The sequence below is a fragment of the Sabethes cyaneus genome, chromosome 1 (genome assembly GCF_943734655.1).
Source record: "Sabethes cyaneus chromosome 1, idSabCyanKW18_F2, whole genome shotgun sequence".
NCBI classification, from domain to species: domain Eukaryota; kingdom Metazoa; phylum Arthropoda; class Insecta; order Diptera; family Culicidae; genus Sabethes; species Sabethes cyaneus.
The window spans coordinates 158,808,324-158,952,502 of NC_071353.1; the positions used below are offsets into that span (position 1 = coordinate 158,808,324).

The 144,179-nt window shown below is 39.7% G+C and overlaps 3 protein-coding genes across 3 annotated transcripts; 1 reads left to right on the forward strand and 2 right to left on the reverse strand.

Moving 5' to 3' along the window:
• Positions 1-6,179: 6,179 nt before the first annotated feature.
• LOC128732359 (WW domain-binding protein 11-like) lies at positions 6,180-21,699 on the reverse strand. The gene is made up of 2 exons (XM_053825606.1): positions 21,503-21,699; positions 6,180-7,131 (listed from the first exon to the last, which is right to left on the reverse strand). The coding sequence occupies exons 1-2, from the start codon at positions 21,697-21,699 to the stop codon at positions 6,180-6,182; spliced, it is 1,149 nt and encodes a 382-aa protein (XP_053681581.1).
• Positions 21,700-21,825: 126 nt separating this feature from the next.
• LOC128732360 (uncharacterized) lies at positions 21,826-120,373 on the forward strand. Its single transcript, XM_053825607.1, has 6 exons — positions 21,826-21,880; positions 76,295-76,509; positions 76,574-76,709; positions 76,778-77,433; positions 118,336-118,474; positions 120,201-120,373. The coding sequence occupies exons 1-6, from the start codon at positions 21,826-21,828 to the stop codon at positions 120,371-120,373; spliced, it is 1,374 nt and encodes a 457-aa protein (XP_053681582.1).
• On the reverse strand, positions 112,373-113,644 carry LOC128732943 (ATP-dependent RNA helicase WM6-like). The gene has a single exon (XM_053826420.1). The coding sequence runs from the start codon at positions 113,642-113,644 to the stop codon at positions 112,373-112,375; it is 1,272 nt and encodes a 423-aa protein (XP_053682395.1).
• Positions 120,374-144,179: the final 23,806 nt, after the last annotated feature.

The following is a 144,179-nucleotide window of genomic DNA, read 5'->3' on the forward strand; positions in this document are numbered from 1 at the left end:
TGAAGTAGTCAGATTATTGTGTATGTCTCATGATCGTGATCGTCGCCAAAAGACATCTCGCACATGCATGAGTTTTTGTAAAAATTTCCAAACAGTCTTGCTTGTCTCAAGACAGCCTAATCGCACATAGCAATAAATATATTTCGGTATCTAGCGAAAGCTTACGCATAATGCTGAACACTTGAACATGTTAGAATAAACCGTTTCAATTTGTCATTCAGTGTAGAACAGGCGAACTGTTATACGCTTGACCATTGTAAGGTTCCAGCAGAACATCCAGCTGTCAACATAACGTCAACTGTCAGATGACGCCAGCTGCCAGAACGACCGTCAACACAGTGACGTAGAAACATGTGTTTAGGTTTAAGTTTTAAGAACATATTGTTTTCTTATAGGGTAGATGATCCATTAGTTGCGCCACTAAGCACAATATAACTTCATTTTGCTTGTTTATTGAGGTAAATGCTTCAATTAATGCTTGTGGGATATAAATTTATCAAATACAAGGTATTTGTCACAAGGCAAGACAATTGCTTTCGTTGTTCGAGAAGCTTTATAAAGAAAAAATGAATTTTCCGATTCAATTATATTGTACCAACAGTTGCGCTAATGTTTCCTTAATTAAGTTTGATGTTCCTTTAATTGTGGTATTCCATATACATTGCTAGGTTGCTAAGTGAAAAAACATCGTAGCAAAACTATAGATGAGCGCCTATAGTTGTGCGCTCCAACCGCGCGTTGGATTTTGGAAAATTGGCATTTTAGCAAATAATGCTTTAATTTTAAATGGTGTAGTCTAACTACCAACACTTTTAAAACCTGTTTTATATAATGAATGTAATTGTTTTATCTAAAATGCTACGGTGACGAAAATATGCATTAATAATGAATAGTAGCGCAACTATTGGTACTACCACAACTATTGGATCAACTACCCTACATCGTTAATATCATGTAACCTAGAAATAAGACTTGCGATATGTGTTACCAATAAAATTATCCCAATTACTCAGGCTGAAGATAAATAGTGGTCTTATTATTCTACAGGTTATAGGCCCAGCCAACCTTAAGATCATCCAGTGGAAACTAGAATTTGTGTGGATTAGGGCTACTAATCCTAGGAAGAAATTCCATTTATTTAAAAAGCTAATCAGCAGTCAGCTGGTAGAGCAGACCCAGTAGGTAGCTGGCAGTTCACGCATCCAGTAGTTAACTGAAAATCCACACACCCAGTGGTCAACTGGCGATACCAGCGCATCTAGCGGCAACTGACGACAACATCTTTCGACTCTTGCAATCTTCTGCTTTTCAGTAAAACCAAGGTTTTTGTATGGAGTCAATCGAAGTGCATTTTTCAAAAAATTCTTCATGGTTGACTTCCAGTTCCTTTGCCATTCTTACGTCCAGACTGATCTGGTTTCCGTCGAATTCTCTCTTTTACTCGTTTGATGGCTTCCGGTGTCCTCACAGTACGCTTACGGAAAGGTTTGGCGAGTATTTTTCAAGAACCGGTTTGCTTGTGTCGCATGATAATACGAAAGATAAATCTTTCGTTTATTCCAAGTGGCTTCGGCTTCTTTATAATATCACACGGTCGAAAATTTTTCAAAAACAGACTTATCACAAGAACCCTTTTTGCGTCCATGATTACCGGGGCTCTTAAACGAATGAAAATTCAAAACAAACTTGCAGGCTGTGTTGACATTTCAATACACTATAAACGAAACACAAGCAGCTACATCTGAGATTAACCAATTTTTAATTAAACACGTCCAAAAAACAATGACAGTTATTACTACTCACCCTGTAATTAGCACCATCAGGGCTTGAAAAGGGATCGCAAGTTGAATGTGACTGCGTGAATGACTACGCTTTCCGCATTCAAGCTGCGCTTTCTGCACGATTTTTGAATCCAGTCAATTTGCCGGTTGCACTGCTGCCGTATTATAATTCATGCGGCCGCTCAGGAAATGCCAACAGCCGCTCTCCCGCTTTGCGCGTTCATATCGAAGAATCCGAACAGCAAACTGACTGGAAGCATAAGATGACGTATTTTTTCGTTTCTTTTTTTGTCTCTAAATCGGCTGCTCACAGTACCTAATAGTTTGTCATCCGGAGTCGGTCCGACGCAAGCAAAATGTTCTTTTGTATTGGACGGAGTCCGACCGACTTCTTCCATGCACATGTAGTGGTTGTTTTTTTTTCGTAGTATTGAATCATACGATATCAGTGGTGACTGCCAGTCATTTGACTGTTTTGCAGTCATTCGCTGCTCCAAAAAGGTTTAAAATGTCAGTCGTTCTACCGTTCAAAACGGAGGGATGACTGAGCAAGTTGCTAATGGCGTTATGCAAAACGTTCGTACTGTACCACTAAACAGACGGTGTGAATTTGAATGCGCGGTGGTGTGACTGCGGTAGAAAAAAAGATCGGTTCAAACCCTAAGCACCATGCAATCTCGAAAAAAAAACAGTGAAATCTTCGACATTAAATGAACTTATGGCACACTGACCAGCTGACACAAAGAAATTCTTCAACTGCGTTTTCGTAGTAAAATAGGACACAATCAAGATTAAAATTTTAAAGTTGAAAAAGTTTCAAAGCAATAGTTACAATCACTCTAGAGTTCAACCTCCAAAATGTGAAGAGTCCATATGTGAAGGGTGCTTTTTGTGCGTCACGACTTTTCATGGCTATACTAGAACGCGATGCTGTTCTACTCGGTCTCATCACGCAAGAAAAAATCTTTTTTGATTCTATTTGACGTTCCAATTTTTTGTGGAAAATTTTGAGATTGCTGGCTATGGCCCATTACTTCTAGAAAAGAAAGTAGAAGGGTCTGTACTCAGGACCCAAATGTAGGCATAGCGTAAGACTACGAAAGTCCCTCCCCATAATATTAATACTAGGGACCTTTCTATAGTTTTCGTATAAAGATGCCAGTTGAGCACGAATCTTACGATCCGGAAAATATAAATGTCTGTTCAGAATTCAGAAAACTACGTATACATTCCATTGGCCGGTGTTTGCGAAGATATTTAATCTTTGTATTAGTTCTTTGAGTTCTTATAGTTTGTATGGTCGTATTGGATTTTATTTAATTGAAGAAAAGCTTGTGGCTGTTTGCAACATTTATGTAGTCTGATTAAAGTAAAATGTAATTAAATATTGTTAAATGTTGCTTAGAAAATTCTTGCTGTTCAGTCAAACAGTCAGGTCGAGCAGTAGAGTCGAGCAGTCGAGTCGAGCAGTTGAATCGAGCAGTCCAGTCGAACAGTTTAATCAAACAGTTAAGTCGAGTAGACCAGTCGAGCAGTTGAATCGAGCAGTCAATTCGAATGATTTAGTCAAGCAGTCGGGTCAAGCGGTTAAGTCGAACAGTTGAATCGAGTAGTTCATTTGGGCAGCTAAGTCGAGCAGTCGAGTCGAACAGTCGAGTAGAGGAGTTCAGTTGAACAGTTGATTCGAGCAGTTGATTCGAGTAGTTCAGTCGAGCAGTTGAATCGAGCTGTCGAATCAAACAGGAGTCAAGCAGTTGAGTCGAGCAGTCTAGTCGAGCAGTTAAATCAAGCTGTTCAGTCAAGTAGTCAAGCCGAGCAATGGAGTCGAGTAGTCGAGTTGGGCAGTTGAACCTAGCAGTCGGGTCGCGCAGTTCAGTCGAGTAATCCAGTCGAGCAGTTGAATCGAGCTATCGAATCAAACAGTTAAGTCAAGGAGTCGGATTGAGTGGCTAAGTCGAGCAATTAAGTCGTGCAGTCTAGTCGAGCTGTTGAATCAAGCTGTCAGTTGAGTCGAGCAATCAAATCTAGTAGTCTAGTCGAGCAGTTGAATCGAGCAGCCGATTCGAATAATCCAATCGAGTAGTTGAGTCAAGCAGTTGTCGAGTAGTCCAGTCGAGCAGTGGAATCGAGCAGTTCTGTCGAGCGTCGAATCGAACAGTTGAGTCGAGCAGACGAATCAGGCTGTCCAGTTAAGCAGTCGAATCGAACAATCCAGTCGAGCAGTTCAATCGTGCAGTTAAGTCGAGCAGTCGGGTCGAGTTGTAAGTCGAGCAAATGCGCCAAGCAGTCAAATCGAGTAGTTAAGTGGAGTAGTCCACTCGAGCTGGTAAATCGAGCTGTTCAGTCAAGCAGTCAAGTCGATCTGTCCAATCAAGCAGTTGAGTCGGACAGTCGAATCGAACAGTTCAGTCGAGCAATTCGGTTAAGCAGTCCAGTCGTGCAATCACATCGAGCAGTCTAATCGACCAGTCTAGTCAACCGGTTGAACAATCGAGCAGTCCAGCAGTCGACCAGTGAGGTGACTGAGAATACAACCCATTGCTACGAAAGCATGACGTCCTATCAGGGACCTGTTTTTAGTTACCGATAAGCCTCTTATAACGTCCTGTCAGAGACCAGGTTTTCGGTACAGAAATAAGCCTCCTCTAAAAATATATTATATAAATAGATTTGCATCACGGCATGCGAAGATCTTACGATTACAACAAGAATGTAGCTCTAAGTTGTTGTACATTGAAGAGTCATAGCCTGAAACTGAAATAAATAGTTTTTAAGCTCGCATTGGGCTTTATTTAACTGAACCGTCCTTTTTCTGCCGCGAACCGATTCAAATGAGCGGCACGTGGATTTCGCGACGAACAATCGAGTCAGTCGCCAGTGAGTCGAATCAACCTACACACTTCAAAAAAGCACCGAGTTCGGCAAAATTTTTTATGTTACCAAACGTTACTAAAGATCCGTAAATGTCGATTTGCACCATCGATATTTTTGCCGAACGTTCGGCTGTTGAAATTTCGGCAAAATTTTGCCGAATTCGGTACTTGTACGTCGTGTACAATGTCAGCAGATCTACCTTTAAAAAACTCATAACGTGAACCCAGTAAATAGCAGGGGTTTTTTTTATCGGGCGTGTATAACTTAATCACAAATGGGATCCGATCAATTCCGTTTGTTACTGCGACTGCAACCATCTACTCCTTTTCATGCAAAACGTTCGAAGTTCGAAGAACACCACACGCCAAGCAACAAATGCCGCCACCAAATGCCCAAGTAAGCTCCGCCTAAAAGCATCTCAGTACTGTAGAGAACTTCACAAAATAAACGCCAGCTGAAGAAAATCACCACTTGCATTCTGAATTACACCAGAATGGCCAACATATTGCGATACAAAATATATTTCATGTTTCTTACCTCATATTTTATCTCTAAAATCGGATCGAAGGTTGAATTTGACCAAAAGATCACCAATGTAATTTCCTGCAGTTCACCATCTCACATGAACTGACCACTCGTTCCATTTACGCTGGAAGCTGTCAACCGACTGCGACACTTTCTATCTGTACCAGTTACACGCTACCGGCAACTACCCATATAATGTGTCATTAACACACATTTTTTTTTGTATGGGCTTATCACTTTGACCACAACATTATTGATCTATTGCACTGCATTTCTGTGTCTTTTTATCGTTATTGAGTAAACGATAAGCTTATATTTTTTATGCGTGCTTACGTGTTGAGGGTTTTACCCATGCTTCGATGCATGTCCTACTATACCAAACCTGTTTCGCCTCGTTATAGTTAGCACTGGTGAGTCCTCCTGAGGTTCAAAACCATTACCTCATTAGGTCCTCATACCAGTATACTAACCATAAGAAGCGTCTTCGGGATAATGTAGAACTCAGCATGAAGGAAGGGTGATGGGGGGGCCAGAGAATAAACCCATGCTAAAGTCACTTTGACATTGAATGGCCTGATTCTACTAAGATTCGAACCCACGACCATTCGCTTGTCAAAGCAGACTCGGTAACCTTGCGGCTACAGAGCCCCCCACACACATTATACTACTGATCTTAATGCTTTAATTTGATAATGCAAATTTGGCCAGCAAAGGTCCAACATTCTGGTAGCGGCATCTAAGCTACTGGAGAATGGCCAAATTAAAGTTGAGAGGTCGTTGTGCGTATGCAAAACCATGCCTCACATAGTCAAATAAATCGCAAAGTGCTGGGACTGCTGGTCCAGGTCCAAGTCGAGGCGGTTCGGGTCCAAGTCGTAGTGATCCAGGTCAGAGTCGAGCCGACCCATATCAAAGTCGAGGTGGTTCAAGTCCAAGTCGTAGTAATCCAGGTCCAAGACGAGGTGATCCAAGTCCAAGTCGAGGTGGTTCAGGTCCAAGTCAAGGTAGTCCAGATCCGAGTCGAGGTGGCTCGGGTCCAAGTCGTAGTGATCCAGCTCCTAGTCGAGGTGGTCCATATCCAAGTCGAGGCGATCCAGGTCCAAGCCGAGATGGTTCAAGTCCAAGTCGTGGTGGTCCATTTCCAAGTTGAGGTGGTCCAGGTCCAAGTCTAGGTGGCTCGGGTTCAAGTCGTAGTGATCCAGGTTCAAGTCGAAGTGGTTCAGGTCCAAGTCGAGGCCGTTCAAGTCCAAGTCGTAGTGATCCAGGTCCAAGTCGAGGTGGTCCAGGTCCAACGTCCAAGTCGAGGTGGTTCACTTCAAAGTCGTGGTGATCCATATCCAAGTCGTGGTGGTTCAGGTCCAACACGAGGTGGCTCGGGTCCAAGTCGTAGTGATCCAGGTCCAAGTCGAGGCGGCCCAGGGCCAAGCCAAGGTGGTTCAGGTCCAAGCCGAGGTGGTTCAAGTCCAAGTCGTGGTGGTCCATATCCAAGTCGAAATGGTTCGGGTCCAAGTCGTGGCGGTTCAGGCCCAAGTCGAGGTGGTTCGGGTCCAAGTCGTAGTGACCCAGGTCCAACGCGAGGTGGTCCATGTCCAAGTCAAGATTGTCCCGGTCCAAGTCGAGGTGGTCCACGTCCAAGTCAAGATTATCCCGGTCCAAGTCGAGGTGGTTCGGGTCCAAGTCGCAGTGACCCAGGTCCAATTCGAGGTGGTCCAGGTCCAAGTCGAGGAGGTTCAGGTGAAAGCCGAGGCGGTCCAGGTCCAATTCGAGGTGGTTTAGGTCCAATTCGAGGTGGTTCAGGTCCAATCCAGGTGGTCCAGGTCCAAGTTGAGGCGGTCTAGGTCCAAGTCGAGGTGGTCCAGGTCCAAGTCGAGGAGGTTCAGGTGAAAGCCGAGGTGGTCCAGGTCCAAGCCGAGGTGGTTCAGGTCCAGGTCGAGGCGGTCCAGGTCCAAGTCTAGGAAAAGTTTTGACCCATATTTTTTCATTTGGCGTTTGAAGTTGGGCTTGGGGTTTTGTGTTTGTTTTTGCAATGAAATATTGACAAAGATATATTTCTTTTCTGCATATTTGTGACAAATAAGTGCCCGAAATATGTGTTTCTTTACTTTTCCAAATTAAACATTTGGAAATCTTGAGATAACTGTCTTATAAGAATTCAGCGTTTTCGAATTTATAACGTTATTTGCTTCAGTGTTCTATATTATAAAATTAAGATGAATCTCTCATACATTTCTCTAACAAAACTTCATATTGAGCTCCAGCCCACTCCAATGCGCTGCATCTTGTGGGAATCTTATTGTTCCGTTTGTCCCTTGCGGCCCCGGACTTCAGTTCAACTGTGTTCGATCCTAATGGGGCAACGGGATGGCAGTCTTGCACTTCGCTTCTATAGAAGCGATTGCGTACATTAGGATCGCATCGCATCGTCAGCAAGCGCAGGGGGGGGGGGGGTTTTCCCGTGGGCGAGAAGAAGAACAGGTGAAGAGAAGATTGTGTACAATCTCGATAAGGGCAACAAGAACTAATAAAAGCACGATTAAAGGCAGGCAATCTGCAAGTCCTCTTACCTCCCCCCTTCCTGTTCTACCGATGCGAGTCAGGCTACAGAGTCAGCTCGATTACGGTGCGGTGGCAGCCTCGTGCACTCGAAATTAGAGTTGCTTGTTGCTTGTCGAGTCGAACATATTTTCCGGATGCATGGGCAAACAGAAAATGAAAGTACGATGTTTTACTAACTACGGCCGGAACGGAACCCTCGGGGTGGAACCACGACGGTGTGACGAGTAATAAATGGCTCCCAACAAGCGGCAGAAGCATGCGGTGTTCGGCTCGATATCAGCCAGCGCTGCTTGTTTGTAAGGAAAATGTCGTTCGGGGCGATTTTCGGTTTTCGATAACCGGCGACCGGCACAACGCAACGATGCGCGATGGGGTGGTTTACGTACATACATATCTTGTTTGGCAAAGGCAAATTTATTGGTGCAAGTGATGTGGCTGCTTCCAGCGAAGATTACGGGAATTTACGACTTTGTGACGCACGGTTAGGGCCTTTGCTGCAACAGTGCCAGATAAGTGAGTAATGCAGTATGTTTGAAGATTACCAGTGCAGTGCGATTGTGTGCCCCAAGGGAGCTAACTGGGGTTTATATTACGTAGGAATTTTTTTTTTTACAAATCATCGTGCTGTGCACAAGGATACTGCTTCGAAAAGTAACATTCAATTGATTTAATCATTATTGTCGACCATTTTACCGAAACAGGAGGAAAAAGGGTCAAACCCGAGACCTTTTCGAGCAATCACCACTTAAACTTTGTCCCACTTTATCAACGTCAGCCGATGCTGGCATAATGTTCACCGAACCGCAAATTGAAAAATTAAAAATTAACTCTCCATTAGACCGGCGACCGGCGCAGCATCCGACACCGAACGAGATCGCATTTTAAATCCGCTCGAAAGGCTCCGCAAAATTTGACCTCATAAAAGCAAACAGCGCGTTGGCATAATGGACTGCCGGGCGCGGGGGGACACGAGAAAGAAAAATCGCTACTTTTGCCCATTTCCAGACAAACTTGGACGCCTATCTTGGTCCCTGTCTCCATCTGTTACCTAAGCACGAGTGACGGAAGCGACGGCGACGGCTGGGCCCACCGAAACCACCGCAAGCCGAACCATACTGTGTGTGTGTAATCGATACATCGATCCGCGCCATTTTCCGGCCTTGGCCGGTTGGGACCGGCTCGGGGTTTTGGGGGGGTTTGAATTACCTCGCGCGCGCGAAGTAAAAGTACGCGAGCGAGAATGAAATGGGTTTCCTCTTTTTTTATGGATGGCAATAAAGGAGAAAAGGTTTGGCATATAATTTGGGTTTTTTTTAGTACATCAGAGAAATGTACTTAAAGATCGAAGCCTGTGCCACCTTTTTAGTTTCAGAAATTTACTTTAGTTTAGTAAAATTTAGTCAAAAATATGGAGTAGTTACTCATAAAGCTACATTGTTTAAACTCTCAACATCTCGATTCATCATCCTATTCCACTCAGTACAAGAACCGGTCATACGGAACAGAAAAATTTGGAATAAGCCGGAAGCTGTGAAACGTAAACTGAAAAGCAATTTCATTGCCAACAAATAATTCGCCTCGAATTATTAAATTCCGCCTCGGTTGTCTGCCTTCAGCTTCAGAGCAGCACTCAACCATTTTAACTAAACACATTTTGGCTCAATTTAACCAAAAACATCCCATCAAGAAGACTGGCTACTCTGCCAAAAGTCGAGCGACAGTAACAGCAATGCTATCTGCCGAGTTAAAGTTGAACTTTCACATACTAGTGTGTGTATATCAGAATATGGATGTACACAAACACGTATGCAATGCATTGTCACGCTCGCACACATCTTTTCCCACCAATACATGTACACACAGCTTCAACTTTTGTCGGAAGGGGTGCGCTGTTGCTTCTGTTGCTCGTCATTTGTATGGGCGCGAGGAAGAGATGCCAGTCTTCTTGATGGAATGTTTTTGATTTAACTCTGTTTCAAAGAAAAGCGAACAGTCATAAAATCCAGATTTGCAAAGATGTAGACAATTTGTTTAACGACACACACAGAGACAGACAGAACCACCACCGGCGGGCGGGCGGTTTCGTCATCATTCATGTTTGCGAGCTCCTCGCATGGATGACACAGAAATTTGTACCTCGTCGTCGTCGTCGTCGTCGTCGTCGTCATTCCGCCGGAAAGGAAGCACAACTTTTCAAACATCAACAATCCTACGGCTTTTGTTTGATAAGCATTACGCATGCATCATATATGTACGGGAACGAGTACCGGGTGAACCCCTTGCGGGATGAATGGGGTGGCTCACAACCACCACCCGCTGTATGTTGCTGTTGCTGGTACTTACTTTGAAGGGTAAAAGTGATTAAAAATCAAACCCTTATCTTCGAGCGTCCCGAACTGAGGGGACGTCTTTATTTCAAATAAGACAGCAAGTTTGAGATCCACCCTGAGTTGGGGTAGTCTGCCATTCCGTGTACAACATAAACGAAAGATTTATGGTGCTTCTTGGAATTTTTTCACCACCACCACCACCAGTTGGGAATTTGGCTCGGCCGACTGGCCAGCGGGGGTCCGAATTTTGTACGACCCAGTCGGGGTATCTCCGGTCCGTTCGTTCGTTTGGATGAATAATTTCGCCCGGTTCGGTACGTTCGTTCGTTTGCTTTTTAGGAATCATCATCATCATCGTCATCATCATCAGCATAATCGTCGTCGTCGTCCTCGTCGAGGCCTCTTCGACGCTGACCAGTTTTATTGGTGCTTCGGCCGAGCAAAATATATATCCTTGTGTGCTTGTGTGCGGAGGCTCTTTTCAAATGATACAATTTGTTCTGTACTTTATTGACTATTCACTGTTGGAGCAGCCTTGATGAGCAAACATCTTTTTCGTCTTTAAATTAATGCGAAGATTTTTAGACAAATTGATCGTGCCCCCCCAATGCCGTCTCCAGCCGGTTTTGCTGGCTAGATGTATGTTTAAGAAAAACGAAATATAGAGTAAGGTGATGTGGTAGCAAATTATGTTATTAAGAGAAAGTTTAAATATTAAATCGCTATAAAATTAGGTCGTTAGAGTTTCTTGTCATCGTTTATCATTTCGGACGCAGAATGAAAAAGATCTGGAAAATTGGATTCCGGCGGAAATGATTGCGCAGCAGCCTTATTTGATGCTAAGAATCATTGAATTAAAAATATTTTCTCATTCTTACAATTTAACTGAGCCGTAACAAGTTCTCCTTTGAAATGGTAGATTTTTCTGGTTCCCCAGAAGTCTTCAATTTTTCGTAGCAGATTAGCTGGCTGTCTTACGCTCCTGAAGCTTCCTTGGGAAAAGCAGTCCGTGATGAGAGCTTCTCCTTCCTTAGATTTTAGGGGAAAGTAAGTCACCTAGACTTGACGACCCGTCGGCTTCAATAACCGGTGCCTCCAAACACTTCACCATCCAGCTGTCGATGATTATCGTATGCGGTGTGCATTGGTGTTTTCATCGACCGCACCAACCTTTCCCACGCTCCTCCCACATGGGTTGCCCTCAGTAGTATAAAAATCCTTTTTTTTTGTGTGAATTAGTGAAGGTGTTTGTCAGCTTTTCATGTCCAATCGTAAAAGTCGTATACTCGTTTATAACACTTCCTTTACTTTCTCTAAATCTGCTCTGGAACAGCTTTGAAATTACTCTACAACAACTCTAAAGCCCTGAAACTCCTCTTCAACTTGTTTCAAATATTTCACCATATGAGTTTCTACTACTCTGAACTACTGAACTACTCTGAAATGTTTCTAAAACTGGTAAGAAACTACTTATCATCTTTTGGTCTTTCAAAAATCGCTCCATGAAAAACCCTAAAACATTTTCAAAACCGCCCTGAAAATGTACTGAGACGGCTTTGACAATGCTTCAAAACTACCTTAAAATTGTTCTGCAAATGATTCGAAACTTCAACTGCCTTAAAATCACACTTAAACTTCTTCGAAACTGGCTGGAAAGCGCGTTGGAAACTGATTTGAAACCAGGGTTGGCGTGCACAGTTTGCTTTTGCACTTTAGACTGTGCCGCCTTAACGTAGAAGAATTTCTAACAGTTGCGTGTGGAATAGTTGTAGGGTTAGTTATAATCTACAATATTGCTGAACTACGTATTGCTTTACCTCTTGTAGTCAGATTTGGCACGCTTTTTTAGCTAAGATTGCGCTCTACTGATTACTGCTCCTCAGCCAGGGAGGATTTAAAAACCGTTTTCAAAAAACGTTTTAAATCGGTTCTAAAACTGTTTTAACGCAATATTAGACAATTTTCCGCGCAGTTTCTGAGCAATTTACGGACTCTTTTGCAGTGATTTTAAAGCCGTTTTGAGCAGTTTGTGATCAGTTTCAGAGCTATTTCAGAACATTTAGAGTAAAGCATAAAGACTTTATTAAGTGTCAAACCAGTTTTTAAGCGGTTTCAGAGGGGTTGCTTAATTTCAGAGAACGTTCAGAGCAGTTTTATTGCAGTCTCAAAGCAGTACAGGCCAGTCTTAAGGAAGTTTAAGAGCAGCTTCGGAGCTGATTCATTGCCGTTTCAGAAAAGTTTTTGAGCAGTTTCACAGCAGACAGTAATTCCAAGGCAGCTTCTAAGCTGATTTAGAATAGTTTCTGAGTAATTTCAAAGCAGTTTCTGAGTAGTTTCCGAGAAATTTCTGAGAAGTTTTTCAGCAGTTCCAAGGCACTGTCAAAGAAGTTTAGGAGTAGTAGCTGAACAGTTTCAGACAAATTTCAAAGCAGTTACCGAGTAGCTTCAAAATAGATTTTGATTAGTTTCCGAGTTTCAGAGAAATGTTTGCAAAGTTTCTGAACGAATTTAGCACAGTTTTTATGCAATTTTAGGAAAGTTTTGTAAAAGTTTCGGGCAAATTTCAGAGCAGCTTCAGAACCTTCTCAGAAGAACTTCAGAGCAATTTATGATCAGTTTTAGAAGAGTTTCATAGTAGTTTCTGAGCAGCTTTTGAGCAATTTAATTAAAGTTTTGAAGACATTCTAGAGCAGATTTAAAATAGTTTTTGTGCAGTTTCAGCCAAATTTCAGAGCAAAGTTTGAGCAGCTTCAAAGTAGTTTCAAACAACTTTGGGACGGTTGATGTATGGGACATTTGTAGAATTAGTTATTAGCGACAATATTGCTGAAATAACGATTACTATGCCTTTTGTATAGGGTAACGGCACCAGTTTTCGCCACCCTAGGGGTTCAAAAGTGTTTTATTGATATTTGGAATGCCATAATTAGCAGAACATATGCAAAAATTTAAACATAGTTATGCACTGAACTAATAAAATATGACTACAAATCCTTAATGGTTATATAACTCAAATTAGCATTTATCAGCAAGATACAGACGATGCTTTTGGGGGAGGGGGGTGGTGGTCGAACTGGAGCACAAAAATGACGAAAACTGGGTCAAAACCCAGTCGAAAACTGGTGCCTCAACATGCATCACAGATTTTACATTTGCAACGACTTTTTCAATGACTTTGGGCTTAAGTTTCATGTCGAAAACGTAGCAAAAATGTTTCTGTTTAATGTAGGCTAAAAAAATTCTCATCGATATGGAACTAAATGGCAAAGAATCCTGGTTTTCTTGTTTGCTGTCTGAAAAAGTGGCGATTACTGGTGTCGTTGCCCTATATAGTGCTATAGGGCTGCTACTCCGTTGGTAGCAAGATGAGTGCTCGTTGCGCTACCAATGGCATTGCAGTTCTACAGCGTAAAAACTAAAGATAAAATATTACTTTCTTCAGCAATATTGTAGATAAATACTAGCTCTACAAATGTCTCATATACCACTTTTTCAAATTCTGCTTGGCTGAGGTGTAGTAATCAAAAGAGCAAAATCGAAGCGAAAAGAACATGCCAAGCCGGGTTGTAGCTTGTAGTTATGATGCTACAAGGCTGTAATAACGCTGTAAGAGTACTCTTTTCGCTGCCAATGGTGTAGCAGTCTTGTGAACCAGTGATTAATAAGGATAGAGATAGATAGTAATATTGTGGATTTAAGAGTGACTCATAAAAAACTTTTTTAAATTTATGTTTTGCTGAGATGATACAGGCGAAAGAGCAAATTCGATTTATACTGTGCGGGCCAACCCTGCTTGAAACTGTTCAGAAGCTTTTTAATATGCCACCAAAATTTCTAAGCTTTTTGTTCGAATATTTCTGTTTTAAACCCACTCTGCGATGATCATTAGCTTAACTGATGATCACGGAAAAGTAAATTCCTTTCTCTATCACTTATCCTGCTCTTTCTCGAGCAGCTTTGATCGAACAGTTCTTTCTCGATCAAAGACGGTCCCTGCAAGAGTGGTAATCCAGCGTAGATATTGAAGTACAATGCCGCTTCCAAGCCCAATCCCAAACCCTAGTCTAAGACCAAGACTAATACCAAGCTCAAGCTTAAGACCAAGATCAAGCTCAAGCTTAAGACCAAGTCCTAGACCAAGACCAAGACCATGACCAAGACCAATACCAAGACAAAGACCAAGCTCAAGCTTAAGACTAAGACAAAGACCAAGCTCAAGCTTAAGACCAAGATCAAGCTCAAGCTTAAGACCAAGGCCAGGACGAAGACGACGACCAACACTAAGGACTAGATCAAGCTCAAGCTTAAGATCAAGACAAAAGACCAAGCTTAAGCATAAGACCAAAACTAAGAGCAAGACCAAGCTCAAGCTTAAGACCAAAAGAAAGACCAAGCTCAAGTTTAAGACCAAGTCCAAGACCAGGATCAAGACCAAGCCGAAAACCAAAACGAAAACTAAGGACAAGACCAAGACCAACACAAAGACCAAGACGAAGACTAAGGACAAGACCAAGACTAAGACGAAGACGAAGACCAACACCAAGGCCTAAACCAAGCTCAAGCTTAAGGCCAAGACAAAGACCAAGCTCAAGCTTAAGACCAAGACCAAGACGAAGACGAAGACCAACACCAAGGCCTAGGCCGAGCTCAAGCTTAAGACCAAGACAAAGACTTAGACCATGGTCTAGACCAAGACTAAGATTTAGACCAACACAAAGACCTAGACCTTGACCAAGACTAAGCTCAAGCTTAAGACTAGGACCAAGATCAAGACCTAGATCATGACCTAGTTGAAGACAAAGACCAACACCAAGGCCTAGACCAAGCTCAAGCTTAAGACTAAAACCAAGACCTAGACCATGATCCAAGATCAAAACCAAGACCAAGACTGAGGTTATAACCTAGACTATGAGCAAGACCAAGACCAAGACAGGAACAAGACTAACACCAAGACCATGTCCAAGCTCAAGCTCTAGACTAGGACCAAGTCCAAGTTAGGTTCAAGTTCAAGGCCAAGATCAAGACTAAAGCCCAGACCAAGATCAAAATTGAGATCAATATCAAGACCAAGATCAAGATCAAGAGCAAGATCAAGGCCAAGACCAAGATGACTCCACGTCCAAATCCAAATTCAAATTCTGGTCCAAACCCAAGGCCTAGACTAAGGGCCTATAGCTTTGCACCGCTTTCGGAAACATCAAAATATTTTGCCATTTTCTGTTTCCTAAAATCCGATTCATTCAAGATGTAGGACTTCCGAGTCCAGTCCAAGCCCATGATCTAGATCAAGACCTACATAAAGACCAGGATCAAGAATAATTAAATATGGGCTCTAAAATTTCAACTCAAATTTTGACTTTGAGTTGGACTCAGGATTGAGTCAATTTTGGACTTAAATTTGCAAGTAGATTGGGACTGTGATTAGGATCCAAATTTGGTCTCCAAATTGGACCATTCCCAGACTTAAATTTGGTTTCTAATTTCAACTCGATTTTGACCTCCAATTTGGACTAAAAATTTTAACTGATTTTTTTTAACGATTGAATCAATGCCCTCCGACATTTATTCTTACGTCCAGCTGAATTTGGACCAAATTGAACTCGATGTTTTCCTTTTAACCGGACATTTGAATGAAATTGGATACGAAGTTTCATTTGAAATTCGCGTTGACATTTTTCGTCTTATTCTCTCACACGTTTTACCTTCTTTCTGTTTCCTTTGTCTCTTTCTTCTTTCGTTCCCATTTTTCCATTTTTGGTTCCGTTTTTCTATTTTTCTGTATGTACCGTATTTTTGGTTTTTGCTCAAACTTTTTTTCTAGTTTTCGTTTTTTTGTCCTCTGTTTCATTGTTCCGGTTTTCTTCGTTTCTTATCCTATTTTTTGCGTATTTTCAATCCTTTTTTTTCACTCGTTTTTTGCTGTTTCCTTTCCTCTTTTGCCCCTGTTTTCGATTCCAGTCTTCATCTTTTTCTAGCCTTCGTTATCTCCATTTCTTCTTGTTTGTCGTCTGCGTCTGTTCCGTGTTTCCTATCTCTCTGATGCTATATTTTTCGTCTTTTCCGTCGCGTCCAAGTCCAAATCAAAGTCCAAATTAAACCAAAACCAAGACTAAGACCCAGACCATGACCTAAACCAAGACCAACCCCAAGATCAAAACCAAAACCAAGACCAAGACCAAGGATCTAGACCAAATCCAAGTCCAAGTTCAGGACCAAAGCCAAGCCTAAGACCCAGACTATGACCAAAACCAAGAAGAAGAGCAAGTCCAAGTCCGATTGCAGCTCCAACTCCAAGGTAAAGCCTAAGGTCAAGTGTAACTTCAAGTCCAAGTCCAAGGCCAAGTCCAAACCCAAGTCCAAGTTCAAGATCAAAACTAAGACTAGAATCCAGACCATGACCTGAACCTGAACCAAGACCTAGATCACGACCAAGACCAAATCCAAGTCCAAGTTCAAGACCAAAACCAAGACTAAGGCCCAGACCATGACCAAAACTTAGACCAAGTCCAAGTCCAAATCCAAATTCAAGCCCAAGTCTCAGTATAAAACCGAGACAAAGACCAAGATCAAAAATTATTAAATGGAGGCTCTAACAGGAATTCAAATTACAACTCAAATTTTGACCTAAATTTAGACTCAGGGTTGGACCATTTTCGAACTTAAATTTGCTCGTAAATTGGGACTGTATTTCGGACCCAAATTTTGTCTACAAGGTGAACCATTTTCAGACTTAAATTTGGACTCTAGCTTTAACTCGATTTTGGACTCAAATTTGGATATATTTTTATTTACACTCGAGTCAATGCACACCGGCATTTACTCTTTCGCCCAGCTGAATTTGGACTGATTTGAACTTGAGGTTTAAACCTTTAAACCGGACACACTGGCACGAAATTGAACACGAAGTTTCGTTCGAAATTAGCATTGACATTTTTCGTCTTATTCTCTTACACGTTTTACTTACTTTCTGTACCATTTTTGGTGTTTTTCTTTTTTTTATTTGTACCGTTTTCTTGGTTTCTACTCAGACTTTCCTTTCATTTTTTCTATTTTTCATCCGATTTGCTATTTCTGTCCCGTGTTTTCTGTCTCATTGTTCCGGTTTTCTACGTTTCCTATCCTATTTTTGCGTCTCTTCATTCCTATTTTTCCCCATTTTTTCACCCGTTTTTTTTGCTGTTTTCTTTCCCGTTTTCAGTCTTTTCTCTCCTCTTTTTCTCTATATTTTGATTCCAGTTTTCGTCTTTTTCTAGCCTTTTTGAGCTCCTTTCCTTTTGGTTCGTCATCGTCTGCCGTTTGTCCCGTTTTTCCTCTCTCTGATGCTGCATTTTTTCGTCTTACCTGTCACGTTTATTCTACTTTATGGCTCCCTTTTTTCCCTTCCCTTTCAGGTGATTCTTTTTTATCTCCTGTTTTTTGTCTTTCTTTTTTGTTTCATTTTTCCTGTGTTTCTGTTCTCCTTTTTCTGTCCCATTTTCACGATTTCTGTCCCATCTTTCTCTATTTTGATCCCGTTTGACATTTTTTTCCGTTTTTCTTGTTTCCTCCGTTTTTTCGTTCCGAAAAGGGAATAGAAGTTTTCTGTTTCGTCTTCCCTTGTATCGTTTTCCCTCCCTTTCGTTTTCGTTTTTCTACTGTCCCGCTGTTTTCTCTTTCACTGTTCCTTTACTATTCTTTTTCTGTCCCGATTTTCGTGTTGTTCCTGAGTCCTAATTTTCCTCCGTACCGTTTTCATCTGTTCTCTTCCGTTTTTCTCCATTTTCAAGCAAGTTTTTGCTTTTTTTCTGCCCTGTTTTGAAAATTTTTCGGTCCCATTTTTTATTTCCGTTTTCCGTGCTCAGCCGCTTCACTACCAAAAAGATTATCAAATATGACGGAAGCATTCTCATGGACGATTTCACGTGTTTGAAGGCGAGCTTCGGGCAGCTATCAGGGCAAAAACTTTATCTGGTAATGGCTCGGGATTGGATTCTTGCTACTATTAAATGTGTGTTTGCTGATAAATTTGTGCTTGTAAGAAAAGTGTTGTGGTTTGGAAAAACAGAATAATCACAGGAAGGTGTATCTGTCATTACTTATTATAAAAATACCGGCTGATTTAGTTGTAAACTCCAGACTTTCGGGTTCAATTGGATTTAAAATAAAAGTTGAAATTGGATTAGAAATTGAACTTGGATCTAAACTAGAAATTAGAGTTGAAATTAAAAGGACTTAAAATTGGACTTGGTTTAATTTGGGAAGCTTTACTCCATATTGAATCGGAGATTGTACTTAAAATTGGATTTGAAATTGAACTTATATTAAGAACTTATATTGAACTTATATTACTTATATTGAACTTATATTGAACTTATATTACACATAAATTGAACTTTGGATTAGATTTGGAATTACATTTGAAAATAAACGTAAAATTAGAATTAAAACTGTAATTGAAATCAGAGTTTAAATTTGATTTAAACTTATACCTAAAATTGGCAGTAAATTAGACTTGAAGCTGGGCTTACAATCAGACTTAACTCAACCGCACGATAGACTTGAATCAGCACTAATTTGTGATTGATGTTTTACTTTAAACCGTACATGGACACTAAATTAGCCGAAAATAGCATCCACGTTTTTCCGTTTTTATTTCTGTTTGTTCTCTTTTCTGTGCCGTTTTCTTGGTTTTTGATCACACTTTCCTTTCGGTTTTCTCTTTTCCTCTCGTTTTCCTTTTTTATCCCGTGTTTTTTCTATTATTGCTCTGGTTTTCTTCGTTTCTTATCCAATTTTTGGATAATATCCAATCCAATTATCCAATTTCCACTCCTATTTTTCCTCCTTTCTTCTTTCTCGTTTTCAGTATTTTCTCTCCTCTTTTTTCCTTTTTTTCGAAACCAGTTTTCGTCGTTTTCTAACTTTTGTTAATCTTATTTCTTCTTTCTTTCTTGTTGGTCGTCTTCGTTTGTTTCGTTTTTCCTCCCTCTGACGCCACATTCTTTCGTCTTTTCTGTCACGTTTCTTCGGTTTTGCCTTTTTTATTTTTCGTTTTTCCCTTTCCGTTTTATTTCTCCAGTTTTTCCTTTCTTCTGATTTTGTCCCATTTTCCTCTATCTTTTTTCTTTTGTCGTTCTTGTAATTTTTATTTTCCCTTGTTTTTTGTTCCGTATTCCCTTGTCTCGTTTTCATTCTTATGCTCTTTCGTTTTTCTACTGTCCAGCTTTTTCCTCTTTCACTGTCCCTTTATTGTTATTTTCCTGTCCCGTTTTACGCGTTTTTTCTGAGACCCAATTTTCCTTTGTATCGTTTTTCATCTGTTTTCTTCCCTTTCTTCCACATTTTCAAGCAAGTTTTTGCACTTTTGCTGTGCGTTTTGATATTCTTTTCGGTCCCGTTTTTCATTTCCGATTTTCTTCTTATTACGTCTTGCATTTCCTCCTTTTCTATCACGTTCGGTGTTTTCTCGATTTTATGCCTGTTGTCTTCCGTTTGTATCTTTTTCACATAATCATTTTTCTCTGTCCCGTTTTTTTTGCTGTTTTTTGCTCCTTTGCCATCCTATTTTTGCCCTCTTTTCTGTTCGGTTTATCCTAATTTACTTTTTCGTTTTCTTGGTTTTCTTATTGTTATTGCATTTTTTATTTCGTATTTCCCCTTTCGAAGTTCGGAAAAGTTCTTAAACTTTTTCTTTCCTGCATACCTGTCTTCTCGATTTTAGCCTCGTTTTTCCTCTTTTTCTTTCCCGTTTTCCCTTTTTTGCGTAGTTTTCTGCAGAGCAGCAGGAATGTGCTATGAAAATTTACTCACTTTTTCATAACAAACTGTTTGCTCTACGTTGTTTGGTTCATGCGATGTCACTTTTCGAATTAGGTATATGTTCAGGAAAACCAAATTTGTCAACAACAACAAAAAGTTATTATTAAAAGATTATAAATCTGTCAAAACAGAATTTTCCGTCTTTTTTTTTGAAATTTTACACAATCACTTCGAAATCAGTTCGAAAATAGAAATGATTTCATTTTAAACTGGTCTTGAAACTCAGCTTGAAATTATACTTAAAGTTGCACTTTAAATCACAGTCGAAATTAGACTTGAAATTGAACTTAAAATAGAAACTGAAATTGGATACAAATTGATCTTCAAACTGTATTTGGAATTGTACTTGAAACTAGACTTATAATTAGTCTTGAAATAGGTGATGAAATTTGGTGTGTAGTTAGAATTGAATATGGTCTTGAAATCGAGCTCAAATTAGGCTTCAAACTAAACTTGGAATTTAATTTATAACAGGACTTGAAAATGGAACTAGTTTTACGCAATTAATTTAATTATCGTTTAAAACAGTAGTAGATTGAATTAAAACGGCGGACTTCTGGGTTACAGAAATTATGTTGTTTTACATTAAACTTTCCTGAGAATGTGAGGCACGAGCTCCAGCCTAGACACGCCAGTGCAGATGAGACAATGTAATCGGATCTTGTCAAAAATGTGTCCCTCCATAAGCCTTCAATACAGCTAGAATGCAAAATCAGTTGTATGAAGTGATAGGGGTGCAATTTGTAGGAGCTTATCCCTAGTTCAAGCTGATTGAGCAGCTATCAAAAAGCATAAAATTGTCTTAGAAATTGATTGCTTATCAGTATAACGAAGTTATAAACAAATATTTGGTATATCAATGGGTTTGCCTTTGCACTAGAATGATTAGAGCGACTAACATTGAAAGATATCACAGGACTAACATTGATTTACGATATTACAGAATAAAATGTGTCTTCTATAGGTACACCCTACCAAAACAATTGCTGAATTGGTGCGAAGGTTGAGGCAGTTATGGTTTGATTTTTCTTCACTAGGGAAAAATATTTCGTATACAGGAAAACTCAACAGAAGCATGACCCGCTTTGAAAAGAAGACCGTAAAACTTGGTTCATAAATATTATTCACTCAATCATTCAGCTCGAAATTGCTTTTCTCTTTTTTGCATTTCAATACAAGCATAAAATAATCGAATAACTTTTGCAAAGTATACCTAACCTAGTACGTAATGGTTCCAAAACACTCACCACCTACGTAAACATTCTCCAGCACATTAAATCGCACCTGTTCAACCCTAAGCTAAAGGATTTCTTTTTTTCTTTCTTTTCCTCTTTCATTATTAGGAACCACCAACCGTTCCGTGAAAGCCAACGGACTCCGTTTTGTGAGTGTGTGTGTGTGAGTGTGTATGAGCTTGTACCGTCCGTGGTAGAAGTGCAATCCGGTATCGGCGTAGGAGTGTTGTGTGAAAATCACTAAATTCTTTCCGCCGGCCGGGTACAGCAGCGGCATAGCAGGCGGCGTTGGCGGCAAAATGCACGTTCCGGTATTTTACCGCAGCAAACTGTGAGTTGCAAATTCAAAATCCAAAAAAAAGAGGGAAAAATAAGAGAAAGGAAAAAGTTTTCACTCTACCACGTCATATTGGCCGTGCGGTGCCGTGATCCGGACTGGTCCGGATATGAAAGTGAAGCCAGCGCCCCGTCGTCGGAAGAGGATGTTTTACGGGGTTGACGACGCTGCTGATCGTGGTGCTGCTGGTCCGGTTCTGTACTGCCGCAGTCGAAACCGCCTCCGGCGCCAACAGCAGCAGCACCAGTGACGAGTGAACGCATACAAGCAAGCACAGGAAGTACCGCGGAACGGACAGTAGCAAGCAGCAAGCAGAGCAGGGAGTGTGGGAAAAACAGTTCGGCAGCCGCCACCGGAACCGACCAACGGCGGGGACCGACGGCTCGAAAATGCTAATCAAGGTCAATGTGTGGATATACGTGCTGCAGCTTGTTGTAATGAAAGGTAAGTTCTGCTGTCCTTCTGCCCGTTTTGTATGACCAATCTGTAAAACTTCACTTCAAGTCCACCAACGGAAACGAAAATTAATTTACAAATCGGTTAATTATGTGGGAGGTGAGCCGTTTGTTTAGAGACGCCACCGCGCCGTACCGGGAAGGGGGCGTCGTAAAGGCTGTCGTAAAGTTGGTCGTTTTGCTGCCAACAACGTTAGATAAATATAAGGTTGCGAAGCCCTCCGGCAAATTTATACAACAATGAATGGTAAAGGCGTGTAGGCATACCGTCAACCATGTAAACAGCCGCTCTCGGAAGCTGCTGACTCGACTCGACACCACGACGGCAAGTGTAAGTTTCTGCTGATTACACTTTCACCCTCCTGCCTGCGGTCTCCGGTTCCGGCCGGATCACATCGACAGACAGACATGTCGGACCGAATAGTTCACACGCGAATCTTATTTCTGTAGCCTCTTTCTCGGGTGCAGCCGTGCGAAACGAGGCGTAATTGAGTTTATAGTTTTCGGGGGTAGTAATTTATATTGCCGAGGTTGGGAAACTAGACGGCTGCTCTGCCAGCCAGCCAGCTAACCAAGGCAAGGGTGGTACGGTACGATGGCCTTTTCGCACTTGCTGCCGGCATTGCCGGTTTGCCAAACGACGTGGGGGCGTGGGTAAACTTTCCGGCTGGCTAGAAAGGCCCCAAGTTAGCAAGCAGCGGCATTTGCCAGGAATTGCCGGTTTGCTTATGGTTACCGCCCGCTGGAACCGTGTAGTCCGTGTCGGTGGATGAAAACTATTTCCGAAAATTTAGATTTGTTCTGGTTGTTTGGAGCTACACCTAGATAGGGTTTGCAATCGATACCTGCCTGAGCTTAGAGTAAGCGGTTGTTACGGAGTAATTAATTTTCTTGTGGGTTTCTCTCTGATTGATTAGATTGAAAGACTCAGAACTGGAAAATGGGAAGAACTAGTTTGAAACTCTAAGATACCATCAAATATATAATCTTTTCCGAATAAATCATGTTTCCTGTACAATCCGTTTGTTCTACCTTTGAGGGAAGCCAAAGACTGGCTAATCTTATGGCAACATCAGTCAACTACAGCACATTCTGAGGTCTATCCATTGAAAAGATTTATTCTGTGACTTCAAAGAGGTTTCTTTCACGTTCTGAATATTACCTACATTTGGGTTGTAGAGCAAAAGTGAAATCGATTTGATCTTATTTTGTCGGGAGTGACATTATTTTGTATTTTATTGCATATTGGATTTTAATCAAGTTCAACCTAAACCAAACTAAAATTAAATTCAAATAGACTCCAATTAAACGCAAATTAAGCTTAAATCAGACTTACATCACGCTCAAATGAAGCTTCAATCAGACACAAATCAGGCTTTAACAAGACTGAAAACAAATTTAAATCAGACTCAAATCGAACTTTAATTAAACTCAAATCAAATTTAAATCTGTTTACCGGAAGAACGTGTTGCAGCGGCCACCAGAGACTAATGAACTTATGAAAATAGCTTTTACTTATGCCCAGTGCGACTGACTTTAATTATCTTAATCATAATTTTAAATAAGCAAAAAGATAGATATAGGGTAAGGAACGAGTTAAGCAGTGTCACCTATTTTAATCAGTTGAACATAAATGAGCCGAAAATGCACTTTTTTAGTCATATTTTCAAAATCTTTTGATAGGATCATCTTCACAAATCACTTAACCATACATTTGATTCACACAAACACAATTTATTGGGTTTCCGACAAGAAATATGATGAATTAAAAATTGTTGTCCAAAAACGTATATTTTTCAGCTGCTGAAGGCAATCGCCACCTCGCTACTAACGAATCCATCACATTTTTCAGCACTGATTACAACCACTCTAAAAGTCAAGCACTCAATTGTCACATACCATATTATTCACTCTCTTTTTTTCTATTATCTAAGGCTTTGTCACTAGCCGAAAGTTTTATTATTTTCTAACAAAACTGAAAACAAATTCTGAATTGACGGAACCTGTTCACCAGTAGCAGCAGCTGCAGCACAACTGATGAATTATCGTGTTGCCAAGACACTGTTTCGGTTCTGGAAATAAGAATTTTAAGTTTGAAATTAACTGAAACCTCCTATGGTGAAAAAGTGGTTCAATACTTTCAAGAGAAATGCATGTTCATAATTAATTTTTCTTTATTAAAAACAACACAAAAGACAGGTTTTTCAATAATTTTCGAAGATTTTCTCAGTGATTTAATAAAGCAACGATGTGTTTCAATGTTATTTGCTTTGACAACACTGTTCTGAGTCGGATCGTTTGTACTGCTATGTTTACCTCTTTTGTTCTCCCACAATCCTTATGAACAGCGACGTCAAACTCGCAGTTTCCCATAAGAACACTAGAGAATAAAAAAGACGACGAATACCGTTTGCCGAACGGTGCGGTGAGTGTAGGCCCCGATAAACAATTTAGACAGATGGCATTTTACGCATCTATGCCGATACGCTATGCCGATTACGCATCAGATGCCGATTAGTAGGTGCGGATAGGAACGCAAACTTACTGAATAGGGGCAAAAGTTCGAGGCATTTTTTATGAGGGCGTATAAAAATTCAGATTTCAGGATTGCTTAAAAAAGCACCTTGCGGGTGAAAATAGGTTCGGTCTGTTCAAAATTACTTCCGCCGCTCCAACTTTTAAAGCGAAAAATCAAAAGTTTACCTCAACAATAGTGTCTTCTAATGGTAACAGCTTGAAGAACTAAAGATAGCAAGAAGATTGGTATGCTGATATCCCCCACTTAGTCAACCCATCGCTTGTAATAAGGTAAAACAATCAGTGACCCGCTTAGACTGCTTAAAACTAGTTCTTTACCCTAAGTATAAACGGTCCTATCGCTTTCGATCACACGGACGGTTTTTTCTATTGTTCCCGACTATTGACGTTTCTCTGCTTTGGTGACTCGCTTGACCATTAGCTCCATCGACGATCCCTTCATTGGGGCACGAGTGTAGCTGAGTTGACGCATGAGCGTTAGTAGCAATAGGAGCATTGGCCTCCTCCTCCACGAAATACGCCGATGGTCATCCTAAGGTATATGCTGACAGACGCCCACGTCTAGAACAGCGAGCTTCACGGCTGGACGCTCGTAGATGCCGCTGGCGGTCTGAATTGTGGCCCATCTCACTTGACCGTCAACTCCTGGCTTCGTGGCTATAACTCTATTGGACAATTTGTCACATTTGCAGATTTATACCAAACCCATTTAGGGGAACTTCGGATACTGTCTCGAGTGACAAAAAACGTCCTTACACGTTGAGACTCCAAATAAGACTGATCTTTATTGCGCGCTATGAGAATCTTAAATGAGTGGAACTCATTCCCATTACACCTCCACCCTTAAATTAATTCACCTACTTTCAAGTTTTATTTGCACCACCACCCTTAACGTAGTTTTAATAATATGAATAATATAATAATATGAAAATAAAAAGTGTAATCTACATTATTTGTCTCGGAGAAATGTGGTTGGTTCATTGCTTTTTGGATAATTTTTCTAAATTTAGATTGCTGTGCTTTTTTGTTCCTTGTCTTTTGGACCGTCGCAAGTAATCTTGTGTTTGGATTTGTGGTTCATTATGTTCTTCATTCCTACACTCTAAACCTTCCTCGGTTTCATTTGTCTCCTCTAAGCTTTCATGATTTGATTCATTTTTATAAGGATCTGAACTATTTTTTAATACAAACGTTTTTCTTGAAATTTTTCTTAGCTGGTTTTTATGCGCTTTTTTATGGTACCTTCTATATTAATCAAATAAGTTAAGGTTGATAATGCTTTGATTACTATAGTCTCACAAGTAAAAGATTTGCCGTTAATGTTGGTTGTATAAATAACTTTGTCCTGTGGATTTAGTTGATTCTTCGATTCGATATTTTCTGTAGTTTGTTGAGCAAAGATAGAACGGCTATGCGTTTTAATACTAGTGAGTTCCGTACGAGGGTTGAATGCGAATATACGTTGATTGGGTACTATTCCATCTTCTGTTGTTGGGGTTTGATGATGGTGGTGTAAAAATTTTCGAATTTCATTGTCGATCTGTAATGATGAAGAATACTCGTTCTCATTGATTAGCTTACTCAACACAGCTTTTGGCAACACACAATCGTAGGACAAATGGCCTTTGTTGTGGCAATTGTAGCACACAGACTGAGTGCTTGGCCTTGAATTGCTTCTATAGCTATATGCATCAGACCTCTGCTGCTGTTGAACATTTTCGTTCAACCTACTCGCGTGTATAATTGGTTGCATACTGCTTCTCGCGTGGCGTGTCCATTTTCTATTTTCCGCCACATAGTTCACATCATCTATAACATGCGTAGACATTTTATGCACTTCTTGGGCTGCTACCTCAATAGTTTTCGCATTTTCCATCAGCTGTCCTAAGTTCTGCTGATGAGTCGCTTCACGTAGCATTGCTTCCCGTGTTTTTTTATTTTTCAGTCCAGCTACGAACATTGATTGGACTAGCACTGCTCCTGTTTCTGCAGTTACACTGCAATGCTCTACAATATTTTGCAGCTCGATTGCGAAGTCGTCCAGCGATTCACCTTCTGCTTGCTTTCTGGTTATAAGCCGATATCTTTCCGCAAATACATTTTTTGCTTCTTCATGCAACTGTTTAAATTTACACACAATCTGTTCATACGTTTTGTCCACTATTTTGCCTGGTTTAAAGCTACCGATAATTCTGTTCGCGGTTTCAGGACCGACACTAGTAATGAATTCTAAAGTTTTCTCCTCGTCTGACGTTTGATTTGATTTAAAAAAAATATCCACCGTTTGCAAGTATGAATTCACATTCAGCCCTGGTACATACACTGGGAATTTGCCTTTTGTTCTTTTATCCCCTTCCATTGTACCCGGCTTGATATCACAATTTGAGGTCATGAAAGACACTGTAGTACACACAGTACTTCAAACGAATCGGGATTTCTAATCCTCGTCGCCAATTTGTCACATTTGCTGATTTATACAAAACCCATTTAGGAGAACTTCGGATACTGTCTCGAGTGACATAAACGTCCTTACACTTTGAGACTCCAGATAAGACTGATCTTTATTGCGCGCTATGAGTATCTTAAATGAGTGGAACTCATTCCCATTACAACTCTTCCTTTCGGCCAGCATTTCCGCGGGAGGTTCGGATCAACGATTATCACGATAGACTAATCTCAAGTTTTTAGTCTTGACCTTGAAATGCGGTCATACATATATTTTAATGTTTTTTGAAACGACGGTTCTACAACTACAACGTCACGTGCGGTACCTTGCAAGTCGTAAGGGCCGGCATAGTGTCGTCGTCCTGAAAGTAAACAGTAGTTAGATTAAAACTTCTCGCTCGGTGGTAATCTGTAATTGATGTAGGAAGCGGCACAATATGTGTCGATAACCCAACCAAACGCGTCGCTATTCTTGAAAAGTGGATTTTGCGGTCTCCTTTTGTCCAGCGCCTCTATGGTTCAAAGGTACAAGTACCAGCGAACCACATGCCCTGGAGGGTGTTGTGGGTTCGAATCCGGTTATAATCTTAGATTACAGCTTGGTTCAACTCATGCACCTTCCAGCATTGGACAAAAGGTAGGAGTCAAAATGACTACTTGTCAAGCATAGCTACCAATACCCCCCCCCCCCCCCCTTCCTTTCCGCTCTTCCCCACCTTCACCAAAAAATTTTCATTTCTTCCCCTACCGTCCCTTCATCAATTGTAGAACCATCGTTTCAAAAAACATTGATTATCACGATGTCCCCGGTCTTAATGAGACTCACTGGTTCAAGCCATTTGATTCGGCGAGTGATGGATGGTAAGTAGTCGCGTATCCATTGTCTCCAGAATAGGTCTCCAGAGTAGGATTGTCGTCGAGACGTACCCATGACTTCAATCCACTAGACGAGCCTAGCAAAAAGTCGTTTGGGGTGAGCAGGGGCGAGTCGTCGTCTTTCAAAGGTATACTGGTCAGTGGTCGTGAATTGATTATGCTCTCCACTTCTATCAGAGCGTTTTCCAGGATCTCGTAGGAGCTCGGGCGATTCGACAGTAGCTTACAGAGATACTGTTTGACTGTGCGGATTAGACGTTCCCACGCTCCGCCCATATGCGGGGAGGCTGGCGGGTTGAAACTCCAGCTAGTGCGGGTAGTAGTGAACTCGGTCGTTTGTCGATCCATCCCGATCCCGGCGTTCCCGATCCAGACTTTCGAGAGCAGCCTTCAGTTCCTTACTAGCACCACGAAAATTGGTCCCTTGGTCACTATGGATGACTGTCGGTGTACCTCTCCTACCTATGGCGTTACGTAAAGCCTAAACGCAGGATTCGGTACTGAGTGTGTGTGCAATATGCAAGTGTATGGCACGGATGGTCCGACAGGTAGCTATCAGCACCCAGCGTTTTTCTGTTTTACGGTTTGCGGAAACCAAGATCAGGCCAAAATAATCCACTCCCATATGTGTAAACGGACGAGAGTAGGCAGCCAGACGTGCTAGTGGCAAGTCGGTCATGGCTGGCGGTCGTGGAGTTTCCGCTTCGTTCATGCATTTCTAGCACTGTTTCCGGATTGTATTGTAGACTGACTTGCGATGGGAGATCCTGTACCGCTGGCTAACCTCGTTGAGAACAGTGTTATGGTTCTGGTGGTGGTATGATAGGATTGACTGCGTCGTAGTCGACAGACGGGCATGTACCGGTCTGGCCACGGACTCTCAACTGGTCCTTCTCATCAAGAAAAGGACAGAAGTAGGCGATAGAGCTGCTCTTTGGGATGGACTTCACCTCAGTTCCACTCAGGCGATTACCGTAAACCGTAGAGAATAGCAATTTCGTCAGCGTATTCGCTCTGCTGGGCGAGATGATGAAGAAAAGTTTAGCTCTAATTAATTCTTGCTGCGTCAGCGGCCCACCTTTTCGTTGATTCGTGCTGATCATCTGCTTTAAGTTGCATATGTATCGAAAAACGTACTTCGGAGCATGGTTGTCCACGTTGAGAAGTTCTGCGGGTCAATGACAGGTTCTGTCGCGGGAGCGTGCGTTAACAGGTGAGCTCGCAGCTCCGTATCTGTCGCTCCACATCAAGGAGTAGCAGGCCAATCTGCTTTACATTTCCGAAGAAACTCTGGTCCTTGAAATCAGCGGCTGGAAAGATTGAGATTGGGATGGCGTGTCCATTTAGTTCCTTCGTCAGGCACGTTCTGTTTCGTTGGAACCCACCTCCACTGCTTCGCATCGGTAGTCTCCAGAATCTCGCTCACTCGGAATGCCACGAATGGGCTGTACCGGCGATGATCAGAGTTTGTCTAGCATAGAACATCTCTGGAGTCTGTTCAGAAGTAGCGCTCTGACATCTTCGTAGATAGCGATTGGGCAACGCTGTTTGCCAAGCGAATTCCTAAGATGCTGGCTTGCAGCTCTGAACGTGGAATGAAGAGGAATTTTAATGGGGCAACTCTCGTTTTCCACCAAGTCCCCTTCTTCGAAACGGAGATACACGATCACTGCAAAGCCACTCTCACTAGCGTCGACAAACGTGTGCATTTGGACGTTACGTTTGGACGTTACTAGGGACGTAGATAACCTGTAACATCGAGAGATCTGGACGTTAGTGACTTCCGGCAGAACCTTCAACCACATCAGCCACTTCTGGAACTGTGGCTCTTCGATCGGCGTATCCCATCCAACCGAGGTTCACCAGATCTCCTGCAGTAGTACCTTCAAGTACATTAGAAAATGCGAAATAAAGCCGAGCGGGTCGAACATCATCATGAGCGTCCCAAGTACCTCACGTTTAGTGGGTCTGAAGTTTTTGACTGAAGTTTTTGGAGCGTCTTAGTAGAATACGAAGCCTAAAATTAAAAAAGAAGAAAACTTATCCAATTTAATTCTACTATGTGCATTTTTAATGTGTATTTTAGTTCGAAAACAGACACTGAGGAAGTCTGCAAGCCGTAGGCGAAATACGTATCTGTCGTGAATAAAATACACATAGTCGAATTAAATTGGATAAGTTTGCTTCTTTTTTAATTTTAGGTTTAGTGGGTCGCCGACAAAAGGTCTTCATCGTATCGTGGAGATATTTTGAAGGTGAAGCAGTCTATAGTCGTGTTCCACCAAAGCTCTAATATCTTCTCAGTAGTGTTCTCTTCCCAGACACCTAGGTTCTTCTCATTTGTCGCTTCTTCCTGCAAGGATGCTAGGACAGTCGTTGAGTTTGAGAGCCAGTTTCGCATTTCAAACCCTTCAACGGCGTGGATGCGTTTCACGTCGTGTGCCAGCCTCACAGCTTCTTCCTCTGTTTCTACGCTAGTAAGCATGTCGTCCACGTAGTGTTTATTCACGATGACGTCGACGGCTTGCGGGCACTCGTGTTCAAATAGCTTTGCGTTGGTGTTCTTGACGTATTGGACAGTCGCGGGGGAACAGCAGGCGCCAAATGTCATCACTTGCATGATATACACGTCTGGCATATCTTTCGTCGATCTCTTTCCAGTAGAATAGCTGGCAGTACTGATCTTCCAATCTCATCGCTACCTGGTGAAACATCTCTCGTAAGTCTCCACATACTGCAACCCGAAACTCACGGAACTGGATTAGGACTGACAACAGAGACACCAGCTGGTCGGGTCCTTTCAGCAGGACTGAATTCAGGGAGATTCCTTGCGCCGTAGCTGCTGCGTCCCAAACTAGTCTCAGTTTGCCCGGTTTGTTAGGGTTATAGACTGGGAGCACTGGCAGATACCACTCACGCGGTCGACGGAGCTTCAATTCATCTTCGGTCAGCTTACGGACGTACCCCTTTTGAACCTAATCGACGACGCTGGTACGGAAAGTAGCTGCTTGTCGGGCTTCGAGATACCCATGCTATCGAGAGTGAAATAGCTTTTCATCACTGCGTGTAGACTTTCGTCGGAACCTTTGTTACACTCGCATATTTGTACCGCATGATAGCTGACGATCCATCCTAGTCGGGATTTAACGGCTATCGGTTCAGAGGGTTTTCCCTCCCGACTGTTGAAAGCGTGACCCAGTCGCGCGTTGTCTAGTTCAATTAGAATTCACGGACTGACGACGGTGTAGGAGTCGAAGAGAATCCCGGCCAGATGTTTATATCGATTTTGCAATTCGGATGCCACCAGAGTTTGTGGCCGGAGTTTCAGTTCCTGTATAGCCCGGACGTCTGCTAGTTGATACTTCTGGGATGTGTTTCTTACGGAAGAAATAGCCAGATCTACTTTGAGGGATTCGTTCTCCATTCTGCTGGCTCCACCAGTTCACTTCAAGCAGAGTGTTTTCTGCGATCCTCGCAAGTTCCGAGTTCCTGCGCAAGTGAATGTTCCATGAGTGTGAGCTCGGATCCGTCGTCGATGAACGCGTAAGTTTGAATTATCTTCAAAGGGCCGTAAAGCACCACTGGAACAATCCGGAACAGTACATCGTTCGTCTGCGCATGATGGACGTTACAGCTGGTACCGGTAGTGACTTCCTTTTGGGAGAACCTTCTTAAGGCATCCGTTTTACCAGAGTGTAGCAAGGCGTGGTGTAGGTAGATACATCCGTTGATTCCATATTTGTTTTGCTGTCTGCAGGTGCCATTATGCTTGCGGAGATACTTACGACATAGTTTCGCTTCACGAATTACTGCCCACTTCGACTCATAACTCAGTTCGGTAAAACGTTTGCATTTTGCGAGCGACGGGCATGTACCCTTGCAAGCAAAGGAATCCTCTGGCGCTGTTCGCCCTTGGTTACGCGTATCTTTTATCTGATTCGCGGGAGCACCATATCGATCGTTAGCTGTTTCAGAGTGAAGGTTAATAAATGCGTCCTTTTTGCTGTCTCGGCTTCGTAAGGCATTGGTAGATGCCGGCATAACTGCGCTTGCGTCCTCCGCCATGGAGTAAAGCCCAATCTAGCCGCAATGTCGGTGGTAGTCTATCGACTAACTCGAACTTTAGTGAAGCAATGTACATGAAGTCCTGCACTCCGCTGCTTTTATCGTCGCTACCAGATTCTTAACCGTGAGTGCGAAGTTCCCCGCGTTGAGGCTCGGCAAGTCACTAGACGTGGCGGGATCAACATCTGCTGAGATGTTCCTTAGCAGTTCTCGAACAGTTTCGTTTCAGTAATAGATCAGTTTCAATATAGCTTTTAGTAACTTCAACCCAGTTTCCAAGGAGATTCTAAGCAGCTATATAACAGTAATCGTTTTAGAGCAGTTTTAAGGTGTTTCACGGTAATTTCGAAGCAGTTTTAGATCAATTTTAAAGTGCTATTCCAAAAGATTTGAAGAAGCTTCAGAATAGTTTTAGAATAGTGTTTAGTAGTTTCAGAGAAGTTTTAGAGCAGTTTTGGAACAGTTTCAGAGCAGTATCAAACGAGTTTCAGAGTATTTTAGAAGACCAGTTACAGAGAAGTTTCGGTTCTGTTTCAGAGTATTCTCGGTTCGAGAACATCTTTGGTCGCCGATCAGTTTAAGAGCAGTTTTAGAATAGTTTTTGACTAATTTAAGAGTAGTTTCAAAGCAGTTTTAGTGTAGTTTCAGAGAGGAGTGCCACAGCTTCAGAGCAGTTTCATGGCGACTTCACAGCAGCTTCATAGCAGTTTCTGAATAGCTTCAGAATAATATCAGCGTATTTCAGAACGATGTCAGAACCCAAGTGACGATTTGAGTGTTATTGTACTCTTATAATGGTATTTATGACCAATGTTGATCACCAAAACCATTCTAAGAGCGTAATACAATCTTCTAAGTTACTTGGGAACAGTGGGTGAGCTTTTTCAAAGTAATTTTACAGAAGTTTCAAAGCAGTTTCAAAGTTATTTTATAGCTGTTGCACAACATTTATAGAACAATTTCAGGGCACCTTCAGAACTGTGGCAGTTTTAGAGCCTCTTGAGCGCTTCTTAGCTGTCTCAGAGTGGCTAGTGGCTAGTGTTAAAACTTTTTCAGAGAAATTTCATAGCAGTTTTATAACAGTTTTCTAACAACTTTTAGGCAGCATTAAGGTTATTTAGGTGCTATTTTAGAGCAATTTTGAAGCGGTTTCATAGCAGTTTTAGAGAAGCATCACCGCAGTTTTAGAGTATCTTCAAGGCAGCCAAAAGCTGTTCCAATACAGCCCCAGGTAATTAATAAGCATTAACATAAGCAGTCAAATTTAGCCGCTTATTAGCAAGTATTTAACATTTTATTCTGCACGTTGCTGTTTATCAGCTTTTTGACTGTCTAAATGCATTAAATTGGCATCTACACTTCTAATCAAATTCTTCTTGTCGGTAATCAGCTGCAAATAAGCATTGTCAGCTCTATATGAGGATCAGCAGTAAAGTAGTTGTATATTTTTGCAAAATAGATTGAAGGTGACTTAAATGCTTATTGGCTTGCATTCGAAAGGCATTGGTAATGCTTATTGTTTATCTGGGGCTTCTGAGAAGTTTCATTTCAGCTTAATAGTAGTTTTACAGTAATTTTATAACGGTTGCTGAGCAGTTTTGTGGTAGATTTTGAGCAGTTTTAAACAAAGCTCTGAATAGTTCAAGCGATGTTTTAGAATAATTATTATCGAGGGCTTTCGGAGAATTTTTCAAACTGTTTTACAGTAACTGCAGACCAGTTTCAGAGTAGTTTCAAAGATGATCCAAGGCGATTAAAGGGCAGCTTCAGGTTCCATTTAGAGCAGTTTCAAAATGGTTTCTGATAAGTTTCAGAATGCTTTCAGAGTACTTTCTTAGTAGTTTCTGAGCTAATGCTGCGCAGCTTCTGAGCAATTTTAAAACAGTTTTCGAACACATTCTGAGCCTTTTCAGAGCAGTTTTAGAGAAGCATCCCAAACAACAATGTGAGTTTTATTGTAGTCTTATGGCGGTTTTCATGACCGATTTTGGTCTTAAAAGCCATCATAAAAGGGTAAGGGGTCAATCCCGGCGTAGTGGTTAGCATTCACGCCGAGGACCCGGGTTCAAATCCCAACCCCGCAGAAGTCACGAATGACCTAAGCTGTTAAAATGACTATAATAAAAAAAAATAAATAAATAAAAGTGTAATATAACCTAAATTGTTACTTGGGATCTGAATTGTTTTAGAGCAGCTACTGAGCAGTAGCAATTTCAAAAAAATAATCAGCGCACATTCTTAGCAATTTTAGGATTGTTTTCGAGCAGTTTCAAAATAGTTTTAGAGCATCCCTAGACTAGTACTAGATCAGTTTCAAAACAGTTTAGGAGCTGCATTTAATGCACTCTCGAGAATGTTGATAAGTGAGTAGCCTTATGCAACTTTTTGATCGATTTCTAAGCAGTTGCGGGGCAGTTTTCGAGCAATTTTGTCTCAGTTTCAGAGAAGTTTTAAGGCAGTTTTTGAATAGTTTCCTAATAGTTTCAGAGTGGTTTCTGCGCAGTTTTAAAAGAGTTTCTGTGTAGTTTCTGAACCATTTTAGGGCAGTTTTGGAGTAATTTTAGACAAATTTCAGAGCGGTTTTTTTACATTTTTAAGGATGTTTTAAATCAACTTCAGTGAGTTCGAGAACAGTTGCAGAACAACTTCTGATCCGTTTCAGAGTCATTTCAAAGACGGTTGCATTCAAAGCTGCTTCAGAACAGTTTCTATTAAGTTTCAGAGCGGTTTTAAATTTTAATAGCATTTTTAGTGCGATTTCTGAGTAGTAGAGAATAGAGAAGCATCAAAGCACTCAAAGTTTCGCGTTACTCAGCTATTTTCTCAGTAGTTGTGCAGTAGTTATAAAACATTTTTGACTTTTTGAGATTTTTGATGCAAATTTTAGAGTAGATTGTGAGCAGTTTCGGGGTTGTTTTCAGAATATTTCTAGAGTAGTCAATTGAATTAGTGTCAATTCAAAGCAATTTTAGAGCTGCTTTAGAGCAGTTTTAGAGCCATTTCAAAAGACTTCTAACCAGCTTTCAAACAGCTTCAAATCATTCTTAGAACAGTTTCTAGTTCAGTAATTTCAGGGAAATTCAAGAACACTTTCAGACAAATTTGACAAAACTTCCCGGATTTTTTTAAAAAAGTTTTGGAATGGTTTTGGAGCAGTTCCAAAGTAGTATCAAAGTTGCTTCTGAATATTCGCGGAGCAACTGTAAATCAGTGTCATAGCAGTTTTAGAGCAACTTAGGAGTAATTTCAGAACACTTGACAGAAACAATTTTCAAAATAGTTTTACAACAGCTTTCGCATGGCAGTTACACAGCAGCATCATGGCAGTTTCTGAACCGTTACGCAGTAATTGTAGTGTAGCTACATAGCAATGTTAGTATAGCTCAGGTTCAATTTCAAATTGGTTTATTTTTGCATTATTAAAGGAAGTTTCTCAGATGTTTCAGAGTACTTTATGAGAAGTTTTAGACAGATTCAGACTAGTTTCGAAATAGTTTCAGAACAGTTTCATTGTAGTAATTAGTATCAGAGAAGTTTATGAACAATTTCAGGGTTTCAGGGTTATTCTTGAACAGTTCCTAAACAATTTAGTTTCAGTTCCTGAGCAGTTTCGGTGTAATTTGAAAACAGCTTCAGACCAGTTTCAGAGCAGATTCTGGGCATTTTCAGAGGAGTTTCAGACCAGACCGTAAGCAATTTAAGGGAAGTTTTAGACAAGCTTCATAGCATAGCTTAAAAATAATTTCGGAGAGTTCTTAAGATGTTTTTAGCAGTTTTAGAGCAGTTTTAGTGAAGTAATTTAACAGTGGGGTCAGTCCCGGTGTAGTGGTTAGCATTCACGCTTCTCACGCCGAGGACACGGGTTCAAATTCCAACCCCGCAGAAGTCACGAATGTTAAAGTGACTATAATATAACAAAAAAATTTTTAACAGTTTCATAGCACATTCTGAGCAGTTTAAGAATAGTTTCAGAGTAGTTTCGAAACAGTTCCAAAGCAGTTTTAATTCAGTTTCTGAGTTGCTTTAAAGACGTTTCAAAGAAATTTCTGAGCAATTTCAGGACAATTTTATGCAGTTTTTCGGATAGTTTTATTACAGTTTAAGAGCAGTTTCAGAGAACTCTGAGCAATTTCACAGCAGTTTTAGAGCAATCCCAAAACTGTTCTTAAGCAGTTTCCGATAAATGTTAGAGCTGGTGTTAGGCAGTTGGTAAAGAGTTTCAGACTAGTTCAAAAGTAATTACTGAGCAGTTCCAAAATAGTTGTGACCGGTTATGACAGATCAGCGTGGGAATATTTCCAGCGCAATTTCAAACCAGTTTCATAACAGTTTAACAGGAACTTTAGAGAAGTTTCAAAGCAGTTTCAATTCAGTTTTTGAACAGTTTAAGAAAGCAGTCTGAAAACTTTCTGAGCAGTTTCTGACTAATTTCGCTTCGCTTTCAGAGAAGTTTGAAAGTAATTACTGAACAATTTCTGAGTAATTCCAAGATGTTAGAAACAGCAGTTTCAGGGAACTTTCCAAAAAGTTTTAGTGAAATTTTGGAGCAGTTTCAGAGTAATTACAAGATAGTTTCTGCGCAGTTTAAGAACAGTTTCAAAGTAGTTTCAATTCAGTTTCAGAGTCGTTTCAGACAAGTTTCACAGACATTTTTGGCCAATTTCAGTAAAGTTTCATGGCAGTTGTTGTGTTGTTTACGGACAGTTTTATCACAGTTTCAGAATACTTTCAGGATAGTTTTAGAGCAGTGACGTGGAAGTTTCAAAGCAGTTTTTGAGCAATTTCACAGCAGCACTGTTCCAAAGCAGTTTCGTAATAGTTTCTGAGCAGTTTCAAATAAATTTTAACGTAGTTTTGAAGCAGTTCAAAACCACTTTCGGACCAGTTCAGTAATTTCTGATTGCTCCCAGAATAGTTTCAGACCAGTTTGTGAGTATTGTCAGTGTAATTTCAGATCAGCTTCACAACAATTTACGAGAGGAGCTTTAGAATAGTATTGGAGCAGTTTTAAAATGCCTTTATCAGAACAGTTTCTGGGCAGTTTCTGACCAGTTTTATGCAGGTTTCAGAGTAATTTCTAGACCATTTTTGAGCAGTTTCAGAGATGTTTCAAAGCAGCTTCCAAGACAGTTTCTGTGCAGTTTAAGTATAGCTTCAGCGTAGCTTCGAAACAGTTTCCAAACCGTGTCAATTCAGTTTTTTTGTTGTTTCCGGACAGTTTTGTTGCAGTTTAAGAGCAGTTTCAAAGAATGCTATTGTTTGAGTTAGTTATCGTTCACTTTTATAGCTTGAATTTGTTGATTTTTGCGGTGAAATATAGAATATAGAAACATATTTCACCGAAAAAATCAATCAATTCCAGTTATATACAGTTTCATTGAAATCTTTGGGTGATTTCACAGCAATCTTAGAGCAATCCCAAGACTGTGTCTAGGGAGTTTAGAATAATTTCCGAGCAGTTTCCAATAAATTTTAGAGCTGTTTTTGGGCAGTTGGTAAATAAGTTACAGTTACAGACCGGATTGCGAGCAATTTCAGGGCCATTTCAAACCGATTTAATAGCAGTTCAAGAGGAACTTTAGTGCAGTGCCAAGTAACATTTTTGTTGTATAATAGCTTATAAAGCACTTGTTTCACGGGAATTAGGTGTACTATTGTTTAATAAGCTATGATACAACAAAAATGTTATTTGGGAGTTTCAGAGCAGTTGCAAGACAGTTTCTGAGAAATTTTAGAAAAGCGTGAGAACAGTTCCTGGGTAGTTTCTGACCAGTTTCGTAGCGGTTTCAGAGAAGTTTTAAAGTAATTCCTAAAAATTTCTGAGCAGTGTTAGAGATATTTTTGAACAGTTTCTTAGAAGTTTCCAAAAAATTTTAGTAAAGTTTTTGGGCAGTTTCAGAGCAATTGGAAGACAGTTTCAGCACAATATAAGAACAATTCCAAAGTAGCTTCGAAACAGTTTCAATGCACTTTCCGAGTAGTTTCAGAGAAGATTCAAAGAAATTTCGTGACAGTTCCATGGTAGTTACAGAGCACTTTTAGCGAAACTTTGGAATAATTTCACAGTAGTTTCAGAGTGGTTTTTGAATATTTGCACAGCAGTTTCAGAGCAATCCCAAGAAAGTTTTTAAGCAATTTTAGAATAGTTTTGGAAACGTTTTATGCAAATTTCAGAGCAGTTTCAAGACAGTTGCATTACAGTTTTAGAAGGGTTTTTGCAGCGTATCAGGCACATTGTTGAGCAATTTCTGCGCTGTTTTACAAACGTGCAAATTTAAGATCATTACTAAGCAGTATTTAAACAGTTTCAAAGTAGCTTAAGATTATTTTTGATTATTTTTGGAGAAGTTTCAAAACATGGTTTCCAAATGGTTTCAGGATAGTTTTATAGTCGTTTCAATGCAGTTTTTGAGCAGCTTCAGATCAATTTCAAAGAAGTGTTAGAGCCACTGTATAAGTAGATTTATGGAATTATATCAGAAGAGTTTCAGAGAAGTTTCTCGGAAGTTTCAGAGCAGTTTCAGGCTTTCAGGCAGTTTTAGATGCCTTTCTGCACTATTTTCTTTTTTTTTTATTTGCCAGACCCACTCTTAAAGACAAGTCCATTCCCTTAAACTAATGAAACACGTCCCATTAGGTTTGCTGACTCTAGCTAAAGCGTCAAATCGAGTATGTTAACCACTTAATCATTGCTCCTGATAGCATCGGTGAATTTCTTATCCGTGTTAAAGGGAAAAAACACCATAATTACACGCGGCACATGTCATGTGTCGGCTTGTTCATCCATGAATCAACCGTATCGCGGTGCCACCATCTACGTAGACGGGAATAATTAGCCCGCACAATGTGTAGTGCCACGCTACGTAGGTTAAAGCCGCAAGCAACCCCGTCAGCATGGCGTGGGGCGAAAAAATTTCAACAAAGAGGAAACATTGCTCATAATTTTCCCCTTGCCACTCACTTCCGTCCGGGTTTGTTTCGTCCGTCCGTCCGAGGGTGGTCCCGTCGTTGATGAGTACGAAGCGAGCGAAACAAAATGCTTTAACAGTCCCGGGTAACAGGGCTGGAAATAATAGGTTCAATTCCCTCTCGAATGTGTTCCGAACAAATGGCAACATTTCGTAGACTACGAGCTGCTTTTTTTTCTTGGTCGGAGAATTCTTTTGCATTCATTTCCGTCAGTCAGTCGGAATGTAAAACTCTACTTCTTTTCGATGATGATAATGATGATGGTTCAATGAATGAATGAATGAATGAGTCAACGGACGACGACGACAACGACGACAATGACGACGATGGCGAACACACGAAATCGATGCGCCAAATTAAACCTAACCTAATTTAGTCCATTCGAACCGTACTTGTACTTGCCGGTTCTGGTCCGTGACCAGGACAAGTTCCCACCGAACAACACTGACTGAATGTTGATACTGGAAAAGCGTCTGTCATGTCGAACGAACGGTTTCGAATTTGTTCGGAATCCTGTGCTGCTAGCACAGGATGATTAGAAGCGGTTTTTGTTTCGATTGATTTATTTGTGACGACGACCAGCTGCGAGGACCGGTTCGTTTCGTGCCAGTGAGTGACAAACTGAACCACTAGAGTGGTCTCAAATAAACAGTTTCACAGAAAATTATTTAGAATTTGATTCTGAAATATGTTCAGAGTGGCAAATTCGGTGGCAAATTAAGTGAACAACTTTGTTGAAGACGCTACCTTCAACAAAGTTGTTTGTTGTGAATAAAATTTGAGCCACTCTAGGGTCGTCTCGTATACCGACTCAACGGACGACCCAGCTGACTAGTCGATGTGAAATACGGTACGAAACAGTTTCGATTGCGGATAGAGACAACAATGATAGTGAAATTCTTACTAAATAGATTTTGGCTAGTGTTGCGAGTGTGGCTAAATTTAATTAAAATGAAATTCCCGCATCTTTCTCTTATTCCCGTTGTGAATTTGTACAGTATTATGTTTTACCAATCTAATTATGTGGGAAAGTACGACTGCTTCGAGACTGCTTTCTTTCTCCAAATAATACTGTTATCAACTCGAATTAGTTAAGTGCTTTTGTTTTCGAACAAACAACGGATAACGTATCTCGTGAGGTCGTTATTTGTTATGGCCAGCTTGCAATTTATTTTATTACTTTTATTTGCAATTTCAGTCACGTTTTCTCCAACGCCGATGATGTGTCTCTTTTCGGGCGGAACTGTCCACGTCTTAACGAAAAATTACTGAATCACCTCACGCTACACCTGACAGCTCTTAGTTTATTAGACGATAAAACTGTCACTCAACACATCACTCGCTCGGCGGGTGTCAAATTTACAACAACTTTCGCGATTAAATTCAGCCCAGCCCGATCAGCCCATCCCGCCCATCAGTCAAGCGATCAAAATTTATGCAATTAATCAGTTACCTTGAGCGTAGGAAGGTGAAAATTACTACCTTCCTCTGTCACCACCTGGCTAACAGTCCCCAAAAATAGCACCGATCACTTCCGAACGAGCTGCCGCTAATCTCTAATCTGTTTTGCCACCGCAAATGGGCAAACCTGGTAGCAAATTTTGCCGTCAAAAGCAATTTCCGCTCGTTTCCACTTGAGAAACACGCACGATAGCGCGACGAAATCGCGCGCCCCTGCTAATCCGATTTCAGTTTCCACGGATGGAAATTCGCGGCTTTTCGATTTATTCAATTTCAACTCATCATCACGAACGAACGAACGAGCGAACGGCACTGCTGCTTACTAATTATCCGACAAAGTGAAAGAACGAACAATCAAATGGATGACTAGAATAATGGAGACGCCTTCATTGGTACTTCAGCGACAAACAACCACGCGCCTCCATCAAATATCCCAGACTTGAAATTACGTAACTTCATTCCGTACCGGAACGTGCAGATAATTGGCTCGATGTAATCCAAAAGTTAGTTTACCAATAAAAGTGAGCTTACCGGAAGTAACCCTTGCAATTACTTGGTCTTTGCGCACTGTGACTGGCTGACTGGCCGGGAAGGAATTTGTTTTCTGTTGAGAAAGTCTCGCACTATCAACGCAACGCAACAGTACAACAAGAAGAAGATGCTAACGTCAAAAGTTTGGCGAAATTTATCTGAGGACGCATATGTGTCTTTCCCGGTCCATGTGTCTGTGTGAGTGGGAAACCGAAGAGAAAGAGTATGTGTTTCCGGAATTACAAAAGTTGGTCGTCGGTCAGCCAGCCAGCCAGTCAGCGGACGAGAACCATTCGGTGCCATTATGGTGCCGGGAAAATTCGCTCGATTTATGCAGTGTGAGTGCGACTCAACTTTTGGAATGGGGAAATTGATTTGTCTTACGGAGCTTCGTTCCTACGCCAGCTTCGAGGTTCGTTCCGCAGTCAGCAAGGAGGTAGGAAATAGGAAACCAGAAATCCATAAAAGTTTCTGCTAGGAGTGCAAATTCAGTTTTCCGAAACGATGACCTAATGGATTCGCTTTTTTCTCTCCGTTTCGAACGGCATGATTTACTTAAATAAATGAGAGAAATTTATTAGATTTTTTTCCCTTGTCTAGGAAAAAGAATTCCGACTGGGGCGAAGGAAAGGGAAATAAATATAAAAAATAACTGGAAAAGTTCCTGTGTACAGGTGCAGCCGGACCGGACTCAAAGTGTTACCATAAGAAGGGTGATTTATGGCTGGAAATCGATTTTCTACGACACCACCGTATGCTGCCATTAATTTCACCGAACTTTTTTCCTGTGGACGCAAGCAATTGTTTTGAAACTGTAGAAAAATTACGGTGCGATAGCTGCTGAGCTGAAATTGATTGTAGAGTTAAAAAGATTTCAGCTGAGAAAACCCAAGGGACTGCTGTTCGAAATTGTTTACGTCTAGTCAAGCGAAGCGAAAAGTAATGAAGAACTCGAAGTGAAATTAGTTCAAGAGAAGAATTAAAACGACAAACTGTTTGAAAAAAATTGGCAAAAAATACATGGTGCAAAAGTAGTTGTCTTTGGTTCCATTCAAATTTATTTAAAATTAAGGCGGTTCTGAAATTTAATCTAACTTGATGAGGATTATTCAAAAGTGTCGTATAGGTTTGTGCTTGATAGTCTCAAAATTTTATAAAAATGATCTTAAAATGCTCAAAAAGCACTCTGAAAGTGCTCTGAATAAAATGGCCAGTAACTGTTTTTTAATTGCACTGAAAATGCCATACAACGGTTCTGAAACTGCCCTGAAAAGGCTTTCGAATTTCCCAGAAAATGCTTCGAAATGGTCCCAAAAATTGATCGAAAATTACGCAGGAACTGCCTGAAACTGTTGAAAAACAGCTCTGAAACAGTACGGTAACTGCTTTGAAACCAGAAAGCGTTCTGACTGTCTTGAAACAACCCTAAAACTGCTCTGAAATGAGTATAAACCTTTTTATAAACAATTCTAAAGCAACTTAAAAACTTTCTTAGGATTGCTCTGAAACTGCTGTGCAGTTGTTCGGAAACTACTATGAAACTGCCTCGATACTTCTCTGACACTCTAACAAAATTGTCATGAAATTGCTGAGTAATTTCTCTGAGCATTCTCTAAAACTACTTAGAAACTTCTACGAAAATTTTTTCAGAACTACTCTGAAACTGTTCTGAAACTTCTGAAAAACTGTCTTGAGATTGCTTTGAAACTGTTGTAAAACTACTTCAAAACTTCTAGAAACTTTCTCGGAAACTGGTCCGAAACTGCTGTGAAACTATTCACAAACATTTCTGAAACTGCTCAGAAATTGTCTTGAAAAATACTCTGCAACTGCTTTGAAACTGATCAGAAACTGTCCGGAAACTGCTCTAAAGTTCATAGAACCGCAGTGAAACTGGTCTGAAACAGTCCTCAAAATGCTAACAAAAAGGTCTGTAACTACTCTGGAACTACTTATGAACTGATCTGAAACTGTTTTGAAATTGCTCAAAAACTGTTCTGAAATTTATCTGAAACTATTCCGAAGCTGCTTAGAAGCTTTCTTAGAATTACTCGGAAACTGCTCAAAAGCAGCCCCGAAACAGCTTATAAATTGTTCGGATACTCCCCTGAAATTGCTAAGAAAATGCTCGAAAACTGTTCAACAACTTTTCAGTTACTACTCCGGAACTGCAGTTAAAACTACTCTAAAACTGTTTCGAAGCTACTCAAAAGATATTCTTAAACAGCTTAGCAAGTGTTTTGAAATTGCCCTGAAACGGCTGTGAAACGTTTCAAAAACTTCTCGAAAACTGTCCTACAGCTGCTGTGCAACTATTCAAGAACGTCTTTAAAACGGTTCAGAAATTGTCTGGAAGTTGGAGCCTGAAAATATTCAGACACCGCTTTAAGGTTCTCGGAAACTGCTGTGAAACTTAACAGACTTTGTTCTGAAACTGCTTGGAAACTGCTCAGAAACCGGTCTAAAACCTCTTAAAAACCGTCTTAATAATATTCCATAACAGGCCTAACACTGCCCGGAAAATACTGTAACATTTGTCTGAATCTCCTCTGACACTACCCTAAAATTGCTTCGAAACTGTTCAGAAACTTTTAGAAAACCTCTCTAAAACCGCTCTGAAAAATTGAAACTGCTCCGGAGGACTGTTTACGAACATCCCCAAAACTGCTTTCATTAAATTCGGAAACATCCCTGAAACTTTTTCGAAGTGAATCTGAAGCTATTCCGAAACTGCGCTAAAATTATCTGGAAACTGCTCTAAAACCACTCTGCAATCTAGCTGAAACTGCCCACTCAGCTGCTCTAAACCTGCTATAGAACTGCTTTGTATTTGCCCTAAAACTGCGCTCTAAAAATAGTTCGAAACATCCCTGAAACTGCCCACAAACTGCTCTAAAATTTGTCTGTATCTGCTTTGAAGGTTTTCCACATGAAGTTGATGCTTATTTGATGCTTCTCTGAAACTTGAAACTACTCAGAATATATTCTAAAATACAGTGATTGTCCGATTTTGTCAGCCCCATGTTAATTTTAGGCTGACAAAATAGGAAAACTGACAAAATCGGGAAATTTTTTTCAAACTTGAAGACTTAAGACTTCTATTAAAAATTAAATTTTAACCCTCAATTGGTCAATCGAAAGCTCACCCGTAAAAAATATACATTGAATTTTGTAGTAGAAACAATGCGTTTACAACAGTTTTTATTGTGAACATTGAAACTTATGGTAAAATTGGCCATATTTCATCATAAATTTACTGCCTTTTTTAATTATATTTTGTTTTTTCGCCTAAAAAAATTACCATAAAAGGAAGATAACTTTTACTGTAAATGAAAAATTTTGTTCGTGAAAAACTAGTTTTTATCATTGTAAAGATACTTAACAACCCGTCATTTCTCTGAAATCCATGAAAGTTATGGTCGACAGCAATAGGTTATCTGTTTGGACGATAAATTTTATTGCTTTTACTGTATTTTGTATCCTACTGTTACCATAATTTTTATCATCGTGTTATGGTTATTTTTTTTCCGGGCAATCAACCGGGCACAGCACACTGGTCCAGAACTTTTTTTTGGTGCGCATTAGCTTTGAGCAGGAGAACTTGGTTTTAGGTTTATGGAACCTTTGAAAGAGTTTCTTAAAATTAAAAGTTCTATCGTCCAGCGGAATTCAAATTTTGATTAATCCCCCTAAAAGGGCAACAAAAAATTTATTTGTCTCCACTTTCAATATAACACATTGATGTGTTCTGCAAAGTTTTACAGCATATTATTACAAGAAATTTTGCTGAAGACAGTAACCTCCTACCTCTTCAGCAAAGATAGAAAAATCCTATTTCTCATGAATGAAAAATTGTTAAAATCAGTTTTTCAACTCTAGCTGTTTTTGTAGTTGTTGTATGACTTTTTCTTGTTAAACAAAGTTATACAAATAGTAAAAATACACAACATTGCTGAATATAGTATACCGCTATCTTTGCTTGTTTAGGAACTATAGAACTTTTACTATATAAATACCCCAATTTTGACCCCGAATTACTCGCAAGAAGGCATCATTTTATTCAAAAACTTTTCTCAGAGAACAAGAATAGTTTTAAGCAGGCTGAACAGTTTTATAAATCATGTTGAAAAGCACAAAAGTTAATCAAAATTTATAGGCTGATAAAATCGGGATAAAAAGCTGATAAAATCGGGGGTAGACAAAATCGGGAGCTGACAAAATCGGAACATTACTGTAGTTATGAATCTCTTCTAAACTGTTCTAAAAATAATTGTGAAGTTGCTCTAAAATAGCTCACAATCATCTCAAAAAACGGTTTTAAAACTGCTCTGAGACTTTTTGGAAACAATTTTAAAATTGCTCTAAAGGTAGTCCGAAGCTACCATGAAGCTACTTTAAAGTTGCTCTGGTACTTATCGGAAAGTGCTCTGAAATGATTATTAAACCATTCTGAGACTGTTCTAGAGCTAGTCTTAAACTGCTCAGAAATTGATTTAAAAAATCTCTAAAATTGTTTAAAAAAACTGCTTCGAAATTTATCTGAAATTGCCCTAAAAGTGCACCAAAACAGCCTAAAAATATACAGAGGCTCCGCTAAAACTGCACCACCCTGGAACAACTGGGAATCTATTCTCAAACCTCTCTGAAACAGTCCTAAAATTGCTCATAAACTGCACCAAAACTACTCTGTAACTGCTCGAAAACTTCTCCGAAACTGCACTTAACCTGCTAAAATACTCCTCTGAAACTACAATGAAACTGTTTTGGGACTATTCATAAAATGCTCTAAAGGGTCTCTAAAACTGCTGAAAAACTTGTCTGAAACTGTTCTGAAACTGCAATGAAACTACCCGGAAGCTGCTTGGAAACTTCTATGAAAATATTCTAAAACTGCTCAGAAACCGCGTAGAACTTGCTCTGAAAATAATATGAAACAGCTGGAATATGTCCTGAAACTGCTCTGAAATATGTGAAATATGGTATAATGTCCCAAAATTCTTGAAACTGTTAGAAAATATTTTGAAACTGCTTAGAAACTATCCTAGGTTTGCTTTGAAACTGTCGTGCAAACGCTCACAAACTTCTCTAAAATTGCTCGGAAGCTTCTCCGGAACTGCTAAAATACTGTTTTGGAACTAGTCATAAAATACATTAAAGCTTGGGCGAAACTATGCTGTGATACTTGACTGAAACTGTTCAGAAACCGTCATGAAACTATTCTATAAATGCCCAGGAGTTGCTCTGAAAACATTCTGAAACGATCCTGAATCTGCTCAAAAACTATGAAACTGTCTTGTAATTGCTCTGAAACTACTGGAAAACAGTTTGAAAATTTATCTAAAACTGATCGTAAACTGTTCTGAAATTGCGGTAAAACCATCCCGAAATACTTAAAACTGTTAAAAAGTTATTCCAAAATTGCTTAGCAACTGTCCTAGATTCGCACTGAAAATGCCGTGAAACTACTGAAAAACTTCTCAGAAACTGTTCGGGAACTACTCAAAAACTGCTTTGAAACTGCTCAGAAAGTATTCTGAATCTGCTTTGAAGCTGCCTTGGAATTACTCTAAAACTGTTCGAAAACTTTAACGAAACTACAATGAACCAGCTCCAAAACTGCTCTTAAACTGCTTTGAGACTGCTGATAAAATGCACTGAAGTTTCTCTAAAATTAAGAAACTACTCTAAAACCGCTTAAAAACTGCTTTGAAACTTCTCTGAAACCTTGATGTTTTACTGTAACTGTACTGAAATTTTTTTGAAAGTGCTGTGAAACTTGTCTGAAACTGTCCGGCAACTGCTAGGACACTACCCAGGAGGGGCTTGGATACGCTATGAAACTATTCTAAAACTGCTCAGAAACCTCTTGGAACGTGCTCTGAAAATACTCTGAAACTGCTGAAATTTGTCATGAACCTGCTCAAAGCAAACGCCTGAACTACTTAGAAACTGTCCTAGAATTGCTCTAAAACTGTTGCGAAATCGTCAAAAAAAAAACTTCTCTGAAACTGATTATAAACTACTCTGAAATGATTATGAAGCCACCTGAAGTCCCCTGAAAAATTATTATAAAAACACTCTAAAACTGCTAAGCAACTATGCCAGATTTGCTTTGAAACTGCCGGTAAAATGCTCACAAACTTCTCTCAAACTGCTCGAGAACTTTGATGAAACTGCAATGAAACTCCTCCAAAACTGCACTTAAACTGCTAAAATACTCCACTGAAACTGCAATGAAACTGTTTTGGGACTAGCCATAAAATGCTCTAAAGAATCTTTAAAACTGCTAAAAAAACTTGTCTGAAACTGTTCTGAAACTGCTTTGAAACTTTTCCGCAACTGCAATGATACTGCTTTGACACTACTCATAAAATGCTTCTAAATTTCTCTAAAACTGCTGTGAAACTTGTCTGAAAAGTTTTACTGTTTTTGTGTGGTTTTAGCCATTTAGTCATTCACCAAAACTGGTCTGAAACTATCCTGAAACTTTCTAGAAAATATAACCCGCCATGAAACTACTCTAAAACTGCCCAAAAGCTTCTCTGAAAATACTCTGAATCTGTTCAAAAACTATTTCCAGATTATTTAGAAATTATCTTCGAATTGCTCTGAAACTACTGGCAAGCAGTTCAAAACTTTCTTTAAAACCGATTGTAAATTGCTGTAAAACCGTCCCGAAATGCCGAAAACTGTTAAAAAATTACTCTAAAATTGCTTAAAAACTGCCCTGGATTTGCTCAGAAAATACCGTAAAAATGCTAAAAAAGTTCTTAGAAACTTCTCAGAAACTGCTTTGAAACTGCTCAGAAACTATTCTGAATCTGCTTAGAAGCTGCCTTGGAATTACTCTGAAACTGCTCGAAAACTTTTTTGAATCTGCTATGAACCAGCTCCGAAACTGCCCTTAAACTGCCAAAATACTGCTCTGAAACTGGAATAAAATTGCTCCGAGGCTGCTGCTAAAGTGCTTTGAAGGTTCTTTGAAACTGCTGTGAAACTTGTCTGAAACTGTCCTGAAATTGCTTAGAAACAGCAATGAAACTGCTGAAAAACTTCTCAGAAACTACTTTGAAATGACTCAAACACTATTCTAAATCTGCTTAGAAGCTGCCTTGAAACTACTCTGAAACTGCTCAAAAACTCAACTGAAACTGCATGAACTTGCTCCGAAACTGCCAAAATTTTGCGCTGAAGCTGTAACACCGCTGGTTTAAGACTGGTGATCAAATGCTTTGAAGGTTATCTGAAACTGCTGTGAAACTTGTCTGAAACTGTCCTAAAACTATTTCTGAACTACTCAGCATTGCCCTGAAAGTACTGTGAAATTGTGCAAGAACGTCTCTATAACTGATCAGAAAATATTCCAAAATTACTATGAAACCGTCTCAAAGTTGTTTTGAAACTACTTTGAAGCTGCTCAAACTTTGCTCTGAAATTTAGCTGAAACTGCACAAAGACTATTTTAAATCTGCCCTAGAATGTCTCAAAAACTTCAATTAAATTGCTCAAAAGCTGCTCAGAAACTACTATGAAACTCTTCTAAAAACTGACCATAAATTGCTCTGAAGTTCTTCTGAGAAGGTTCTGAAGCTGCTCTGAAATTTGCCTGAAACTTTTACATAACTTTCCTAAAATTGCTTAAAAACTGTGCTAAATTTGTTCAGAAACTTTCCAAAAATTGCTCTGAAACTCGGAAACAAACCAAAATCTATTTTGAAGCTACTCAGTAACTGCTTTGGAATTTGTCTGAAACTGCTCTGCTACTACTCCGAAGCTGCTTTGACAGTGCCTTGGAACTGCTGAAAAACTTCTCGGAAACTACTGAGAAACTGCTTTAAAACTGCTAAGAAACTATTCAAAATCTGCTTAGAAGCTGCCTTGGGATTACTCTCAAACTGCTGTGAAACTGCTCGAAAACTTTTTTGCTCTTAAACTACCTTAAGACTGGCTTATACTGCTTTGAGGCTGCTGCAATAAAACTGCTTTGAATGTTCTCTGAAATTAAGCAACCCCTCTGAAATCGGTTAAAAACTGCATTGACACCTCATGAAGCCTTTATGCTTTACTCTAAATGTTCTGAAATTGCTCTGAAACTGATCACAAACTGCTCAAAAGCTGCCCTGAACCCGCTTATAAACTATCCATAAAGTGCCTTGTAACTGTTCTAAAAAAATTACGAAACTGCTCGATACTTGCCTCAAAATGGCTTTTAAACCGCTGTAAGAGAAGCTTGAAATCGCTCAGAAACTACTAGGAAATTATTCTAAAACAGTTCTGAAACTACTATACTTGTCAAAAAGTGTTATGCAACTGATTAGCCTCTCTGAAACAGAACTCAGTCTGATATCAGTCAAAATTGCTCTGAAACTGCTTGAAAACTACTCTAAAATAACTCTGCAACTGCCTTAAAACTGCTTTAAAGTTGTTCTGAAATTGTTCTGTAACTGCTCTGAATTTATTCCTCTAAGCGCCTCTTCCCTGTAACTGCTTTGAAACTTCGCAGAAACTATTTTGAAACTGTTCAGAAGCTTCTCTGAAACAGTTTTAAAAGTGCTCCAAATGGTTCTAAAACTGTTCATAAACTTCCCTGAAGCTGTTTTAAAAATACTTTGAAACTGCGTTGGAACGGCTCGGGTGCTATTCTGAAATGATTCGAAAGACTGCTATCAAGCAGCTTCTCTGAAGTGAAAAAACTTCTTTGAAAGTATTTTGAAACTGCTCTAAAACTACTCTGAAACTGCTTTGTAATAGTTATAAAAGTCATCTGGAACTGCACTTGAAATGCTCTTAAAATCCTTAATTACTGCTCTGGAAAATTTCTAGAACCTCTTCAGATCAGCACAGGAAGTGTACCAAATTTGTTTTGAAGCAAATTGCACATCATTTCCTCTGAAACTTCTCAGAAACGACTTTGAAGCTCTCTTGTAGTTACTCTGGAGCTGAGACCTCTAGAGCAGCTCTGATGCTTCACTGAAGTTGCTCTGAAATTACTACAGAATTGCTCTAAATCTGCCTGGATCTGAAACAGATCAGAAACTGCACAAGTACTGCTTAGAAACTGCCCAGAAAATACTTTAACATTGTTATAAAACTGATATGAAACTGCTTAAAAACTTCCCTGAACTGCTCTGAAAGTACTTTAAAAGAACCCCAAAACTGATATTGTTTTCAAACTGATCATAAACTTCCTCGAAACTACTCTAAAATGCTTTGCTCAGATATTACTCTGTCTGTAAGACGGCTCTTCAACTGTTGTAAAACTGCTCTGGAAACGCTCTAAACCGGCACAGTAGCTGCTTGAAACCTTTTCGAAGCTCAACTGAAGCTACTATAAAGCTTTTCTGACGCTTCTCTGAAATTGTACTAAATTTTGCGCTGAATCTAGCAAAATGTGCTCTAAAAGTAGACAGAAAAAGTCACGAAACTACCATGAAATTTGCCCTGCATTGTTCTGAAATTGTTCTGAATTTGCTTTAAAGCCACTCTAAAACAGCTTTACTGAGACTTTACTGAAACAACATTCATTTTTTCTTTAAACCAGTTTTTAAGCACTAAAGCTGCTGTGGAGTTGCTCTAAAGAACCACTAAGAAACTGCCGTGAAACTGTTTAGAAACCGCTCTGACACTGTTCTGAAATTACTCTGAAGCTAATCTGAATCTGCTTTTAAACTGCCCTGCAACTTTTCAGAAATTGCTTCGAAACTGTTGAAAAAACGGCCTCGAGTTTGCTCCACAATACTCCAAGCCAGCCCTGAAACGGTTATGAAATGTTTATAAAATGTTTCGTCAGCTGCTGTAAAACTACCCTGAAACAGCTCTGACATTGCGCTGAAACTGCTTTGAAACACTTCTGGAACTGCCTTGAAACAGTTCTAAAAATATTTTGAAATTGTTTCAAAGCAGACCAGAAACTGTTCTGAAAGTGTTTGGAAGTTGCTTTGAAATTGCACTGAACGTCTTACTAAACTGCTCTAAAACAGCTCTGAAACTGTTTTGAAACTTCTTTGGAACTGCTTAGAAACTTTCCCTACTCTCTATTGGTCTCTAGTCTGCTCTCTAATGGTGTCTAGTCTGTACCTTCTACTCTCTATTCTGTAGCCTTGAGTCTCTATTCTCTAAACTATACGCTCTAGTCTGTGTTCTTTACTTTCTACTCTCTACTTTCTAGTCTCTAGTCTCTAGACTATAGTCTATAGTCTCTACTCTCTACCTAGCTCAGTAAGTTGCATTCCCAAGCTGTTATTTTTCACCTTTTTCGAACGCCAATTAATCGTAGCAGCAAGTCTTACGGCCAATTGTCGATTAATTTTCCGGTCTGCCACCCGTCATCGGACGAAACCAATAGAATGACGTTCGACCGTCGAACCGCAATGACTTCATCACCACCAGCACAAAAAACGCCGACACCCACTCGGGTGTTGGGACGTGCGCGTGGTTGTGTTCGTTAGTTTCTTCTGTTCGATTTCATTTGGTCGGTCGGTCGGTGGTTGGAAAAAACTTAATTAATTAGAGATCTAATTTGATTTCGTCTGAGCAAAAGTTTCGATCGTTTTGATTAGCTCTCGGGACTGTCGATTGAGTTTGCCGAATGGAAGTGTGTGCCAAAAAGTTCGCGATTGTAGCATTTTCTTCCAGTTTATGTCGCCTTTTTACCATCTAAGCTAATCGTTCTCTCGATTAGTCATTACTAGTCGTAGATAAACCGAAAATCCCAATTCTCGAAACCACGCTGAGTCAAATTAACGGGAAAATTTTCCCCACATAATTCCCGATATTAGCGCCCAGCCTCGAGAGGCCGACCGATCCGATGGAGAGACTGGACGCTAAACACAACCAATTATCGTCACAAAACACCCTGTTCTCGGGTCAGATCCCGGCTTCGGGGGTTTCGGCGGGTTCATGTTCAAGCGCCACGGAACAATAATGGCAGAAATTAATTTTCCATATCTGCCCTTGCCAAACGTTGTTGCTGGGAGGGTCTCGTTGGCAGGACCGACAGGATCGACCGACCGACCAACCGACATCGTGTAGCTTCCCGATTGTTGTTGTTGGACTGGCTGGCTGGCTGCCGCTGCCGGGTCGGATTAAACTGCATTAAACCGGCCGGAAGAAAACAGATGATGTGGTGAGAAGATAGTGGGGGAAAAAGACGGAAGGATAGCAGAAGGACGGTCGGGTCGGGTACTAGCGAGCACATTATCTGGCTAGCAACCAACGGCAGCAGCGCACGGCACGGAAAATGGGACCCAATGAAGCTGATCGTCCCGTCCAGTCCCGCCCCTCCGGGTCCCGAGGGAGCAGGGATAATAGCCTTTGATGCTGGCTAAGCTTTAATTTAATATCGAACATAATTGCATTTCGTTCTACAATAGACAAATTGATTCATTTTATCGCTCGCTCCGGCAGTCGCAGCGGTAGCAATTTTGTCTAACCTAATTAGAAAATGGGGAGGTTAAAAGTTGGCATTGTGTGTGTTTTCTTTTTTTTATTAATTTATTTCGGACACGTGGTGGTTTGAGTTTTAATTGGATTGCGAGGGAAGCTGTTTCCATGAAAGTGTAAAACAAACAGCGAAATGAAAGCTGAACGAATGACGTCTGTATTGTTGTGCGATAAAAAGAATCCCGAACTTCGTAATTCGTTCCACACATCAAGGATTATGCATTTGCTTGAAGCTCTCCCGAATCTGAAACCTTTTAGAACAGTTCTGTTTTACAACAGTTTTAGAAATGTTCCAGACTAGTTCCAGTACAGTTTCAGCGTACTTTCAGTACAGGTTCACGACAATCGCAGAGTAATTTATAAAGAGTTTCAGACCACTTTTAAAGCAATTTTTGAGCAGTTCTTGAGCAGTTTCAGAAAATTTCAGTTCCAGTTTCAAAACAGTTCCAGAAGAGTTTCGATTCAGTTTCTTTTTCATTAGTTTTTGCACACACTCGAGGAGGATTTAGTTTCTGGGCCCTTTCAGAATATTAAGCTACTAGTTGAGCCCGAATCTTACGATCCGGAAAATGTCGTTCAGAATTCCGAAAACTGTCGATATTTTGCATTAGTCAGTATTTGCGAAGATGTTTAATCTTTGTATTAGTTCTTTGAGTTCTTATATTGTATAATATAGCTCTAAGATGTTGTACGTAAAAGAGTCATAGCCGGAAACTGAAACAAATAGTTTTTATGGTCATATTGGGTTTTATTTAACTGAATAAAAACCTCTGGCTGTTTGCAACATTTATGTAGTCTGATTAGAGTAAAATGTTGCTTAGAAAATTCTTGATCGTTTGCTATCATTAACTCATTTTTTAAAATTTTGCGACTTGGTCCAGTCTGATTTAACACAGACCGTATGATATCGTGACAAGCAATCGAGTCAAGCAGTTGGGACGAGTAGTCGAGTCGAACAGTCAAGTCGAACAGTCAAATCGAGCAGTCTAATCGAGTAGTAAAATCAAGCTGTTCAGTCAAGCTGTTCAGTCAAGCAGTCCGGTTGAGCAGTTGAATCGAGCAGTCGAGTCGAGCAGTCGAGCAGTTGAGTCGAGTAGTCCAGTTGACCGGTTTATTCCAGCAGTTGAGTCATGCAGTCGAGTCGAGCAGTTGAGTCGCGCAGTCGAGTCGAGAAGCCCAGTCGAGCAGTTATGTCGAGTAGTCCAGTCGAGCAGTTGAATCGAGTAGTCTAATCGAGCAGTTGAGTCGAGCAGTTAAGTCGAACAGTTGAGTCGAGCAGTTCAGTCGAGTAGTACAGTCGAGCAGTTGAATCGAGCAGTTAAGTCGAGCTGTCGAATCAAACTGTTAAGTCAAGCAGTTGAGTTGAGCAGTCGGGTTGAGTGGCTAAGACAAGTCGAGCAGTCTAGTCGAGCAGATAAATCATACTGTCCAGTCAAGCAGTCCAGTCGAGCAGTCGAATCGAACAGTCCAGTCGAGCAGTTCAATCATGCAGTCGGGTCGAGTAGTAAGTCAAGCAAATGTGTCAAGCTGTCGAATCGAGTAGTTAAGTCGAGTAGTCCACTCGAGCAGTTCAATCGAGCTGTTCAGTCAAGCAGTCAAGTCGATCTGTCCAATCAAGCAGTTGAGTCGAGTAATCGAATCGAACAGTTCAGTCGAGCAGTTCAGTTAAGCAGTCCAGTCGAGCAATCAAATCGAGCAGTCTAATCGACCAGTCCAGTCAAGTAGTCTAGTCAACCAGTTGAGCAATCGAGCAGTCCAGCATTCGACCAGTGAGGTGACTTAGAATACAACCCATTGCTACGAAAGCATGACGACCTACAGCTCCCTGTTTTTAGTTACCGATAAGCCTCTTATGACGTCCTGTCAGAGACCTGGTTTTCGATACAGACATAAGCCTTTTCTATAAATAGATAGAAGATAGATAGATAGATAGATTATATAAATAGATTTCAAGTTGTTTCACATTAGCTTCTGTGCGGTTTCAGAGCAACCACTAAGAAGTTTCAAGGCAGTTTTTGAATCGTTTCTCAGAAATAGTCCTGAATTACTCTACAACTGCTTTGAAACCGACGAAAAAGTACTCTAAAGTTCGTAGAGCTGAAACTGCTCGAAAAGTGCTAACAAAAAGGTCTGTAACTACTCTGGAAGTGCTTTGGAACTGGTCTGAAATTGTTTTGAAGTTATTCAAACCATTATAAGATAAACAGCTTGGCGATTGCCTTGAAATTGCTCTGTGAAACTGCTGTGAAACGGTCAAAAAACTTCACGAAAACTTCTGCGGGACTATTCAAGAACATCTTCAAAACTGTTCCAAAGTTGTCTGGAAGTTGACCTGAAAATGTATAAAAGTGCTTCGGAAACTGCTGTGAAACTTGTTCGGGTCTGTCCAGAAACCGCTCTTAATAATTTCTAAGCAGTTTTAGGACAGTTTCCGTGTACTTACAGAGCAAGTTCAGGGCAGTTGCACAGCAACTTCAAAAAAGTTTCTGTACATTTTCAAGAGTTTTAGAACAATTTTAAAGCAATTTTTGAGCAGTTTTAGAGTAGTTTCAGAAAACATATGAGCAATGTTCAGGCACTTTTTTCTGAGTTTTTGAGAACTTTTGAAGCACTATTAGAGCAACTACTATTAGAGCATAAGTTTCACAGCAGTTTCTATGCATTTTCCGAGTATTTTCAGTATATTATATTGAGCTGTTTCATAGCAGTTTAATAACAGTTGCAGAACTATTCCAGCACAGCTTCTGAGCAATTCAAGAGCAGCTTCTGTACAGTTTCAGGACATTCGTTGATCAGTTTTCTGGCAGCTTCTAGGCAGGGTTGCCACATGCACAGATTATTCTGTGTTTAACAGATATTTGAAAGAAATCGCCTGTACAGAATCTGTATGCATAGAATACAGGTTTTCGCTAAATTAAACAGATTTTTGAGCTTTTACATGAGAGTGAAAGAGACGGAAATAGTCAGCAAAATGACTCTCTATCTCTTTCACTCTCATTGTTTTGCATTGAACAGATTTTTGCACAGATATTTTTCCTCGCCGTACAGATTGTCAGATTTTTCCAACAAAAAACACAGAATTATATGTGGCATCCCTGTTTCTAGGCATTTTGGAGTAATTTTTGTGCAACTTTAGAGAATTTACGGAGCAATTTCGGACAAGTAGCAGAGCAGTTTCCGGGCAGTTTCAGAGTCTTTTTAGAGTTCATACAATCAAGAGGCAGTTTTTGACCAACTTTCGAGTAGTTTCAGGGCAGTTTTAGACAGTTTGAAAGCAACTTCCGAACAACTTCTCAGCGGTTTAAGAACAAACTCAGACATATTTCAGAGCAGTTTTTAAGTAGTTTCTGGACAGTTTCGAGGAAATTTTTGAGCTGTTACAAGGACATTATCAGTACCGTTTCAGAGCAGCTTCTAGGTAGTTTTTCTTAGCAGTTTCACAGTGGCTTGTGCGGCTGTTTTAGGGCAGTTTCTGAACAGTACCAGAGCGGTAGCAATTTCTGACCAATTTTCCAGCAGTTTTTAAACTGTTTCAGGGCAGTTGCCGAACTATTTTAGAACTGTTGTAGAGCAGTTTATGGCAAGCTTTATAGTATTTTAAAGCAGTTTTAGATCGATTTCAGCTCAACTTTAGAGAACAGAATTTGGAACAGTTTTAGAGCAGCTTCATGTTTCAGAGATGTTTCGGAGCAGTTCAGGCAAGTTTTATACCAATTTCAAAGTCCTTCAAGAACAGCTTCGGAATAGTTTCAGATCACTTTTAGGATGAATGCAGTGGAGTTTAAGAACACAATTTAGAACAAGTTTCGGGGCAGTTTTTGGACAATTTCAGTACGTCTTCAGAGTACTTTTTGGACAGTTGCTGAGCAGTTTAGCACTTTGTGTGCACTTTAGTAGTTTTTGAACAGCTTTAGAGCATCTTTAAATTAGCTTCTAAGTAGTTGTAAAGTAGTTTCTGTTTCTGAAATGTTTCACAACGGTTTTTAGCAGTTTCAGGGCAGCTTTTGAGTAGTTTCTCACTAGTTTCCAAGCTATTTTTAAACAATTTTGGGGCGGATTTTGAGCTGCCTCAGAGCAGTTTTAAGGCAATCTTTGAGTAGTTTCAGGATAACATTTGAGTTCGCCAGTGATTCAATGGTTCATCAGTATCTGCGATCCATAGAGCCTGGAAGCAGAAGTTGAGTTCGAATCCGTCTATAAATGGCTCCCATACATAACAGCTTGGTTCGATCTGCGAGTCTTCCGGCTTGGTTTAAGCGACACGGTAAACATACTTAATACGCGTTGCTTCAATGTCCCTCTGTACCTATTTTTCTGCTCCGTGTCCCACTCTGTTTGAATACTATAAACGCTTTTGTTTCCTTACTTGCTTCTAGCGCCACGTCCGTCGGTACTTAAAACCTCTTCTTATTACGTTTCGGCCTACTGTTGTAAAGTAAAAGTAGAACACTCTTCAATTTTTGCAAATTTTAAATAATACGAAGACAAAACTTACAACATATTCTTATAACTAAACAATTAAAATTTGTAAAAACTGAAGAATGTTCTACTTTTTTATTCATATGGTATCTGAGGATGACCGAATAAAAACAACAATATGCCGAAACGTAATAAGAAGAGTTTTGATTATTTCACCGAAAAATATCAATTTTAAAACAAATATGTGGTTAAAAATTCCGGCTGATTTTTTAGCTGTTTCAGAAATATTTCAGAGTAGTGCTTCAGATTATTTTCTGAGCAATTTTTAAACAGTTTCTGAGTGGTTTCAGAGCGCCTACTGAAAAGTTTCAAAGTAGCTTGGCAGCACTGCCGGTACTCGCATAACAGTCCCATTTAAATAGGAAACTCCATAGAAAATGGGACTGTTATGCGAGTAGCGGCAGAGCAGTTTCTGGCTAATGCAGCGTTAAAGCAGTTTTTAAGCAGCTTCAGGGTAGTTTCTGAACTATTTTAGAGCAGTTGAAGAGCAACGACTAGCTTTATAGTAATTTTAGCCCGGTTCTAGACGTGCCCAGCGCATATATCGAACAGTTTAGAGCAGCTTTAGACACGTTTCAGAGCAGTTTCACGTGAGTTTTATAACAATTTCAAAGCAGTTTAAGAGCAGCTTCGGAATAGTGTCCGGAAGTTTCAGCTTAGTTTCAGAGCAGTTTTTAGTATGTATTTCAAATCAGTTTTAGAGCAGTTTCGGTCAAGTTTCAGAGCAGTTTCTGGGCAGTTTCAGAATGTTTTCAGGGTAATTTTAGGGTAGTTTTTGAGCAGATGCTGTACAGCTCAGCAGTTTCACGATAGTTTCTGAACAGTTTCGTAATATCTTTTGAGTAACTTTAAAACAGTTTAACAGCAGTTTCTGTTTCTGAATAGTTGCAGAGCGCTTATTGAGTTATTTCAAAACAGTTCTGAGCAGCTTCTGTGCAGTTGCTGGGAATTTTTTAGCACCTTAATGGCATTTTTTGTACAGTTTTGTAGTTGTTACTGAGCAGTTTTTGAACAGTTTCGAAGCAGCTTCAGAGCAGTTTTAGTGCAAATTCTGAGTAATGTCGAGCATCAACCAATATTGGTCAAATTCAGTCGATGAACTGAGCCCAATCGAATCTCGAAAAAATATGGATTTCGATTGTACTTGTTTAAGACACAGACAAAAAATATTTCTCAACTACAGTTGTTTAATTGATAGTTCAAACTTCGACTGCCTTCCATGCAGTGCATGCAATCCTAGTGAATATTTCAACAGTATAATAGACGAATAAAAAATTAAAAATTGCATACTAATCTTCGAAAACCAAATTGAACTTCTAGTAATAAAAGTAAAAAATGGCGGGAAAATCAGAAACAGCAAGCATGGCATGAAATTCGGGGGAAAATATAATTGGCACCGACAGTTTCTCAGCTTTCCTTGAAGGACTCTTGTGAGCATCTTTTAGGCCCCCCAGCTTAAGGCAAAGACTACCTGACTAGTGAACAAAGTAACAATCTACTGCCTTACAGGAGAGTTACAAAGCTGTCAGCAGTCAGCCTGCTGTCACTTATGTTTGTCGGCAGGAAGAAAGAGAATGTCAAAGACTCAAAGCTAGCGGCAGGCAGGAATGAACTTGTTGACCTCGTGTGCACACGAATTGACAACATCCCCGCGGTGCCCCGCAAGCCATAAAAATGAAACGAGCGAACATCCTTTCGTCGCAAAGCAAAAGTCCTCATCTTTATTTAATTTCTCTATTACGGTTGGCCGTCCTGAATACAGTTTTCCTAGCAAATATCAACAACTTAACACATTGTCTGAGTAGTTTTCCTTACAACTCCGCTGGGATGGTGGAAAACTATCAAACGAAAAAAAAGCAAGCAATCGATAAAACTAATCGAAATAAACTTTGCTTCGCATGTCAAAGTATTTCTCCATCAAAATACCATAAACTCTGCTGTAAAGTACAAAGTTGAGGACCTTGCAACTCAACTGAAACTACACTAGCAGCACGAGATGATCTGCAAACGCGAACAAAAGCCACCCCCTTCATGCATAAATTTAAGCGAAGACGACGTTAGGAAAAGGAAACTTGCTGCTTGCTCTTCTATTTTACTTCTTTTTTTTCTCCCTATCTAACTGGGTGGGAAAAACTTTTCCTCTAAAGTGACACAAGAAGATGCAGAAATGAACCATCGCCGGTCGGGAAGTTGCCTTCCGTTGGTCGTTCCTTTTTCGTTGCTTTTCTTTCTCGTCGTTGGCAGACCGACAGAGTATATCCTTTTGCCGGTCGAATTGAGCTGAATTTGCGCTGAGCTTTTAAAGTTTTACACCGTAAAATCGTTACAGAAAAAGCACTATCTTCCAGCTTTGTTACCTAACAAACTTCAACTCATTTAGTGATTGAACCCACGGCGAACTTACCCTTTCTTAGGTTGAATATTGTTCCCGTTGGAAAATCCAATCAGAACCGGTGTCATGTAGAACATCGAACCCTATTTCAGCCCCACCAACCCCAAATGGGGCTTTGTTTTGATACCGTAATCAATTCGCTGGACACCGGAAAGTTTAATCCGACTAAACTAATTGTGTTTAGTTAATTTTGTTAAGATTTGAATAGTTTGATATTATTTAATAATCGAAATCTTCTTTAAAATTACTTTGACCGGTACAAAACTAAACATTTTCTGAGCGACATTGTGTACGTCCTTGCTTTTGGGTGTAAGACGCTGGCAGCCCAACAAGCACCTTCTTCGATAGAGCCATAAAACCCTTCTGGATACTGTTCGGTGACCGAACCGGTCCTGACCATGTTGCAAGTTTTATTACTGTTTTACGGCCTTTTCCTTGATCTTCACGTCGGCCCACTTCCTTACAGAACCGAGTTACTGAGTTCTCGGTAAGGCGAAGGAGCAGAGCAGTGAGAACGGTAATTGAAGGTCTCCCTCTCTTTATGAGGGTTAATTTGCGGAATGGAATCGAAGCGGAAATGGCCCGATTACTTACCGAGTTGTACCCACCGCAGTGGACCGTAGGGCAAGAGTGATGGTGCAATAATCGTTCGCTTTTGGATCCCCGGAAACGTGAATACGGAATCAATTTAAGTAGGTATTCCACCGGTCGATACTTTCCGCTTTCCCGCTTTGTTTTTCTCCTCTCCGCTAAACTACAGCTAAGTTCAATTGAAGAAAATGTCTCATCTAAACTGTGCTGCCAGCCGGTTTGGGTGAAAATCCACTGCTCAGTGAGAGACAGATTTTTAGCACCGCATTAAGTAAACTTGTGCCTCAAACTAAAGTTAATTTAATGAAAATTCTTTGCGCGTAAAACGTCACCAATTATCGCGGTTCACGCCCCCCCCCCCCACCTCTTCTCGGTGGGTGCCATGTCATTGTCATAGCAGCTGTCTAATTTGTAATTTAAATTACTAACAATTAAAGGAAATTGTCTGCGTTCGTCATTCCATTTGACTCGAAATCAGCTGTGTGTGTGAGCGGAAGGGGAAAAAGTTTTCCTTATCCAGTTTCCCGACATCGTTTCAAGCCCAAAGTTCATTCGATGCAATGAGCTACGACGACACATTCCTTGGGCATTGTTCCTTGGCAGTAATTTGAATTGCACGTAATTTCCAATCACCCGAGCTCATTGCAGAACAAACTACGGCAAGAGTGGCATAGCGCACATTAGGGGCAATTGAGCGCGCCGCAATCCGAATGCATGCCGAATTAGGTGGTGGATGTGGTTGTGAGAGAATTTGCTGGAATTTGCTCGCTAGAACAAGGGAAGTTTGCTTGATTGACTGTGACAGTTACGGGGACGACCGACGACGGTGTCATGAGGGGCGCGCACACACACGCACAGGATTGTGATACGGAATGGATGAGTCGCACTTTCTCACGTCGGAAAACTGTCAAGTTTTCGATGAGCATCCACAAGGGTAGCGTGCTCGAAAGTGCTTTAAATCATGACTGTCACATGTCGGAAGCATATTAGAGTAATTTTATTGAGGAAGTTCTGGTTATTTCAAGCATTTAAGTCGACTAACCTAGGAAAAGACAACCCACGACATTATTCTAATAAACCAAAGGACAGACTAGGTAAATTAGGTCAGAAACTCGACAATACTAGTAGAATACATGAGTTTTAAAATAGGAAATGAAAATGAGATTACTATAATTTGACCAAAGAAACAATAATGTTTACAATATGAGAAGGAGCTAAAACCATGATGAAAGATGAAACTCGAAGTTCCAAATACTTTGTGCATAATTGGTTACTGTCCGTACCACCTGTTTTCTGACAGAAAATTCAAGTAGGTTGCAAAGATTTTCTAAATTATTCGTTCATATTACATGTTTTGCTAGGATTACTAGTTTTCCAGAACTGTTTTACTTCACATTCGCCTATTGTACTTTTACCTATTCACCTCCTGCTATGCTATGCACTATGCTTTTTTTGTAATTCTGCGCGATTTGTAAAGTCTGTTTTACATTTCCCAAGTTTTACTTGTTAACCAACTGCAGTCGACTGACTACGATCAGCACATATTTGCCTCCAGGCATACTGAATGCGGAAAAGGAAAAAATAGTTTCACGCTATTCATTATAAGAGGCATTTAAATGCATTGGCAGATTGTTAAGAATCCAATGCAGCTTTAAAAATCAGTTTAAAATGGATTAACCGTTTTATCTGCCAAAAATCTAAATAAATCGATAGTTTAAACCAGTAAAACTACTTCATAATCAAAACCAACATACTGAATAAAGCCAACTTTTCGATAATGATCGTACAAGACCACTTTATTTGCCAATGCGTATCAAATCATTTCATTCATATATCTATCCATATCCATATTATCTATCCATATCATTTCATTTAGCTATGGTCGTACCGAACCTTTTTGACCGATCCTTTTCAAATTGTCCGGCTGCAGCTTCTTCTGTACGGAAACCCACTTTTTCTTCATGTCTTCCTCCGATTTGACCTCTTTGAGATGCTGGCGTAGCGTCTACTTCATAATAGCTCAGTATTTTCCGATGGGCCTTAGTTCCGGTGCGTTGGAGGGGTTTATGCCATTGGTACGAAAATGACCCCGTTGGCTTCGTACCACTCCAGGACATCCTGTGAATAGTGACACAAAGCTAGATGAGGCCAGAAGATCGTAGGACCCTCGTGTTGCTTCAACAGAGGAAGCAGAAGCTTCTGTAGACACTCCTCGATGTGGATCTGCCCGTTTACAGTATAAGTATTCACGAACGGTGCACTCGCATGAGCATATCGCTTGCCAAATCATGTATTTCTTAGCAAACTTTGAAAGTTTCTGTTTCCTTACTTCCTCTGGAATATCAAACTTGTGCTGAGCGGTGAAAAACCTTAGTAGCCTTAGAGGCTGCTGGAAGTCCGTCTTGACGAAAGTCTCATCGTCCATAATGAGACTATGAGACTGCGTCAGCATGTGGGTGTACTGTACAGTTTCCGGACCCGTGATTTTTGCACCGTATTTTGCCGTTCATCACGATTTGGAGCCTTCTGCACTTTGTACGAATGCAGTCCCTTCCGGTCCTTGGCCCTCTACATGAAAGGCTTGGACAGATGCTACTTTTGGGTCACATTCTAGGGTTGGGATACCGGGAGTGCCGACTGATTTTCCAGTACGGTAATACCGGTACCGGCTCGAAAGCATACATGTACTTTCGGTTCTGAGCTATTATGCAATTTTTCTAGAATTAGTCCTCAAAAACGAATATGAGTAATAATTTTAAAATATTTTCCAAAACTGAGCGAAATGCTTTGATAAAACAAGCGGATGACTTCCTACAACGATTTAACACCAGCAACGAAATTGAAGAAATTGTTGATGAAGAGCTGCCTCGCTTCGATTATGGCAGTGATGATTACAAGGAAAAATTTGAATGGCTTCAGTAGCTCAAAGCAACTCTAAGGAGTTCGATTAGGCCTGCATAATATAAAACTCCGGAAAATGGATTCACTTACTTCGAAACCCAAGGATTGAAGAGCAAGTATTTGACCATGCTTTTTGGTGTAAAGTAAAGTAAAGTAAAGTTTGTTGTGTGGCGATAGATTGCGAGAAAGCATTTTCAGAGTCTGGCAATTTTGTTATTAAGATTCGTTTTTGCATGGAGGACAGTACATTGAATATTCTGTGCATCTTAGAGTTGATATCTAACAGCGTAGAGCCGGGGTGGCTCAAGTATCAAGAACTTGTCTCCACTCCTGAGGTATTCGTCGCCAATTCTTTGAGCGTTTCGACACACGCTGGTGGCGGTTGGGATCTTAAAGAGAACAGATTTCAGTCCGGAAGGATAGGAATCTCTCCAATTTTTGCTGTTAAAACTAAGAATATAAATGTTAATGTGAGCCCTGTTCTCAAGATCACCTCATGCAAGATTTTTCGAAGATTAGCGATTAGTCATTAGCGATTCTGAAATTCATCTAGGTGACTCCGGTCAGCTGAGTGACTGTACAAATCAAATGGGAATTATAAAAGGAGGTGATGAGACTTAGGAATAGGGCCCCAAATAAATAAATATTAACGGAATTTTCTTAGATGAGGCGCTTGGTTTTCAAAAACGGTACTGATAATCCCAGTACCGAAACACCGGTTCTCAAAAAATACCGTCGGTACTCCCAACCCTAGTCACATCCCTGATCGAAGCATGGGACTCCGCTTAAACGTCGTTTCTCCTTCCGTTCGATAGTCAGAGTTTCGTAGTAAAGTTTAATCACACGACTCACCGTTGACTGCACGATTTCGGGTTGTTTTTCGATGTGCCGAGGACTTCCCAGGTGCTTACGCAAAATCAAATCGCGACGTTGCTTGTCGGGTGACGCCTTTTTTCCAATTTTTGAAAAACTGACAGCGAAGAAAATACAGTGTAAACAATACACTCTTAACTATTTCTACCGAAATTTTCGGCGTTTTTTCTGTGATGCTATTTGATGTGGTGCACCATTTATATTAAACGTTTCGGTATACTATTTGTGTTTTGTTCGGTCATTATCAGATATTTACTTTATTCAACAATAAACGTACCGAGATAATTCATTTATCTATGGTCGAAACGAACCATTCAATTCTGTGCCCTACCGAATCATTTCATGCATCTATGGTCGTACCGAACCATATACTTCATTGAACAACGATCGTACCGAATCATTTTACTTATCAATGGTCGTACCGAACCATTTAATTCATCTATGGTTTTACCGAACCTTATACTACACCAACAATGATTGTACCAAATCATTTCAGTTTATGATTGGTAGGGAGTATAACCCGTATTACGACGCGGACCCCACTGAACGCGCGTGAGTGACTGACGATCAAAGTAGTGCCGATTTAGCGCACTAATCCACAATTTGGCTTTACATGGAATTAGTTAAATTAAGTCTTTGTTACCTGTGACAATTGGACATTGTTCACCAGAACTAAGCTAAGCAAAATGTTTAAGCAGTCCGCGTCGTTAATTCGTCAGCAGCCGTCGTACTATCTGTACATATAGTTAAAGTTCAATTTGAAGCACAACTTCCAGTTTAATTTCTAAGACATCTTTACATCTAAATTGGTCCAAGACTCAAGTTTCGTATCAAAGTCATATTACGTCCAATTTAAATTATATATTTCAAGTGTAATTTTAAGTGCAATTTCAAGCCAAATTAAATTTCTACTTTAAGCCTAATTTTGAGTTCAGTTTCATGCCAAATTGTCAATTTCAAATTCGATGTCACCTGCAGTTTTAAAATCAATTACAGTTGAATTTCAAGTCCAATTTCCAGTTTATTACAAAGCCCAAACTTCTTATCCAACTTCTAGTTCAACTTTTGGGTGAATTTGAAATAAAGCCTCAAGTCGAAGAAATTGGTTCAAAATTAAGCCCACCCCAAATCAAATTTCATGCAATCAATTTTCTCGTCCAATTCGAAGTAAAAACTAGTAAACAATATTGGTCATACAACTAATTTTCAATAAGGATAATGTCATCAAGCTTTGAGTCTCCTAGTCAGATAAAGTTCGAAATTGTAGATCTCATGTGAAGACCTCTAACGTTCTGATAATGCACGCCAGCGTTAGGGACAGTATACTGCAATACAGTGGTGCATGAATGTCGTGGGACTGCGTTCAATACTTTGCTATATTTCAGCTTTCACTTTGCACTAGTCTTTAGTTTACTAGACGGCCTTTCGTTCAGTCTAGCTGGTCTGCTCAAACTACCCTTTAGCTGAAGGAGTAGTAGTTAGTTTTGACTCTGTCGACTGTTAGTTTCGTAATTTTTACCGTGCTTTTTTGACCTTTTCAATCTTTTACGGAATTTAGAACTGGCTTTTTCAATTCACTCCGACGTTTCGACTGTTTATTTTAGTCTTTTTCAAGGATAGACTTGTTTCAGTTCGTCGTTAAAAATCTTAATTCCGTAAAAGACTGAAAAGGCCAAAAAAAGCACGGTAAAAATTGCAAACCATTAGGTAAGCTGAAGATGACTAATTTATGGTGATTTAAAATCAAAAATTAACAGTCAAAATAATTTCAAGCGTTCTTCCAGAGTTTCACCGGCTTTTATCAGTACCTTAGTTGAAACTCGCTGAAATGAAATGTTGGTTCTTTGTTTAACTAACTGAATCAATTTGCATTTTTTCTCCATAGCTAAACGTACCGGGACCTAAATATACCTACCGAAAGATCAATGAAATTTCGAATTGTTTAACTTTGGAAAGAGCAAAAAGGGCCATTGCCTGATAAAGGGCTTGAAGGATTCAAATTTGCACTTGATAGATATACCTAGAATAAACAAACAAAAAAACCCAAAGGTGTGCTTTGTTGTGAAGTTTTTAGCTTCCGTTTTGCTTCCGCTGGTTGGTTGGTTTAGGTCTTTATTCATTCTACAATACGTAATGGCTGTTGTGTAAAAAGCCCGTTGCCGGCTGAAAGCGGCAGCTTGTTTCAATCTACCCCGGTGTGTCATAAACACGAAAACTTGGATGGATTGCAAAAACTTTTGGGTTTAAATTAATGAAAGGGAAATTGTTTTGGAGCACCGAAACAAGATGCGGAATGGACTTCCTAGCGCTCACGAACAAATAATAAATTCGTGTTTATTTCTTTTCCAACATGGAATCAACTTTTAGAGTTCAACTTTATCTTAAACTAATCTTTTGGACCTGTCAATCTCCGTTTCTTTGAATGAAATTGAAAATTTTAAGTTTTACCTTGGAAAAGGCATAACCTGCACTGCACTTTTGAAGAAACATTTGTTTTCGACGCCACCATTACTTGCCGTTCATTTCAAGCCTCGTTTGGCTAATTAATCAACCGAATATGGCCATATTCGGAGCTCCGCGCGCGTGTCGTAAATCCTATCACCCGTACGTACTACTACACGACCCGACCCGACCCCAAACGGCGCTTATTAATAGCCGGAATCCCACGGAATACCATTGCGCCGACACCGTGGGTGGGCGTGTGGTGGCCTACTTTAGTCGCCAAACCCGAGGATCCAACGGTCCGGAACGCGGTGTCCGTTCGTTCCGTCGGTCGTCGTTCCGCCAAATTGCTTCGACGGGGTAACATTCGTCGTCCCCTGCGGACGTGATGGAAGAACCGGTCAGCTAAAAGCGTCCATCCTATCCCCCGAGGGAGTATCCACATTACGGGTTAAGCGGAGAGGGCGGCAGAATAAACGACGCAGTGATAAACGACCTTGCTGCTGCTGCTGCTACTGCAGCAGCTGGGGAGATGTTTCTTCTTCTGCCGGTTGGTCGGTCGGCTGGACGGATTTCACACGCCGCCGAATGGGCTTAATGTCCGAATGTGCGTGGTATTAATCACACATGCCAGCGAGTGGCATGATTTGCCCGTACGCACTGCCCCCGGAGGCGCTAGGGCTGGCGATCTTTGATTGCGAGCGGAAAGGGCGTGAATTATAAAATATCCTGAATCGTCCTCCGCCTTCGGCTCCGGCACGCGGTTCGAGCAAGGAATGCAAATGGACGCTAATGGCGGGGCGGAGAATTTCGTGAACAGTCGTTTATATGTGTAACAAATGTGTTTGTTTTTTGTTTTCGGGGTGACATCTTTCGGGTGGTTGGGGAAGTGGCTTTATTAATTGTTTGTGTTTTTCGGATCGTCGCGCACCAACCGGGTACAAGATTTACATTCGAAACAGAGGCCAGCAATGTGTAATGTTTATTTTCACATTTTAAGATTTATGCGGAATTTGTTCAAACCAGTTCGAACCAGTTCGAACAAACAATTAAAGTATTTTAAAAGCAACCTTTTAAAGCTACCCTCAACTTATCACAACATTATAATTTCATCCGATCATCCTATATTATTGTTTGGTCCCAAAGACCGTATCAGTTTCGCACACATAACACAACATAAAATCCGATATACATCGCTTGTACCTTTTTTTTGGGGTTGTACGATGTTGTATTGTTTCCTTTTCTCCGCCTGAGCCACGGTCAACCAGGCAGGCAGGCAGCCCAGCCGGGCGATGAATTGCAAATAATGAAACATGACCTATGTCCGGAGAAGCTTACCCATTCGCTTTTGGGACTCTGGATCCTGCTTGCTTTTCGAAGAACTCGCTCTCAGTTAAGCCCACCTGCTTCGGGCCCGGCTGGACTGTTCGGAACGAGCGAGTTTCTTGATGATTATATTTTCCGTCGTCGTTTTCGTGCCACAATGGAAACCCGGAAATAACCGGGCCTGCATTGAAAATGTTTTATCCACTAAGCTCATTCTGACATCTAATAGGCAATCTTTATGTACCGACGTGGCATTTTATACGATGTTTTTTTGTCACTTTCATTAGCTCACTACACGGAACTTGGTAGAAGGTGGAAGGCAATAAACTTTTGCAATACGCAGTAAACTAGTTTTGCTAATTGTATTGATGCAATATAACTTTAATTTGGATTAATATTAAAAATATTCTCAAGTGCTTTTCAATTCAGTTTCTTAAATTGTCCTATTAATTATTTCTTAAATTATTTACCTCAATTAAAATCTAAAATCGATATTTTCGCGATTTAGCGTAAACTACTTCTATTGCGAGTTTAGTTTTAACCAGACTTTACTTAAATTCATTACAAGATTTATGTTTCAGAACTCAATTTATCTGTACTTTTTACTTTTTGTTCAACTTTTTTAATGACTTTTGTGATACTTTCAACCCTATTAGGTATACTTGTTTCGTTTATTTATTCAATTTCATCTTAATTTGGTTTGAGTTTTACTGTTTTATAGTTTCTTTCGTCCACTCAGAGTTATCTCTTCAATGTAAAATCAAATTCTAACTAGGCTGACAGTGAAACATTTTCATAGAATTTCACTGTGATCAAGTTTGAACAATGTCCCGAATAAAATTCTCGGCAAACCGCCAATGAAATGAGGGACAACTGGAATTGAAACGGAATCAAAACTGAGAAAAAATTGGAGCGAACTGAACTAAAAACTTAAGTTTCAGTTTCAAATTGGTAGAGAAAAAAACCAACGGCAGCGAATCAACTGAGTAAAAGGAAATACACCTAAAAAAAATTACACACGAGTTATATCTGTTCAACGCATTTTTGTGACATTTTTATATTTTACTAGCTGACCCGACAAACTTCGTATTGCCATAAATTAACCTGTGTTGTACAAAAAACATGAATCTCGGATGACCTTTGTCACAATCTCGAGTTTTGCAAGTTTCTGAGGAGTTCAACGTTAGATGATTCATTTTGACAGTTACGTAACCCAGGTAATCCCAGGTAACCAATAAGCATCACCAATGCTATTCAAATGTAGGCCAATAAGCATTTAAGTCGCCTTAAATGCTGCTTAAATGCTACTTTTGCAAAATATACAGCTACTTTACTGATAACCATCTTATAGTGCTGACAATGCTAATTTACAGCTAATTAGCGGCACGAAGAATTTGGATACAATTTTGGATGCCAATTTACAACACCTATGCAGTCAAAAAGCTAACATACAGCAACGTGCAGTATAAAATGCCTGATACGCTGATTTGCTGCTTATGTTAATGCTTATTAGTTACCTGGAATGGGTAGTTTAATATACAAATTTGCAATTTTTCCTCACAGTAAAGTAGAAAACAACTCCCCTTCATTTGTATGGGAGCCCCCCTCTTAAAAGGGGAAGGGTCCTATTTCTCCATAGAAAATATTTTTGCCTCCTAAAACCTCCACATGCCAAATTTGGATCTATTTGCTTGATTAGTTCTAGAGTTATAAGGAAATTGGTATTTCATTTGTATAGGAGCTCCCCTACTAAAGTTGGGAGGGGTCCTAATTCATCATAGAAAAAATTCTTGCCTCCAAAAACACGTACATGCCAAATTTTGTTCCATTTGCTTGATTAGTTCTCGAGTTATGAGGAAATTTGTATTTCATTTGTATAGGAGCCCCCCCCCTCCTAAAGTGGGGAGGGGTCCCAATTCATCATAGAAAGAAATTTTGTCTCCAAAAACACGCTTTTGCCAGATTGGGTTCCATTTGCTTGATTAGTTCTCGAGTTTTGAAGAAATTTGTTTTTTATTTGTGCAGGAGTCCCTCCTCTTAAAGTGGGGAGGGGTCCTAATTCACCATAGAAAATATTCTTGCCCTCGAAAACCTTCACATGCCAAATTTGGTTCCATTTGCTTGATTAGTTCTCGAGTTATGAGGAAATTTGTATTTCATTTGTATGGAAGCCCCTCCTCTTAAAGGGGAGATGAGTCATAATTCCCCTTCTAAAGAGGGAAGGGGTCTCAATTTACCATAGAATAAATTCTTGTCACCGAAAACACCCACATGCCAGATTTTGTTCAATTTGCTTGATTAGTTCTCGAGTTATGCAGAAATTTGTGTTTCATTTGTATGGGAGCCCCCCTCGTAGTGGAGGGAGGGGTCTCTAACCATCACTAAAACCTTTCCTGGCCCCAAAAACCTCTACATGCATATTTTCCGCCGATTGGCTCAGTAGTTTTTGATACTATAAGGAGCATCCTGACAGACAGACAGAAATCTATTTTTATATATAAGATACGTTTGACTGCATTGTACCAATTCTGTCCCATTTTCGTTTAATTGTTTGTACCGTTTAGGTTTCCTTTCAATATTACTTTTGGATCTTTTGGTCAATTGTGGTCCATTTATGATTTTTGTTTCATTTGTGTATTAGTTCTGTGTTATTTTTGTGCCGTTTTTAAATTATTTTGCTTCCATCTGTGAATCATTTTCGTACTCTTATCTGTGTGTCATTCGTGCGCCATTTTATTTGTTACTTCTGTGGTGTTATTTGATTTTTACGTCATTTTGTATCGTTTTTCAATAACTTTTGTATCGTTTTTGTGTTATTTTTATGTTATTTTTGTATTTTTTTTATTTAAATTATAAATTATTTCTGCGATTTTTTTCATTTTCTTCTTATTTTTACGTTGATTTCTATTTCTTTCATGATAGTTTTGTGCCATTTTCTTTATTAGGCCATTACAAATAGTTTTTAAAGTTTTTGTCCTTCCGATGCTAGACAACTGAAAGGGGGGGGGGGGGACGAAAAAACTAAGATTTTGAGGAATTTTTGCTTGAAGTTTAATCGTGAAACCCGAATCGCTTTTGATATATATGTTGTTATTTTCTGTGCAAAAACTTTCCAAAATAAATTCAAAACTGAAAAAAAAATTTTTGTCGGTTTTCAGAAGCTACATTGTTTGTACTTCCATTTTTGTTTCGTGCTAGAAGCGTTAACACTAGAAGGAGTCATTTATGTTTCCTGCGTTCAAAAGTGGCGATCGTCGGAATGTACGGAATTATCGAATTAATTATTACTAGCCTGTCTGCTGCATCCAAGCTGTTTGAAATTAGTAGTGAGTAATTTCATCCTCGCCTGAACGGAATGCTATATCTCTACCGACCAACACGGATTTATGCCTGGTCGATCCGTAAGCACGAACCTGATAGATTTCACGTCCACCTGTATAACCTACATGGAACAAAAATCACAGATTGACGTGATTTATACTGATCTGAAAGCTGCGTTCGATCGTATTGACCACAAAATACTGCTGCAGAAAATTTCATGGCTTGGCGCATCTCGGAATTTTACGAAATGGCTCAGTTCCTATTAGTGCGGCAGAATTCTACTTGTGCAGCTCGACTCCTGTTTCTCTTCCCAGTTCACCAACTGCTCGGGTGTTCCTCAAGGCAGCAACATGGGACCTCTCACGTTTGTGTTGTTTTTCAACGATATTGCGACGCAGCTTGGAGTGGGATGTAAACTGATGTATGCAGATGATCTGAAATTCTATTCGGTGATTCGTTCTATAGATGACTGTGTCCGACTACAGAGGCTTTTAGATTTGTTTGTGGATTGGTGCAGGAAAAACTGGTTTGTGATCAGCATTCCGAAATGTCATGTAATGACTTTCCACCGCATTGCCAGCCCAATCGTCTATACAACTATCAAATAAATGAGCGTGTACTCACTAGAGTTGATGAAGTTACCGACCTGGGGGTACAGTTTGACGCTAAACTCACCTTCAACTTGCATCGCACCACTGCAATAGCAAAAGCTTCTCGACAACTAGGTTTCATCGCTAAAGCCGCTCGTAATTTCAATGATCCTCACTGTCTGAAGGCACTATATTGTTCATTAGTACGTCCACTCATTGAAAATGCTTGCTTGGTATGGTGCCCTTACCAGCTGGTATGGAATCTACGCATCGAACGAGTTCAAAAACGTTTTGTGAGGCTTGCGTTAAGAGATTTACCTTGGCGTGATCCAGCAAATCTACCGCCGTACCCCGATAGATGTCGTCTCCTGGGTCTCCAGAGACTCGCGCAGGAATTTCAGCAAGCAGTGTGTGTGGCGAAGATATTAAATGGCGAGATCGATTCTCCGACAATCCAGTCTGTCTTAAACTTTCGTGCGTCGCAACGCTCACTCCGATCGACCGGATTACTGCAGCCGCGATTCCGATTTCAACAAAAATTAAATAGTATAAGATTTTTATGAACATGACTTAGAATATTCAATAAGACATTTTTGTTAGTTGAATTTTAATAAAACAAATAAACAAATAAACACTCCTTATACTCTTTTTTCGGGTCCTTTGGGCTGTAAAACCCACAGATAAGTGATTTTGTACAAAAAATTTTACTTAGGTTTAACAAATTTTGTTTTGCCCCCCGATTTTTAGAGCCAATTTTGAAGGACGGGGGGACAAAAACGTTAAAAATAATTTGCAATGGCCTTATTTTTATATCTTTAATATATTACACTGAAGCCGCTTTTTACATAAAGGATACGTTGGGCGTAAATCATATTCCCGTAAAAATAAACCGCATGAATTTTTGTCCTGAACCTAGATCTGGAGTCAGGACTGTATCTTGGACTGACTAAACTCTGGACTGGAATTTGAACGGGACCTGCATCCGAATCTGGACCTACATTTGGATCTGGACTCTAGCTAGATTAGGCTCTGACTAGACTCACCTAGGAACTGGACTGGACTCTGGATTAGACTTTGGGTCGGACGCTGGAGCGTCCTCTGGACGGAACCTGGATCTGGACCTGGATCTGAATTTGAATCTGGACTTAATTGGCCTGGATTCTAAACTGGGTTCTGGACTAAACTCTGGCCTAGACTCAGGACTAAACTGGACTGGACTTTAACCTGGACGCTGGACGGGACTCTGAACTAGAATCTAGACTGGACTTTAAATTGGACTCTGGGCTAGACTCTGAACTGGACTTTGGCCTGGTCTCAGGACTAAACACTGAACTCTACACTGGATTCTGGTCGTGACGTTCTACTAGACTCTGAATTGGGTTCTGAACGTGACTCTGGACTGTTCACTGGACTCTAGAATGGACTCAGGATTCGACCTGAATCTGGACCCGGACCTGGACGTTGGACCGGATTCTGAACTGGACCCTGGATTGGACTCTAGACTAGACTCTGGAGTGCACTCTGGACTTGACTTTGGGCTGGATCTAGAACTGGATTTGGACCTGGACTCAAGACTGAACTCTGCCCTGGACTCAGAAATAAACTAGATTGGACTCTAGACTAGACTTTGGACTGGACTCTAGACTACACTGGACGATGGACAAGACTCTGGACTGGACTCTGGACTAGACTCTGGTCTAGGCTCTGGACTGGAGTCTGGCCTGATCTCAGGACTAAACTCCGAACTCTGCACTGGGTTCTGGATGTGACTTTGGACTGGAGTCTGAACTGGGCTCTGGACGTTACTCTGGACATGATTTTGGATTGAACACTGGACTCTAGAATGGACTCTGGTTTGGACCTAGAACTGGACCTGGAACTGAACCTGGACCTGGACGTTGCACCGGATTCTGAGCTGGACTCTGGATTGGACTCTAGACTAGACCCTAGACTGCACTTTGGACTTGAGTTTAGACTGGACCTGCACCTGGACCTGGATTTAACTAAACCTGGACTCTAGACTGAATTCTGCACTAGACTGGACTGGCCTCTAGACTGGGCTCTAGACTAGATTCTTGACTGAACCTAGGACTGAACTTGGACCTGGGCTCTAGACTAGACTCTGCTCTGGATTCTAAACTGGATTCTAGACTGGGCTCTAGACGTGGCCATAAACGAGACTCTGGACTGAACTGTGGCCAGTCCTCAGAACTAAATTGAACTAAAATCTGGACTAGACACTGGACCTGGACTGGACTCTAAACTGGACTCTGGACCAGGACCAGGACCTGGACCCGGACCTGGACCTGGACCTGGACCAGGACCTGGACCTGGACCTGGACCTGAACCCGGACCTGGACCTGGACCTGGACCTGGACCTGGACCTGGACCTGGATCTGGATCTGGACCTGGACCTGGACCTGGACCTTTACCTGGACCTGGATTTGGACCTGGACCTGGACCTGGACCTTTACCTAAATTGGACTAGACTCTGGACTAGACACTGGACCTGGACTGGATTCTAAACTGGACTCTGGACCTGGACCTGGACTGGACTCTAAACTGGACTCTGGACCAGGACCAGGACCTGGACCCGGACCTGGACCTGGACCTGGACCTGGACCTGGACCTGGACCTGGACCTGGACCTGGACCTGGACCTGGACCTGGACCTGGACCTGGATCTGGACCTGGACCTGGACCTGGACCTGGACCTTTACCTGGACCTGGATTTGGACCTGGACCTGGACCTGGACCTGGACCTGGGCCTGGACCTGGATCTGGACCTGGACCTGGACCTGGACCTGGACCTGGACCTTTACCTGGACCTGGATTTGGACCTGGACCTGGACCTGGACCTTTACCTAAATTGGACTAGACTCTGGACTAGACACTGGACCTGGACTGGATTCTAAACTGGACTCTGGACCTGGACCTGGACCTGGACCTGGACCTGGACCTGGACCTAGACCTGGACCTGGACCTGGTCCTGGACCTGAACCTGGACATGGACATGGACCTAGATCTAGACGGGACTCTAGACTAGACTCTGCTCTGGGCTCTGGACTGAATGCTAGACTGGATTCTAGATTGGATTCTAGACTGGGCTCTGGACGTGGCCATGAACAAGACTCTGGACTGAACTGTGGCCTATCCTCAGGACTAAATGGGACTAGACTCTGGACTAGACACTGGACCTGGACTGGACTGTAAACAGGACTTTGGACCTGGACCTGCACCTGAACTTGGACCTGGACTTGGACTTGGACTTAGATCAGGATGGCGGACGGTACTCTGGGTTGGACTCTAGACTAGACTGGACCAGGATCTTGACCTGAACCTGTACGCTGAACGTGACTCTGGACATGAATCTAGACTGGACTCTGGACTGGGTTCTGGATGTGACTTTGAATTGGATACTGGACTCTAGACTGGACTCTGGATTGGAATTGGTTCTGGAGTAGGACCTGAACTTGGATCCGGACTCTAGACTAGGTTCTGGACTGGATTGGCCTAGGTTTTGGACTCAGGCCTAGACTGGACTCTGGACGGAACCTGGATTTGCAGCTGGATATGAACTTGGGTCTGGACTGTAGACTAGGCTGACTGGCAACTAGACTTGGACCTGGACTGTAGACCAGGCTCTGGACGTGACCATGAACGAGACTCTGAACTGAACTCTGGCCTGTCCTCAGGACTAAATTGAACTGGACTCGCGACTAGACTCTGGACAAGATTCTGGCCTGGACTCTGAACTGGACTCTAGGTTGGACTCTGGATTGGACCTGGTTCTGGACCTGAAACTGGACCTGGACCTGGACGTTGGACGGGACTAGACTCTGGACCAGGGACCGAAACGGTTACATTTTTTCGATACATTTGCCAGTATGCAGTGGCATGTCATAATCTCAGCCAATACCGTCGCTTCGTATTGTGTCTGTATCGAGAGAACCTATCTCTTAATGTGTTGAAACTAGCTGGAACACGTACATGATAATAAGCAAACATTCTTATTTCACTGTGACCAGTCGAAAAAAAATGTCACAGCATAGAAGTGACAGGCATTCGCCGCTTTTTGCTTACAGTTCTAGCTGGAATAGTATGGACAAGCGATAGAGAATAAGGTGTAATTATTGATGCGTTTTTCATCTGAAATTTATGTAATGAAAATTGTTGAATTTTTGTACGATTTTGTGGTTGACCATTACTTTAAACATCTTGTAAGAATAGAAGCAGTAGATTTCGTTTTCAATTTTGGAAACGTTCTTCTTTGAATCCGTATTTTGGGAAAAAGCTGTAAGCATACGAATGAAGCAGCACACGAGAATACCAAAAACCACTACACCTTTTGTCATGCATGGTGCTGGAATGTTGTAGCGTGTCTCTGCCGCTCCGAAGTGTGTGCGACACGACGAGCAAGCGATGTTATCGTTATTCTGGTATTTCTGCTCGGTGCGTGTGTACTAGAAATCTCTCGCATGACTGGTCGCAAGAAATAATGTCAAATGACTGGAGATTTTGGTCACCAACCAATACATTTTACGTCCCTGCTATGGATTAGACTCTAGATTGCACTTTGAACCTGTTCTGGACTAAACCTGCGCCTGGACCTGGACCTGGACCTGGATCTGGACGGTGGTTGGGACTCTGTACTGGACTCTGAGCAAAAATCTAGACTGGAATCTAGACTAGACTTAGACTTGGACTATAAGCTGGACTCTGGACTGCACCGGACTCTGTATTAGGCTTACTTTGGTCTTTGGACATCGGATTATGGTCGAGACTGTGGACTGAACTAAGCAATAAATTAGACATCTTATAATTGGATTTGACTTAGGAAACTTGATTCTAATCTAGCTAGGAGCTACATTTTGTATTCTGAATATGATCAGCTGTTTTTTGCTTGACAGATTTCGCAGCCAGTTGTTAGAATTGACTTTTTCAGCCTCTCAGTCCAGATTAGAACATACGACGACTGGTTTATTAGGTTAGTTTCGTACCTCCACTCAACTCGAAGGCTTTTTTAACACTGTTCGGAAAGATTGTCAAAATTTAGTGGTTTAAGTTACCTACCATCATTACCACGTGTTTGGTCATCACACCATAACGACCATGACAGCGACGAAATTAATCACGTTTTTCTTCTCCCATTTCTTCCGCAGTATCCTACTATGTGCAGGGATTGGACAGCGTTCACATCCGGGTTCCGCAGGCGGTGACTTTGGGTGGTTCCGCCGTACTGATCTGCGAGTGCGATCTGCCGGACGAGGATCTGTACTCGGTCAAGTGGTACAAGGGGAAGCACGAGTTTTTCCGCTACACATCGAAGGAGATTCCGTCGATTAAAATCTTCCCGAAGGCGGGAATCAGTGTTGATGTGAGTTCTAGGCTACTACAAGGCAGTTCGGTAGACTGGGTTCCTAATTTTGACTTGTTCGCAGGTTAACCATTCCAATGCCAGTCACGTCATTCTGGCCAATGTGGAGCCCCCGACCAGTGGGAAGTACAGCTGTGAAATAACGGAGGCAGCTCCCTCCTTCCACACTCAGATAGTAACTAGAGAATTACATGTAGTAGGTAAATGTCACCCACCGTTGTGTAATATATTTTTGAGAATTATTCTAATTTTGACTTTTTGAAAGCAGATTTACCCAAAAGCGACCCGGTGATAGTGGATATGAAGCCGTACTACGGTGCCGACGAGTTTCTGGAGGTCGAATGCATATCAAACGAATCACTGCCAGCGGCTCGACTGGAATGGCTGATCAACGATCAGCCCCTGGGTAAGATACAGCCACCGTCCAGGCTGGAGTTTCTCACCATACCGACGAACAGTAGCATCAGCATCAGCAGCAGCAGCAGCAACAACAACAACAATAGCAGTAGTTTCGAGAGCAGTCACTCCAAAACCAGCGGCAGTTCTAGCAATAAGAAACCCACAAAGTCTTCCCAGCATCGAAAAATGGCCGCCATGCAAAGCGTTCCGGCGGCGGAAGACGACAGCAACTCACTGCTGCAGGCACAAAGTCACGAATTCATCGTACCGGTGGCAGCCGCCATTGTCGCTTCGGCGGCGGCTCTGTCACTGACCGGTACGGTCAGTACGCAGCTTGCAGCGATCGGGCCGTCTGCGGCTGCGTATTCAGCGGCGGCTGCGGCACCCGCTAATCGAAACACCCCCGCCGGCGGCGGCGGCGGCGGTGGAGGACGAAAAGCCATCGGCAGTGGACGGTACGAGCATTCCGTATCGAGGCTGAAACTGCTGCTCGGGCATGAACACTTCATCGGTGGGAAGATTCGGGTGAGTCACTTTAAAAAAAAAGCAACACCCCCTGAACAGATGTAAAATCCTCGAGAGGATAGCTTTCAGCCATTTCCGGCGGCTTCCCTTGTCATCTCTCATTCAGTTTTCATCACGTTTGTATAGTATATCACACATTCAATTCTCTAATGCAATATCAGCCTGGGCTCTGCCCAGGCCCCGATTCAAGTGACAGTCAGACCGACGGTGGGATTTCCGCCCGTGTGGCTTCCTGAAGGGAAATTGAAATTTTGGATTATTCAACACTCAACAGCGGCAAAGGGGTCCTAAGCATAGGAAGGAGAGAAAAAAACACTGACACAAACTTCCACTAACCTACCAATCTAACACCGTTCGTTTGCGGTTACCATTGCTGTTGGGTGGCACCGGCAAACTGTCACCCAGCCAGCCGTGTCATGTTAGGCTGTCATCATTGTAAAGGGGAAAAGCGAAATCTCGTGACCCAGTTTGACTCCATGCTAGGGGTGAGACTAAAAAACGCACGACCGGTTGTATATAACAGCCCGATTCCCGGCAAATCGGAGCATTGAACGTCGCACTATGGCGCAAAGCTGGCCAAAAGTCAAAAATCCAATTTCAAGCTTTTTCCATTATTATATTTTTATCATTTTCTAGAATACTTTGGGAGGTTAACCTGAAAATTCTAGCCAGTTTGAAGTTAAAATGAATTTTTGACAAATGTCTGAAGTTGGACATGTTGAAGAATGATATTTTGTTATTCCATACAAAATGTATGGGAAACTCAACACCAATATTCAGCGATCAAGAAAGTATGGCGGGAAACGTCAGAAAACGATCACGTTAAATGCATCTTATAGGAAATTTTCTCTACCTTTTGGAAATCTAGGTGGCTTTCTGCGCTTTGCTGCGCTAACGAAGTAATATCGACTTTTTGGCGGGTATATTAGAAGTGATTTCTTCTTCTTACATGAAGGAATGATTTTCTCTTCCATAGGAGAATTCCACGAAAGTCCCAATTAAAAATGCTCGGGTTTGTTCAAATTTTGTGTATTTGTTTCTTTTCGGAAAATTTTAGACCCCTGACTTTTTACTTGCCGCTTAGGGTGTCTTTTTCTGAGTTAGGATGATGCCAAAAGCCATCATTTTTGACCAATTTTTTTTCTTCAAAAATTCGTAACTGTTGAATTACTGAACCGATTTGAATTTATTTTTATATAGTAAAGATACCTTACGATGGCGCTTCGAAGAGCTAATTCTATAGTTTGAACGAGCTTAGTGGATATCGCAAAGTTTTACTAAAGTTTTTTTTTGTAACAATTTTTTTATGGCTTGTGAACCACCCTAATGCATTATGATACAAGTTTTTTATGCTTTCAACGGCAAATACAAAATTAACAAAAACCACAATGAAATAAGTAAAAAAACGGAACTATGTTTTCTAAATTTGTGAACCACCCTAATGAGCGATCAGTTTTTTCGATTTCTGATCCCAAATTAGAAGTCAGCGACCCAAAATTAGTTTAAGATGTTATATTCAGCCGATTTGAACTAACTTTTGACTTTTGGCCAAGCTTTGTATGGAGGAGCGCCACTGTGCGTCGTCGCGGCCGCAAATGCTTTGATTAAAAAAGTTCGAACTGCAGTTCAATAGAATTGGTGTAGAATCGAGGTTGTCAGACGCGTGTAAGTTGATATGGTGATTTATTGCTATGTAGGTAGATACTGTGGCAAACGTATTGAAACATAGCTTCTGACGTAGGACTACAACTTATCGCAGGGCGTCGAAGCAAAACTTAGATGCAGAACGGCATCGCGAAAAAACTTACAAATTTTAAACTCTGAGCTCAGAAACTATCTTGGGGTTACTCCGAAATAGCTATAAAACTACTCGAAAACTTTTTAAAACCTTCTCGGAAACTGTCCTGAAACTGTTCAAAAACATTTCTAAAACTGCTCAAACACTGAAATGGCTCTAAAGTTGCACTTAAACTGCTATGAAACTGGTTTGGAACTGCCCTAAAATTGCTCGTAACTGGTCGGAAACAAGTTTGGAATTGCTCAGACACTGCTTTTGAACTGGTCTGAAAGCCACCATCATTTCAAGGACTTGCCAATGTATGTGGGTAGAATTACAGTAGATCCAAATTTGATTATCAAATGAATTTCACACTAATGCTGTTACAGAAGGGCCAAAAGGGATTGGGCGGACCCACAAGCAGAGGCACTTGTGCGCATTCCAGGGTTATAAGAGTCGATCCTTCCATGTAATAATCAATTTCGCTGTACCAACTTTAACCCACGTGATGATTTGTTTGTTTTGAATTGAGAAGTGCCATATTTGCTTCAGACCTTAAGGATTCAGGTTGGCAATCCACTCCATCATCCAGCCTTCCACATTTATGATTTCAATAATAATACTGTTAATAATATGATATTAAGATGAAATGTGGTATATATATGTAAAAATAGAACAATCTCACCAGCAGTCCTTCGTATGAAATAAAGTAGCGTCCTTTGAGGTTCCATAAGTGCTTCTAATAGTTAATTTAATTTTTCATTCTGGTATCCATGTGCAGTATTAAAACTCGTTTTGGCCAAAGTTTTTACTGTATAGCAGTAGATGCTTCATAAGCTAAAACGAAAAAAATAATTAAAATAACTCATTAGGCTTACCAATTAGCTAGGCCGTGTGGCTCCGCCGTCTGCCCAAAACCTCGGTTTTGAAGTCAGGCAGCCGGAAACCAGCCAGCATCGCACCTTCTAGCTTGGCTACTCAATAGGGCATTACCAGGTATGGCCACGTGGAGGCGCTAGGTAGGGGCTTGGGATGGCTAGAACTATATTGGACGCTCCTCATTTGCCTTCCCCATTTCATACCCCATTTGAACTGGTCTGAAATAATATTCTTCAAACTAGTTTATCAAAAATTGCTCAAAACTTTATTTGTAACTGCTCAGAAACTAGAGCACGAAAAGGCAAAAAGTTGTTCAAAAATAGCCTCGAAACTGCTCTAATGTTGCTCAAAAACTGTAACGAAACTGCTCTGAAACTAATCAAAAACTGCATTGAAACTGATCTGAAACTGTTTCGAAGCTACTCTGAAACTGTCTAAAACTGTGCAATAACTGTTCTGAAACAGCTGTTTTGAAGCTGCCTTCAATAATAAAACAAAATTAAACTAACTCGAAACTGAACCTGAACTTAAGCTGTTCTAAACTCGTAATGAAACTGCACTACGATCACTGTAAAACTGTCTAGAAGCTGCTGTATGGTATTACTGTAAAGTTATGGCATGGCATCTGTTGTAAAACTATTTTGACATCAGCCTGAACCTCCTCTAAACTGATAGGAACTACTCTGAAACTGATAGTGGCACGTATGCAACTGTTTTCAAAAATTGCACGGAAACTGTTCAAAGAAAACTCCAAAACTGCTTTTAAATTACTCTGAAACTGCAATCCGACTGATGGCAGATGAGATTGCTCAGAAAACTGCTCAGAACTTTCTCTGAAACTACTCAGAAACTGTATTGAAACTTTCAAAGCTACTCTAAAGCTGTTCCGCAATTGCTTAGAGACTGTCTTGGAATTGCCTTGAAATGGATCAAAAACTTGTCGGAAACTGGTCAGAAATTGCAATGGAACTTGTCGGAAATTATTCTGAAACTGCTCAGAATCGGCTCTGAAACTTTTTAAAAACTGTTCTACAAAACAGCCTTGAAACATCTCGAAAACCACTTTTTAATTTAACTCCTCTGAAACTACCTATAAACTGCTTCGGAAGTGCTCAGAACCCCTCCGAATGCCCCAAAAAACGCTTCGGAACTATTCATGCTCAGAAATTACTCTGAAACTATTCACAACATCCCTCTAACTGCTTTAAAAACAACTTTGTTTTTGTTAGATTATAGTCACTTTAACACTTTTAGGTCATTCGTGACTTCTGCGGGGTTGGGATTTGAACCCGCGGGTCCTCAGCGTGAGAGGCGTGAACGCTAACCACTACGCCGGGATTAACCCCGTCTACAAAACAGTGTTGCCAAAGCGAATAACATTGAAACGCATCGTTGCTTCTTTGAATCACTGAGAAAATCGTCGAAAATTATTGAAAAAGCTGTCTTTTCTGTGGTTTATAATAAAGAAAAATTAATTATGAACATACATTTCTCTTGAAAGTATTAAACCACGTTTTCACAATTGAAAATGGTTGATTTTCTCAACGATTCCATTGCAATTTAAATTCCGTTTCCAAAGAGATAATAGTAGAAAGCTTCCCCCTGTATCTGGAAGGGATTACCACTGGCGTGTCTAGCGACATGAACAAAAGGTGTGGTATTCTACCTTTCTGAAGAATGTTTTGGGCGGGAAAATCGAGTCATCGAGTAGGATGGTGAATCAATTATTATTTATCACAAAATATCGGCCGATTAGGTTGAAAATTCCAAACTGTCGGATACAATTGGATTTAAAATCAAAGTTGAAATTGGACTAGAAACTAGATTTGGAACTGGACTAGAATTTGAGCTGAAATCGGACTTGACATTAAATATGGATTAATTTGGGATGGAAGGTTTATTTCAAATTGAACTGAAAATTGGACTTATAATTGAATTTGAAATTGGCCTTAAGTTTGGAATTGGAGAGTTTGGAAATTTGGAAATAGACGAAAAATCGGACTTAAGAGAGGCACTGGAGAATTGTTTAAAAATCGAATTTGAAATTAAAGCATTTTAAAATTTTATTTTTAATGTGGTTTTATTCATTTGGTCATTCACCACAACGAAATTAAAGTCGAAATGAGACATGAAATTGGATTTGAAATTATGCTCAAAATTGAAATTAAAATTGTACTAGAAACTGGATTTGAAATCAATGTTTAGTGTTAAGTTTAAATGAGATTTAGAATTGGAATAAGATTAGATCTGAAATTGGACTTAAAATCGGACATGCAACTGGACATGAAATTAAGCTTGACGTTGGAAATCTAATTAGACTTGAATTTGAACTTGGATTGACGTATTTAATCTTACTCTCTCGTACGTTTTACTTTTTTAATGTTCATTTTTCTACTTTTCTGTACTGTTTTCTTGGCACTTTAACCTTCTATCGTATCCGTTTTTCCTCTTTTTTCTCATTTTTCTCATTGCTTTTTCTGTCTAGTATTTCCTGTTTCATTGTTCCGATTTCTTCATCCCATTTTTGCTTATTTTCATCCCTGTTTTTACTTTTTTTTACTCAGTTTTTGAGTTTTCCTTATAAGTTTACTATCTTTTTGACGTAGGACTACGTCTTACGGCAAGTTTTGAGATAGGGTGTCATTCCAAAAAATCGAAAAATGCGAGCGTCACGTCAATGAAACGTTTTGAGCGCTAATAGCTCAGCGAGTTTCCGATCGATTTTCAATATTCTTACACCAATCGATCGGAAAATCTTCTAAGAATTGACCCAAATGAAGAAAAGTATGGATTCATGATGTTGAACTATTGAAAAATTGAAAATAATAAACCTATGTTATACCAGAATTCTCGATTCGTGATTGGTTGGAAGATTCTTTGCGATGATCTAAACCTATACCAATTTGATATCTGTGCTTGGGAAGTAAGCCAAAACAAGTGACAGAGTTTCCTCATTTCAACAAGATTTCTTAACACCGCGGTTAAACCTAGACCATTTTGATGTCCTTGCTTGGGAAGTATGCCAGAGAGAGTGACAAATCCCCCTCGTGCCAACAGATTTCTTACGAACGCGCTTAAACTTAGTCCAATCTGATGTCTGTGTTAGGGAAGCGTGCCAGAAAAAATGACACAAGTTCGTTGTCCCAACAGATCGCAAATTCTTTACTGCGTGATTAAACCTCGGGGAATTTGATATCTGTGTTGGAAAAATGTGCTACAGCTGTAGTGTTCGGTTATGATACGGCTCTGTATGAATACGCATGTTTGCCGTTTCATTAAAAGTGTAGTGAAAAGATGTGCTGTTGATAAAATAGGATTGAATTGGTAAAATCCTTTCAACGTGGGAAACCATGGATAATAAAAACAATCTTTAATTTCAGTAAGGTTGCAGGAAAGTAATAGTTTGTGTTCTTGATTTTGTTAAATTGTTTTCAAATGCACAATCTTTTGAGAATTGAACGTATGCAATGTTACTGCTTTAATAAATGTTACATACAACGCATATAGCATGTATACATGAAGAATCGAATGATTACAAGCATGAATACATGCTACTATCACTACAAAGAGACTTACGTAGTCCTGCGTCACCTGCGGTCGTGTCTTGTACACAACCCCCCTGGTTTTTCTTCCGCTTTTCCATTTTCCGTAATCAATTTTCGTTTTTTAACGCTTTTTCTTCTCGTTTTTCGTCTGTTCCATTTTTCCTCCTTTAGATGCCCCCGTTTTTTCTCCTTTTCTGTCACGTTTTCTTTTCTGTTTTTTGGCTCCTATTTTTCGATTTGCACTCCGGTTTACCTTTTTTATGTCCCGTGATTTGTTTCTAGATTGATCTTTTTCTTTGATCCGTTTTCCTTTTCTTTTTTCTGTCCCATTTTCCCACCCCATTTTGTGCTATCTTTCTCCGTTTATATCCCGTTTGATCTCACTTTCACGTTTGCCTTATTTCTACTCTCGGTTTTCTTTTTCCTCTATCACTGTTTTTCAGTTTCCTTTGGGTTTCTCTAGTTTTCCATTCCGGTTTCCTTTCTTGTCTCGTTTTCTCTCCTTTTCCTTTTTGTTTTTTCTATCTTCCTTCACTATTTTATTTTTATCGGCTGTCAGTCTTAATAAATCAGAACAGATGCTGTACTGTCTCCGACGTTTCGACTATCAAGGCTTTATCAAGGATTTCTACGATACATTGGATGTTAGATAAGTTACAAATTTTGTTAATTTGTAATTTTATACGTACAACACTGTCTGTCCTTGAAACAGGCTACAAAATGTAGTCGAAACGTCGGAGAAAGTACAAAATCTGTTCTTATTTATCAAGACTAACAGCCGATAAAAATAAAATAGTGAATTTCACAGTCGACAAAACATATTCAATATCTTCTTTCATCTTTCTTTAGTTTTCTTGTCCCATTTTTAAACCCTTTCGCATTTTTCTTATTTTCAGGGCTGTTTTCCTCTTGTTTTTCACTCGTTTTATGTAAATTTCTCTTCCGTTTCTGTCTTTTTTCTTTCGTTTTCTGTTATTATTCTTCCGGTTTTTCTTTTTTCATTTCCAGTTCTCGTCCTTTTACACGCTCCTTCTCGTTTTTCGACTGTTTCCTCTTTTCCTCTTTAGATGCCCTGAGCTTTCTTCTTCTCTGTCCCATTGTTTTCTGTTTTCTTTTTTCTTTTCTCTCCGATTTTCTTTTTTTATGTAACGTGATTCGTCTTGAGTTTGACCTTTTACTTTGGCCCATTTTTAATTTTTTTCTTTTCTTCTGTTTCTGTCCTATTTTTCCATCCCATTTTGTCCGATCTTTCTTTTTTGTATCCCATTTGAGCTCTTTTTACCCGTTTTCGTCTATCTTCTTCTATCGGTTTTCTGTTTCCTTTCTCGCTGCTCTTCTTTTCCCCTTGGGTTCCTCTAGTTTCCATTCCCTTTCTTGCTTCGTTTTTCCTCTTTTTCTTTTCCGCTTTTCTTTTTGTATTTATCTCCTTTTGCTTTTTTCCCCTTTTCTCTCTCATCTCTCATTCCTTTTTCAGTCCTGTTTTCACCCTTTTCCATGTTTCTTATTTTCAGGACTGTTTTCCTCTTAATTTTCACTCACTTTGTGTAATGTTCTGTCTGTTATCTTCCGTTTTTGCTATTTTTCGTTTCCAGTTCTTATTAAAAACTCTTCCTTCTCGTTATTCGTCTCCGTCTATTCCGGTTTTCCTCTTTTGAATGCCTCGTTTTTTCTTTTTTTATGTTTTTGGCTTCCATTTTCGTATTGCTATCCGGTTTTCCTTTTTTATCCCCTGCGATTTGTCTCCTGTTTGACTTCCTTTTTTGCTTTTATTTATTTTCTCATATTTTCTTAACCCATTTTGTCCAATCTTCTTCATTTATATTCCGTTTGGCCTCATTTTCCCGTTTCCCTTATTCCTCGATCGGTTTTGTTTTCTCTTTCTCTCTCGTTGTTCTCCTTTTCCCTTTGGATTACCGCTTACCTTCGTCAGGTTTTTTTAATCTTTTTTGTTCCGTCTTCTCTGTATTTGTCTCGATTTTCCTCCTTTTCTCTCTCGTTTTTCCTTTTTTTCGTTCCCTTTATGTTGATTTCTTGTCCCGTTTTTCAACCTGTGATATTTTGCTTATTTAAAGTACATTTCCTTTTTTCGTTTCCAGTTTCTGTCTCTTTTAACGCTCTTTTCTGTCTCGTTTTTTGCATTTTTTGTCACGATTTTTAAGTTTTTGGCTTCCGTTTTTCCTTGGATTTTAATTCATGGTTCGTATCCAGTTTGATCTTTTTCCTTGATCTATCTTGTCTGTTTTCCTTTTTTTCTTTTTCGGTTCCATTTTTCTATCCCATCTTGTCTTAGTCTTGTCTTATCTCCTTTTATTTACCGCTTGACTTCTTTTCTCTTAATCGGTTTCCTTTTTTCTCATCTCCTCCATCTTCTCTCCCTTATCTCTCTCGTTTTTCCTTTTTCTGCCCTCTGTTTCCTCTTGTTTTTCTCTTTGCTGTTTCGCTTTTCCTATTTTCTTATTTTTCTACTACAGTGGTGTTCCGATTTTGTCAACCCCATGCTGAATTTTGGGCTGACAAAATGGCGAAATTAGTTTTTCGAATTTTTTTTCAAAATTCAAGACTTTAAGACCTTGCAATATCGAAGACTTCTACTAAAAATTAAATTTTAACCCATAATTGGTCAACCGAAAGCTCAATGCACCGGGCACAGCACACTAGTCCAGAGCCTTTTTGGAGCGCATTAGCTTTGAGCGAGAAAACTTGGTTTCAGGTTTATGAACCTATTTTTTTTTTTGGGTGGTTTTAACTTTAACTCAAAGGGTCATTCACCAAGGTTTATGAACCTTTGGAAAACTTTCTTAAAATTAAAAGTTCTATCGTCCAGTGGAATTCAAATTTTGATTAATTCCCCTAAAAGTGCAATACAAAAATTATTTTTCTTCAGTTTCAATCAAACGCATTGATGTGTTCTGCAAAGTTTTACAGCATATTATTACAAGAAATTTTACTGAAGACAGTAACGTTTTATCTTTTCACCAAAGATAGAAAAATCCTATTTCTCATAAATGAAAAATCGTTAAAATCGGTTTTTCTATTTTAGCTGTTTTTGTAGTAGTTTTATAACTTTTTCCTGTTTCATAAAGTTGTTCAAATAGTAAAAATACACAACATTGCTGAAAATAGTATACCTCTATCTCTGCTTGTTTAGAAACTATAGAACTTTTACTATAAAAATACCCTAATTTTGACCCCGAATTACTCGCAAGAAGGCATCATTTTATTCAAAAACTATCCGCAAAAAATCATAATAGTTCCAAGCAGACTGAAAAGTTTTATGAATCATGTTTAGAAGCACAAAAGTTAAACAAAATTTATAGGCTGAGAAAATCGGAATGAAAAGTTGACAAAATCGGGGGTAGACAAAATCGGGAGCTGAAAAAATCGGAACATTACTGTATTTTCAGACCCGTTTTTCGTCATTTCCTTTTTTTATGTCAGTTTTTCTACGAGTTTTTCCTCTTTTTCTATTCCATTTGTTCAAGAACAAGAATAGAAACGGAAAACAAGGAAACACGAGAAAAAAAGAAAACACGTAATAGAATGGGACATAAAAAGAGGTAAAAGTGAAAAACGGAAATAAAAGAGTAAAAGTGGGAGACTGAACTGAGCAAGGGAGTAATAAAATTGTTATAAAAACGAAAAAGCGGCAAAAGGTAAGAAAAAGTGATAGAATAAAAGGGTAAAAGTGGCAAAAAATGACTGAACAGAAAAAAGGAAAAGAAAAACAGAATGGAAAGAATAATAAGGCCATTACAAATATTTTATGTTTTTGTCTTTCCGGTGTTGGACCACTAAAGAGGGGGAGCGAAAAAACCAGAGATTTTTTTTTAATCGAGCAAAAAAATTGATTTGAGGAATTTTTACTTAAAGTATAAACGTGAGAACCAAATCTATTCTTGCTTTTAATATGTACGTTGTTATTTTCCATGCGAAAATCTACGAAAAAAGACAAAAACGAAAGAAAAATTTTTGTAGAACCCACAGACAATTGATTTTATGAAAAAAAAATTAACTCATATCCTACAAATTACAAATTTTTTGCCCATCGATTTTTCAGGCCAATTTTCAAGGGGTGGGGACAAAAACTTTTGAAATGATTTGCAATGGCCTAAATATAAAAAGAGGAAAAATCAAAAAAATAAATGGCAGGAAAAAAAGGGTGAAAGTGGTAAAAAAAGACTAAACAGAAAGAGAGAAAAAAATGAAAGAAAAACGGAAAAAACGTAACAAAATGGAAGGAACAATGGAACATGCAAAGTGAAAAAAAAATAAATGGAACGTGAAAAAGGAAGAAATTGAGAAGAAATAGGAGACTGAACATAATAATAGAGATAATAGAGAGGAAAGCAAAACGAAGAAAGAAATAAAAACGATAAAAAAGCGTGGAAAACAAGGACAGAAAAGACAGGACAGGAAGGAGGAAGTGGAACAGGAGAAACCAGAACAGAATCGGGAGGAAAAATGAAAACGGAAGGCAAACGGGAACGGAAAAAAATGATGACAGGAAAAAAGAATATAAGATGAATGGAATAGACAAAAACGAAAAAATAGAAAAGGATTTTGAAAGGAAAAAAGAAGGAAAAAGATCAAAAACGAAAGAAAATCAAAAAGGTAACAACGTGGAGAAGATCGGAATAGAAAACAAGAGCGAAAGAGGAAACAGTGGACAGAAAAAAGGTTTTTTCTATTTTACTTTTCCTCTTTGCCTGTCCCATTTTCCCACTCGATTTTTCATTCCCATATTGAATTAAATTCCTCCTTTTATGTCTGTATTTATCTCGTTTTCCTTCTGTTTCCTCTTGTTCTCTTGTTTTCCTTTTTCGTTTTTCGCCCTTTGAGTTCTGATTTTCCTCTTGTTTTTTTTTGTTGGATTTTTCTGTTCGGGTTTTCAGTTTTCTTTACTTGTTTGGTTTTTGTTGTCTTTTCCGTTAACCGCTTTTCAATTATTTTGTTATCTTTCGTTTTTCTTTTTTTATGCCAGTACACTCAACTCGCTTTTTACGCGAAGGATACGCCCCGCGTAAATCGACACCACGTAAAAAACTGCGTAAATTCCGAAAATCGCGTAAAAAAAACCGCGTAAATTCCGAAATTCGCGTAAAAAACCGCGTAAATTCCGAAATTCGCGTGAAAAACCATAAATTCGCGTAAAAAAACATAAATTCGCGTTAGAAAAACTTCGTGGATTTCAACACTACGCGAAAAAATAGACGTTTTGAGCACATCCGCGTAAATACCGAAATTCGCGTAAAAAATCCGCGTAAAAAAACCGCGTAAAAAGCGACTTCAGTGTATTTCTCTTTTTTCCTCTGCCTGTTTTAGAACGGAACAGAACGGATTGAAATAGAGGGACACAAGAGAAAAGGAAGAAAAACTGGAATAAGAAAATAAGAAAAGAAAAAAAATCACAATGGGTAGAATAATAAGACATAAAAATAGAAGGAAGGGAGAGCAAAAGTGGCAAACAAGGAGACTGTATAGGTTTAGGTTTATTGGTCATTAAGGTATAGGTTACAAGCTCGTTGCCAAAAAAACTTAGAATTAACACAATGAATACAATGATTAAAAGGAATGCAGTAGTCCCCTTAAATATAAACTAAGCCTATTTTTAATGGTAGCTGTATAGATAAAAGGGAGAAAAAAGATAGAAAAGAAAGAAAAACTTTAAACAAGGCAAACGAGAACAGAAAACATGGAATAAAAAAGGAGCAAAACGAGCAGGAGGATCGAGTCAGGAGTAATTGAGTAAATGAAAAAGCGAAACAAATGGAAAAGGAACCGAGACAGGAACAGGAAAGGAAACGAGGACGATATCATAGAATGGAACAGAAGAAAACGAAGAATGAAAAATAGTTGCAAAGGGAAAAAAGACGAAACAAGATTTTTGAATATCGTTTCGATGAAAGAAAAACGAGGAGGAATAGGAAATGAGAGGAAAATCGAAATATAAAAACAGAGCAAGACAGCAAGAACGGGATAGAGAAAGAAGACAGGAGAAACGAAAACACTAGAGAAATTGGGAGAAAAACTGAAGACAAAAGGAAACGGCAAAAAAATCATGAAAAAAGGATGGTAAACTAAATAAGAATGGAAAAGTTCCCAAGTAACAATTTAAGTTTTATTACACTTCTGTTATGGTATTTAAAACCAAAATTGGTCATAAAAAGCGCCATAAAAAGACTATAAAACTCACATTGCTGCTTGAGACGAATAAGCAAAGCAAAGCCTAGGTGCTACGTTCCGTTATCGAAACTTGACCTTCTGTTTTTATACGACATACTTCGCAGCCAGTTGTTAGAGTGCAGGACAATTGCAGGGCCAGTTGCTACGATCCTATTGACTAACAGCCTCTCCCAGTCGAGATTCGAACATATGACGACTAGCTCTTATTAGGCTAGCGTCATACCTCGAAACCAACTGGGAGGCGCTTGAGACGAATACGAATTTTCGCTTGAGACGAATACGAAATCGAAAAGGAAGAGGAAAACATTGGGAAAATCAGAGCCGAAAAAATAGGCAAGAGGGAAAGAGGATACAGCGGAAAGAAATACAAAAGAACTGAGAGAAAAAGTAGGGAAAATGAGATAAATAGAGGGAAGACGGTACAGAAAAGGAAAAATCGTGACAGAAAAGGTACGAAAACAGGAAAGAAAAAAGATGGAAAACGAGACAAGAAATGCAAAAACGGAACAGAAAACAAGACAAACTCAAAACGAAAAGAAGAATAACGAGAGCGAGAAGAAAGTAAACCGACAAAAGAAAGCGGAGAAAACGAGAAAAGAGGGCAAATGGGATATAAATGGTGAGAAACAATATAGGAAAATGGAATAGCAAAAGAATGGAACAAAAAACGAATCAAGGATTAAGGTAAAATAGGAGGCAAAAGTCGTAAGCAAAAGGAAAAAAAAGGAGTCAAAAACAGAACAGACGAAAACGAAAATCGAGAAGGCTAATCTATACCTATAAAGAAGGATTTCTGTCTGTCTGTCTGTCTGTCTGTCTGTCTGTCTGTCTGTCTGTCCTGTGTTCCTTATAGAATCAAAAACTACTGAACCAATCGGCGTGAAAATTTGCATGTAGAGGTTTTTGGGGCCAGGAAAGGTTTTAGTGATGGTTAGAGACCCCTCCCCCCACTAAGAGGGCGGGCTCCCATACAAATGAAACACAAATTTCTGCATAACTCGAGAACTAATCAAGCAAATAGAACCAAATTTGGCATGTGGGTGTTTTCGGTGATAAGAATTTATTCTAGGGTAATTTGAGACCCCTCCCCTCTTTATAAGGGGAATTATAACTCCTCTCCCCTTTAAGAGGGGGGGTTTCCATACAAATTTCCTCATAACTCGAGAACTAATCAAGCAAATGGAACCAAATTTGGCATGTGAAAGAGTTTTCGAGGGCAAGAAAATTTTCTATGTTGAATTAGGACCCCTCCTCACTTTAAGAGGGGGGGCTCCTGTACAAATAAAATACCAATTTCCTCATAACTCGAGAACTAATCAAGCAACTGGAACCAAATTTGGCATGTGTGTGTTTTTGGAGACAAAATTTTTTTCAATGATGAATTGGGACCCCTCCCCACTTTAAGTGGGGGGGGGGCTCCTATACAAACGAAATACAAATTTCCTTATAACTCGAGAGCTAATCCAGCAAATGGAACCAAATTTGGCATGTAGGTGTTTTTGGAGGCAAGAATTTTTTCTATGATGAATAAGAACCTCTCTCCACTTTAGGAGGGGGGGGCTCCTATACAAATGAAATACAAATTTCCTCATAACTCGAGAACTAATCAAGCAAATAGAACCAAATTTGGCGTGTAGGTGTTTTTGGAGGCAAGAATTTTTTCTGTGATGAATTAGGACCTCTTCCCACATTAGGAGGGGGGGCTCCAATACAAATGAAATACAAATTTCCCCATAACTCGAGAACTAATCAAGCAAATAGAACCAAATTCGGCATGTGGAGGTTTTTGGAGGCAAAAATATTTTCTACGGTGAATTAGGATCCTTCCACACTTCAAGAGGGGGGGCTTCTAAACAAATGAAATACAAATTTCCTCATAATTAGAGAACTAATCAAGCAAATGAAACCATATTTGGCATGTGGGTGTTTTTGGAGGCAACCATTTTTCCCATTATGAATTAGGACTTCTTACCTTTTTAGGAGGGGGGGGGGGGAGCTCCCATTCAAACGAAATACAAATTTGCTCATAACTTTAGAACTAATCAAGCAAATGGAACCAAATTTGGCATGTGAGAGTTTTAGATGGCAGAATTTTTTTCTGTGGTGTATTACGACCCCTTTCCCTTTTAAGAGGGTGGGCTCCCATACAAATGAAATACAAATTTCCATATAATTTGAGTACTAATCAAGCAAATGGAACCAAATTTAGCATGTAGGAGATTTTTGAGTCTTGAATTTATTTTATGATAGTTAGAGACCTCTCACCCCTGTGGTAGGGGGAGATGGACTCTCATACAAATAAAACAGAAATTTTTGCGAAACTCAAAAACTAATCCAACTCGAGAAATTCGAGACTCTTCCATAAAACATTAATCAATAACAAGACCACAAAAACTATCTATAGTAACACTAGATCATTCAGGACGAGCCGGTCGCGAGTGTTGCCGGTGACCCGCCGTCGGAAGTGCCGCCCACTGGGGGGCTTGCAAAACTCGAGATAGTGACAAAGATCATCCGAGATTCATGATTTATGTACAACACAGGTTAATTTGTGGCAATACGAAGTTTGTCGGGTCAGCTAGTTGAAAATAAAAGAAGAAAAAGAAGGGTGAGGAAAAATGGAAAACGGGAAAGAAAATTACAACAAAATGCGTAAAAAATAAGAGGAAAAACAGAACCTAAAATAAGAGAAAATGGGATGGGAAAAGAAGAACGGTACAGAAAAGAAGAAAAAAAACGAAGTGGTAAAAGATAAATAGAGGTAAAAAGGTGTTAAGAAAAGGGAAACAAAACAATAAACAAGTGAAACCAAAAGCGAAAATAACGAGAGAAAAAAGAAACCCGATAGAGTAAAAGAAGAAGTTGAGACAGAAAATGGGAAAATGGTACATAAAGAAATGAAAACGAAAAGAAATGAACGGAATCAAAGAGAAATGTAAAACTGGAGAGAGAAAAGGAAGCAAAACAGAAGATGGAAAAGGCAAACCGGAAAGCTAAGGGAAAAAAGAGAACAAACATGACACACAGGAACGAAAAATGGAACATCCCAAAGAGGAAAAACGAGAAGAAAATGATATAAAAAGATTATATAGAAAGGATTAAAAAGAGACGAAAACTGTAAATGAAAAAGGAAAAAGGGTGGTAGAAAGACGAGTGAAAAGACGTGCAAATATAGGATTGTAAATAAGAAAAAATGGGACACAAAACGAAGAAAAACGGAAAAATAACACAAAAAAAGGCAAACGCAAAAGAGGAATGACGGAAGAAAAAGGAAGTGAGAAAGTAAGATACGGAAACAGCAAGTGAGAAGGAAAAGCAAAGAAAGATATGTGAGAGAAAAACCAAAGAGAAACGAAACAGAAAAGAAGTAAAAACCCGATTTAATCCACCTAGTGGTGAAAGGAACCTTTGTTATACGGTCTTCTTGCTATTTGAGATAGAAATCGACACGTCTTCGAAACATAATTCATCTATTGGTTAACGTTGCGTGGTGCGTTGGTTTTCATTAAATTTTTGGAAATTTAATAAGTTTACAAAATTTGAACAAAATAGCAGCACCTATAAATTTTGATAGATCCTTTTTTCATGAAAATACTGAGTAAGGGTAAGCTGGTTGTTTCTAATTTGAGTAAGTGCAAGTAAAAGCAAGTTATAAGAGGAAATATTATTCTTTAACATATACATTGCGTAGTAAAAGTCTAGTTCATAGGTTTTGAACTACGCATAAATTTCTGTAACGCCATTATTTTTGATTGACATCAATAAAGTTTTCTTGCATAAATTTCATCAATTTCTATTAACCTTCGATTACTCACGCTGTTGCATTTTGTACAACACGTGTAGGTTTTTGAATGCCATATTGTTATAAAGTTACAAATCTCTGCTTAACTAACGTATGTTCTTCAATTACCTTGTTATGAGCAAAATGTCATAATTATGCATTAATACTTTAAATTGTTGGGCAAATAGATCAGCATAAACTGACATCACAGAAACGAAGCAATCAGCATGTGAGTTGTACCGCGATTGGCCCTGGAAGTTTCTCTCGTTTCTTCATATGTAAAAATGGTGTCTGTATGCAGCAACACAATTAGCAAATATAAAATGTTTAAAATGTATCTGTTGCTAGTCGAGTCATTCGGGGTCAAAATTAAGGCTTTTTTTTAATCAAAGTCCTACAGTACCTAAACAAACAAACATAGAGGTATACTATATTAATCAAAGTTGTGTATTTTTACTATTTACACAATTTTGTAATACATGAAAAAGGAATGCAACAATTACAAAAAGAGCTAAAATAGAAAAAACTGATCTTACAAATTCATATACAATGAATAAGATTTTTCTCTCTTCGCTTAATAGATAGAAGGGTACTGTATTCAACAAAATTTCTTGTAATAATATGTTCTAAAACTTTGCAGAACACATCAATGTGTTATATTGAAACTGAAGAAAAATAATTTTTTTATTTCACTTATAGGGGGATTAATCAAAATTTAAATTGCACCAGACGATAGAACTTTCAATTTCAAGAAATTCTTCCGAAGGTTCCATAAACCTAAAACCAAGTTTTCCCAGTCAAAATTCTAATGCGCATGTCTTTTTGGCTTTGGACCATTGTGCGCACGAGTAACCGAATTACAAAAGTCGGCGCGAGTGTTGGAGGGTTAATATCTTTTGATCGGCAAAACCGATTCTTCTGAAATTTTGCAGATATATTTGTAGCATTAAAATCTCTAATTTGATGCCAAAATAATTCAAACTAGATAAATCATCTTAGATGAAATCGTTATAAATTATTGTAAATTTTAATGTGTTGTATTCAATTGATCATAACTCTCAAATTAAACGTCCAATCAAAAAACAAATCAATAGTGATCTATTAGGTTATGTTACCTGTCAAATGAGACTAATAGCGTCTAAATCGCTTTAGTCATTTCTAAGAAACAGGCGATAATTATTACCTTGTCAAAACAGGTTTTTTAAGCATAACTTTTAAACTGATTGTTTGTTTTCAATAAAATTTATCCGAAAAATTTAGTGTTAACAAGAGCTTTCATTCGATACGAAGATCGTTGAAATCGGTCGTTTGGGTACGGAGAAAATCGTGTCACGTAATTTTTACTTTTTTACTTATAACTTCTAAACGAAATGTCGGACCTCGAAACAATATGCTAGTGATATACTAGGCAATAATACCTTTCAAACAAAAGTAATAGCGAACAAATCGGTTCAGCCATCTCCGAGAAACAGGCGATAGAAAAGTTGCGCTCCGCACATACATACACACATACACACACACACACACACACACACAGACATTGCTCAGTTCGTTGAACCCTGTCGATTGGTATATGTGGCTCGGCCCTCCGGGCCTCGGATCAATTTCGTGTTTTTCGACCAATTCCTAAACCTTTGTTATAGTATAACAAAGGTAAAAATGAAACTGGAAAAAACAAAAGGCGGAGCAGAAAAGACATTAAACGGGCGAGAGACTGAGACGAAAAATTACAATTCTAATCTGATCCTAACTTTGTATCTAATTTCGTGTGTTAAATTACACAAATTCAAATTTTAAATTTAATTTTAAGTCACATTTAAACTCAGATTTAAAGTCCAATTTCTAGTACAAATTGAATGCCAATTTCAGGTCTACTCTTTAAAATTTAATCTCAAGTCCAATTTACGCCAAATTGCAAGTCTAATTCAATCCCAGTTTCAAGTAAAAGTTCAACTCCAATTTCAAATTAAATCACTAAATTTGGTTTTAAGTGCGATTTCATAGCCCGGGCCCGCCAGTGGTGATGATTACACCTAAGGCAACGGAGTAGTATATCGCAACGCTTTTAAAAGTCAATTTATCACGTACAGCTTGAATCGATGCTCTTAAACTTTGCGTCCGACCGATTCCTGCTGCCATTCTATCGCGATGATTTCAGCCGGGGAAAAAACATCCAACAACAATAAAACTGATCGCGCAAATAGCAGCAATTTTTCAATCTAGCTACCAAACGAACCGGATCCGTTGTGGATTCAGTCACAATCGCGCGCGCGCGCACACACACACACACACATACGCACACGTACGTTTTATGCTCACATATCATCATTATTCCACTTGAATCATAAATTTTATTCCTTCGGCACGTTGCACCGACCGACCGACCGACCGTTCGGTCGGTGCTGAGAATCGTGGCGGCGGCGGTGGAGCACCGCGACGTGATCCCGTGCTAGCTAGGTATGGCTGGCTTCAGTTCGTTTTTGGTATTTTTTATTTCTTCCGCGGTAAGAGTGTAAAATTTTTCAACTGTCATCTGCTGACAGTAAAAGCATTGCCATGTTTATTCATTTCTCGTTTGCTTTCTCGCTTGCAGCAGCGGGCTTTTCCGGTATTATTTCAATACCGAAAATTTTATTTCGTGCAGCCCCTGGAATCATCAAAATTAAAGCATGTTTGATTTTTCCTTTTCGATTAATTACGGCATAAGTACGTGAACAATATATATGGTCGGTCGGCTGGTTGGTTGGTTGGTCGGTTGGTTGGTTGGATGGTGAGGATAATGGCATCAATCCGGTCCAGCTTCGGCGGTGGTGGAAATTATTTTTTCTGGTAAGCTTCTCCCTTTTGGATTCATCACCGAGCGAGCTGTTGTAGTGCTGTAATCCAGAACAAACATGCCAACGAATTTGGCACACCATTCGAATTTTGTTTAAAAACAGAAAAAAATGTGTTCCCTTATTCGTTCGTCCTATGTGACGTGCGCCCCCCTTTATTGTGCTCCCCCCGCTACAGCGGTACGGCTCTCAATATTCGGCACAGTTTTATTATTCGCACAACATTTGTGGCATCGCCGAAAAAAAAGAGGAACAACCTTCACCGTAGGTACCCCTTTCGGCACCTCCAGTGCGCTACCTACTCTGGTATTCACGTTATTGCAATCAAACGAAATTTGTTTCCAACTCACCCCGGCTAGGGCCGGGGGGGCGGCTGCTGAGGAACATCGGCTTGGGCTTTGTTTTTACATGTTTTCGTGAATTGGGACTTTTCGCCGGCTCGGTTGAACTTGCTCCGATCGAACATCGACCGACCGAAGAAAGGTGGAGGAATTGCAAGGGGGGGAGGGGGTGGACGTTTGGTTGCAAATATTGCAATTTGCTGAAAACTCACTTCGAAACATACAACATATTGAACTTTCATTTCTCTCTACGGTGCGGCACGACACGGCGCGGCGGCGTGCGCGTTCACGTTCACTATTATTATTTTATTTGCAACCTCGTTTCTCACCACTTTTTTTTCACAGACAGCTACATTTTATGGTACAACTTTTCGCCGTGCCACCGTATGTATACTTTGGGGTTATTGGTATGACTGCTGGTTCCACCTCAAGCGCCGCGGTCTCACCCTTCATCACCGATGCGATGGGGGAAGGGACCAATTCCGGGGGGATTCCATTTCAAATGAATTTCGAATAAGAATTTGTTGCTGTTGTATTTATTTTATTTTTATTTTATTTTTTAGTTCGTTAGCCCTTACGCACCAACCAGCAACGATAGACCCGGTCGACGGCGTCATAAAATTTTGCTAAGCCTGGTTGCTAGAAATGAAATCGACACAGAATAATGCACATCCAACGAACGAAAAACGTACTTTGGGTGCGATTTTCGGTGCGATAAACCGGTATGCTTTATTGTATGTTTTTGTGAGCTTTCCCGATTTGATCACACACATTTTGCAGATGGGGAAAAATCGCTGGAGATATCCGCGATAATCCGCTTGAATTAATGTTCGCCGAGCGCACATTTTGATCGACTGTAATGCGCTGTTCTATTGGAATTTGATTGGGACTAATAAGCTGTTAGGTGCGTCGTCAATGAATTATTATGAAGATATTTAACGACTCTCACGAGCTTAACTCATCCTAAAACTGATAGCGAACGTGACTTTAAGTTCTGTTCAACTTAGTAGAAGAGTTTCTGTCCTCATTTTCTAATGATAACGTAATTCGTTGACGAACAAGAATAGTTTACGATGAACTGTGAAAACTTCCTTTACTACTATCCACTGATAACCATGCGCCTTCATAATTTACATACAGTGGACGCGCTCTATATCTTACTCTAATTGTATTCAACGAGCAATTTCAGAACTTATCTCAATGACGAAATTGATATTAGAGTTCAACCTTATCACAGGCCAAAGGAAAATGGAACAAAATTCGAGCAGCCGATAATTGTTTTTTTTACATAAGAGTTAACGTCGTTTTAATTACAGATAAATGATCTGTAGACTTTTACGAATATTTCAAGCGAAATATTCTAAAATTAGACCAAGAAAGACACGACATGGTACTCTGGCTACTAGGTAAATCTATTGAGAAAGTTAACTAGTAGTAGACCATTTCGTGCTTGAGTTGTTTTCTTTAATAAATTATTTCCCAATAAGAATTTATCGCACGACGTCAGACAGACGCAAGCAAAAGGTTGGCTTGTGTCGTACGACGTCCGCCTTTCTATACAGTTTAATGACTCCTCGCTTGTTATTTTTGCGAAAAGTAAATCCATTTCATTAAAATAGATTCAACTTTAAATCCTATTTCAAGTCCAATTTCACAAACAACTTCAAGTCCAATAACAGTACCATTTGAAGTAAAGCTCCAAATTTCATGTCCAATTTTAGGTATAATTGCAAGCTAAATTTTAAGTCCAATTTCCCTTCTAATTTTAAATCCAATTTAAGTCCAATTTCCGGACCAATTTTATGGCCGATTTTAGGCCTAATTCCAAGTCTAATTTCACGTTTAATTTAGTCTAATATCCGGTCCAATTTCAAGCCAATTTTTGTGCCCCATTCAAATCCAATTGCAAGGACAATTTTAAGTCCAACTTATGTCCAAATTCAAGTCCACTTTTATGGCCAATTTCGAGTCTAATTCCAAATTTAATTTTAAGTCCCATTTCAAGCTAAATTTTAAATCTAATTTTGTAACCAATTTGAGTACAAATTCAAGTAAAATTTCCTGTTACGAAAAACTCAGTCTTTATCAGAATATCTATTTTTAATTTTTCGACATAAAATGAGCTGACTTGATTAAGTTTTCTGTTCTACAATGATTCGACGTGCGTATTGTTAAACATTACGCGTAGGAAAATAAACTCAAGAACGGTTAAAACCAAAAAGTTTAAAATTCCAAGAATCAAAAAGTTCACGGGTCCAAATATCTGATTTTGATAGTTTTAGTTCCCAACAATTCAAGATCCCTGAAGTGACCCTGGCATTAAATAGTCCTGAAGTGGTTCTTAAAGAGCGCTAAAGTGGCAATAAAGTAGTTCTAAAACAGTCTGGAAGTAGCTCTGAAGTGGCTGTAATAACCCTGAAGCGCTTCTGAAATGGTCCTGAAGTGGGTTGGGAATGGCTGAAACAGCCCTCAAGTTGCTCTGAAATAGCCCTGAAGTGATTCTGAAATGGCTCTGAAGTGGCTCTGAAACATCCTTGAAGTGGTTCTTAATAGCCCAAAGTGACCCTAGAATGGCGCTAAAATAGCCCTAAAGTGACTCTGAAACAGCCTTAAAGTGGTTCTGAAAGGGCCCTGAAGTAGTTCTAAAAAAGCCTGGAAGTAGCTTTTAAGTGGCTCTAAAATAGCCTTGAAGTGACTGAACTAGTCGTGAAGTGGCCCTGAAATTGTTCACGAGTCCAAATATCCGAGAATTTTATTAGTTTAAGATCCCATGAATTCAAAAATCCTAGTGTTAAACTGTTAAAATATATATTACTCTTGTTGACTTTTTCGGTGAGAAATAAGAACTAAAATGTTTTCAGCGGACGTTTCGACTTACTATGCTTCAGTCATTTACTACGCGTTGAACATCTATTCTCACTGCCTCGTCCTTTATAACTATTACTCAGTAATCTCTCAGTAATAGTTATAAAGGACGAGGCAGTGAGAATAGATGTTCAACGCGTAGTAAATGACTGAAGCATAGTAAGTCGAAACGTCCGCTGCAAACATTTTAGTTCTTATTTCTCACCGAAAAAGTCAACAAGAGTAATATATAGAATGCTACGGTGACAAACCCCAACAATATAAACTGTTAAAAGTTCCAACAGCCAAGTTAGCTCTGAAGTGGCTCTGAAATGACCCTCAAATGACCCTAAGCGGCCTCGAAATGGCTCTGAAATTGCCCAGAAGTGGCACTGAAATAGCCCTGATGTGGCCTTGGAATGGTTCGGAAGTAGCCCTGATGTGACGCTAAAATAGCCTTAAAGTTACTCTGAAACAGCCTTGAAGTGGCTCTGAAATGGCCTTGAAGCAGTTCTAAAACAGCCTGGAAGTAGCTTTTAAGTGGCTCTGAAACAGCCTTGAAATGACTGAACCAGTCGTGGAGTGGTCCTGAAATTGTCCTGAAGTGACTCTGAAATAGCAATGATAATGCCCTGATGGGGCGCTAAAATAGTCCTGAAATGGCTCTGAAATGTCTCCAAAGTTGCCCTAGAATGGCTCGGAAATAGTTTTAAAGTGGTTCTGAAATAGCCCAGTAGTGCCTCTGAAATAGCCCTAAAGTAGTTCTGAAACAGCCTGGAAGCAGCACTGAATTAGGTCTAAAAATGCCTTGAATGGCACTGAAATAGCCCTAAAGTGGCGATAAAATAGCTCGGAGGTGGCTCTGAAATAGCCCTGAAGTGGCTCTGAAACAGCCTTGAAGTAATTCCGGATAAGTTTTGTAGTGGCTTCAAACAGCCCTGAAGTAGCACTAAAAACTATCTCTGGAATGGTCGTAAAGTAACACTAAAATAGCCCTAAAGTGGTTCGGAAATGGTCTTGAAGTGGCACTGAAATAGCCCTGATGTGGCCCTGGAATGGTTCGGAATTAGCCCTGATGTGGTACTAAAATAGCCCTAAAGTGACTCTGAAACAGCCTTGAAGTGGTTCTGAAATGGCCCTGAAGTCGTTCTAAAACAGTCTGGAAGTAGCTCTGCAGTGGTCCTGAAGTGGCTGTGAAACAGCCTTGAAGTGGCCCTGAAATTGTCCTGAAGTGACCCTGAACTGGTATTGAAATATCCCTGAAATGACCCTAAAGTGGTCGTAGAATGGCTTGGAAATAGTTTTAAGGTGGTTCTGAAACAGCCCAGTAGTGCCTCTGAAATAGCCCTAAAGTAGTTCTGAAACAGTCTGGAATCAGCCCTGAATTAGGTCTAAAAAGCCTTGAAGTGAATATGAAATAGTTGTGAATTGGCCCTGAAATTGTCCTAAAGAGACCCTCAAATGGCACTGAAATAGCCCTAAAGTGGCGATAAAATAGCTCGGAGGTGGGTCTGAAATAGCACTAAAGTGTCTCTGAAATAGCCCTGAAGTGGCTCTAAAACAGCCTTGAAGTGGTTCCGGATAAGTTCTGAAGTGGCTTCAAACAGCCCTGAAGTAGCACTAAAATCTAAAGTAACTCTGAAATAACTCTAAAATAGTCCTAAAGTAATAGTAAAATAACTCTAAAGTGGTTCGGAAATAGTCTTGAAGTGACTCTGAAACAGCCCTGAAGGGGATCTGGAATGGCTCTGAAGTGGCCCTGGAGTGACCCTCAAATCGCTCTGAAATAGCCTTGAAGTGGCCCTGAAATGGCTCTGAAGTAGTTCTAAAACAGTCTGGAAGTAGCTCTGAAATGGCCCTGAAGTGGTTCTGAAACAGCCTTGAAGTGACTCTGAACTAGTCGTGAAGTGGCCTTGAAATTTTCCTGAAGTTACCCCGAAATGACAATGATATAGCCCTGATGTGGCGCTAAAATAACCCCGAAGTGGCTCTGAAATACCTCTAAAGTGTCGGTAGAATGGTTCGGAATAGTCCTGAAGTAGTTCTAAAACAGTCTGGAAGCAGCCCTGAATTGGGCCTAAAATAGCCTTGAAGTGATTCTGAAATAGTTGTGAATTAGCCCCGAAATCTGTCCTAAAGAGACCCTGAAATGGCACTGGAATAACCCTAAAGTGGCGCTAAAATAGCTCGGAGGTGGCTCTGAAACAGCCTTGAAGTGGTTCCGGAAAAGTTGAAGTGGCTTTAAGCAGCCCCGAAGTAGCAATGAAATAGCTCTGAAGTATCTCTGAAGAAACTCTGAAGTGACCCTAAAATGGGCTTGAGGTGACTCTGAAATAACCTTGAATGGTCCATGACAAGCCCAAGAAAAGTTTAAGAAGAGTCTAAGGAGCGTACAAGAAGAGTCCTAGAAGAGAAGAAACTAAGAAGAGTTTTAGAAGAGGCACAGAAAAATTTCAAGAAATATCCAAAAAGAGACCAGAAGATTCTAGGAAAAGTGCAAGAACGGTAAGAAGAGCTCTAGAAGAACCCAAGAATAATGTCCATAAAATGTCTAAAAAGAGTTAAAAAAGAGTCCAAAAAACAGTTTCCTCTAATTTCAACTCTAATTTTAAATTCACTGTTAAGTTCAGTTATAAGCTTAATTTCAAGCTTACTTTGAATCAAATCCTAATATAGTTTCAAATTCAATTTTAAGTCCGACGTCAAGTTCAATTTCAAGTCTAACTTTAGGACCAAGTTCCAGTTCAATTTCGTTTCTTTTCTCGATGCACGGCCATTCTTTATGGAGTTATTGGCTCAAGTTTCATAAAAGAATGATTTTGTTGTTGCAATTAAACACATCGAACGCTTTTTGGTCTGAACAGTTGAAGACTATGTTATTTTACGACACATACATATACCTAGGAACACATTTTTCTCGACATTTTGCAACTGATCGTGTTATTTATCCCTTGCTGCGTTTAGTGGGAAAAATATTACGAACATTACATACTTCTATGCAAGTGTACAAGTGTAACCTAGCCAAAGGAAATTTTTGAGCTAGCCATTGAACGGATCTTTTTTCTGTTGAAAATATGTAAAACAGGAACGGTCCGAAGTTCCTTCCACGTGGAACAGCTGATAATTTGGTATTTTGTCATTCTTTTGTCCAGTTTCTCGGGTAAAAAGGATTTTTTCTTACTTATAATTTAACTCCAGCATTTTTTCAAAACCTGCAAATTCCACTTGGTAAATTTTTAGCCATAATTTTTTTTCCAATATTTACTCCAATCCAATATTTAATAGTTTAAATTTAACTGATTAGAATGCATTAAAAGTTATGAAAACTGATAAATTATGGGAAGTTTTGGATATAAATTATTTGAAAAATATTGGGCATGTAGTTGGGATATTTTTCCAACGTTTCTATACTACGTTGTGAGTCCAATTTTACGTCCAATTTATGCCTAATTTGCAATCCATTGTGATGGCCATTGGATGTGATGTGATGGATTTCGCGTCCAATTCCAAGTCTAATTTCACGTTCAATTTCAAGCTAAACTTTACGCCTAATTTTATATGCAATATATGTCCAATTTCAAGTACAATTTAATGTCCAATTTTAAGTTAAATTTCTTGTTCAAGTTCAATTTTATGTCCAATAACAAACTTAATTTAAGGTCAATTTTAAATCAAACTCTAAATACAATTTTAAATTTAATTTAAAGTCCAATTTCAAGTCTAACTTCAACCAATTTTATGTCCAATTTCAACTCCAGTTTCAGTATAAATTCCCATTTCATTTTTATTTTAAAGCTCTATTTAAATCCAATTTTAAGTTTAATTTTAAGTCCAACCAATGTCAGTTAGTCCAATGTCCAATGTTATGACCGGTTTCATTTTCAATTTCTAATTTTTAAACCTAATTGGGAACTTGGGTCAGGAAATACCTAATTCCAAGTTTAACTCCTTTCAAAACCCAGTAATTTTTTTTATATATTTATTTTAATGCGATTTTAACCTGTTGGTCACTCACCACACTGCTAAATTTTGATGGTGTGTTCATTGTTAGCTATTAGCCTCCCAGTTGGCTTCGAGGTATGACGCTAGCCTAATAAGCCAGTCGTCTTATGTTCGAATCTCGACTGGGAGGGGCCATTAGACTTAATAGGATCGTAGCAACTGGCCCTGCAATTGTCCTGCACTCTACCAGCTGGTTGCAAAGTCTGTCGTATAAAAACAGAAGGTCAAGTTTCGAAAACGGAATGTAGCATCTAGGCTTTGCTTTGCTGTGTTCATTGTAGCCACTTTCAATATGCAAGGTAAAGTTTAATGCGCATTTGTTCCACAACTACGAAAACTGCTGAAAATTTATTATTTATTTTTTCGGACATATTCGGATTTTCGGAGCCACAATATATGTGGCTTCTCCACAGAAACCAACAGTCGTTCTCCCGCTTTGCGTTCATATTGCAGAGTGTAAACTGCAAACTGACTGGGAGCATAAGGTCTTCAAATTGGCTACCTACAATGAAAGTTTGTCGCCCGGCGTCGGTCCGACAGAAGCAAAATATTCGTTTGTGTCGAACGGCGTCCGACCGACTTCTTCAATGCACATTTAGTGGTTGTTTTTTTTTTTGTAGTATTTAATCAAACGATAGCGCGATTGCTTTTCGTTAGTGTGGTGACTGTCAGTCAAATAACTGTTTTGCAGTCATCCGCTGCTCCAAACGGTAAAGGAAATTTGATCGACACGAAAACGTAAAATGTAAAAGATCAGAACGTATTCGTTCTGCTGTTCAATCGGAGGTATGATTGAGCGAACTACTGCTGGTTGTGTTATGCATAGCGTTCGCATTCCACCACTGAATGGACGGTGTGAATGTAAAGGCGCAGTGGTGTAGCTGCGGTAGAAAAAAAGGATCATTGCAGCCCTGATTCTGGGACAGTTTTTAAATCCGTTTAGTTACAAGGCAGTTTTAGAGTAATTTTAAAACAATTTATGAGCAGTTTTGTTTTTGGACAGTTTTACAGTGGCTTAAAGGCAGTTTCAGAGTATTTTTAAGAACAGTTTTTGAATTGTTTCACAACAGTTTCAGAACAATTCCAAAGCAACCACTAAACTCTTCATAATAGTTTCAGAGTGGCTCCGATTCAGTTTTAGAGCTGTTTCAATACAGTTTCTGCGTAATATCTGAGAAGTTTCACAGCAATTTTGGAGCAATTTCAGACCAGTCTAATTGCACTTTTAGGGCAGTTTCAGAACAATCTGCAGCAATCTGAGCTGTTTTCTTAACAGTTTGCGTGCAACTGGGACAGTTTCTAAGTAGTTTTGGAATAGTTTCTTAGCAGTTTCGGATAACATTCTGAGCAATTTTTTGGCAGTTTCATAGCAGTTGAAAAACAGTTTGCTATCAGTTCAAAAGCTGTTTCTGAGCAATTCTAGTGTAGTTTCAGACCAGTCTATAAGTATTTCCAGGGCAGTTTCCTGGTAGTTTTTAAGCAGTATCAGACTAGTTTCTGGAAAGCTTTAACAGAGTAACAGTTTCTGACCAGTTTCACAGCAGTTTCAGAGGATCTTCTGTGCAGTTTTAAAGAGGTTCTTATACAGTTCCGAAAAAGCGTTAAGACAGTTCCGAAAAGTTTTTTAGTGAACAATTTTACAGCAGTTACAGAGCAATTTCAAGACAGGTTCTTAGCAGTTTAAAAGTAGTTTTAGTGAGCTTCGAATTAGTTTTGAAGCAGTTTCAATTCAGGTTTGAACCAGTATCTTGAGAAATTTTTGAACAGTTTCTTGCGATTGTAAGACGGTTTCTGAGCATCTTCGGGCTAGTTTCTGAACAGGTTGAGATAAACTTGAGGTTATAATAAAGGTTGAGGCAGTTTCCGGGAAATATCAGAGTCGTTTCAAAGTATTTTCAGAGCAGTTTCAGAACAGTTTGAAAAAAATTCTAGATCAGTTACAAAGCAGTTTCTGAGCAGTTCCAAAGTGGTTTTTGACCAGTTGCTGAGCAGTATCAGCTCAGTTTGAAGACAGTTGCTGAGAAGTTTTAGAATTGTGTTCAAACAACTTCAGAGCAGGTTATGAGCAGTTTCAGACAAGTTTCACAACAGTTTCTGAAGAACTCAGAAAGCAATTTCTGAGCAGTTGCAGTGCGAGAAAAGCTTCTGAGATGGACGACGACCCTGTCATCTCCGGACACGTTTAGGTCGGTGATGCAGAAATACCTGGATGCCGATTCCCAAATCACAGGCAGATGGAAGGCGCAGAAACTGGCGTTGCAGGATAAACCAGGAAAACCACCGGGTAATGTTACTTTCGTAGTCGAACGAGCAATTTGTCTTCCGGAAAGGTAAGTCCACGGTGGATGCAATCCGGTCAGTAATCGAGAGGGCCAAGAACCTATTGATGCAGCGGATAGATCGATACTGGGTCGTGATAACCGTTAAGACGTTAAGAACGCTTTTAACAGTACCAGCTAGGAAGCAAACGCTGCACAGAATGAGAGTCCCCGACTATCTGTGTTGCAACATCCTGAGAAGCTGTTTTCAGAATCGAATGCTGGTCTACGAACTACGACACGTCAGTCGGTCAACAAAAGTCCATCATCCATCAGCTGCGGTTTTAAAAGTACCTCTGAGCAGTTTCTGGACGGTTCTAGAGCGGTTTCTAGACAATTTCAGACAAATTTCGCAGTAGTTTTTAATAATTTTAGGGACCTTTTTAAAATAATTTCAGAGCAGTTTCAGCACTGCTTCCAAACCGTTTCAGAGAACTTTTAGAAAAGCAACTTCAGTGCAATTTTAGAGTAGTTTCAGGTCAGCTTCGGGTTACCTTCAGTGCAGTTTTTTAGAACATTTTCCAAGAAGTTTCAGAGTGGTTTCAGAGCTGTTTCACAGCAGTTTTGGAACGGTTGCTAGGGAGTTACTGAACGATTTCTGAGGAGCTTCAGAGCAACTTTAGAATAGTTATTCTAAAGGCTATATTCAGAACTGGTTTAGGAATAGATTCTGAGTATTTACAAAGCGGTTTCAAAGCAGTTCCAGAGAAACATCAATTAGCTTCAGAACAGGTCTTCTAATCGGTTGTACAGCAGTGTTGAAGCATTTTTGCTGCAGTTTCAGAGAATTTATAGCTTTAAAGCTATAAATTTTAGATTAGTTTGTGGGCAGTTTCCGGGATGCTTCAAAATATTTATAGAGCATTTTCATGGCAAATTTAAACCAGTTCCTGAGCAGTATCATAGAAGTTTCAGAGGAGTTTTAGAGCAGTTCCAGAATAATTTTAGAGCAGTTCAGAGTAGCTTCGGAAAAGTTTCAGAATCGTTTCAGGAAAGTTTCAGAGGTTTGTTTCCGCGAAACGAACCAAAATCACTCGAAACAAGAAATCGCAATGTCACCCCAGGACGTAACCGCAACGTGACCGTCAATTGCAAATTGTCACCTATCAATGAAGTAATAAAAATTTGGTTTCAAGGTGAAGTGCGCCGCTTCGCTTCAAAACAGGCTCCAATCTGCGTCGGTGCGGTGGAGCAAGTTTCACTACATCATGACGATAGCTTTTAAAGTTTAAATTGTACTTTTCTCTTAAATTTTTAGAAGAAAGGTCAAAACTTTGAATGCAAAAGGTATGGTATAAAAAATCTAGTCAACATTGACAAATCGTGCCTGACTTTCAATAGCCGTCAGATGAAACAATCATCAGTTTCAATTGAAGCTTGCTTGAATAGTTCTATTCGACAAATAAAACAAGCTACTTCATGTTTAAAGCGAAGGAAAGTCAGAATCAGCTTCATTTATTTGTTTCAATAATATCGGGCTACGAGTTTCTGAAGTAAGATATGTTCAAAAATCAAAATGAATTGATGAGTGATGAATGACTAAACAATATATTTTTGTAGCCTTTTTCTAAACAATATTTTTTTATGGACGTCACATTTGTCTACACCCCCTCCCCCCTCTGTCACAACCGGCGAACTAATTTATATGCATTATAATGTGCAAATCTACATTTTTAATTCGATAATGAATTGAAGCATAACACGGGTTTGATTTTTGTGCTCGCCTTTGAATTAAACAATGTCGGAATTCAATTATGGACGGGTGGCAGCGCACACACACACACGATCGGATTGAGGTTTTCTCGGGCTTTTCCAAATGGTTTGCAATGCTCGCGAAACACAAAAATAATGAACTTTGTGTGAATTTACCTTTCTTTGCTCGAAGAGTAGTTGTTTGCGTACATAAACCTAGTGAATCTCTAACGCTAGCTACTGGCTGACAAAACATGTTTTGTGTAATTGTGTTTGTGTAAACAGATTAGAAATTAGTCGTAAAACGAATATTCGATAAACTGAACAATGTCTACGTGTGTATGCGTTCTTACTTCCAGCATCTATTTTCTTTTTAAATATGCCGCATTCTCGAAATCACCGTTAACCATTACTTTGGTAGAATTTCTGCGACTTTTCTGTACCACAATTGAGTGTCCTTAATGCGGATGAGCAGTAGTTTCAACAAGATGGTGCAATATGCCACCCCGCGCGTCTTCCAATTGATTTATTGAAGCAAACCTTCGACTCTAGTGTAATAAACCACAGACGGTTGATGCTTTGAAAGACAACAAATTTGACTTTCTCCGAGCTAGCCATGTACCGGTATTCTCCGTTGGTCTAGCCGAAGTGTCCGATCATGAGTATGGACTCGATCGCCAGCATTTTTACACCTTCTAGCGTTCTGTACACATCGTTCACACAGCCAACAGCAACAATCTCGACACCTTTCAGCAGTTTCTGTGCCAATAAAATGTTATACATTCTAAAGAGTTGAACCAATGATAAAACCTTGAGGAACTCCCACCATGATTCAAATGGAATTTTGTCAGACTAACGTGCTATACGACAGTACCCGATCCTGAATAAAGCTTTGCAGAACTCTGCCCAGATTGTCGGAAACTGCCATTCTGTGCATTCTTCAACGGCTTATGACTTTCCGAATTACATCCACCCATTCGATGTCCCATTCCGCTAACCAAACTGCTTATTCGACCATTCCTGTTCGCATTCTGGGTATTTCGTCAGTCAGTTATTATCAACTTTTTCCTTGAGCTCTTCGGAAGTGTTCAGTGAACATATAGCCCTATATCAAGCAGAACCTTCCGATGGATATCTTGGCCTAGGAAGCCACACCAGCTTCTGTAGCTTCCATCTGGCGAAGAAGTGGCTGAGCTAATTGTGGCTCCTTTTGCTATTTGTTCGAGTTCCAAATTGATGATTGTTCTTTCTTGGGCATTGCCAGCCTTCTCCTGGAAACACTACCGAAGGAGTGAATGGAAGAAGTTATTTCTGTTATTTTTTTTTTTCATCTACAAAACCGGTGGTGGATTGGATGCAGCAATCGTGGCATAAAGCCGATAAACCCCGCCTACTCTCCTAGATTTTGCCACGCTGGCTGTTACCGATCGTCAACGATTCGTAGTGAATTACACTCAAATCTCGTTTTACGTCCACTATTGGGGGGACGTATAGAACGTAGTGAACGTTGTTGTCTTCGACAAAGTTGTTTAGCAGATCAAGGGCTTTTCGTCGGATTGTATGGATTATAGAATTGTCTCACTACGTGGCGCTAGTGTATATGTGCAGCGTCAGTGCCCAGTACGGGTAACATTGACCACCGGTGGCCGCGACGGTTACCATTGACCGAAGCTGCACGACAGCGAAAGTTTTACCTTTCGGTACGGCCGTAAGGTTTAGTTCTATGCCAGGCTCAGGGGCACGCGCAAATGTTTGCACATGGAAAATAACAAACATTGTACGTCGAACGTGCGATGGGAGTTAGCTTAGTACATGTGTGAGAAGTTTCGCGCGCCAACTGAGACTCTCATAGAACTTAAGTTCCGCTCTACTCTCTCTTTGTTTTTCTCAGCAGCTGCTCTAGTACTTCTTGCTACGAGCAATTAAAAGCTGTTATAAATACGGGCGGCAACGCCACGAGCAAGGGAGTAATGATAATTTAAAACCTCAAGCAGAGGGTTGTTGTGTTCTGGAAGAGGTTGTTGCTTTTTGGAAGATGTTACCCCAAGTGAAAACGGGGGCTAGAAAGCGTTGTAGGGTTAGGATAGTAGATAGTGATTTTAGGAATAAATTTCTACACCCTCATCTTGTGTTTTCCTTTTAAAATCGCCGTAGCGTTTAAGCTACAGAGCTACATATGTAGTACTCTTATGCAGGCCATATCTTGCGCTGCTGACTATCTAGAATGTTGCGGTCTTCGGGAAGTTTACTCAAATGACTGCCGCCTTCAAGATGGTATGGAAAATAATGCAGAATTCGCTCATTACGTGGTGCTAGCGTATATGTAGCATTCTTATATAAGCTCTATCTGGCGTTGAGTAAATTTGAATTTCATTTGTATCGGAGCTTGTATAAGAATGCTAAAAATACGCTAGCGCCACGTAGTGAGTCAATTCTGCGCTATTTTCCATACCATCTTGAAGGTGGCAGCCATTTAAATAACATTCCCGAAGACGTTAATTCAAATGTCGGAAGTAAAACGAAAGGACGTTAATTCAAAATTTGGACGTAAAAAGTGACGTAAAACGAAATCACGTAAAATGAACGGACGTAAAACGAAATTCTAGTGTACAAGTTTGATTGGCTCCTTTTGATCTCCTCTTTGAGTCTGGCTTTGACTGCTCTAAAGAGCAGGCACACTGGGACATGTGTCCCATTTTCCTTAAAAAAGAGGAAAAAAGAGGAAACTGCTCAGAACAAGAGGGAGAACGGAAGAGAAAAGAATAAAAATGAGAGGAAAGAAGGAAAAACGATAAAAAACGAAAACGAAGCGGATAGAAAAAGCAGGCGGTGAAAATAAAGTAAACAACGGGATAGAAAAGGATGAAAATACCGGAGCATTAGCATTGAGAAACGAGAGCAGAATATAGTAAACTGGAGAGCGAAAATGAGAACGGAAGACAAAAGGGATAAAACGAAAAACGAAATGAGCTAGAAAACCAGAAAGATAAAAACAAAACATTTAAAAGGAGACAATGGGAGTAATGGCACAGAAAACAATAGAAAAACAACACTGGTAAAGGGGAAAAACGAAAAAAAGGCGAAAAACGGAACAAAAAAGAGAAAATTAAGAGGAAAATTGGGGCTGAAAAGAGTGAAAAACGAAAAAGAAGAGAAAAAAAGAAAAAACAGAAAAAAAAAACGTGACAGAACAGGTGGGGATAATGTTAAAAAAGAAGGAAAACAAGACAAGAAAGGGAAAACGGAGCAAAAAAGAGCGGAGAAACGAAAAAGGAAAAGAAGAATAGCGAAAGAAAGCAAGAAAACCGACAGAGGAAATGAGGAAAACGAGTCAAATGAAATATAAAAGGAGAGAGATGGGACAAAATGGTAACGGGAAATGAGAACGGGAAGGAAAGATGGGACAGAAAAATAGTAACGTAAAACAGGAAAAACGGACTAAAATAGGTAAACCTGTAGAGAAAAAGACGAACAACGGGATTTTATATCAGGATAGTCGGAGAACACAGCGAAAAAAGAGCTGAAAACAGAATGAACATGACAGAAAAGAAGAAAAATGAGGCATTTAAAAGAGGAACGAAAGCACTGGCAAAGACGAAAAACGAGAAAAAGTAAAAACAAGAACTGAAAACGACACCAGGTAAAAGAAAAGAAAAAAGACAGAAAACGGGAAAAAAGTTATAAATCAAATTGTTAGAAACAATAGGAAAAACTGAACTGAAAATAAGAAAATATGGAATAATGAAACAGAAAACACGAGACTGAAAAAAAACGAGAGAGGAGTAAAACCGGAAACAAAAAGAAGAAAAGTGAATAAAAGTCAACCCGTTATTCTGACCCTTGATTTTGAGCCATTTGTTGAAAAAACATTTTCAAGCATACTAATCTTGACCAAACTCGTGACTTTAGTCATGACCTTGAAATGCGGTCAGGCATATATTAATATTTTTTTGAAACGATGATTCTACAACAATTGATGAAGGGACGGTAAGGGAAAGTAATGAAGAAGGATTTTTTCCGGGAATGAAGGGGAAGGGTGGAAAGGAAGGGGGGTAATAGGTAGCTATGCTTAACAAGTTGTCGTTGTGACTCCTATCTTTTGTCCAATGCTGGAAGGTGCATGGGTCGGACCAAGCTGTAATCAGAGATTATAACCGGATTTGAACCCACAACACGCCCTGATTTAAAGAGATTTTTTTGCTTGGCCAGCATTTGTATGGAGTCGCCCCACTGTGCAACGTGGGAAAGCTTGCAAAGTTATGTGCTTGAACGTTAGTGACAAAGTTAGTGACAAAATTGATACATCAGAAATGCATACAATAGATCATGTAAAAAATTGAACTAACCAAGTGTTAATGGAGTCAGAATTTTGTTTGTGAAGCTTGGTGTACGAGCTGACTTTTACTACACAGCGTAGTATCCTAGTTAAAATCCTTATAACGGAAGCTCTAGCGCAAATCAAACCTTCCTCGTCTTGATCAGACTCATCATTGTAAAGAAAAGAAAAGCTGTCAGGATTCACAAATTAACGTAAATTTATTTTGCGTTTTTTACTCCTAGTTACAAACTAAATTAGTCTAAATTTAAATTGAATTCTTATTATTATTTTATTATTATTTTATTTGTATATATCACTATTGACGTAAGACATTCGTCTTTTTAATTGTCAACTTACGGTACTATCATTGCATTTTAATTGTCATTTTATTTTCATTTGTAAATTTGCATTTTTGTTGTGGCATTTTATCGTCCTTCAATGTACGACGAGAGATCTATTTGATCCGGGAGTTCGGTAATATTAACGTCGAATCGATCCTGTACTTCGTTCAAAATTTTCGCATCTGTTTCATCGGAAGCAAATGTAATCGCCAGCCCCTTGGTACCGAATCGTCCGGCACGAGCCACGCGATGCAGGTAGGTATCGGAATCCTCGGGCATATCATAATTGAAGACAATGTTGACACGTTCAATATCCATTCCGCGTCCAAACAAGTTGGTAGCTACCAGAATACGTTTCTGGAAATCCTTGAATTGCTGGTAACGGGACAAGCGCTCTTCCTGCACCATGCCACGGTGAATCCCGATAGCCGGGAAGTTTTGCTCCGTAAGCAGCTGAGCCAGCGCCATGCAGCGCTGCACGGATTTTACGAAGATAACGACCTGATTAAACTCCAATACATCCAAAAGTTCGAAGAGCTTCTTGTTCTTTGCGTTCTCCTTCAACTTAACATAATGCTGTTGTAATCCATGAAGCGTCAATTTGGTTTCGTCGTCAACATAAACTTCCATTGGATCATGCATAAACTTCTTGCACACGGGGCGAATCTCTTTGCTAAGCGTAGCGGAGAACATCATTACTTGTTTAGCGTGCGGTGTATTACGGAAAATTTCCTGTACATCTCGACGCATATCTATTTGCTCTAACATCTTATCGCACTCATCCAGGATGAAATGTTGGAGGTGCTTCAAATTCAGCTTCTTGTTACGAATCAATGCAAGGACACGGCCCGGTGTTCCAACGATGATATGCGGGTTGGTTGACTTCAGCACTTCTTCATCCTTTTGAATGGGCAGCCCACCGAAGAACACGGCTACCTTAATGCTGGGCATATACTTGGAAAAGCGTTCATACTCCTTACTGATTTGGAAGGCCAACTCACGAGTGTGGCACAAAGCCAGCACGTATGGTACACTTTCCGTTGGTTCCAGCTGCTGTAAAGTTGCCAGGACAAAGACAGCCGTCTTTCCCATACCAGACTTAGCCTGACACAGGATATCCATACCAAGCACCGCCTGTGGGATACATTCATGTTGCACTTCTGATGGATGCTCGAAACCACAATCCACAATGGCACGGAGAATTTCGGGTTTCAGCAAAAAATCCCTAAACCCGGAACTGTGAATCGAGACGTACGTTCCTTTTACAGCTTTTTTTGGCTGCTCAGCCGGTTTCGTAGTAACCTGCTCGGTCTGGTCCTCATCCTCGTAATCCAAGAGATCATGGTTATCAGCCATTGTTTCTGTTTAGTTGAAGTTCGAAATTAACCAGAAATGTATAACGCCGTAAGTGCAATGCGGTCTTTACTACTCGATGAAAAGTAAACGAATGAGAAATGAGAATCAAACAGGAGAATATAAACGATTTGGAAATTGAAAACGAGTATAGGTAAAAGCGGTGTCGGTAGTTTAGGTCTGCGCTACCTATCTTTAAAATCCACCCTATCCACGCAGAAAAATGAAAAAAACCTAAATTTGTGCAGTTTTTACCTACACACTTACCTACCACGCTTTTTCTTTTTTTCTTTTACCACACTTTACCTACACTCTCACATTACCACAGTGGTCGCAGTGGTGGCTAACGATCTCGGTCTAAGACCAGGAAAAAGGCGAAAAAAAACCAGGGCGAAAAAAAACAAAGTGAATTTTTTAATCGAGCAAAAAAAACATGGGTTTTAAGCATTTTTATTTAAAGTTTAAACGTGGAAACCGAATCTATTCTTGCTTATAATGTATACGTTATTATTTTCTATGCAAAAATCTACGGAAAAATAACAAAAACGAAGGAAAATTTTTTTGGACGATTTTCGGAAATTCCATTGTTCGAATTTCCATTTCTGTTTCATGCTAGAAGCGTTAACTCAACTCGTACACTCATTTTTCGAGTTTTTCAGACTGTAGAGCCCACAGATAATTGATTTTATAAAAAAAATCAGAGGGGTTGTGTACAAGATACGACCGCATATATCCCTTTAAGCCCGAGCCCGCACAATTGTGTAGGTGAGACATGACTACTTTTAAATTTTTTTCCTTTCTTTTCTAAACATGGTACTTTTACATATATGGCACCAATCTCTTGTGTAAACATAGTAACTCGTAGAAAAAATAGAAAATAGCTGAAAAGAAGTTTTCTTTTGTGCTTGGATTAATTATTATCTAGTCGTCAAAATCTTGTGAAAACAGCAAAAAGTTTTATCTGTCGTATTTTCTTATTGGATCCGTATTTCGAAATTGCTTAGATAAAAAATTATTGGTAATAAGTGTTTCTAATTGATGTACTTAAAAATTTACGGGAAATAACTTTTACAACTTACTTATGCACATTGTTTTTCATACCTACACAATTGTGTAGGTTCGGCCTTATTGTATACCTACTTTAACCTTTTCGTTCCCGCCGGGACTTCAAAAATTAGTGTATTTGCCGTTACACTTTTGGCTCTATCTTTACTATTTTTTGATCTATTTTTATACAACTTGTCTTCAAAGAACCACCTTAGATTGACCTTCAATGAAAAAATTTTGGATCCATTTTCCCGGAGAAATTCCAGATCGCAGTGGGATTATTTTTTCACGTCATAAGTAACAGATGAAATAAAACGAAATCTGCTGCTGCCATCTCATTTTGAGTCAGTAAGAATGAATACATTATACTGTAGAGTATTCGTTCATGCTCCACACTACGGAACTTCCGTTTAGAGTACTACCGAAACCTAAAACTAGTCATTTATAAAATAAAAAAGAAGTGTGCCAAATGATGTATTCAACTCCGGGATTTTCTAAGACAAATTCTTGGATCAAAATTTGAATGTTTTTAAGCCAATCTGGACGTTCCGGCATATCTGTTGTATTAAGGTTAGTAAAAACTTAACTTGCAAAAAATTGCGTATATTTCCATAGCTACGTAACGACCGTGCCGCTGCTTCAAAAGCTGTAGTCTATGAGCCTCGAAGCGATGATCTCGCTCTAAACTAAACGGGGTCAACCCTATTCAATTCTGTGGACTTCTTTACACAAAATAATTAGGTTTTCATGTTTTGTTCTTTCAAAGCCTGGCTTGGTATAGTTCAAAAAGAGTTAAAAATGTTTAAAATAGGGGAAAATGAACAAAATGGGGCGCTTCCCGATGACAAACAGGAAAGCGGTGGGCACCATGCGATTCACCGGAAAATTTTACCTAAGATCACCTACATTTTATCAGCCTGCAGGCCATGTCTTAATTGCGTCCGTTTTTTCGACTCATTTTTGCCCATAGTGCAATGGTATAAGATAAGGCCGAACCCACACAATTGTGTAGGTTGCTAAATTTAGCAAACATTTATTGCAATGTGTAGAATACACCGGTTTTGATATCTAGAGAGATAAAAAAATTCATATTGATCCAAAAACCAAAAATATCGTAACTAAAACCCTCCGTGCTTAAAGGGATATAGGTGACGCAGGACTACGTAAGTCTCTTTGTAGTGATAGTAGCATGTATTCATGCTTGTAATCATTCGATTCTTCATGTATACATGCTATATGCAACATATATACATGCTACATGCGTTGTATGTAACATTTATCAAAGCAGTAACATTGCATACGTTCAATTCTCAAAAGATTGTGCATTTGAATACCACTGAACAAAATCAAGAACACAAACTATTGCTTTCCTGCTACCTTACTCAAATTAAAGATTGTTTTTATTACCAATGGTTCCCCACGTTGAAGGGATTTTACCAATTCAATCATATTTTATCAACAGCACATCTTTTCACTACACATCTAATGAAACGGCAAGCATGCGTATTCATACAGAGTCGTATTGTAACCGAACACTACAGCTGTAGCACATTTTACCAACACAGATATCAAATTCGCCTAGGTTTAATCGTCTCGCAGTAAAGAATTTGCAATCTGTTGAACAACGGGCTTGTGGCGTTTTTTCTGGCATACTTCCCTAACACAGATATCAAATTGGACTAGGTTTAATCGCGTTCGTAAGAAATCTGTTGGCACGAGGGGGCTTTAACACTCTTTCCGGCGTACTTCCCAAGCAAGGACATCAAAATGGTCTAGGTTTAACCGCGGTGATAAGAAATCTTGTGGAAATGAGGAAACTTTGTCACTTATTTTGGCTTACTTCCCAAGCACAGATATCAAATTGGTATAGGTTTAGATCATCGTAAAGAATCTTCCAACCAATCACGAAGCGAGAATTCTGGTAAAACATAGGTTCATTATTTTCAATTTTTCAATAGTTTAACATAAAAAATCCATACTTTTCTTCATTTGGGTCAATTCTTAGAAGATTTTCCGATCGATTGGTATAAGAATATTGAAAATCGATCGGCAAACCGCTGAGCTATTAGCGCTCAAAACCTTTCATTTTTCGTGACGCTCGCATTTTTTGATTTTTTGGAATTACACCCTATCTCAAAACTTGCCGTAAGACGTAGTCCTACGTCAAAAAGATAGTAAACTTATAAGGAAAACTCAAAAACTGAGTAAAAAAAAGTAAAAACAGGGATGAAAATAAGCAAAAATGGGATGAAGAAATCGGAACAATGAAACAGGAAATACTAGACAGAAAAAGCAATGAGAAAAATGAGAAAAAAGAGGAAAAACGGATACGATAAAAGGTTAAAGTGCCAAGAAAACAGTACAGAAAAGTAGAAAAATGAACATTAAAAAAGTAAAACGTACGAGAGAGTAAGATTAAATACGTCAATCCAAGTTCAAATTCAAGTCTAATTAGATTTCCAACGTCAAGCTTAATTTCATGTCCACTTGCATGTCCGATTTTAAGTCCAATTTCAGATCTAATCTTATTCCAATTTTAAATCTCATTTAAACTTAACACTAAACATTGATTTCAAATCCAGTTTCTAGTACAATTTTAATTTCAATTTTGAGCATAATTTCAAATCCAATTTCATGTCTCATTTCGACTTTAATTTCGTTGTGGTGAATGACCAAATGAATAAAACCACATTAAAATTAAAATTTTAAAATGCTTTAATTTCAAATTCGATTTTTAAACAATTCTCCAGTGCCTCTCTTAAGTCCGATTTTTCGTCTATTTCCAAATTTCCAAACTCTCCAATTCCAAACTTAAGACCAATTTCAAATTCAATTATAAGTCCAATTTTCAGTTCAATTTGAAATATACCTTCCATCCCAAATTAATCCATATTTAATGTCAAGTCCGATTTCAGCTCAAATTCTAGTCCAGTTCCAAATCTAGTTTCTAGTCCAATTTCAACTTTGATTTTAAATCCAATTGTATCCGACAGTTTGGAATTTTCAACCTAATCGGCCGATATTTTGTGATAAATAATAATTGATTCACCATCCTACTCGATGACTCGATTTACCCGCCCAAAACATTCTTCAGAAAGGTAGGATACCACACCTTTTGTTCATGTCGCTAGACACGCCAGTGGTAATCCCTTCCAGATACAGGGGGAAGCTTTCTACTGTTATCTCTTTGGAAACGGAATTTAAATTGCAATGGAATCGTTGAGAAAATCAACCATTTTCACCACGACTAACTGTTTGATGTCGACGAGTTACAAGCTAAATCTGGCACCCGTACCTACCCTTGATGCTTTGCCGTTCGTCATCATTAACTTTACGACTCACTGTGCCTTTACGTCTGCGGTGGGTGGATCGATCGATCTCGCCACTAACGAACGGAACGCTTCATTATGCAGGATTAACTTCTCTCCGTCGTAAGTACGTGTACGCTTGTTTCGCGTTTGATTTCCACGAGGACCACCTACGAACGAACAAACGAACGAACGATTACATCCCAGCCGTGCCACACTGTAATAAGCTCTAATCACACGCACATACACTTTTTGTCATAATAACGATAACGATAATGATGATGATGATGACGATTTAATACAATCTTTTTTTTTTCTTCTTCCTTCCTTCACACACAGGTAACATGCACCGCTCGGGTATTCGATCTGTACGAACGGACGGCCCTGCAGGTGGCCGACGAGAACTATCCCCAGGTGCGGGTGCTCTCCAACAGCGACAACGGAGTGCACTTTTCCTTCATGAGCGATAAGGACGACGGTAAGTGCTCGGGACTCGGGACTCGGGCGGTGATTTATGTGCCGGAAGCGATGTCATGCTGGGATCGATTCTGTCTGTGTGTTCTGTACCTACTACTTTTTTTTGCTCTCGCAAATTGTTTCCGAGCTGGTTCAGAAGTTCACACTCGCAACTTTTACCTCTTTTTTTTATTGGAATCATGAATGTCATCCAAATGGGAAAGCAATTCATGGTTGTAATGAGTTACGAGTGGCTATTGTACTCAATCCCCCTCAAACGCTGTTACATTGCATTGACCGGTGCGGTGTTGTAATGAAAGGTCAAATGTGCCCATGCAGGAAACCAAGCCAGGAAGTAAAAAGTGAAATTTCGCATCGCGTGGCCAAATTTTTTCTGATCAAGTTTAAAACAAATGGAAAAAGTGTTTGACTGTAAATGGTTTTGATTTGGCGGTTTTCGTAAGAAGACATAATTCAGATTTTGATTCTACAGACGTTTCCACTTATTTTGATACTAATTTTGAAATGATCCGACCATTGAAAGTGGATGAAAAATGATCATACATGAGTTTTCCAGTGCAGCGTGGAACAAACTCGACGGAATAAAACGCCTGTAAAACACTGTGGCTAAGTCGAACAGTCTAGTCAAGCTGTTGAATCAAGCTGTCAGTTGAGTCTAGCAATCAAATCGAGTAGTCTAGTCGAGCAGTTGAATCGAGCAATCGGGTTGAGCAGTTGAGTCGAGCAGCCGATTCTAATAGTCCAATCGAGTAGTTGAGTCAAGCAGTTCATTCGAGCAGTCAAGTCGAGCAGCCCAGTCGAGTAGTCTAGTCGAGCAGTGGAATCGAGCAGTTGAATCGAACAGTTTAGACAAGCAGTCCAGTTGAGCAGATGAATCATGCTGTCCAGTCAAGCAGTCCAGTCGAGCAGTCGAATCGAAGAGTCCAGTCGAGCAGTTTAATCGTGCAGTTAAGTCCAGCAGTCGGATCGCGTAGTAAGTCAAGCAAATGTGTCAAGCAGTCGAATCGAGCAGTTAAATCGAGCTGTTCAGTCAAGCAGTCAAGTCGATCTGTCCAATCAAGCAGTTGATTCGAGCAGTCGAATCGAACAGTTCAGTAGAGCAGTCTAGTCAACCAGTTGAGCAATCGAGCAGTCCAGCAATCGATCAGTGAGGTGACTGAGAAACAAGCCATTGCTACTGAATCATGACGTCCTGTCAGGAACCTGTTTTTAGTTACCGATAAGCCTCTTATGACATCCTGTCAGAGACCTGGTTTTCTGTACAGACACAAGCTTCTTATATAAATAGAAAATGCAAAGCTGTGAATGACAGGTTCAAATCTGTAAAGCAAATTTACATCCTGTTTCCATGTCTTAATCTCGGTCGGCTTACCGACGAAAAATTGATTTTCACAAACCGAAAAAAAATGACTGGAAAATATAAAAATGAGAAAAAAGAAAGAAAAACAAAAGAACGCAACACAATGGAAGGCATAACGGGACATAAAAAGAGAAAAAAATAAAAATCAGGAAAATAAAAACAGGAAAAATTGGGGGCAAACAATAAAGAAAACAAGGAGAGAAAACATAGAATAGAAGACGATGAAAAGGAGCAGAAGAAAATTGAGAGGAAAAATGAAAACGGAAGGTAACAAACATTTATACATTTATACATTTATATTCTGTTAAATTCATCTGACAGTGTCTACATGAATAGTAATTGCTAATTAAAAATTTCTGTTACGTAGTCTTTGTACAAACTTATGCGATGGTTGTCCGAAATCGAATAGCTCTTCCACAGTCGAAAATGTTCTACTGCAAGCAGTTACAGGCTCGTTACAACCGAAAGCAGTGCGATGAAATGGTGCTTGCAGTAATCCGGTCGATCTTAGATTACGCTGTGAAGCGCGAAAATCCATGAGTAACAAAAGCTGGGGAGAGTCGATTTCACCATTTATGACTTTTGCCACAAACACTGCCTGCTGGATTCTACGTCGGTGTTCAAGTGAATCTAGGTCAAGAAGACGGCAACGATCCAAGTATGGCGGGAGCTCCTCTGGATTACGCCACGGTAGATGTCGCAAGGCCATCCGGATAAATTTTCTCTGCACTCTCTCGACACGTAAGTTCCACGATACTTGCTGAGGATTCCAAACTAAGCAACAGTTCTCAAGCAGCGGTCGAACTAGAGCGCAGTATAGCGACTTGAGGCAGTGGGGATCCTTGAAGTCCCGACCAATTTTTGCAATAAATCCAAGCTGACGCATTGCTTTCGAGATAATTGATTCGCGGTGTAAGTTAAATGTGAGCTTAGTGTCCAGCAAAATTCCAAGGTCAGTAACATGGTCGACTCTGCGCAATTCAGTTCCATCTATTCGATAATTAAAAAGAATCGGAGTTTTTGAGCGGTAAAAACTCATCACCTCGCATTTCCCAACACTTATTGTAAGCCAGTTTTGTTTACACCATTTAACAAATACGTCGAGCAAAGCTTGAAGGCGGCGACAATCTTCCATTTTTTCAACAGCCAAAAACAATTTCAAATCATCTGCATATAGGGGAACTGTGGGTAAGACGAACAGGGTGGGTAAGACGGACAGGTGGTTGATTCTACCAGTTAAGCATTAAAATTCGTAAATGTTTTGATGGGCATCCAACCATCTTGCCATCTCATGATGTCTGCACGTTTCAATCATCATTTAGAACTTTCCAATTTTGATAAAGTACAGAAAAACTAAAAATTGGACATGATTCTGCGTTTGGATGTAACTTTTTTTCCATCGGAATTAAGCTTTTTGAGTGGTTTAATTCCAAAATGTAGCCCATAGCATGAAGTATTTCAATTTAATACCTTTTCAAGTAACGTCTGCATTGAAATAATACGTAATTTCATTTGCGTATGAAAAATTGTGCACGCTTTAAAAAACTGTATAATGATGAGGTGAAATGGACAACTACTAGTGTGGGTAAGATGGTCAGTGAACATATTATAATAAAATTGTTGATTTTGCTTCTTAGTGGTATCTCAAACATATAAATGAAAATTTAACCGGCAAACGTGTGATTCAAACAAATTAGCAGCGGCGTAATATGAAACAGTTTTTGGAATGCTTGTTCATATTGCCGCTGCCAAACAACTTTCTATTGGCTGCCTCTAGTGGGAGGGAGTGGACTGCCCCCTTCATTTTTTGTACGCTACACCACCATATTTTACGTATTCAATTTGTTAAGGGTCAAAAATAATAATATGCGCTCAGTTGGGGCGATTTACAATACCTGTCCATCTTACCCCCACACATTGTCCGTTTCACCCGCAGCACTAAAAAAGTTCACTTTTTCGGACCATTTTTAAAACTCAAAATACACATTGAAAAACATTTTTACCTTTGTTATACTATAACAAAGGTAAAAATTGGTCGAAAAACACGAAATCGATCCGAGGCCCGGAGGGCCGAGCCACATATACCAGTCGACAGGGTTCGACGAACTGAGCAATGTCTGTGTGTGTGTGTGTGTATGTGTGTATGTGTGTGTGTGTGTATGTGCGCGACGCAATTTTTCTATCGCCTGTTTCTCGGAGATGGCTGAACCGATTTGTTCGCTATTACTTTTGTTTGAAAGGTATTATTGCCTAGTATATCACTATTGATCACTATTCGAGGTCCGACATTTCGTTTAAAAGTTATTAGTAAAAACGTGAAAATTACGTGACACGATTTTCTCCGGAACCAAGTGACCGATTTCAACGAACTTGGTATCAAATGAAAGCTCTTGTTAACGCTAAATTTTTCGGGTAAATTTTATTGAAAACAAACAAGTAGTTTAAAAGTTATCCTAAAAAAACCTGTTTTGACAAGGTAATAATTATCGCCTGTTTCTTAGAGATGGCTAAACCGACTTAGGCGCTATTAGTCTCATTTGAAAGGTAACATAGCCTAATAGATCACTATTGATTTGTTTTTTGATTGGACGTTCAATTTGAAAGTTACGAGCAATTGAATACAACGCATTAAAATTTATAATAATTTATAACCATTTCATCTAAGATGATTTATCTAGTTTGAATTATTTTGGCATCAAATTAGAGATTTTAATGCTGCAAATATATCTGCAAAATTTCAGTAGAATTGGTTTTGCCGATCAAAAGATATTAACCCTCCAACACTCGCGCCAACTTTTGTAATACGGGTTATTCGCGCGCACAATGGCCCAAAGCCAAAAAGATATGCGCACTAGAGTTTTGACTGGGAAAACTTGGTTTTAGGTTTATGGAACCTTTGGAAGAGTTTCTTGAAATTGAAAGTTCTATCGTCTGGTGCAATTTAAATTTTGATTAATCCCCTTAAAAGTGGAATAAAAAAATTATTTTTCTTCAGTTTCAATATAACACATTGATGTATTCTGCAAAGTTTTAGAGTATATTATTACAAGAAATTTTGCTGAAAACAGTAACCCCCTATCTCTTCAGCGAAGCTAGAAAAATATTATTTATTATATATGAATTAGTGAAATCAGTTTTTTATTTTGGCTCTTTTCGTAATTGTTGTATGACTTTTTCATGTATTACAAAGTTGCACAAATAATAAAAATACACAACTTTGCTGAATATAGTATACCTTTATGTTTGCTTGTTTAGGAACTGTAGAACTTTGATTATAAAAAATACCCTAATTTTGATATGCTGATTGCTTCATTTCTGTGATGTCAGTTTATGCTGATCAATTTTCCCAACAATTTAAAGTATTAATGCATTGAATAATTATGACATTTTGCTCATAACAAGTTTGTTGAAGAATATACGTTAGTTACACAACGATTTGTAACTTTATAACAATATGGCGTTCAAAAACCTACACGTGTTATACAAAATACAGCAGCGTGAGTAACCGAAGGTTAATAAAAATTGATGAAATTTATTCTAGAATACTTTATTGGTGTGAATCAAATAGGCATTACAGGAAATTATGCATAGTTCAAAAATCTATAAACTAGACCTTTACTACGCAATGTATATGTTAAAGAATAATATTTACTCTTACAACCTACTTTTACTTGCACTTACTCAACTTATTAACAACTAACTTATCCTTATTCAGCAATTTCATGAAAAAAGGATCTATCAAAATTCATAAGTGGTCATATTTTGTTCAAATTTTGTAAACGTATTCAATTTTCAAACATTTTATGTAAACCAACGCACTACGCAACGTTAACCAATAGATGGATTATACTCCGCAGACGTGTCGGTTTCTATTTCAAATAGCAAGTAAGACCGTGTAACAAAGGTTGCTTTCACCACTAGGTGGATTAAATCGGGTTTTTGTTAAATATTTCACTAGCTGCTTTTGAAAACAATATGTTGAACTGAAGGAAACTGGTTTTAGGTTTTATAAATCATAAGTTCTCTGTATTATATTAGCGGTTCTTCTTAACCTGTTCGTCTTACCCACAGTTCCCCTACAAGTCTGCAACCAGCACCCAATAGGAACGTAACATCGTTGAAAAACAGCGAGAAAAGCAGCGGGCCCATATTGCTACCTTGCGGAACTCCAGGCATGTTCGTAAACTGCGAAGAAATACAGGATCCAAGCTTCACACGCAGCACTCTTCCACGCAAGTATGAGCTTAGCCAACAAATCATCTGTTGAGAAGCCCCCAGATGAGAAAGTTTACGAAATAATATGGTATGGTCAATTCTATCAAAAGCAGCTTTCAAGTCCGTGTAGATTACATCAACTTGCTTCTTGTTCTCCATTTGCGAAATACAAAACGAAGTAAATTCCATCAGATTCGTGCAAACGGAACGACCAGGCATAAAACCATGCTGCGCTGTGGATATATAGTTCTTAGTGCGGGACAAAATCACTCCACTCACCATTATCTCGAACAGTTTTGACGCAGCAGAAAGGCTCGTAATTCCACGATAGTTCCTTACGTTATGACGATCGCCAGCTTTATGTACTGAGAACATAAATGACTGCTTCCAAATAGTAGGGAATTTACCTTGTTCGAATGACTTGTTAAAAATCGTGCGCAAAGGAATGGCCAAAGGCTCGGCACAGCGATTTAACACCACAGCTGGAATACCAGCAGGTCCCGCGGAAAAAGAACGCTTTAATTTTCTTGCAGCTTCTATCACCATGTTGGTAGAAATGTCGAATAAGCTCAAGTCAACTAAGTCGGACGGAACATGCGCAGCAGCTACAAACACGGGAAGAAAACGTGACAAAAAGGGGAAAATAATAAGATGCAGAATGGGACAGTCGAAAACGAAAAAAAAAGGAATAGAAAAGCGAAAAGAGACGAGAACAGAACAGAACAGAAAAAACACAGAATTGAGAAAAAAATGAAAATAATAATACAAAACGGAACGGAAAAGAAAACAAAACAGAAAAGGACGATATGATAAGATAAAGTGCGGAACAGACGAGAACGAAAATATACGAAAAGGAGTTAAAAAGGAAAAGAACATTATTCAAAATGGAAGAAAACCAAAAATCGAGCGAAAAAGAAGGAAAACGTGACAAAAAAAGGATTACGGTACAGAAATAGAAAAAACTGAGACAGAGAATGTGGGAAAAAGATTAAAAAAAAAGAGATGAAGAGGTAAAACGAGACAACAAAGGAAGAATGGAATGGAAAACTAGAAAAACCCAAAGGGAAAAGAAGAACAGCGAGAGAGAGAAAAAAGAAACCCTCTATCGGGGAAAATGAATAAAACGGGAGAGGTCGAACGGGATATATAAAAGGAAAAAGATGGAACAAAAAACTGAAAAATGGGATAGAAAAAGTAGGCAAAAAACCAAAAGAAAAAGGTAAAACGAGAGAGAAAAAGAAGAAAACGAGGAAAAAGAAGAAAACGAAAGCAAAGAAAAAAAGAGCATCAGATCAAACCTGACAACAGAACGAATTTTCGAATTTTCCACATCGACACTTGAAACTTTAAAATTTGGGAATCTGGTAGCTCTGCCAATTTTTGACAGAAAAAGGGTGAAAAACGGAACAGGCAATAAAAAGAAAAAGAGCGAAGAAAGAGAACCGATAGCGAAAACGTGGAAAATGGAAAAGTAATTCGTACGGAATTAAAAAGGAGAGAAAAGGTTAAACGGAAGAGAAAAACTAAAGACACGGGAAAACGATAAAAAACGAAAAAGAAAATAAAGAGAAAATTAACAGAAAAGAAGAAAACCGAAACAGAACAAGAGGAAAAACAGGTCTGAAAAGGAAGTAAAACAGAAAACGTCGAAAAACAGAACAAAGGAAAATCAGAACCTAAGGAAAAGGTAAAAAAATGTAACAAGAAATGAAGAAAAAGAATAGAGCGGTATAAAGCAGCGATAAAAGGAAAAAAGAGAGAAAAAAAGTGAGAAAACGAAAAAAAGAGGGAAAACGAAACAAAAAATAGAATAGGGAAAAGAAAAAAATTGGAAACTTAGAGATACCAAAATGGAAAAGAAGAATAACAAGAGAGAGAAACAAGAAAACCGTTAGAGAAAACTAGGAAAACGGGAAGCAGAGGTCAAACGGAATATAAAAGGATGGGACGAAACATTGAAGAAAGAAACCCGGGAAATAAAAAAGGAAAACCGAAAAGGAAAAGGAAACCAAATATAGAATAAACGTGACAGAAAAGCTTAGCTTAAATAGACTGACCGTAGTGCTAGTTCACTTCTCGATTCTAGAGATAGAAAAATGCGCTGCGTTTTCGCAACGCCGGGAGGCAACATCGGAGGTAAAATTGGAACTAAATTAAACTTGAAATTGGACTTGAAATGGGACACTGAAATTGCACTTGCAACTACTTGAATTTGGCCCTAAAATCGGATGTTAAATTGCACTTGAAATTGGATCTGGAATCGGAGGTAAGAATGAAACTAACTTAGACATGAAATAGGACTCAAAACGGAACATCGAAATTACACCTGAAATCGAATGTAAAATTGGAAATATGTTAGATATGAAAGTGGACCTCAATTGGACTCTAAATTGCACTTGGAAGTAGACTTGAACCAAAGACCTTAGATCTTAGACCTAAAATTGGATACTAAATTGCACTTGAAACTGAATCTGAAATCGGAGGTAAAAATAATACTAAATTAGACTAGAAAGTGGACTTAAAATGGACCTTGAAATTGGACCTTGAAATTGGACCTTGAAATTGGACCTCAATTGGATTTCAAATTGCACTTGGAATTGCACATTAGAACAAAGCCTTAATATCGGACATTAAATGGCACCTGAAATCGGGTCTAAAATCGGAGATAAAAAGGGAATTAAATTAGACATGAAATCGAGATTAAAAAAGGACATTAAATTGGACTTGAAATTGAACCCGAAATCGGACGTAAAATTGGAACGTGAATTAAACTTAAAATGAGACATCGAAATTAGTCTTCAATTGGACCTCAAATTGTATTTCCATTGGAACTAAATTGGACTGGAAATCAAACCTAAAATGGGACAATAAAATACACTTCAAGTTGGACGTGAAAACGGACGTAAAATTGAAACTTAATTAGACTTGATTTTGGCCTTGAAATCGGACAATAAATTGTGCTTGAAATTGGATCTTAAATGGAACGTAAAATCAAAATTAAATTAGACATGTAATCGGATTTAAAATGGGACATAGAAATTGGACGTCAATTGGACTTCAAATTGCACTTGAAACTGGATCTGAAACCGGAGGTAAAATCGAATTAAATTGGACCTGAAATTAGACCTAAAATGGTACATTAAAATTGGACCTCAATTAGACATTAAATCTCAAGCAACAATGTGAGTTTTATTGTACTCTAATGACGGTTTTCATGACCAATTTTGGTCTTATACGCCATCATAAGAGTGTAATAAAACCCAAATTGTTACTTGGGATTGCACTTGGAACTAGACTTGAATTTGGCCCTAATTCGGACATTGAATTGTACTTGCAGTTGGATTTGGAATCGGTGGTAAGAATGGAACTGACTTAGACATGAAATCGAACTTAAAATGGGACAGCAAATTGCATTTGAAATTTTGCCTGAAATAGGTTGTAAAATTGGAACTCCATTAGACTTAAAATGGGACACTGAGATCGGACCTCATTTGGACTCCAAATCCAATGTTAAGTGCAATTGATGGTCCGATTTTAGGGCTAATTCCAACTGCAATTTGATGTCCAATTGAGGTCCAATTTCAATGTCCCATTTTAAGTCCAATTTCAAGTCTAATTTAGGTTCAATTTCACCTCCGACTTCAATTCCAATTTCAAGTGCAATTCAATGTGCCATTTAATGCTTAATTTAATGTTCTGTTAGTTAGTTCCAATTTTACATCCAATTTCCGGTCCAATTTCAATGTCCCATTTCAAAATTAATTTCATGTCCAATTTATTTTTATTTTTACCTCCGATTAAGGTCCTATTTCAAGTGCCATTTGATGTCCCATCTTATGCCCAATTTCAGTTTCAATTTTACGCCCGATTTCAGATCCAATTGCACTTAGAACTAGACTTGAATTTGACCTTAAAATCGGACATTAAATTGCACTTGAAATCTGGCTCTAAAATCGGGTATAAAATTGCATTTAAAATTGGACCAAAAATCGGTCGCAAAATTGGAACTAAATTGGACTTGAAATTAGACATAAAAAGGGACATTAAGTTGCACTTGAGATTGAACCTTAAATCGGACCTGAAATTGAAGCTAAATTAGACTTGAAATCGGACTAAAATTGCACTTGAAATTGGACGCGAAATCGGACGTGAAATTGGAACTAAATGAGACATGAAATCAGACTTAAAATGGGACATTGAAATTGGACCTCAATTGGACTTCAAATTGCCCTTCGAACTAGACTGTATTTTCAAACAATTAATTTTCTTATCGCTTATATTCAATACCGGCCATTGAATTCACAACTCCGGACTTTCGGGTTGCACATTAAGAAATTATTAGGTTGAATATTAGAAATGTTAAAGAAGTCAATAGGCTTCGGTCCAACGTTTATTTCCAGCTGGTTTCCTTCTCCTTCAGTGATCCCTTGGCATAACGGGCCGAGGCTAGGTTCGGCCAAAAGACTATATCTACATCTCACTTCGTGTGTGTATAAAGTTTACCTAAACTCTAGTGTTTGAAAGATAATTAATTTTAAACATATGCTCAGAATGTTGTAGCATTTTTCATTTTGTCCATTCAATATGAGTAAGACTCGAACAGTGAAGGCCCGTTAGAGGATTAGCAAAAACATGGTACAGATCGGTAATATTTAAGACAGTCAATAGTAGAAAGTTTAGCTTCGGCCGACATGGTCTGGAGCCCGTGGAATCCGCAGACTGAGAGCTAGGCCCATTCTTCCGATGACGGATTGACTCTTAGCAGAACTATTTAAATCTCAGATGTCGATCGGAATTGTTTCATACGTGGGGGATGCTTGGGATAGGTTGATCCAATCTAGAATGAAAGATGCTTATACGTACGTTAACAGACTATACCAACCGTTCCCAAGCACCGCCTATATGTGAAACAAAAATTAAACAAAATTTAACGAAGAAGAGTTTCTGGCATTGGTTTTAGAAACAGAGAACTGTTTCAACGGCCTCAGTTTTCAATTTCGAATAGATTTGAAATAGGTACAGTCAAGACAACTCTTTGGGGATTAGAAAGTCTTATTCATTTAGTCACTAGTAATGCTAACCGTTCCAATTGAATTGCATAGCATCTCAAGCCAATCGAGTACGAGTACCGAAAGAAAATCACACAATTTATTTTCATGTACTGTTCCAATATTTATAGCAATTTATACAACCTATCGACACCATCCTCGATAGCACTCTCGAATTTGCGACACTGCTGATTCGCCATTCGATGCTCCGAACGACAATTTAGTGAAATTCTATGAATAAAAAATTCACCGGTAAATTCGCCGGTCCAGTTCCGAAAACGAAAACGGGTTTCGACAGGATACTGCATACCGACGGCAATGGTCGCCTCAGCACTGATTACAGCTACGGTGCCGTAAAATAGAAAATACACACCACGGAAACGCTCCCCACCCGCCGTCCCCCTTAGAGCAAGCACTCCTCTAACGTTCACTCGATCTAGCGTTCGAATTGATTACTAATTCAGCTTCGGTGCCGCAACGAACTGCAGCAAAGCGGTGTCCCAACATGAATAAAAATTCAATTTCACTACTATTTCTCGCATGGCCAGCACTGAAGGTGCGCCTCCCGGGCCACCGGCCAATACCGTCCATCCACAAACCAAACGCACCGCTTTCCCCGAAATCAAAGGTAATCAGGATTTTTTCTCTCTCTTTCTCTTCCTTTCGTTTTCTAGCCTCATCCTCGGCGGCATCCCTGCGGCAACACTCGCTGCTGCACTGCTCGTGGTCTAGGATTGTGCCGCTTTTTTCCGGCTGGCAACCTACCGGGACCGCTGGGACCTACGTCGAGAGCAAAATCCAAGATACCGGCCAAATCTTCGGCGTCGGCGTCACCCGGCATCTGCTGCTGCTGGTGCTGGTGCTGGTGCTGGTACTGGCCGCAATCACCGTCTCCACGTTGTCGCGTCGCAGCAGCGTCCATCCATCGCGGCCGGACAGCACGAAACGAGCAGTTTTCTAGTCCCCCAGATGGGTAATCGAAATCGGAATATTTTCTCCGAAACAAAAAAAAAGGAAAAGCACGAGATGTGAGCGCTACCTGCGGCTGTATATAGAGGAGAGAAAGAGGGTTTCGATTTTCGTTTCCACTGCGGGCTGCGCTGCGCTTTCGATGGAACCCTGCCACCATTCCGTTTAGCTCACTCACATCCTGTTTCCCAAAATTAAGCAGAGAAAAAAAAAACGAATGAACGAACGAAGGAAGATATATGTTCACTGGCGGAGGAAAAACGAGCCACGTTTCGATGTTTATGGACCGTTAGATAAACGAGAAAAATGAGTATACCAATCGATCGACGGTGGAGACGCGCGATGGTTTGTGAAAGCCAGAGGAAAAAGTGTTATTGTTTTTGTAAAAAGTAAAGTTTAGCATTGCTTAGCAACGGAGTAGGCAAATCAAGAATAGTTTTTTGTACCCCAGCAGACTCTGTCTAGCGGTTGCGCTATCTGTAACTTTTATGGAATATAAGTCAAGTACATACATACTAGCTAAAATAGAAAAAAAGGACAATTAGAACAATACCGCTGCGCTGGCTGACATAACGAAGCAGGTGGAATGGCGTCTAGTAGCAGAATAAAGTATTAAAGGTAAATATTTAAAATAAGCCAGAACTGAGCGAGCGACAGATATATAGAGAGAGAGCGCGAGAAGATGGTTGTACAGGACACAGAAACATTCCGAATACATTCATACAGAGCTATATAAGAAAAAAAAATGCTATCCAACAAATCAGTTCCACACACGTTTCTCGCTAATACATCGGGTTAAGCTGAATATACAAAAAAAAACAGGCAGTACAGTTAATAGTTGTGAGACAAAGAAGAATCAAAGAAACAAGAAACACTTAAACAGGACGTGTTGCAGCAAAACCACTTGCTTGCTGCTAAGAAAGAAGAATCGAACGGACAAAATGTGAAAAAGAGATTCAAGTGTTGTATATTACTAAAGAAAGTCTATTGAAAAATAAAAATTTAAAAATTAATTGCAATCAATAGTTTTATTTTACGACGGTACTGGAATGCTTCGAAAGTGGTCCCTTACTAACAATCTTAATTTGAAGATTAAACTCTTACCAAAAGTTGTTAACAAGTGTTGGTTTGACTCAAAGTTCAGTTTTACCTCGATAATGAATTTACTTCTTTGGTAGTGTTAAAAGCAAACTGACCAACTAGATCCAAACAGAAACAGAAAACATAAAATAGAAAACAAAAAAAATTAAAAAACTGCACAACTGAAAAGTGACAAACAAAAAAACGAAAACTCTAAAACCCGATGGGGTGACTAATAAAAGATAATAACTCTTGCAATCACTATCTTGAATACCGCCTACATAGTGCTGTCCCAAGTCATCTTCCATCGACTATCGCCAATAGCCAATAGATTTGTGGGGGGTTACCAGGTTGGCTTCATGGAGGGTCGGTCTACAACGGACCAAATATTCACCCTGCGGCAGATCCCCCAGAAGTGCCGCGAATTCCGAATCCCCACGCATCACCTGTTCATCGATTTTAAAGCCGCATATGATAGCGTAAAACGACAAGAGCTATGGAAAATTTTGAACGAAAACGGCTTTCCGGGTAAGCTTAATTATCATGGCTACGATGGATGGGATCCAGTGCTGTGTGAGAATCTCGGGTGGATTGTCGGACCCATTCGAATCTCGCAGGGGACTTCGACAAGGAGATGATCTTTCCTGCCTGCTATTCAACATTGCGCTTGAGGGTGTTATAAGACGAGCGACGATGGGAAAGCGGGGTACGATTCTGAGAATGAGGGTGACAGCTAGAGGTGAAAAACGATGTTTGACTCGACTGGACTGTTCGGTTGGACTGCTTGACTGGACTGCTCGACTCAATTCGATTCAACTGCTCGATTGGATTACTCGACTCGACAGCTCGATTATACTATTTGACTCGATTGCTCGACTCGACAGTTCGACTAGACTGCTTGACTCAACTACTCGACTCGACTGCTTGATTCAACTGCTCGACTCGAAGAAGTCCGCTTCCTGTTGCCCTCCGGAAAAAGTAGCAAACAAAGAAAAATGAGACAAATAACTTTGATCCGTTTTTATTTGCTTCTTTTTCTGACACATTTTCCCGATTTTGTTCCATCAATCCCCAATTACAGTAATGTTCCGATGTTGTCAGCCCCATGTTGAATTTTGGGCTGACAAAATCGGGATTTTTTTTTAATTTTTTGTTTCAAAGCTCAAGACTTAGGACCTTGCAACATCGAAAACTTCTACTAAAAATTAGATTTTAACCCTCAATTGATCAACCGAAAGCTCAACGCAATCCAATCAACCGGACACACCACACTGGTTCAGAACGTTTTTTGGTGCGTATTAGTTTTGAGCGGGAAAACTTAGTTTTAGGTTTATGAAACCTTTGGAAGAGTTTCTTAAAATTAAAAGTCGCCCCAAAAGTGCAATAAAATATTTATTTTTCTTCAATTTTAATATAACGTATTAATGTGTTCTGCAAAGTTTTAGAGCATATTATTACAAGAACTTTTGCTGAAGACAGTAACCTTCTATCTCTTCAGCAAAGATAGAAAAATCCTATTTCTCACATATGAAAAATCGCAAAAATCAGTTTTTCTATTTTAGCTCTTTTTGTAGTTGTTGTATGACTTTTTCCTGTTTTACAAAGTTGTACAAATAGTAAAAATATACAACGTTACTGAATAAAGTATACTTCTATCTTTGCTAGTTTAGGAACTGTTGAACTTTTAATATAAAAATACCCCAATTTTCACCCCGAATTACTCCCAAAAATGGCATCGATTGATTCAAAACTCTCCCCAGGGCATCAGAATAGTTTCATGCAGACTGATTTTGATGCATGTCTTCGATTCATGCTCGTAACTCACGACTAGTAGCCTAGAAATTTGTACCATTGTCGGTGTAGATTTCACATGGTGCTTTTCGGCGTGCGATGAACCGGCGGATCGCCAGCTTGCAGGACTCCGATGACAACCTCCCGGTAGACAGTTCTTACGAACAAACCAGTAAATAGAACTACGCACTTCATTACGATACTTCGCCCAATTCGAGCTTGTACTGGTTCAAAATTATTGATCACGACGAATGAAAACAGTATAATTAATAGGGTTTATTTCTAATTCCCGTCGTAGTAAGTGAAGCCATTCTAATTTTCATCATTTGTTGGATGGATTTAATGAATACTCCGGGAACTTTGAAATCACTGAAAAGCGATTATTAAAGCATATTATTGAAATTACGCACCTGGCTTTATTTCTTAAATTCGTCGTACCGTTTTAAAATCCGTCCATCACGAATTTACGAAGCTAACGCGCATGTATTTGTATAGGACGGCATGACAAATGTTATTCTGCAAAATTTCTGCAGGTCAGGCAAGTTTTCCTGGCTGTAGAATAACTACAATGCATTGCGTGAGTTATTGTCATTTATGAATGACGGAAATCAAACCGATTAGTCGACATTTTCTTCTTCGTCGCACGAAAAAACGTAGAAAATTTGGCTGGTAGCACTTCTTTAATGATAAAAAGCATTTAAATAGATCTCAGCTCACTTTGATTGATCGCGTATGATAGACAACAAACTAAAATATTGGGGAATAATTAGTTTTCCATTGTGTGTCATAAAAATGCTGATATTTTTAATAATTTGTGTTGGATAGGACGGGAATAGGCAATTACGACGAAGCAGCAACATACCCTATATATAGAATGCCAATGTCGCGGCAGGACTATCGGAAATTTAAAGTCGTAGGTTGCATATGGTGCCATGCACAAGCGGCTGTTCACGCGTAGAACTTCTCGGTCGTTCAGAAACGGAGATAGTCTGTAGATTATGCTGGTTTTCTCTACAGCCTTCTTTGAGCTCTCAGTTGTCAACACTGCTACTTGGTCCGGGTACGTTTCTGCCTGCACCGAGGACCACAGATAGTTCCCAGCCCATCCAAGCTATTCCTGGGTCAGATGTCTCTCTGATGATTCCTTTGTTGGTTCCGGTGCTGATGCCTTGCGTTGGAGAGAAAGCGTTAAACATAGCCCACACAGCTTAACAAGCGTTCTCACTTCGAAAACCTGCTGAAGTCTATCAATTGTTCTCGTGCGATCTCTCTCTGTAACAGTCTCATTTTTCGACAGTATTTATCCTACCCAAAAGGCGACAAACTGCCGACATCTCCGGTGATCTGACTTGATCCAGGTGAGCATAGTCGTCGAATCAGTCCACAAATCAGTAGCGCACCTTGCAGCTCCAGTCGTGGAACTGACAAGACTTTTGCCTTGGCCATGACCAAAAAACAACAAATCTGTCCATGAATTAGTGCTCTAAGATAGGCTACGCAGGCGTACGCATTCTCGCTCGCATCCGAGAAGATATGGGATTCGAGTGGTTCCATCTCGTTCGCTGTCAGTCCAGGAAACGGACGGACGCACAGTGGATCCTCTCCATACAAAAGCTGGACAAAAATAAAAAAGATGCTGAAAATGTCACCTAAGGGTAATTTTGGGTCGCTGAATCTGATTTTTGCATCTAGAAACTTCTAAAATTATCATATGAACGTCTAGGGTTGATTAAAAAAATATATTAATACTGTAAATCATATACTTTATTTTTCTGTATGTATATTTTATGTATTCTGAGTGTTTTGAAACAAACTGAACTACTAATATTAAAATAAATTGGGCAAGCTCATGTTTCCAATACATAACTGTGTTTCAATTTGAAGTATTATTTCATATTCACGTATGTTTTGAAACAGATTAAAACTGTTTTTTTGGTTATAGTGTTTCTTGCTATCCTTGAAATTTTGAAGCAATTTGAAAGATATTGATGGATAACAAAAGTAATGACCTAATATGGAAGCGACATATGAATCAGAGAAAGATTTCGTTCGATTTCAGATATTTAAGATGATAAAGAAATAATAAAGAACCAGGCATGGCACAATCATTTTGATACAATTCACATTCATTTGACAGTACCGTCTCAATCAAGCAGAAACTGAAAAAGTTATATATGGGGCATTTGTAGAGCTAGTTATTATCTTCAAATTTACTGAATAAAGCTATGCTGTATCTTTTGTATTTAAGGTACTATATGGTTGACCAACGGGGGGTTGGTAACCAAATGAGCGTTCACTACCAACTACCAACGAGGCAGCAGCATTGTAGCACAGTGAATACAAAAGATACAACCTAGCTTTATTCAGCAAAATTGTAGATAATAACTAGCTCTACAAATGCGACATATGTAACTTTTTAAAATTTTACTTAATTGGGACGGTACTGTCAAATGAATGTGAATTGAGTCAAACTGATCATGCCAACCCTGTTCAGAATTCATCAAATTTGAGACCTTGGCGCAGAACGGCGCAAGATGCCACTATGATTTTTGAAAACTAGACAAAATTTCCAGTAAAATGAAACATGAGCGGTCGATGCACTAGTATGCACTCCTAAGTAGATGGCATCCTACAGACCGAAACACTATTTAAAAATCAAATAAAAAAGTGTATTTTATATTGTAACTTTCTTAACAATGATGTTTCGTGAAATCTAAAAATGCCATTGGATTCCTAAGAAAATTTTCTATCAAAACACATCTTTGCATGTATTGGTATTTAATACCTTAAACTAACTAAAACGAGTTGAATATCAAAGGGAGTAAAGTTTTCGCATTACAAATTTCACCAAATTTCACTGACTTTGGAATCTTCAAAAAATTCTACAAGCTCTAGTTTTTACTCGATTTACTTCAAAATTTGGCAAATATATATTCAATCATAGTACATTTGAGAAAAAATATAAAAACAATAAAAATCGAAAGTCGATTTTGGCATTTTTGTCCGGCCCGGCCCCTCTGTGGGACGGTCTGTCTATGCGGACCTGTCTATGCGGATCAAGTCCTTTCAGCAGAGCAACCCACTTTAGCCAGCTCTCCGAGACTTCCTCAACTGTACCAACTGTGCCTGGGTTGGCGAGCAAGTGAATCGGAGACTGCCAACGTCCAATACATATTCCTGTATGGCTTCGGACGGATGACTACGGAAGAAAAACTTCTGGTATGGTATATCTGGTTGCCGAAACATCTGCTTGATGTCACCGTTCACCGCCACTTTTCGCTCTCAGAATCCACATAACACCTTCAACAAGGTTACTAGGAAGTCTGGACCTTTTGGCCTACACTATTGAGGGATATTCCTTTTGCCATATTCGCTGCGTCCCAGATTAAACGAATCTTTCCAGGCTTTTTAGGATTCCGAACAGCTCCAAGAGGTAAATACCATCCTTTCCCGAGAGCGACCGACAATTCGTCCGGCCTCGCAACGTGAATGTATCCATCCTCCAAATATTCCTAGATTTGCTGGTGCACTGGTTCTTTTCAACTCGAGATCAGCTGCCATTCTCCTTTCGAAACACTCCCGTCGTTTCATGGCCATCGGTAAGCTATTCGGAAGGTCTAGATGATCATATCGCCACGTTAGCCCGGTTCCGAAACCCCCAGGGACTCGCTTTGTGGTATGCTCGAGTATCTGTCAAACTCGTTGATCCTCCTGTGATTCCGGTAACTTGTGCGCCGAAACTCCAATAGTTTACATTGGAAAGAACTGTTTAACCAGATTATGTAGTCCTTCGGTGGTACATTCACAAATATGCATAGCAAAGTGAGCTACTTTTTTGAGCCCTCAGCGGTGCCACAAATAGTCCAGCCAAGCCGTGTTTTGATAGCTATCGGGTCGCCGAGTTATTATTATGGTGGACTACAATAAGTTTATTATTATTATTATTTGTCTTATTTATTCTGCAACTTAAGGCAATGCCTTTTCAAATGTTACAATGAATATATATGGTAGAACTAGTGTCACATAAATTAGGTACAATCATAATTTCTAATTCATAAACATTTTCTTATCGTCCTATTTTCATTGAAAGTGCTCGAACAATCTTCTTCTAAATGCTGCTTCTGACCTTTCCAAAGTTAAATCATTTGGTAATGGATTCCAAATTGCTACGCCTCTTACAAAAAATGAGTTACCATACTTCCGGGATCGATGCCGTGGTATTACAAATTTTTGACAACGAACGCTCCGTAAAGGTCTCAGTTTGCTGAATAAATAGTGCGGTTCTTTGAATTTTACTAAACGAAACATCAGCAAGCAACATCTAAGCTTTCCAAAATTTTGAAACGGGCATCCGATCAACTGTGATTGTAAATGCGAAACGTGAGAAAAACTATTTAGATTATAAACAAACCTTATGCATGAGTTTAACGCCACCCTTAATTTATTGAGTGCAACTGAAGAAGCCTGCATCAAAAGGAAATCACATGACATAAAATGTGGAAGGATAAGTGCCTTGAACAGTCTAACTTTAGTATCAGTTCTCAAAAAACTAGCACTAAGATGCAATGAGCGCAGTTTGCCATATACTTTTCCACATTATACAATGATAAAGTTGTCCCATTCCATATTTTCTTGAATTTTGAATCCTAAACTAGTAACAGAACTAACAAATGGCAAAGAAGTGTCATTCAGCCTCAAGGACGGTTTATCTACGTCATTTCTAATGTCGCCTATGAACATTGCATACGATTTATTTACATTGATGGACAATTTGTTTCTCACGGACCACTCAGATATACTCGACAAATCGTCATTTAGTTGCAAAGCAATAACATTTTTATCTAGATTATTGCAGCTATAATACAACTGCACGTCATCTGCGTAAAGGTGGATCAGGCAATGTTTGAGTATGCTTGGAAGGTCGTTTATATACAGCGAAAATAAAACTGGTCCTAAAACTGAGCCTTGAGGCACTCCTGAACTAATCGGAACATAATTAGAAAAACAAGAATTATTCCAAACAGTCTGAAAACGCTCACTTAGGTATGAACTAATCAGTTCAACAGCATGACTCGAAAAACCAAATTTGTTTACTAATTTTCGACATAAGTTACTGTGCGATATTGTATCGAACGCCTTGGAGAAATCCAATAAAATCAAAACTACTGGCTTTCCTAATATCAAATATCTTCAGCATGGCAGTTTTAGTACTGTGATTAGGTCTGTATCCTGATTGAAAGTCCATCATAAGCTTATTTTCATGGGTATGCGTGCAAATTTGTTTTTTAACAATGCGCTCAAACGCTTTCGAAACTACGCTCAAAATGCTAATGGGACGTAGGTTATCAATGGTATTAACTGTACTTTTCTTTCTGATTGGGATAATTTTCGAGTATTTCCATGCAGATGGGAATTTACGTGTAGTGATGATTGTGTTAAATAAAAAAGTCACTTGGGTTATAACCATTGGCAGAATCATTTTTAAAAACCGAGGAGAGATATTGTCAGTACCAATTGCATTAGAGGAGATCTCATATAGAGAATTTACAACTTCGGTTTCATTCACTGCAATGAAATTAAACGGATTGTCATGTGATCTAGTTGTAAATGGCTGATGTGGATCATCGTTCAAATAATTACTGGCGAAGTGTTCGTTAATGTCATTGGCACTAAAACTGTTGGATGTCTTGGCAGATGATTTTCCTACTCCCATATTATTTAAACGTTTCCAAAGAACTTTAGTAGATAGTGCAGGATTAAGTTGATTACAATAAAATCGCTCCTTGGCTTTATGCACCAAGTTCGTCACATTATTGCGAAGTGTTTTGTATAACGTATGGTGATCAGAGTTTTTCGAGATTTTTCATTGTCTAAAAGCTAAATCACGATCTACTATAGCTCTACCAATGTCCCTATTAAACCAAGGACTTGATTTAGATGTCCTGAAAGCCACCGTAGGTACATATTGATCATGTAGATTTACAACAATGGAATTGAAATAATCCGCTAAAACATCAGTATCAGTCGATGAATAAAACGGCTGCCAGTCACAATCAGTTAATGCAGTTCTAAAACCTCCAACGTCGATGCTATTGTAATCACGATAGCTTACAGTAACGATGTTAGATTCTACGGCTGAATTATAGTCAAGTGATGCAAAGAGAAGATCATGGTTTGATAAAACTGGAATTTCTATTTGACTGAATCTTAAAACCCGGGAAACGTTATTGGTAAGAATGAGGTCTAGCTGGGAAGAGCCATTATTGTAATAAAAAGTGGGTTCTCAACCTATGTTAACTAATTGATGGTTGGTTAAAACATCTTTAAACCGTCTCGTCGAAGATAACTCAGGGTTAAGCCAATTTGAATTGAAATCTCCTAAACAGTATACATGATTATATAGCGAACCATAGTTCTCCAGCAACATGTCTAAAGTACTCGAAGCATCCACGTTGGTTGATCCGAGTTGATCCTCGTGAACCTTGATCGAAGCCGGCAGACTCGCGTTGTTCGCACCAATCAGAATACCAGGCGATTCAGAATTATAGCTCAGCACGGGCAATCCTCTCAAATGGCTGAATTGGTGAGAGAGTTCTCCATAGTCAAGCGTCTGTTCCGGTAGGTTGAGATTGGCCACTGTGCGGGTGTCATTCAACCAGAAGCAATCCTTCATACCGACTCCGCAAATTTGGATCTGAACCCGTTGGGGCCTCGACTGATGTCTAGTGACGTTACTTGTCCAGCTGAGACACAGCGGCGTTGGTTCCCCATTCTCGATTCCCAGTCGCTTCACGATCGCCTGATTAACCAGAGTGAGCGACAACCCATCACCCAGGCTTCTACCATCCTGCCATTCCAACGGAGCTGCACGGGAGGCATCCGGAAAAGTACCCCTTGCTTGGTATGAAGATATGCACTCAGCTGTTCGGTTAAGCTGCTTGCGTGGCCCGCTTACTTTCGAAACAAATTGGGCTGCCCTTTGACTGTCTTTTTCAGTGTGCAGCAATAAACGATGACGTAGCTGAAATCTTTCAAAGTTACACCGCGCTTGTGACTTGCAAGGCCGATTGCCATGCTTGCCCAATTTTGCGCAACCTTCCACCTTGCCTCTTGGTCCAGCTTATTGAAGTTGCTACAATCTTTCACTTTGTGTCTCGGATCGTCACATACCAGATACAGAACGGACCGCACCACTTCCTCCTTCCTCCTTGCTGGAAATTGCATTTTATATATCGCCCAAGGGATAAAAAGGGACATCGACTGGGGTGTAAAAACTATCGAGGAATTATATTGTTCAGTTCTGCCTACAAGGTGCTTTCCCGTATCCTGTTCTGCAGACTGAGACCGTTAGCGGAGTCCTTCGTCGGCGAGTACCAAGCTGGTTTTCGTGAGGGTCACTCCACGACGGATCAGATGTTTACCCTGCGTCAGTTGCTAGACAAGCTCCGGGAGTACAACTTGCAGACACACCATCTGTTTGTGGACTTTAAAGCGGTGTGAGATTCAATTAAACGAAATGAGCTGTGGCAGATAATGCTAGAACATGGTTTTCCGACGAAACTAGTTACGCTGATTCGTGCGACGCTTGACGGATCCGAAGCATGCGTTAAAATAGCGGGTGGGACCTCAGCTGTTTTCGTGACGTTGGATGGACTAACCTGCTATTCAACATTGCCTTGGAAGGTGCATTACGAAGGACAAACGTGGAAAGGAATGGAACTATCATCACGAAATCTCACATGCTTCTTGGTTTTGCGGATGACGTCGATATCATCGGAATCAACCGTAGAGCAGTGGAAGAGGCCTTCAGCCCTTTTGAAAGAGAAGTGGCGAGATTAGGACTTACCATTAACACCGCCAAAACGAAGTACATGGTTGCTGGTAGGGAACGTGGGAGCTCAAGTGGTGTTGGTGCCGAGGTGGAGTTAGATGGGCAACGATATGAAGTAGTGGAGGAATTTATATATCTTGGTACACTCGTGGCATGTGACAACGATGTAAGCCGCAAAGTGAAACGACGAGTTGCAGCCGCAAATCGGGCTTTCTACGGATTACGTAGCCAGCTGAAGCCCCCTAGTTTGCAAATTCGCACAAAACTGGCGCTCTACAGAACACTAATCCTCCCGGTGGCCCTTTATGGACACGAATCATGGACCCTAAAAGAAGCTGATCGGCGAGTGCTTGGGGCTTTTAAGCGTAAAATTCAGCGATCTATACTTGGTGGTAAAATGGAAAATGGAGAGAGGCGCAGACGCATGCATCACGAGCTGTACCAAGTATACAAATATGCTGATATAGTGAAGGTAGTGCAACGTGGCAGGCTGCGGTGGGCTGGACACGTGGCCAGAATGCCCGATGAAAGAGTAGCCAAAACTATTTTCAGCAGAGAACCAGGAAGGGGCCGTAGACTCCGAGGCAGACCCCGCACCCGGTGGGTGTGTGCTGTCGAAGACGATGCACGTTCAGCTGGTGTTCGTGGGAATTGGAGAACAGCAGTCCAGGACCGACGGTACTGGAGGACCATAATTCGGTCGGCGCAGGATCGGTAACGAATCATTGCCACTAAAGTAAGTAAGTATATCGCCCAGTTTAAACGCAGCTGCGCAGGAACTATGTTCACTAGTTCTTGCAGTAAAACCGAATTTCACAAATGCGCTACCTACCCTGCAGCCTCCGAGTGATCACAGCGATTTTGGACCGCAGCCCAAAGGAAAGTAATGTATCTAGCCTATCTACCATCGGTGACGAGATTTCACGGATTTTATTTAATAGAGCAATTAACTATGGTACACATGCCGGAAGCAGTAACCGACATTTTACTGCCTCTACCTTTCAAAGATCTCTGCAACCTAGCCAAGTTATCCACGTCCGAAAATCCGCACGCTGTCGACAAGTTGACATAGGAACTGTAGAACATGGGCCAATCGTCTGGATTCCCATCGAAGGTCGGCACTTCGGCAGTTCTCTTGGAATCACCTGCCTGGCTAATAGCTGCTGCGATATTGGTATTCGCCAGCTGGCAAAGAGTGAACATGTGCATTCCATAGCCTCTGTTCATTAACTCCTATTCCTACCTCCACGAGGTGCCGGCTGGGGTACGCACCTTCGGTTGTCGTATGCTAACAGGAAAGGGGGCACTGTGGCTCCCGCCTACATTAAGATGGCAGTCCCATCAGCGGGATAAGGACCTTAGGTTAACAGCTTACTGTACCGGAACACAAAAAAGTTACCGAAAATGAAAGAAGAAATCTCCCAGGATTATTGGCAACGACCTTTAGCATGAAAACATGGACACGAATCGGAACATGGAATATACTGACCCTTGCCCAGCAGGGCAAGCTGTCTCAACTTGCAAGGGAAGCTGGCCGCTTGAAGCGAAATCCTAGGGCAGAGGGAATAATCGTTGCCAGATTCAGATTCAGAACACGGGTTAGAAACCTTACAGCAATCCAGTGCTATGCGCCAACAGATGCTGCCGACCTGCAGGAGAAAGACAATTTTTACAGCCATCTGAACAGTGTGGTTGAAAACACTTGGGCGACTTTCCCACGAATTTTTTGACTCTGGAATAAGCTATTCAGGAACACGATGTGAGGATGTGCGTGTGCGAGTGTGTGGGTAGCAGAATGTCTGCACACAGTACCGGCGGCTGTTTCTTTTACGCCTGCGTGTGCGGCGTAAGCGTTGAATGCTATGTTTCTCATAGTCTTTCGCGTGTAGGCATGGTTGACTTCTCGCTTGATTCGCAACATTAGATGACATTATGGCAAAGTTGAAGACAAGCAAAATGGGACAAAATTTGAAGAATTTACAGACGAAATCAAGAAAAACATACAGTCAAAAACACAGAAGTTAAAAATAGATTCGAAAGTATTCTATCTAATTCTAAAAATCTTTAAAAAATTGAGAAAAATTCAAATAAATCCAAGAAACTACAAAAAAGCTTTTAGACAGAATTTGGATAAAACTGTGTTTAAATAAAATATGGATTTAATGAAATAAAAATCTGTCTGTCTGTATGTTTCTTATAGAATTGAAAACTACTGAAACAATCGGCGTGAAAATTTGTATACAGAGGTTTTTGGGTCCGAGAAAGGTTCTTATAATGGTTAGAGACCCCTTCCCCTAAGAGGGGGGCTCCCATACAAATGAAATACAAATTTCCTCATTACTTGCGAACTAATCAAGCAAATGGAATCAAATTTGGCATGTGGGGGTTTTAGGAGGTTTTCCTAGGTCTACTGACCTCCATTACTTTCCTTCAGTTGGGTCCGAATGAGCGACAGCGAGTAAGGAGAGGATCACTCTTGCGAAATGATACTTTCCACGAAAAAATGCTGGAGAGTTTTTCGCTAAATGGTATTCGGCGAAAGGTTGTACAATCACGGCGAATATTGCTATCCAATATTTATAGTTACGTAATTGCCAAAATGAATCATCTAAGGTTGAACCTCTCAGAAACTTGCAAAACTCGAGATTGCGACAAAGATCATACAAGATTCATGATTTATGTACAACACAGGTTAATTTTTGGCAATACGAAGTTTGTCGGGTCAGCTAGTATTCTATATAAATTGTAAACTCGATTAACCAACCCCAGGACGGTAGCAGCCAGGAAGACTGTGCTCTGCTTCTGGCTTTGTTTTAAAGAATGCGATTGAAATAGCAGCAAGTTGTCGTTGCCCAGTCACCCGGTCGTTCGGTCGGTCGAAAGAACAATTGAGTGGAAAATTGCCGTAATGGAAAAATTGTTCTCATACATACACACACACACATCTCGCTTTTTTGTTCTGCTTTTGCTGGCTGGCTGGCTGCTGGATAAGGAAGCTGCAAGCATGATGATGTTAGCAACAAGAGAGTGGTGGCGAATGTATTCTTTTAACTCCGCTACCGCGTGAGGTTAATGGCAGAGGAAAGAGCAGCCTGTGATCCTGTACGGTGTTGTGGGATTGCGGAAAGTCGCTGCCTGTTGATTCGCCTCGGAAGACGTCAGAGACGTCATAATATTTTCTCGTTTTATGAAACGTTGAAAATTTTTTCGTCAATTATTGACGACTGACAGACTTGATCAGCGTGTCTGTTTGCCATCTTCAATCATGCTGCAGCATGCAGCTTTCCGTTCTGATTGGCACTTGTCCAACCCTTGCTTGCGTTGCGGTATTCAAAGATTAGTTTCCACGCTCCGATAATTCCCTGCTGGAATTGACTTATCAGCCAGTTAGTTTGGCATTCGAAGCTTGTTT

Excerpts from the sequence above, each read along its gene's own strand:
- LOC128732359 (XM_053825606.1), bottom strand. The coding sequence starts at position 21,699 with ATGCGTTCACTCGTCACTGGTGCTGCTGCTGTTGGCGCCGGAGGCGGT. Across the intron at positions 7,132-21,502 it reads CACCGCACGGCCAATATGAC|ACTTGGACCTGGACCGCCTC; the intron begins GTGGTAGAGTGA and ends AACTTTTCCTAG.
- LOC128732360 (XM_053825607.1), top strand. The coding sequence starts at position 21,826 with ATGCTAATCAAGGTCAATGTGTGGATATACGTGCTGCAGCTTGTTGTA. Across the intron at positions 77,434-118,335 it reads TCATCGGTGGGAAGATTCGG|GTAACATGCACCGCTCGGGT; the intron begins GTGAGTCACTTT and ends CTTCACACACAG. Across the intron at positions 118,475-120,200 it reads CATGAGCGATAAGGACGACG|TCTTTGTACAAACTTATGCG; the intron begins GTAAGTGCTCGG and ends TCTGTTACGTAG.
- LOC128732943 (XM_053826420.1), bottom strand. The coding sequence starts at position 113,644 with ATGGCTGATAACCATGATCTCTTGGATTACGAGGATGAGGACCAGACC.